Below are 104058 nucleotides of genomic sequence, written 5' to 3'. Positions count from 1 at the left end.
CATTTTGATGATAAGAAGAAGAATCAGTGCAGTGTGCCAATCATGGTCACACACAGCATGTGGCTTTAAAAAGAACATATGCCTTTCCTGCCAGTATCAAGACACCATGCAAACACCCTGAATATGTATCTTGTTACTTGTTTGGGTTGTTTTTACTGTGTTGACGACCCACAACCCATCCATACAAACACACACACACACACACAATACATACATATGCTGCAAATTTATTGTAATGACTACACTTCACACGTAAAGAAAAATTGTGATCTTTTTGTTATTTTCATTCACCCCAATTTTTTTTTATTATTGTTGTTTGTTGGCACCATCAATGTGGTCTTTATACAGGACTTATGTGGGAACCAATAAAGTTATATTGTACTGAATTGAGTCTACATGTTTATATATATATATATATATATATATATATATATATATATATATATATACACACACACACACACACACACACAAACCACACACACACACACCTGTTTCATCATTGGGTTTAGTAGGACTGGGTTTTAGCAAGGACCTCACCATAATATTCATAACAGTGGGTCAGAGTATGATTTCATGTTATGATTAGATGCTTCACATAAATTTACATTTTTCACAGTTTTGCTGTCACTAGGAGATTGCCTTGGCAAAAAATTATATGAAAAGATGGTTAGTTGGTACTTGTAGAAACTTTGGTATACAGCTGAACACAACAATTTATTTATTTTTTCTATGGCATTGCTTACTTCCACTCTGAAGTATTTTCTTCACAATAACTGTTACGCTTTTATTTTAATGATAGACATTTAAGAGAAATGTGAAGGGTATCATTTTATCTGTTTTAAGGATATCAATTGTTTCACCTGTGGATTCAGATAAATAAAGTTTATTGTCAGTTTATGTGAGGGAGGACTGGTGTGTTCCACTTTTTGTTTGCAGTTGTCTGCCGTGGGTAGACTACATTTCAATTCAAAGTGCTGCCGTCACAATTATATTTATTATATATAATTAATTATACATTTAAAATCTGATTAGATAGATGTGTTTACAATACCCCTAAACTCCTCACTGTACTCTGTCAACTCACTATTTACAACCTCCAATTCTAAGAAAAACACTAATGTTAAAAACTACAATTCCCTATAGGTAAGCAATGCAGCTTGATACAAATCAGCACTACAGTTGTATTTTATCTGGTTTGCAAATTAGGGTTGTAAAATTATATATTTACTGAACATATAAAATATCTAGTATAGCCAAACTATTAATTTCATTGCATCTAGATGAATGCAAAGAAATTAATTGACATGCTTTCAAACATGCTTTTTAAATGACACATGAGTTTTGGTAACATGGACTGAGAAAACATTTAACCATCTTCTGCTTAGAAACCTTGTAAAAATCTTTTACCAGCAATCTTCAAATTATCTTATGTTCAACATAAGAAAGCAACTCATACAGGTTTGGAATGACATGAGGGTGAGTAAATGATGACAGAATTTTCATTTTTGGGTGAACCATCCCATAAATAGATATATAATAAGCCTAAATATATAAGCCATGTGTGTACCAAACAGAAATGCAAAATGAGTCTTTGTGTGTGTGTGTGTGTGTGTGTGTGTGCGCGTGTGTGTGCGGACAAGGTATTTGTCATGTGGGTTCATGAATCTGTTTACAAAGTCAGAAACAAACAAACAAGCAAATAGCTTCTTTTTATATAGGCTATGGCTATTTAGCCTTCAAATAGCTCTCTGAAACTACACCCGAGATGGCTTGTGGATGTGAAATGAGAAAATTAAAACTTTGTCGTAGAGCTAAACCACATACATTGTTAGAAAGGTCTTGACCTGGAGAGTAACATATGTAAATATGAAGATTCTACATGGCTCCTGTTTTGAAATACTGACCTTTGAAACATCACCTTGGTGTATATTTGAAGGCTTATAATTAAGCAATAAAAAGGGCTACACACATGGGACCAACTGTTATAGAGAGCTCTTTGTCCTCATTTATGATGTGAATATAGTCAACAGCTTGGGATATTGTCAAATCTGGTTAAAAGTAATTTGAACCCATTTAGACCTTTAAAATCTGATTACCTAGATATGTTTACAATACCCCGCCTAAACTCCACATTTTACTCTCAGCTCACTATTTGCAATATCCAATTCTAAGAAAAACACGAATGTTTTAAAAAAACTACAATTCCCTATAGCTACACAATGCAACTTGATACAAATCAAGCACTGCGGTTGTAGTTTATCTGGTTTGCAAATTAGGGTTGGAAATTAGGGTTGTAAAAAGATATATCTACTGAATATATCAAATATCTACTACAACCAATCTATTAATTACACTGCATCTAAATGATTTACGTTAAGAAAATCTAAATATATTTGTTTAAGATATTTTAGCCGAAATGTAGAACCCGCAAACCCCGCTCAAAATACAATGCACTTCCGTAACCTTCTGCTACCAAAAATGTATTTCTCTGAATCGAAGGAGAAATGTGCAAAAGTTATATTAACATATCGTATTGTTGAGTTATCTGTTTGTTGTTGTTTTTTGTGGACAACTGTTGAATTTATCATTTTAAAAAAAGTGTCTTGTGAATAAAATACTTTCGGGCGGAACTACGTCATGCAAGCTACGTGGTTTCAGTGATAGCAGTAACCACCATGGCAAGGAACAACGAACAAACTAAATGTAATAAACATTCACTGAACGAAGAATGTGAAAATGAAGAGAAAAAATGTGTTCATTTACATAGGCTTGGATCTGGAGAATTTCAAGCCAATAACAGGGAAATCATTCCAATAGGAGACGGGGATGAAGTTATTTCTAGTCCATATACATTCAGAAGCGAGGGAAACACTCAAGTCCAATTATAGCATCATTCATCTCCTTAAGTTAGCTTGACAGTCGGGCAAAAACGCCAAACCAAAAATCCCGTGAGGTAATGGTGACTCTAATAGTTAACCCCTCCCTCCTAACTCAACTCACTCACACACACCGGAGTCTGCTGTCTATCTAACTGTCTATCTTCATCTCCGGAGGACCTATTGTCCCCAAGAGACAGCCAAACATAACCCCACAAGTCACCCACCTCACAGGCTGCTACATCTCATGCATCTCCTTTTAACGAGTCCTTTGATGTGGCAACAGGTGAATACAATCAGAGCAAATCACATAATCACCGTATAACAACATTCTACACATGCAATGTAAATAATAAATAAATAAACGGCCATAACTGAGCTAGGTAATAACTGTCGACATCCGACTCACAACAGGCTATTCAACTTAAAGAAGAAACTATACACATGATTTTAAGGTTTATATGCCACGAGTTTCAAGTCTTGATTTTGTTCCTCTTGGTTTCTCAAAATTATTAGCTTGTATGCTTTTCCCAGGGGAGTCGGATTTATGCAGGGGTGCAACAAACAAAGATTTTCCCTTAAAGGAGTCCTTATGTTATTTTACAAAGTCTTGATATTGTTTTTTCGGGCTGTACTAGAACAGGCTTTGATACTAGGTTGTTGGAAAATTATTTTTTCACATATTTTCTATTATAATAACACCTCTACCCAGTATGGCATGAACTGCTCATATAGTTCCTGTATCAAATGAAGGCCCGCATTCTGAAATGTGTGGATGTGATTGGTAACCTGGGCCAGTGTGTGTTAATATTGCATAAAAATCAAATTAATTTGAGTGCGATTTAAACCCCGGTGATTGTAACCAAGTTCGTCTGCCTTAGGCAAGGCATACACTGTGCGATTTTCATCCGATTTTGAGCCGAATTCTGACTGGTGCCACTTTTTTTCCGGGTCGGGCCGAATTTCAGCATTTTCGTGCGCCGTTTGTTGTGCAGTGTTCGTGCAGTGTACAAGGGGAAACGAGAGGCGATAAGCCTCTCCCGACCGGTAATCGGTTGGTCAGATGGATTTCTGACATGTCAGAAATTTTGGTCGCCTCTCGTGAGGTATCGCACTATTGAAGCAGGGCTACGAACCGATTTTCCGCGTTTCCCTTACTGCGCATGCGTTAAACCATAAATGAAACCATGGTGACACCTGACACGGCGTGTAGTGTGGACTGAAGTGATGGAGGGATAACTTGTGGAATTATGGCAAAGAAAGATAAAAATAAAAGAGGGGAAAAAACGCCTGCTTACCTCCAGTTCCCGCTTCCCGCTTCCAGCCGCTTCTCAGCGATCTCCTGCCGCCATCCGGGGATCACAAAAGAGCTTTTTCCAGTGGTTTTCACCGCTCTAAAAGAGCGTTTCTAACGCTGTTTTAACGGCGGCGGCCATGCCGCGCCACAGCTGTGGCACATGCAGAGCCTCTCTGCATGATGACGTCGGCCATGGTGAGTGTGTTTTCTGCTTGGGGAAAACCCCACGCTGAGGCTGCACACACTTTAATGACTTTCTTTAATGAAAGCAATCCCACCCCTCGTGCCCCCCCCCCCGTCTTTTTCCTCCCGCGAGCCGGCCAGGAAAAGACGGCGGGGAAGAGGGGCTCAGCGCCCGGATTTGGGTGAGCTCACGCCGGCTCAGTGCCCGCGTGCCTCACCCTCTCCAATGAGAGAGCCATCCCCTGTCCTCTTCTCACGCCCAGAGCACGCCCAGAGCAGCGTTCTGAAATGGAGGACTGGGCCGGTGATTCTGACCCCGCCCACTTTCCGTCACTGGAGCCCATCGACGCCAGAGCTGGGATGGATGCCGAGTTTCTCTGCATCCTCTCCAAGGCCGTTGAGGAACTCCATCTGGAGTGGGCCCCCCCTGAAGAGCTGACACGCAGCAGGCTGGACGAGTGGTACCTGCCAGGACACCGCCAGGCCCCCCGCCAGTGCTCTGCCCCGTTCTTCCCTGAGGTTCATGATGAGCTGACAAAGTCGTGGCGCGCCCCTACTCGGCCCGCCTACGCACTTCCTCTGCAGCTCTCAGCTCAGTAGATGGCTCTCAGGAGAAGGGCTATGAGCAATTGCCGCCCCTGGACAAGGCCGTGGCTGCTCACCTCTGTCCCCCCGTGGCTGTGGGGTGGAAAAACAAGAGAGCCCTTCCTTCCAAGCCCTGCAGGACGACCTCTGCCATGGCTGGCAGAGCCTACACTTCTGCGGGCAAGCCGCTTCAGCACTACAAACCATGGCCATATTGCAAGTATTCCAGGCAAAGCTTCTAAAGAGTCTAGCACTAGTGAACCTGCTTTTCGCGGGGTGATTCCCACCTTGGTAAAGCCGGACGAGGCTCAGGTCCTCCGCACCGAAGTGATGACGCTGTTAAGGAAGGGAGCCATAGAGGTAGTTCCTCCCTCAGGAAGCGGATCGGGGTTCTACAGCCATTATTTCCTTGTCCCCAAGAAAGATGGCGGTCTCAGACCCATCTTAGACCTCAGGCACCTGAACCTCTCCCTCATGAAAAGGAAGTTCAGGATGTTGACATTGATGCAGATCCTCACGCAGATTTGCCCCGAGGACTGGTTCTTCTCGCTGGACCTGAAAGATGCTTACTTTCACATCCAGATAGCCCCCCATCACAGACGATTCTTGAGATTCGCGTTCGAGGGTGTGGCTTACCAATATACAGTCCTTCCCTTTGGGCTGTCTCTAGCTCCCCGTACTTTCACGAAGTGCATGAACGAGGCGCTTTCCCCTATGAGACAGATGGGAATCCGCATTCTGAACTATCTCGACGACTGGCTTATTCTAGCCCAGTCACGAACCGAGCTAGACCACAACAGATCCGTGCTCCTGAGCTACCTAGGACTTCAATTTCTCCAAGAGCTCACTGCTCCCCAGCCAACGTATTACATTCCTGGGAGCAGTTTTCGGCTCAGTCAATATGAGGGCGGTCATATCACCAGAGCGCGCTCTGGTACTTCAGCAGCTCACGGCCTCTGTCAGGAACAATGCCTGTTTCCCTCTGAAGTTCTTTCAGAGGATGGTAGGTCTGATGGCTTCCGCCTCCCCAGTTTTACAGCTCGGCCTCCTACGAATGCGGCCCCTGCAATACTGGTCCTAATACTGGCACGGCCGCTTTCGCATCAGGGTCAACCAGGCCTGTCTAGCAGCCACATCATGACAGTGGTGTCCTACATAAATCACCAAGGCGGCCTTTCGTCCAGCCGCCTCTGCGCACTGGCAAAGCGCCTCTTGGAATGGGCATTACCCAGGTTGCGATCACTCAAGGCGACACACATACCTGGCAAGACGAATCTGCTAGCAGACATGCTTTCACGGAGCAATGTCCCCTCGGACGAGTGGATGCTCCATCCCCAGACGGTTCTCAAAATCTGGGAGATTTTCAGGAAGGCAGAGGTCAACCTCTTCGCCTCAGAAAGCAACTCTCATTGCCCAACTTATTTTTCAAAGAAAACAGATGCGCTGGCCCGCAACTGGCCCAGCCTCCTGATTACTCTGATCCCTCAGGTCATCAGACGAGTCAGGGAAGACGGTCACAGAGTCCTGCTAGTGGCCCCACTCTGGAGGAGCCAAGTTTGGTCCTCGGAGCTTTTCAGGCTTTCCATGAAAGCCCCATGGCCTCTCTCAGGCGAACAGGAAAATCTGGCATCCACAGCCAGAACTCTGGGCTCTGCATGTGTGGTCCCTCGATGGGAGCCTCTGAGCCTCCCCGGGGACGTGCTACACACCATTGCTTAGGCAAGAGCCCCGTCTACAAGATGCCTCTACGCCCAGAAATGGTCATTCTTTGTTTACTGGTGCTTAGCACAAAACAAAGACCCTGTTGAGTGTGACGTATCTCCGATACTGTCATTTCTCCAAGAGCGTCTAGAAAAGGGTCTCACCCCTTCCACGCTCAAGGTTTACGTAGCAGCCATCGGTCAAGCGTGTTGGCGATTTGCAGGCCCTCTCGGTTAGCCCTGCATGCCTTGAGTTTGGGCCCAATGACTCTAAGGTCATTTTAAAACCCAAGCATGGCTACGTACCTAAAGTGCTCTCGACGCCATTCATAGCACAGGTAATTTCCCTCTCAGCTCTGCCTCCGTTGTCAGGTGAGCAGGAGCTGGATTTACTCTGCCCAGTGAGGGCTTTGAGGATATACATTGAGCAGTCAAAGCCGTTCAGGCAATCTGACCAGCTTTTTGTCTGCTTTGATGGCCGCACCAAGGGTTCTTCGGTCTCAAAGCAACGCCTCTCGCGTTGGATAGTTGAAGCTATCGCTCTATGTTACCCCTCTATGGCCTTGAGTGCCCCATAGGAGTAAGAGCCCACTCTACTAGAGGAATGGCCTCTTCATGGGCCTGGTCTAGTGGTGTCTCTATCAAGGACATCTGTGAGGCGGCCGGCTGGTCCTCGCCGTCCACTTTTGTCAGATTCTATAACTTGGATATCCCGACCTTGCATGCTTGGGTTCTTTCAGTTTGATATGACGGCCTCTAGCAGACTCCGTAATCATACCACCTCCAGGGAGCTAGCTCCCTCTTAGCAGTGTAGTGTCAAGGGTTCGATGGCTCCGGCCCTCTCACTTATCCTCTGGACCCCAGGGTGTTCAAGATAAGTCTTGTCGTTCCCTACCGTGGCACGGCGCGGTTGAATTCATTCCCCATACGCAGTATGAGTGAAGTATCGAAAGGGAACGTACTCGGTTACGAACGTAACCTCGGTTCCGTGAGATACGGAACGAGTACTGCGTTATATGCCATGTCACGAGGCTGCGGGTTCAGTGTCGTCGCTTCAGTCGTATGACCTGATTTCCTCTGGCGATTGCCTGCTTAAATAGCCATTCGCCCCCCCCATTCTGGCGGACTTTGGCGTGCTGCATCGCCGCATCGCTGTCATTGGTTTAAAAAAGTTTAAAGATTAAACCAATGGCAGTGCAGTTGCACTGCGTTATTGAAAAAAGGCTTCAGTATCGAGGAAAAAAGGATCTTTTCCCCATACGCAGTACTCGTTCCGTATCTCAGGGAACCAAGGTTACGTTCGTAACCGAGTATGTTCGCTGTTAGTTTGCTGTGTCAACGTCATTGATTGTGCCTTACCTGGGCTGTGTTCTATTAAGAGTTATCGACCCTATGTCCTATTACTTAAAGGCGCAATATGTAATTTTTCTGCTTTAAAAATAGCAGAAATCACTATATCTATGTTATATATATTTTTTAGTTGTGTACTTACATCATCCCGACAGTTTCCACGAACTTTCAAATCCGGAGAAAATTATAGTTTAATTAGAAGACACGGCACGTTTCTTTATTTCCGTTTTGTCGCCCGTCTATGGCGTCATATAAACTTTGACCCCTCTAGTTTATCTAACTTCCTGCGGAACCGCCAAATACAAAGGTTAACAGAAACAAAGACGAGACGAAGAAGAAAAAGTAGTAGCCTTGATTGAGACTATTATATTTTATATTTATATTTGTATTTAAACCTCAATCAATAACTTAGTTATGGATCATGATTATGCTTTGCCTGCACGTTCTGTGACAAGAGAAGCTACAAGACACGGGTAAATATTGGAGTTGCATTTCTAAGATAGAGAGAGCTTCGTGACAAGCTGAAACTACAGAGAGATGCCGAACTCGCTTGCATTCTGATAAACAGGTATGCATCCATTCAGCTAACTGTATCTATCCGTATATTTTGTGAAACGATATGATGTCTTGTGTAAAACGCAGACGGACTAGCTCTCATGTAAATCTACATTTGTTCTATATCTAGCTGAATAAAGTAGCTTTAAATGCAGTTCTCTAACTTGTGCGATATCATAGTATAACGTAATTATAATTATTAACGAAAGGCGGCCGTGTTTTTTAACATATATTACTACTAGCTAGATGGAATATTGATTTGATGGGGTCTCATAATTCATATAGACGGTTTCATTGGGCGCACGCGCCTGGACCTAAGTTAACCTCCAGTCTGTGTTGTGTATATCGGTCTGGCTGCGATGCCTTCTACAAACGCAGTTAAAGGCAAGGTGATGAGTAGACTGAAGTTGGGCTCAGGTGGTTGTGCTGTGGGATGTGTTTCCCACACATTTATTTATTTTTGGAGACTCACCACAATTTTAAAACAGATTTTTTTTAAAAAAGGCTTCATTGAGTAACGTTAAGTACTGCACGTTTAATAATAATAATTCCTTACATTTATATGTTTAAATATCAAAGTGAGGCACAGGTGTTTTTATATCGCTGTATTTCTGAAGGAAGACTTGCATGTTATATGCCTGATAAAGCAGCGTGTGCGTACCAGCTCTGCTTTGTTTACAGCTGTTACTGGGGAAACCTCTATTTCTCGCGCTTTATGTCTATGCTTTAAAACATCTACTGTTGGCAAATAATGAATTGCATTTTCATTAAGTCCGCCTGATCCACGCAGCAAACATTTTGTTTGTTATCAAAAAATATCTACTCTAGAGGGACTTGGCTGTTGTTATTGATTCTATTTGGAAGTCTACCGGAAGTTAAGTTAGGTCCACAAAAGCGCTCATGCGCAGTAACGTTTGTTTATGTTGTTGCCGTTGAAACCGTCTATATCTCTCCTTTCGAAAAGACATGATTGTCAAAATACTAAGTTAGAATGAGTGAGGAATGATGGGGAGAGACAGAGCGCGTGTTCCAATGAACAACAACTCCCATGAGCCTTACGCTCTTTCCCGACGTCATCAAAGTACGTCTTATGTTATTATTTTGATTGAGTGACCCCTGGTGGCCAAAAATTCCATACTGCGCGTTTAAGAAGATTTCACCATCCACTTTGAGTGAATTAAAAGACTTAAAGTTGTGGTTTAAGTTTTTTTACATTATTCGCCTTCTTTATTATTCTTACAGTTTGAAACTATATGGCAGGCAGCATGGTCCTCACAATTATTCTCCCTCCAAAGTGCCCTCTGAAAGCATCAATCATGCCGATTGGACATCGTATCGTTTGTGTGAAGAAACGGCGAGTTTGTCAAGTGATTATCTTTGTAAAAATATTCCAAACGACATATTTCTCATATAACAATATTGGTAAAACTGTGTGTTAGAGGTTTTCACTTAGATTAAATGTTAACACTCAAATCAAAGTATTTTTATAGTAAATGAATTTACCCACATAAAAATGTATAAATGAGTATTTTGTTGTTTTTATAGAATTATAAAATAGAATACTCTCTACAAATTTGTTTGTGTGTGATTGAAAGTATAGAGAGAGAGAGAGAGACAGTACACACTTTTTGTAAAAGTATGTGTATATGTATAAATATATATATATATATATGTGTGTGTGTGTGTGTGTGTGTGTGTGTGTGTGTGTGTGTGTGTGTGTGTGTGTGTGTGTGTGTGTGTGTGTGCGTGTATGTGTGTGTGTGTTTAAGTGTTTATTTAATGCAAATCAGCAAATAAACCAAATATTTAACAGCTGTTATGTAAGATTAAACAAATGGTTTAACTGCAATGGTGGCTGGATGCTGCATAGGTTTCAGGAGGTATGGGCGAAGAGGATATCAGTTCCATCACCCAACCATCGGGCCATCACCCACCACATCCTTCAGTTTGTCAGGTGGCTGAAGAGGGTGCATGGCTTTGGTGATAGCTGGCTCCTGGGAGACAGGGGATATATTCTTTGCCTTTGTCCATACCTCCTGACACCTGCGCAGCATCTGCGCAGCCACCCATTGCAGTTTAAACCATTTGTTTATCTGTTAAACATTTGGTTTATTTGCTGATATGCATTAAATGAACACTTAAAAACATAAAAAAATAAATACTTTTGCAAACAGTGTATCACTGATTCTTGAGAGTCGGGACAAAACATGTCCCACAGAGAAAAGTCTAATTTATAGCAAAAAGTTAAGAAATTCATGATGATTGACATACATACAAGGTTAAATCTAAAGGAATTGTATATACCTATCTGATTTTTAGAATACACTTTTTTTTATCCTTTTGGGGAAAATGTGTTTAAATGTATGGTGTGTGGTTAGAAGGTCCATGTTATTGCACTTGTCCTCAGCAAGAGGTCACAATATTAACCATCCCAAAAAACTTTAAAAAAGCTCTACAATCGTGAAAACATAAATCAAATAAAAAATAAGGGGTATAAATATAAAAAACAATGCATTAAGTGAACATCAAACAATATTTTCCATAAAAATCTGCCTATTAAAGTTCTGTCCTCAGTTTCTGGCAACTCCGTCAGATTTTTTCATAAAGCTCTTTAAATCAGGAAATAGCATGGTCAGCTATATCCCTGAGGACCCCTTTTCATCTACCTGCCTGTGGTGAATGCAGAACTACCACACATGCTCTGGTACATTTGACATTTTTTTATATTTTAGACAATGTCAATATTCCTATGGTCACAGCTGCACCATGTCAATACCAGCTTTCTGTTAAGATACTTTTTTTTTTAAACCATAGTGGACTGAATTTAAGCATTTTAGTGAGGTTATTGGCACAACTAGCAACTGAGGAAAAACTACCTAGCTGCAGTGTACAATACGTGTTTTGGCAGGAAAATACATGCCCTTACTTCAACTCCGTCAGACATCAACTCCGTCAGACGTCAACTCCGTCAGGTTCTATGTCTGACGGAGTTGACCTGTAAGCTGACAGAGTTGACAAATCCACCAATAACCTCTTAATGTGCGAATATAATATTATTCGTGAATATAATGAAGGGTTAAACTGTTATTTCAGGGTTTTATTTACACATAAATGCTCATACAGTATTGTTCAAAATAATAGCAGTACAATGTAACTAACCAGAATAATCAAGGTTTTTCGTATATTTTTTTATTGCTACGTGGCAAACAAGTTACCAGTAGGTTCAGTAGATTCTCAGAAAACAAATGAGACCCAGCATTCATGATATGCATGCTCTTAAGGCTGTGCAATTGGGCAATTAGTTGAATTAGTTGAAAGGGGTGTGTTAAAAAAAATAGCAGTGTGGCATTCAATCACTGAGGTCATCAATTTTGTGAAGAAACAGGTGTGAATCAGGTGGCCCCTATTTAAGGATGAAGCCAACACTTGTTGAACATGCATTTGAAAGCTGAGGAAAATGGGTCATTCAATACATTGTTCAGAAGAACAGCGTACTTTGATTAAAAAGTTGATTAGAGAGGGGAAAACCTATAAAGAGGTGCAAAAAATGATAGGCTGTTCAGCTAAAATGATCTCCAATGCCTTAAAATGGAGAGCAAAACCAGAGATACGTGGAAGAAAACGGAAGACAACCATCAAAATGGATAGAAGAATAACCAGAATGGCAAAGGCTCAGCCAATGATCACCTCCAGGATGATCAAAGACAGTCTGGAGTTACCTGTAAGTACTGTGACAGTTAGAAGACGTCTCTGTGAAGCTAATCTATTTTCAAGAATCCCCCGGAAAGTCCCTCTGTTAAAAAAAGGCATGTGCAGAAGACGTTACAATTTGCCAAAGAACACATCAACTGGCCTAAAGAGAAATGGAGGAACATTTTGTGGACTGATGAGAGTAAAATTGTTCTTTTTGGGTCCAAGGGCCACAGGCAGTTTGTGAGACGACCCCCAAACTCTGAATTCAAGCCACAGTACACAGTGAAGACAGTGAAGCATGGAGGTGCAAGCATCATGATATGGGCATGTTTCTCCTACTATGGTGTTGGGCCTATTTATCGCATACCAGGGATCATGGATCAGTTTGCATATGTTAAAATACTTGAAGAGGTCATGTTGCCCTATGCTGAAGAGGACATGCCCTTGAAATGGTTGTTTCAACAAGACAATGACCCAAAACACACTAGTAAACGGGCAAAGTCTTGGTTCCAAACCAACAAAATTAATGTTATGGAGTGGCCAGCCCAATCTCCAGACCTTAATCCAATTGAGAACTTGTGGGGTGATATCAAAAATGCTGTTTCTGAAGCAAAACCAAGAAATGTGAATGAATTGTGGAATGTTGTTAAAGAATCATGGAGTGGAATAACAGCTGAGAGGTGCCACAAGTTGGTTGACTCCATGCCACACAGATGTCAAGCAGTTTTAAAAAACTGTGGTCATACAACTAAATATTAGTTTAGTGATTCACAGGATTGCTAAATCCCAGAAAAAAAAAATGTTTGTACAAAATAGTTTTGAGTTTGTACAGTCAAAGGTAGACACTGCTATTTTTTTTAACACACCCCTTTCAACTAATTGCCCAATTAAGCCCTTAAGAGCGTGCATATCATGAATGCTGGGTCTTGTTTGTTTTCTGACAATCTACTGAACCTACTGGTAACTTGTTTGCCACGTAGCAATAAAAAATATACTAAAAACCTTGATTATTCTGGTTAGTCACATTGTACTGCTATTATTTTGAACAATACTGTATATAGCGTGTATTACATTATTTAACCATACGCATCTGACTTGTAGATAATGGGCAGGCAGTGGTCTGCTTATTATTGTGTAACGTGTAACTTTCCAGCACTTTAATATATATATTTGTATATGTAGAGACAGAGATATGAGAAGCCAGTGTAGGGCTGAGCGATATGGCCAAAAAAAATTATCATGATACATTTTTTATATCAGTCGATATCGATAATTATCACGAATGTCAAATCTTTATTTCAAGTTTAAAGGCAGAATTTTGCTCCTAAGTGAAAGTTGTAGAAAACAGAGCGTTAATTGTGGTTTTAAACTACTACTGGTTTTAACTACTTTAAACTACTCTTAATTGTCATTGTCAACATATCATGACAAAAAGAGGTGAACATTTCACAAATCTAAGGTAAAACATTAAAAAAAATTGTCAACACGGTCAGTTTTTCAGTCAGCAGCGTCAGTTTTTCCGTCAACACTGTCAGTTTTTTTTCAACACCGTCAGATCTTCGTGAACAGCGTTGGATGTATGAATGTTTTTGTTAATTTTTTTGGGGGAAAAAATATTCTTCCTTCAGTTTATGTAGTTTTTGTAATAAAGGACCATCTGATCTACATCCCTTTTATGTTTTATCTATTTAAGGAATTTGTTTTTACAATATTGAAATTAAAATCAAAGTTTGAAAATGCAAACATTAATCAAAGTTTGAAAATGCAAACATTTTGAAATCGGAGTTTTCAGAATATTTTGAAATCGGAGTTTTCAGAATATTGTGAAATCACAACTTAAGTTTATATATTGTATTTTTTTTTTTACATATCAGAGTAACTAAACGCTATTACAATATACTTTAGAACTTTAGATTCTTGTTGGATTTGAATAATTAAAATTGTATACTTTTTAGTGTGTCTGACGGAGTTGACACAAATCCAGTTCTGAAGGGAAACATGTTTATTTGTTAAAAATGTGTTTTTATTTAGAACTTGTTCCTTTACATGGTTAAATAGCTAAGACCTTTCTCTGCAGAAACATATAACTCTAATTGATATAGTGTGTATTTTTTCAAAAAGTTTTTTAAACGGGTTTTGTCCCGACTCTCAGGAATCAGTGTGTATATACTGTGTGTGTGTTTCTCTACCGCCCCCCCTCGCTCTCTCTCTCTCTCTCTCTCTCTCTCTCTCTCTCTCTCTCTCTCTCTCTCTCTCTCTCTCTATATATATATATATATATATATATATATATATATATATATATATATATATATATATATATATATATATATATATATATATATATATATATATATATATATATATATATATACACACACACACACACACACACACACACACACATGTACATTCACACACAAACTTTCTCTTCCTCTGTAGGGACACGAGGAACTGAACTGATGCCCGATCACTGCTCCATTGTGTCACACTTGTGAAGTCCCTCCACTTATTCCTGACTTCTTCTGGGCTTTGTTCGTATCCATAGCCAGCATAATTAATTTTTTTATTGATTTCAGCCCAAATTTTATTTTTGTCAGTATTTGTAATTTTCACATTTATCCATGTTTGAATATTCAATAGCAAAACTGATGACACAGCAGTCAGAATCTCATGATATGAACAGGAGAACAAGCGATTATGTGTTCAAGAAAATGAATCCTGGAAGTGGCAGACAAAGAGGAATTGGAGGAGAAAAGAAAATTGAAGGGAATGAGGTCAAAGGTCATTTGTTGCTGATGAAATAAAGCATGTTTGACCATGTTCTTGTGCTTGGAAGGATCATAAGGAGAGCTGGCCTGCAGGATCATCTAAGGGTTTTACACTACTGACACATTACAATTATAGTACATAGTAGCAGTATAAGAAAGACTAAGAAACTGCTATAACAAATAAGGATATTAACAAAACAGTAATGTAACTTGGCAGAGGATGCAGAATTATTTATTGCTGTACAGTAACTGACAGGATATTCCAATGTGTGTTTACTGTATGTTCTGTTGTTTGGTTTTTGTACTTTTCTCTTCTAGTGCGTTACATCTATTGTAAGATCTCTTTACAGTGGTGTAATCAAAAGTAAACTTTTCTTAGTTTACTGCTGATTTTTAGTGTATCTGCACTGCTTTATTCTGCATGATGTAACAGACATTGGCTTGCCAGATGTTTCCTGTATCTCAAAAGTAGGTTTTTGTCTAGTTTTTGAAAGGATCTAGTGTTCTCTAAGCAGAAAAATAGTAAGTTTATTTGGCAGCTTTGTGTGTGATCGGAGACCAAAGATTATATTTAGACAAAAGAGAATGTTTTTAACTAAAATGATTCAGTTTGACCTGTAAGTTTGAATATTGCACAATTTAGTGTGTAGTTTTGAGATTGTGTTCATAGTTGCGAGAAAATGGTGAATTGTTTATTGAATTTTGTTAGCAATCGAGAAAAACTGTAGGCTACTTGTTTTACAGCACTGCGTGTGTATATATCTAATCACACACGATTCTGCTGATTTTATGAATGCAACAGCCAAGCAGAGGCGTTCAGGTGAGTCATCACTGAAACAATGACTGAATTCTGCAGAAATTAAAAATAATAATATACATACAAGACTGTAGAATGGATTAAAAAAGTATCTCTTATAGGCCTATTTACATAATGCACGTTATGTAACATATAATCCACTTGCTTTGAATGCTGACGATCGCAGCTAGCCTGGTAGGAAGACCTATTGTTATAATAATGTAATAATGAAATAATTTCTATAATAAATAATATAATTTCTTAATTCAAAATAAAATATTAATCAATCCATCTCTGATAATCCAGGGTTTCTATGGTCTCGCAGGTTTTTTTCTTTTCTTTTTTTTACGCATTAAACTCGTGGCCACGAGTTATGTCATTCCCTAAGAAGTCATGGCCAGGAGAAATGGTTGTTCCCTCAACATACCATCTGGAGGCCACGACTTAAGGGTGTTGTAACTTCGACAAAAGGATCTTGTGGCTGAGCATATCACGTTGTCACGATTTAAATATGACGTTACAAAATTAATATCTCGTGGTTACGACATCACGTTCCCACTAGTCGTGGCCACAACAAAACTACGTGAACAGAAGATATGACCTTCCGGCACCGTAGTAGTGAGTTTCAGCTTCCCTCTAGACAGATGTTTTTAATCCCACGTTGTAAAACAAAGTGATATAAAAACAGCTTGTTCTTGCTGTTTTAACTGTGTTAAATAAGCTGTAGGATGGGGGAGTCTTGGAGAATTTATATAATGTATCTTGTATCATATTTTTGTTATTCGTTGTGTCATTTTTAAATGTGTTTTTGAATTTGTATTATGGGTGGTTGTTACTATCATTTTACTGCAAGACAAATTTACCTGCGGGTATGAATAAAGTAACCTAACTAACCTAACATAATTTTTATTTTTATTTTTTTTAGAAGAAAAAAAAAAAACAGGTTCATTTTTATTAGATTTATTTTTTCTAGTGATGTTTCATGCCATTGTTGGGGTTTGAAATCTTTGAGTATTATTAATGAGTATTAAATAAAAGTATTTATTAAAAGGCTACTGGTGTTTCAAATCTTAGGGCCAGTTTCCCATACGGAGATTAAGCCTAGTCCCTAGACTAAATGTCATTTTAAACCTGGATTTATTGAAGTAGCTTTCTCACACACGGATTACAATAGTCTCAGACTTGCACTAGTCTAAACTTAAAAATTGGATTTCTAGAAGTAGGATTAGGCCTAATTCAGATCTAAATGAAGTCTTAAATTAAACCTGGTCAGAAGCAGGTTTAACATCAGATTAAAAACTTCTTGCCTCAAGGCTCATGTCCACAGTAGCAGAAAATGAATTACCTTGACTATTTCAACGACAATCAGAGACCACCACCAAGACCTGAAAGAAGGTTGCTGAAAAACAGGAGCAACCCACTAAATGATTTTGATGATGTACATTTTCTTGACCGTTTCCGCATGTCAAAGGAAAATGCAACATAAATAATTAGTTTGCTGCAGCCCAAGCTTTCAGGTGACTTAGTCAGGGGCACCCCTATTTCTCCTTCCTTACAAATATTAATTACCTTAAGGTTTTTGGCATGTGGAACCTTCCATCGTGAAACTGGGGATTTGTGTGGTGTAGGTGAATCAACAGTGTGCAAAATAGTACACAAAGTTTGCAGTGCTATATGTGAACTGAAAAAGGATTTCATCAAATTCCCAAATGGTGCTGAACAGGCCACCTAACAAGGTCGATTTCTATGTATATGGGAACTTCCCTGGAGTCATTGGTTGTATTGATGGCTGCCACATTCCCATCAAGTGTCCCTCTACAGCAGATGCTGAGGATTTCAGAAATCGTAAAAACTGGTTTTCTATAAATGCACAAGGAGTGTGCACTCCCACTATGCAGTTCTCCAATATTGTTGCACGTTGGAAAGGTTCAACTCATGACTCAAGGATTTTCCACAACTCCTCTTTGTACGGGCCGTTTGAAACAAGACAACACTCTGGAGTTCTAATTGGTGACAGTGGTATGCACAGACAAACTTCTTGTTCACCCCTTATCTCCATCCAGTCAGACCAGAGCAACAGCGCTATAACCAAGTTCACATGCTCACCTAATAGAGCGCATGTTTGGTGTATGGAAGAATTGTTGAACCTAGGAGGTGCTGCATTGTTATTATTGCAACAGCAGTGCTTCATAATTTTAAATAAACTGTGTGGCTGCCCAGACCCTGATATTGAAGATGATGACCAACATGTCCCTATCGCTGAGCTAGCCAATGACAGAAATGGACTTGCTTACAGAGATGCTTTTGCTTTGCAGCACTTCTCATAAATGAGCCTTGATTGATACATAAATGATTGGCATAGACAGGTAAAAAAAAATTCATATTTATTTAACTGAGATTTTGTTCCAAAGACCACTGACACTGCTGCTGCTTCATGTCTCTCTCTTTCATTGACAACTCAAGATGAAGAATTTTCATTTTGACTTAATGTTCTTCTTTTAAATATTGTAATTTACGTTCATGGAACTCTATGGAAAGTTTCTCATGAATGGTCATCCTTTTCCCTCTTGACCTGCTGCCTGGATTAGAGACTGCTGGATGCTGACTAATGCTACCGAAGGAGACTGGATGCTGCCGCATGTTGGTGCTGGCTGCTGCTGGATTCATTTGAGCATCTTGACTGTTCCCTGCGCCCCCCAAGTCCTGTGTCAAGATCAGGTCATCTTTGTATGGAAAAAAAATGTAGCATTACATTCGACTTCAACAATAAAGGTCATTACATAATTTTTGTTACAAGAAATGACTTGCTATTAATTATGTTGGATAGGATAGCATGTTACTGTAAATGAGACATGTCCTATCAAATGAGTCTTTGAAAGATTCCTCACCTGAACTGTCCAAATGGTCACCATCTGGAATACCTTCCAAGGATTGAGGACTTTCAATAATCCCAGCCAACATGTCCCCCAACTCCTCTGTGTCTGGTGGAACTGGAAGTCCCCCACAGGACCTTTACAAGATAATATATACTCTGAAGTAGGAGTTCTATATAATATTGTTTTCTTTTTACATTTAATTAATGAAAACATTTATAGTTGACTGATTTTTAAGAATGGGGCAACAATAAATCTTACCTGAACTTGTTGGAGTGTCCGTTTGGCCTTCTTGTTTTCTGTACCTGAATCATGCTTTTTGTATTCAATTACAGGATAGTTTGATACAATTTGTTTAAAAAGGGTCTTCTCAAATTCACTGAAGTTTTTTTTTTTTTGTGTTTTCTTCGGCCTTTATCCATTTTTTGGTTAACTATAGTGACTCCTGTTCCACACACTCCTTAAGACTAATGAATTACAAATATTCCATACCAGGTTTTTATAGCAACCTCTCCTTAGCCACATGTGCATGCCATTAATCTAATCGGGTTTCCAAAAGAGATCTCACTGGTCCTTGATTACCTTAATCTGAGACTCTATAGTCTAGAACTAGTTAATCCAAATTTAAGCAACATCTCAGAAAGTCTGTTGTTTACTGTGGATTAATTTAATAGAATTAACCTAGTCCTGGTTTATTTTTAGCCCTTAACTGGAAACTGAGCCTTAGAGTATAATGTAGCCTATATATAATGTAAAACTATTTTAACATTTTATAACACACCTCTGCATGATCCCCCGTAATGCTGGTTATATTTACTTAGAAAATTAGGTTGATTATTATATTATTTAATAAAAATATAAATATTAAGACTAATAGCTCCGTTATTGGAAACCGCAGCTTTGCTTAATGGATTCTTACAATTATTCAAATAAGTTTCTACAAAATATTACAGCACACACACAAAAAGGCAGCAGCATTGGCATTTACAAAAAAAAAAAAATTGTCTGGGTAATGCAATCTGATGTAAATTTATCATGAGATTTATATTTTAATATATTGTCATTTATATAGTTGTTGTTTATTTGTAGGACAGGCTGTTGCTGGTAGTTTTTACAAAAAAAAAAAAAAAAAAAAATATACAATATTACAACATTCATAGACATTAGAGCTGGTATCATAAAATATGCCCATTTATAAACAGCATATCTGAAAAAGAAAAATATAATAATAATAATAATAAACATTATTCTCAGCCATGAGCAGAACAAAAATTTTCATGACGTGTTTTTTTAAAAGGATTTTTATATTTCTTACATGAGAGTTAACCAATTGCAAGCATAAAAGATATTTAGAAATGTTAATTCTTGTTTAGAATGGTGTACAGATGAGAATGCTGGATTAAATACATTCTCCTCTATAGGAGCATGGAGCCTTTTACCAGCCTGTTTGGTATTCTCTCTTTGGTATACTGTTGACACATTCATTGTGTAGGGTGTGACCATTAATGGAGAGCTTTTGAGAAGTGGTGAGATCATGCTCTGCAACAGTGTCATCACAGAATAGCAGGAACGATCTGGGCTTTGTCCCCTTCCAGCTGATTCTCAGAGGAACAGCTTCCTGTTCTCTGAGCAAGCACACTCACTCAGCTCAACTCACACGTAACCCAGTTGGAATGTTACTCAGGGACATAGTGGTGACAGAAGTTTTGGGAAATTTGCACTCAAATCCAGCACACCTGTTATCGTTAGAAGCTAAATATTCACATTACAGCTCAGCATTTGGATGACAATTAGGCTTCCATTTAAGCTCTTTGGATTTCTTCGTTTGATCCTCTTCATCCGGTGTTGTCTTTAAAGCAACATCTTTCCCAGCTTCCTGCTCTAGTGTTCTTAGTTTCTTCAGAATTGGTATTTTCTTCAGTATTTCTGTATGTAACTGAAAGCATTAATAAGTTATTATAATTAAGTTCATCTGAAGAGGTCATCTGAATAGCACTTGATTTTTCTTAAGTTAGTTAAGGTATTTCTCATTGTAAATTGTAAGACCCAACAAAATGTCTCTTATAATGTAATCATGTTTTCCTGAATAGGAAATGAGATGCTGTGTCAGTAACTGTGCCTCATAATGAAGAATCTCATTCCCTATTCAGGGATATAGTTTTACTTGATGCTGAAATGGTAGGTGATGTGATGGGAACCCTATCAAACTTGTGCTTAACATAAAATGATGTCACAAACACTTTAAGAGTGCAGAGGGCTGTGCCTCCAGAGGAAAAAAAATACACTCATAAAAACCTCATCACTCAACAGACTGGTAGTTTACTGGCAGTAAACTAGGTCCAAATACTGTTACCTGTACCAGACTGCAAATATTCTACACTTCAAAGGTAATCGTCACATTAAAAATGGACTCTTCCATCACAGGTACACAAGATCTGAGAACCAAACTCAGGATGGTCATCATGGTGCCACTAACAGATGACAAATGTAGTCTTCCCATACACTAGCCAGGACTGATGGAATCAGATTGACTTGTGGAAAAGTAAAACTAGCATGTCCTCAGCCAAGTATATGAACTAGAGCATCCAGACCAAAAACTGCTGTAGGCAACAGGGAGAACAACAGATTATATTAAGCTGTCTCTCTATTGGCTGTCCATGGGCTAAAATGAATCACTTGCTGATGAGAAAAGCACCTGCTTGAGCACTTGTCCCTTTTTCCCTTGATGCCCAAAGTGCACTTTTGTCAAGGCAATTTCTTTATACATTTTTTATGAAGCACCCTTTTATGAAGTCCTGCCCAATCTAACTATTAGTATAAGTTTAAATAATAATTTCACCATATGATAAAATTATCCACAATGACCTTTCACCTGACGATGTCATTTGGAAAAATCCTTCAGTTTAGACACTTTTGCTGGGGTTGCCAAGATGGCGTCCGATGCAGATGGAGCATTTTGTATTCGTTTTTTTTAATACCCTCTTAAAGGCCGTTTTGCAGGGTTAATTTTTTTAACGATTTTGTGCAATTTGCTTGGCAGTAATAAACATTTAAACTGTTTTCCATTGTATTTTATGTTGTTGGGTATCACAAAGCGGAATATAATACGAAAAAGTAGGTACTATCTTACAGCGGTCTCCCATCCCCCACAATGCATTGCATCACGTCACGTTGGGGAGAGAATTTACCAAAGCCCGCCTTGAGAGCATTGAGAGTGACTAGACAGACGAGTAGTAGACGAGTGTATTCAAATACACTATACACTATAGCGCAGATTATAGATATATATATATATATATATATATATATATATATATATATATATATATATATATATATATAGATAGATAGATAGATAGATAGATAGATAGATAGATAGACAGACAGACAGACAGACATCAACCAACAGCGACCAAAACACACATACTTCCCTCACATACTTCACATACAGACACGCAGCTACGTTTGCAACAACAAACCGAAAGAAGAGATAAATGCTTAGAAACGTCCATTTCACGAGTTTACCCTTACATCTAATCTGAAGGCGAATAGTAGGCATATTTTGGCGTGCTGTCCTGGGGGAGTGGTCCGGGCCCGGAGCATAGCCCGAACCCAAATAACTCCCCCTATCCCTAATTTGGGATAAATAGATTAGAAGTGAGGAGTTGCGGTGGAGGAGGGATGCCGAAAAACTGTCGTGGGACAGGAGGTAGGAAGACTGGATATATGCTTATGTGCTAGTTAAGATGATTAGCTAAACGAGATGCACCTGTGCCAAATTGCACATAGCCTGAAAATCATAGCCTGTAAGTCGCTTTGGATAAAAGCGTCTGCTAAATGCATACATTTTAATTTTAATTTTAATATCCATGCAAGTATTCTGGCAGGACCAATTTGTGACCAATAATGGAAATTAGGGACACAAGTCGGTTCTGGGGCATTTGGAGTTATTCACAGATTCTGAAAGTGTAGTCTCCAAGCTTTCCAACGATGTGTAACACATGGAAATGATAATATTTGGAGAAGTTGTGGCCATTTGAGGGTAGGCACTCAAAAAAAGCTCAAAAGGGTGAAAAATTGCCTCTAAACATTGTGCAGTTCTCACCTGTTCTCACCTGCTGGGAGTGACAATAGGGCTCATTTACATCTCATTTAGATAAGCCATACCCCCTTGTAAAGCTGCATGGTTGCATAGCAACGACAGACACAATGGGAAAAATCGGACCGCATACTATTAATAATAAAGGAGAATGATTTAGAGGCTGAAATATGTGAGTTTTATCTTTTTATAAAACCTTTTTTTTTTGTCAAAACTCTATTTGAACTTGTGCAGTGTAGATAATGTTGCAAGACACTCCTTTAAAATCTGGCCATCATTTGTAATGTTATTATTTTAATGTTTATGTAAACAAAAAGTACATATTGATGCTAATTTTATTTGTTATTTGCTGGTTTTCTACATAAAACTTGGTGAATTGATTTCATTGTGTAGCATTAGGACTTTTTGAACAGGATTCTGTGATAACCGATGAGCTATGAGCTAGCTAATAACAATAGGTAGATATGGGAAGGTCTAAACATGGACTAAACATGAGATAACGTGTACGTGTTCTTAGAATGAACACAAAACGACAAACGTTGATGTTTATGGAAACTCACCCCATAAGAAACAAAAAAGTATTCTTGCAGATCTCGATGCCTCCAATGAAATAAGTCGTTCGGGCACACTTTCTCTTTGTGGGGGTCTTCTTTGTGCATGTAACCATCTCCGAAGTTTGCACTGTGCGTCTGTTTGCCTCTAAATGTCCAATAATTTGCATGTCCTGCCACTCTTTTTCTGCAGCTAAAGAGTCCAGCCGTATGTTGTACATAATGTCTGGAGAAAGCTTCTGGCTACAGGACTGTCTCCCATGCAGAGAGTTCTCTTTTCTCCTCATGTAGCATTTACAGTCAAAGTTACGGATTTTCGGATTTCTCTGTCTTTATCCCCATAATTTATCCCCATCAACACACAGACAATGACACGCCCCTACTGCGTGCTAGAATCTCCAAAAAACAAGCCTACGCTTTTAAAACATGTACGCTTTTAAATATACCAATCAATACTGCTATCTCAAACACGGAGAGGCTTCTTCGTGATCTCAACTAACAGATTCAGAAAAAAAACGAAAATCACCAATTTTGAAAAAAAACCCCGCTTCTTTCTCATTTAGCTCGAAAGTTGTGCTGCCGACTTGTGTCACTGGTTTCCGTGACCTGTCACATTTATTAAGGGACCTATTTCACCATTCACTGGCTTGATCACTCAAAATTAATCTAAAATGCAATTAATAAAAAAAACAAGATTTTTCTGGCTTATAATCGGAAGCAGCTCATTGGATTTGCTAAAAAAATATTCAAGTGAGCCTCACAGCCTCTACCCTCGTAGACAACCAAATCATCCTTAGTATTGAACTCCTTGTCAGGCGCTGCAAGAGTGCTCCCGGTTGAGCCAACCTTTGCCTTCTCCGTTCAACTATCAGCAAAGCTTACTCGTATGACATTGCGTGTATTAAACTCCTGTCAGATGCTGCAAGAGCTTTCCTGCTTAAGCAATCTTAAATTTAAAAAAAAGAAATAAATAAAAATAAATAAATAAAAACCGGATGCCGGCCATAGCCTCCCGGCCAGATAACCTTACCTTTTCGAGGCTTCTTTCGTTGATGCTAGGAGCTCGAGCTCCCATCGGATGCTGACGAGAGCCTCCCATCCAGACAACCTCACCTTTTCCATTCTGCGGCTAGCAAAGTTTACCTGTTCGTTGCCAGGAGCTCACACTCCTTTCGGACATAGGTGAAAGCCCTACCTTTCGGCTACCTTTCTTGCCATTCTGTCTTACGTACGGAGAGGTTTACCTATCCAATGCATGGAGTCAGGGCTCCCATTGGATGTAGGTGAGAGCCTCCCGGCTAGACAACCTTACCTTTTCCATCTTTTGGCCAGCGAGGCTTAACCGTTCGATGCCGGGAGCTAAGCTACTGTCAGACGAAGGTAAGAGCCTCCCGGCTAGACAACCTTTTCCGTCCTTCAGCCAGAGAGGTTTACCCGTTCAATTCCTGGAGCTAAGCTCCTATCGGACGTCGGACAGAGCCTCCCGGCTAGACAACCTGACCTTTTCCATCCTTTGGCCAGCGAGGCTTACCCGTTTGATGCGAGTGCTCCCATCAGACGCCAGCGAGAGCCTCCTGGCCAGACAACCACTACCATTCCATGTGGTCTAGGTCACAAAACCGATCTAACCCAATAAGCAAGCCGTCTGATGCCGCAAGTACCAAACACACAAACAAATCCTCCTTCCTTCCTTCCTACGGTCGTCGAGGCTTACCCGTCTCATGCTGCGAGTAGCGAACTCCCATAAGATGTCGACGAGAGCCTCATGGCCACACAAACTTACTTTTTCCATCCTATGGTCTGCGAGGCTTGCCCAGTTGTTTCCGGAAACAGGAAGTCCCCGTCGGATGCTGGTGAGAGCCTCCTGGCCACTTAATGTTACCTTTTCTGTCCCCCATCCGGAGAGGCTTACCCGTTTGATGCGTGTGCTCCCTTCGGATGCCAGCAAGAGCCTCCCGGTTAGACAACCTTACCTTTTCCTTTTCTATGGTCAGCGAGGCTTACCCGTTCGATGCGTGTGCTCCCTTCGGACTCTGGCGAGAGCCTCCTGGACAGACAACCTTTACCTTTCCACTCTATGGTCGGCAAGACTTAACCCATTCGATGCGTGTGCTCCCTTCTCTCGGCCACACAACTTACCTTTCCATTTGACGGTAGGCGAGGCTTAACCGTCCGACACTACGAGTCTCGACCTCTCACCAAATTCTACAAAAAAATATAACGCTCTCAGCTATCCTCACATCTTTTAACCCCACCTGGCGAGGCTTACTCGTTCGATGTTCTGAGTTTAATGCCCCATCGGATGCCGCGAGAGTCCTCCCAGTCGGGTTTTCCTTTCCACTCTCCCCGTCCGGCGAGGCTTACCTGTCTGATGCGTGTTATCCCTTCAGACGTCTGGCGTGAGTTCTCCCGGTTGGGTCTATACTTGCTGGCCGCAAGCTAGTCTCATCCATCCGATGCCGTGAGTCGGGATCTCCCTTCGGATGTTGCCAGAGTCCTCCTTGTCGGCCAGCCCAAAGCTTTTTATTTGCCAAACTTAGAGGACCCAGACGTCTGTCATCCTGAGACTCAATCTTCTGTCGAAGGCTTCATGGGCCCTCTCGGTCAGCATTAGGCCCTTCGCCCACTGAATAGCAGGGGCTATCAGCCAGTAGGGCCCGTACGCCGACACCATGACCTATTCCGGTCGGGCACCACAACCACGCTGCTCCTCCTCATCAGCCGGTAGGGCTCACTGTTCCAACGCCACAAGCTACCGTTGAGCATCGGCTCGAGCCCTACCGGGCCTACTCTTCCAACGCCTAAGTCGCTCCCACCGGAGTATGTAGGCCCTTCCGGCCTGCCAACGAGACAACTTCTCAGAAAATCAATATCAGCCCCCGCCAGTACTCTATGCTATTTTTGGGGGGCTAGGTTCAGGCCATTCCCGAGCTCGGAGCCCATCCCCGGACAGCACGCCAAATACGCATACCATACCTCAGCTAATTATATGTAAGCGTGAACTAGTGAAATGATGTTTTTATTAACAAGATTCAGGAGGAGCGCGGCAGATACTTAGCCTAATCGACACAGGTGGACCATAATCAAGTAATAAATCCCATAGTATAAATATCGCTGACGTACCTCTATCCACTGACGGTTTATCAGCATCCCTCCTCCACCCCATCTCCTCACTTTGAGTTCACTTTATAAATAGAGGGGGAGGGGGGGTACTCTAGGTTCGGCCATTCCCGAGCTCAGAGCCCTTCCCCAGACAGCACGCCAAATACACATACCATACCTCAGCTAATTATATGTAAGCGTGAACTAGTGAAATGACGGTAAAAAATATACGTGTCATTATTGTACACTGCTGCTCGTAGACTAGCTCCAGTGCTCATTGCTGCGATGATGATAAATGATAGCAACTCACCAGGACACTTCACCAACTCTCCAATCATTCTCCTCGGACCAAAAATATGAAGTGCTGGCACAACTTAATTATAACTACACATGCTTTTTAATGCTTTTGTAAATGTTTTAGTAGTATTTTAAAATAATTTCCTTTTCTGTTTTTCTTTCTTTACTGTTTTTTTTTTTTAGGTATGAAGCTGAGAAGTCTGCACAGGCCCAGGCATAATACCATTTCATCCTGTTCTGTTCAAGTATGTTTGTATTAACACTTTCTATGAAACCCATATTATACATTATAAGGGTATTCTTAAAGCAATATAAGGAATGCATTATAATACAACTTATATGTTGGATCATCTCATGAATATTCATAAGAACAGGTTTAATATATTTACTTATTTGTGGTTATAGCTTTTAAGAGTATGATTATTAATAACAATAAACAAGTTGCATCCACTTTTACGATGGATTATATTTATCTTAGTTATAATGCATTATTATTAGTAGTAATAATAATAATTAAAAAAAAAAATGTATCACTCAAACAACCATAAGATCAGATATCATATCAGATGAATGTGTAATATAACACATTTGCTTTGAACTATTTTTATTGTAATATGTTTGATTATTTTGATGATACCCCTTAGACAGCTGTTGGGTAACTCTGCAACTATATCAACTAGTGATCATTGGAGTATTACAACACTTAATTTTGATGGTCAACCAACAGATAAACTGACATAGGTGTCTTTGAAAGTACGTCAACTTATTCTACCACACTAGATTCTCCATTCTTGAGCATACTAATACTCTAATGAGAGTTAGTTGGGATGTAGTGGCAAAGCTGCTTATAATCGATTGATTAAGGTGACCATCAAAATAAAATGTAACCATATAAAAGATTATTAAGCTCACATAAATTAACATTAGCTCCAAAGGAAACAGTCAAGTAACACTCAACATCTAACCACTCACAAGCTGTAATAAGATACTTTGCATATCTTAAACAATGTCAAGATATGATACAATCCATTATACTGTAAATTAAGTAGATTTAATATGGTGTTCATTGTTTTATAAATAATCATACTCTTATAACCATGATAAATTATATTATGTATTGTATTATGATGTATTATAATTGTTATGATTATTCATGAGTTGATATATTATATGTTTTTTTTATAATGCATTATGCATTCATTATAATGCCTTAAGAGTACCCTTATAATGTATTATAAATATGGGCTTCAAAGAAAGTGTTACCATATTTTTATCCAGTTTTTATCCTGTTTTGTTTTATTTTGTTTTACCCAATAAAAAATGTGATTTAGGGATTCTGAGTTGAAGTCATTTTCTTCACATTTGAAATATTTTAACATGTAATTTAAAATGTATTAAGCACCAATTTTTTAGGTTAATAAAACATTTTAATTTAGAGTTTTATTGCATATTAGCACATTAACTTTATCCAGAGGAATTAATAAAGAAATATAAATGGGGCCCAGTTCTGACCCACTGTGGTCCCACTAAAACCCCATATAAGGGCCATTTGTGGGTCCAGTGTAATCACACATCTGGGCCCCATAAGGGTTTTGTATGTGGCCCACCTTGGCCCCAGTTATAAGAACCCATTTGGGAACCCCTCTAATGAACACCCACATGGGCCCCACTTGGAGCCCACTATGGAACCATCATGGGCCCCTATGAGTTAACACACACGGGGCCCAAGTGGAGCCGATGGACAAAAATGTACGGGTCCCATTTGGGTTGCCCATGCAGGGCCCAACTGATAGCCCACCAAAAACCCATATGGGGCCCACATGGAAATGTTGGCTGGGATGTGATGCTCCATTTCTGCATCTGCGTGCGCGCGCTCGCTCGCTTTCACCTCATGTTTGCGACTGACAACAAATGATCAGAACTGATGGACAACTTTGTTCAAGAAAAGACAACAGTATTCCGGCACCGAGATAAAGAAAAGAAAAAAGCCCAACATGAGGCCCGTGCATCACTTTTAGGTAGACTACTTTTATAATCCTGTTAAAACTTTTTTGGGATTTTGATAACATTAAATTAATAATGTGTTTTAATGTCATCTGCCTTAATATCATCTTACAGTTTAAATGTTCCGTTTAATTAAATTCAAATATCCACTTAATCTTTCATTTTCACAACCCTTACAAAAATTAATCCTTGTTTTAAGTAACATTTTCTTGTGTGCAATTTCGAGTGCTTGAGACTATAAAATGAATCAGACAGCTGTATTAGTAAAATCATAGCCATAGGCAACTGTCTAGGTACAATTGTAATTTGTAAATAATAACATTGAATTACAATTTAGTTATTTACTTTATTTTATTAAAGTTCTATTTTGACCACTACAGTAGGTGTTTTTTTGTTTTGTTTGTGTGTGTGTGTGTGTTTGTTTTTTTAACTTCCATAATAATTTGGGGAGGGGGTTAAAAAAAATCTGCATAGGGCGCCCATTGGCCAGCAGAGGCCCTGCATACATTAACATCCCCACATCCTGCACTTATTCACAAAAGTAATTATTATTATTATTATTATTATTTGCATTAAAGCCCTACTGGTTATTTAAATGTTTTATTTGTGTGCTGTTCTGACGTGCGTTTTTTTTTTTTTTTTTTTTTTTTTTTTTGAGCATACTCAAAACAGCGCCTGATTACTGAACTGAAAGTTATGTTTTGTGTTAATACATAAAACACAAGGTTTATGTATAGCCTCAGTTGGTTTGGTCTAAAATGAAAGTAAACAACTGAAATTAACAGATGCATGTCTGTATATTAGATATCTGCAGGTCTTAGGGACATTACTGAACATGCTGCCACTGTAATTAAAGGGATAGTTCACTCTAAAATGTAATTTCTGTCATTGTATATTCACTGACATGCTGTCCCAAACCTACAGTATAATTATTTCTTGTGCTGCACACAAAAGAAGATATTTTTAAGAAGCTGATAACCAAACAGTTGCTGGTCCACAATAACTTTGATAGTGGGGTGGGGGGAGGGGGTTCTCTGGAACTCACTGTGAACCAGCAACTGTTTGGTTTTCCACCTTCAACATAATGTTTATTTTTAGGAAAAGAAGAACATTTATTCAGGTTTAAAACTATTTTTGAGTCAGTACATGAAGGTATAAAAAACAAAACACTAACCTACTTTAATTTTTGGGTGAATTATTCCTTTAATGTTAATAAAACGCCCAAAACAAAGAGAAAAAAAAAAAAAATCACTCAGTACTCTTGACTGAAATACTTTAAAACTGTTGCTTTAATAGTCTTTACTGTATAGTTTTATTTTACTTGTTCATTACATTTTTTGAACGCTTCTGCTAAATACCATTGTACCTAAAAATAAAACCGTTTATTTTTATATGTGTTATGTGTACAGTATTTGTTATGTGTATCTGTGTTCTATTTTTATTTTTTTTATAACGAAGATAAAATAATGACAAAGATTTTAATCTTTTCCCACTTTGGCCTAAATATCCACCATACTTTTTAATATTTTGTTATCTTAATTTAACAAGGTTTGTCTTTTTTATAGGGATATTAGTTTGGCTGTAATGCTCAAACAGCTTGCAAAATAGCAAAACCAACATGACAAACAATCATGATAAAATCATGATTTAAAAAATAAATAAATAAATAATAATAATTTGCCATATCGCCCACCCGAACAAACCAATACACCATACCCCCCCCCCCCTCCCTCAGCAAATAAATAAACAGAACGAAAATACAAATTTAACAGGGCCCACTGATACAACCTGCACCTGGCAGAAAACCACAGCTATGGCCCAAATTAATGTTTCAAATTAATTTTAATAGTTTTTTTTTTTCCGTTTCATTTTCTGCCTCTTGTTTTTTAAAATGCAAAAACGCATTCTCTGTGAATAGCCGTCCAGCTCACGTGTGCATTATACAGGTATTTCCCTAAACAACTAAAGGTCAGATTTCCTGGCACAGAATGAGAGCTTATTTGTGAAGGTCAAAGCATACTTCTGCTGTCTGTATTACGTAATTTTCATTATCGGGAGGATCGGGGACAGCCTCGCACAGATGTATGCAGATATGCCTACTTGACTTGCGTCTCAACGTTCTGCTGTACCCGCACAATCACAGCAGTCTCAAAAAAATAATTTCCTGCGACAGTCCGCAGCCCTCCTGATGAGGAAAATAGGTACGCGGACAGGGACAGTCGAAGTTTTTCAGTTACTGTTTTTATTTTCATTTAATTTTATTAATTTTGATTCTTTTTGTTAACCAACAATTGTAGTTTTAGTTTCAGTTTTAATTTACGAAAAATTACCTTGATTAAACCTATCAAAAATATATATTCAGTACTGTAGCTATATAAAAACGATAAAGGCTTAGTCAGAAAATGTTGAGGTTTTAACTGTTGGTTTTAAACCTTTAGATCAAATGCTGTTGTCATTTAATGGATTTATATTTTTGCATACGGAGCCTGTTTAGGAATTAATCATTCATTTTTGGTAAACAAAAATACAAATTTATCGTCACACAGGGGCGTAAATACAATCATAAAGTCAAAACTTTATTGGCTGTATTTTATAATATTTGCTAAATGTTTGGTTACATATTAATTAAAGAGAACATTAATTAGGTAAAGCCATACACAAATTCAAGGGAGATATATTTAACAAAATTAAATAAAAAATATCCCTAAACCAGTTATAATACTATTTTATTATAGTTTAATAATAATAATAATAATAATAATAATAACAACAATAATAATAATGTACAAATATTAAATAAAAAGACACAATCTGTTACTGAATTTACAAGCCTGTGGGATGGTTAAAATTTTGTATCCATCCCTGAAAATCACAGGCTTCTATGGTCACGAAGGCTTGTTTAGGCATGGCCACAAGAAATGGATGTTGTTTTCTCAACGTAGGATCTCGAGGCTATGACTCCACATTGAGTGGCCACAACACAAGGATGTCTTTATCTCGACATAATAATCTTGTGGCCATGACATATCACATTCCAGGTGGTTGTCCTGCATCTTCAATAAACAAGCTAGAGGTAGTCCGAAATGCAGCAGGTAGAGTCCTTACCAGGTCAAGAAAATATGATCATATTACCCCAATTTTACAGTCTCTGCACTGGCTACCTATTAAGTTCCGTATCATTTACAATTTATTATTACTTGCCTGTAAGGCCCTAAATGGCCCATCAAGCTCTCTTAGGTCACATATGTGGACTTGTTTAGTTCCTAGGATAGCAAACTCCACTAAAGGAGGTAGAGCTTTTTCGCATTTATCTCCCAAACTCTTGAATAGCCTTCCTGATGATATTTGGGGTTCAATACACTCTCTCAGTTTAAATCTAGATTGAAAACACAACTATTTCATTCAGCATTCGAATAATGCATCTCATAATTTGTGACTGCAGTTGTATCTGATTAAAATCACATTATTATTCTTTAGCTTAGGTTAAACTAATTAATTTTACTTGGTTGGAAGTCACCTTTATCTATATAGCGAACAAAAAAAAAAAAAAAAACGGGATCAGCAGTGATGCTAATTATGTCTCTATTTGTTTCTCTGTTTTGCCATGGGTTAACTAGGATTTACACAAGCTACAGTCTGGATCAAGAACCCCTGAGAGGACCTCAGATGACACTAACCCTAAAACAACATGCAAAACTAACAATATTGCAAAAGTGTGATTGCATCATATTATAATTGCTGTTAATAGTGTTGTTCGTCATCTGTTTGACTACGTATTGTATTAATTTTTCAGAAAATTTCTGTCATACACACATAAACTGACATTCAACACTGATAAGCTACTACTAAATATTGTAGAAACTTCATTTTCTGTAAAGTTACTTTGCAGTGATTTGTATCGTAAAAAGCACTATACAAATAAACTTGAATTGAATTCCAGCGAGTTAATTTGATGTCAACACAACATTTTATCACGTTCTCATTAATTCACAGTGTTGAAAATATTTATTCTACCCCCAGCTGATTTTGTAAGTTTGCCCACTTAGAAAGAAATGAAGGGTCTGTAATTTTTATGGTAGGTTTATTTTAACATAGAGACATGGTTAGAAATCTATTTGCATTTCAGTGAGTAAAAAAAAAAAAGTATTTGATCCGCAAGAAAAACATGACTTAGTACTTCGTGTAGAAACCCCTGTTGGCAAGCACAGAGGTAAGATGTATTTTGTAGTTGGTCACCATGTTTGCACACATCTCAGGAGGATTTTGATCCACCCCTCTTTACACTTCTTTGCTGTTGTTTGGCAACTTGAAGTTTCAGCTCTTTCCACATTTTCTATAGGACTGATGTTTGGAGACTGGCTAGGCTACTCCATGACCTTAAAGGGTTAGTTCACTCAAAAATGAAAATGATGTCTTTAATGACTCACCCTCATGTCGTTCCAAACCCGTTAGACCTCTGTTCATCTTCAAGACACAGTTAAAGATTTTAGATGTAGTCTGAGAGCTTTCGGTCCCTCCATTGAAAATATATGTACAGTATACTGTCCATGTCCAGAAATGCAACCGGTTCTTGATTCGAGAATGAGTCAATCTTTCGCTCGTTAGCTTGCTTGGCTCGATGTTCATCTTCAGTATTGGTTTTATTTTGACTCAAAGGGAATGTCAGCCACGTTAAAAAAGTTAACAGCTTAAGTAATTTGTGGATTAATGCTTATTGGAGATGGTAACCGTTTCAAACAAATTAATTCACACCATATTTCATATATTATCGATCAATCTTAACAGATTAATTCTGATCGTTCACTTTTATTTTATATCCGTGAGTGATGTACAAAGATGTACAGAGATGTACAGAGTGCAAAGCGTTTACACTCGTTAGCTTGTCATTAGTGTTTTCATTCGAACCTATCGCTGTTTTCTTTTCTCCTCTCCTCTCTCTCGCTCCAGTTTTTCCAAGTTCATCAAACAACGGCAGTAAGAATATTTCATCAAGCACGGTGAGTAATGGCTTCTCCTGCTATTGTCATTTGCACCTCTTGCCACATGTACAGTATTGTTCAAAATAATAGCAGTACAATGTGACTAACCAGAATAATCAAGGTTTTTAGTATATTTTTTATTGCTACGTGGCAAACAAGTTACCAGTAGGTTCAGTAGATTGTCAGAAAACAAACAAGACCCAGCATTCATGATATGCACGCTCTTCATGATATGATAAATGATCACATATGATAAATGCAGGGAAATAGTTAGGCTGACAGAGAAGATTTCAGAATTAGAGTCACGCATCCAAACTTTAATTGAGGACAGTAAGAATGTTAGGACTCTAGATATGGCTTTGGATGAGTCTACCTCAGGGATTCCTGTACATTGTCTGGTTCCGGCAACAGAGCCCCTGCAGCAGGGCAACTGGGTGACAGGGAGGCAGCATAGTTGTGGGTCAAAACACTGCTCTTCTGTTCCAATCAAAACATTAAACAGGTTCTCCCCACTCAGTGATGCACCCACTGAGAATCCTGATGAAAGTGCTCTAGTTATTGGTGATTCTATTGTACGGAACGTGAATATAGAGACACCAGCCACCATAGTCAAATGTTTATCGGGAGCCAGAGCGCCTGACATCTTGGCAAATTTAAAAGTACTGGCTCATGCTAAACGTAAATACAGTAAGATTGTTATTCATGCCGGCGCTAATGAAGTTCGACTTCGCCAGTTGGAGATCACTAAAAATAACATTAAAGAGGTGTGTGAACTTGCAAGCAAGATGTCAGACACTGTAATATGCTCTGGTCCCCTCCCTGCTTACAGTGTTGACGAGATGCATAGCAGATTGTCATCACTCAATGGCTGGATGTCTAAGTGGTGCCCACAGATTAACATAGGTTTCATAGACAATTTAAAAGTGCTCGCTAATGCTAAACGTAAATACAGTAAGATTGTTATTCATGCCGGCGCTAATGATGTTCGACTTCGCCAGTTGGAGATCACTAAAAATAACATTAAAGAGGTGTGTGAACTTGCAAGCACGATGTCAGACACTGTAATATGCTCTGGTCCCCTCCCTGCTTACAGTGTTGACAAGATGCATAGCAGATTGTCATCACTAAATGACTGGATGTCTAAGTGGTGCCCACAGAATAACATAGGTTTCATAGACAATTGGACAAGCTTTTTGGGGCAGACCTGACCTGTTGAAAGAGATGGTCTTCATCCCTCCTGGGGTGGCGCCACTCTTCTCTCTAGAAATATGGCAAATAGTCTTAGTGTTTATACTTGACTAACTGGGGCCCAGGTCAGGAAGCAAACAGACTGGCTAAACCAACCGTCTGCTAGCTGCCTCACGTCACAGGTGTCAGCTAATTCTCAGCACATAGAGACTCTTTCACCTAGATATCACACTATAGAGACTGTGTCTGTTCTCCGAACTAGAAAATACAAAAAAACATCCAAACCAAGTTAAGATTAACAATTTAATTGAGGTTCAACAAATAAAAAACAGATGCAATATGGATAAACAAATGATAAAGCTTGTCTTATTGAATATCAGATCTCTTTCTACGAAAACACTTTTTGTAAATAATATGATCACTGATCATAATATAGATGTGCTCTGTTTGACAGGAACCTGGCTAAAACCTGATGATTACATTATTTTAAATGAGTCCACCCCCCAAGATTACTGTTATAAACATGAGCCGCGTCTAAAAGGCAAATGGGGAGGTGTTGCTTCAATTTATAACAACGTTTTCAGGATTTTTCAGAGGGAAGGCTTCAAGTATAACTCGTCTGAAGTAATGGTGATTCATATAACATTATCCAGAGAAACAAATGTTAATGATAAATCCCCTGTTATGTTTGTACTGGCTACTGTATACAGGCCACCAGGGCACCATACAGACTTTATTAAAGTTAAAAAGTTTGGTGATTTTACATCCGAGTAAGTTCTGGCTGCAGATAAAGTTTTAATAGTTGGTGATTTTAATATCCATGTTGATAATGAAAAAGATGTATTGGGATCAGCATTTATAGACATTCTGAACTCTATAGGGGTTAGACAACACGTTTCAGGACCTACTCATTGTCGAAATCATACTCTAGATTTAATATTGTCACATGGAATTGATGTTGATAGTGTTGAAATTATGCAGCCAAGTGATGATATCTCAGATCATTATTTAGTTTTGTGCAAACTTCAAATAGCCAAAATTTTAAATTCTACTTTATGTTACAAGTATGGTAGAGCCATCACTTCTACCACAAAAGACTGCTTTTTAAGTTATCTTCCTGATCCAAATTTCTTAGCATATCCAAAACCTCAGAACAACTTGATAATGTAACAAAAACTATGGACTCTCTCTTTTCTAGCACTTTAAGTACAGTTGCTCCTTTACGCTTAAGGAAGGTTAAGGAAAACAGTTTGACACCATGGTATAATGAGCATACTCGCACCCTAAAGAGAGCAGCCTGAAAAATTGAGCGCAGCTGGAGGAAAACAAAACTAGAGGTATTTCGTATTGCTTGGCGAGAAAGTAACCTATCCTACAGAAAAGCATTAAAAACTGCTAGATCTGATTACTTTTCTTCTCTTTTAGAAGAAAACAAACATAACCCCAGGTATTCATTCAATACTAAATTAATTGCTAAATTAACAAAAAATAAAGCCTCAACAAGTGTTGACATTTCCCAACACCACAGCAGTAATGTGTAACAACGAGTTTTACATAGTAATTAACTCAAATGATAAATAGGGAATTTGAATAATTAATCAGGAATATGATTAATATATATCTCAGATGACAGTTACATTTAATTTTATTGATTATGAAAAATAGCTCAATTGTCTATACCAATAACTAATTACAGGGCACTGTAACTTACTCATTAATATGTCAATATTCCATTCTTCATATCAATTATTGTGATATCTCTTACTGAAATTACTGTAAATCAAACAGTGGTTTGTCCAGCAAACCAGATTGACCTATCAATTTTCAATAAAGTTATCACTCCTTATAATTCAAGGAAAAATATTCTCTGGCCATGAAAACATTATCCTATCCTTATGATAAATTTAGTTTCTAAATTTAAAGCTTGTAGCTAAAGATCAGACCTTTCAGTGACTCGTAATGTGAGTGGGGTGGAGTCCAAGCCAATCATGAATATAGGGTTTTTAATAATTCAACTAGTGATACATCGAAACTACAAATCACACAGAGTAAATATGCGTACGGCAATACAGACAGTAACCTTTATACAAGACATAACGGAATCCAAATAAAAGAGAGAGAGAGAGAGAGAGAGAGAGAGAAAGAGAGCGAGCGAGCGAGCGAGCGAGAGAGATAGAGAGAGAGAGAGAAAATGGAGAAAGCGAGAGAGATCACAGAATGAGCTTAGGTATGAAAATCAAACGAAAGCTTCCAAAGGAGCCATGAAAATGGCTTTCCTTTCCTCTGTCCCTGTGCTGAGGGGGACGGCGAAATGAGCGCGGCCCAAGGCCGCGCCGAGGGTCTTTCAAAAGCATGACGATTAAAAAAACACCAAACAGTATATATATATATATATATGATCAAAACATGAAGTTACATTTAAATGCAGAATTACATACGTTTAAAGATTTGATTAACACATGATAACACTGCAGATAGTCCCAATTTATATGGGAAACATCTAATGTACCAAAAAGAAATGCGTAATACATTTAGAAAACATAAAAACAAAAAGGTAATGGTTTAGAATGCATTGGGAAAAGAAACCAGTGATTTGGCTTCTCTCCTGTCCTGTTGTCCAGGGTGGTCGTAAAGTTTTACGACCTGCAGGGGTGGGGGTTGCAGAAACATGGCTCTCTTTGAGAAAGTTAAAGTGAGGAGAGACATTTCCTAAAGTATAAGCTAGCAACTTATACTCTTCACTGGCTGGCGCCAGGCTGAATTTAACCCATGAATCGATGACCTGCATTTGTGTTACATCTCCCCCTTTACGTCAGATGAAGTCCCTGTGTGGACATCATCGGACGACAATCATCAGGATGGGCAGATGCAGGTGAATCGTGATGGTCATGTAGCAGGTGGGTCCTGAAGCTGAAGATTCAGCTTGATGAGGTTCGGTGTTGTCTTTGACTTGGCACCCCCTTTCCGGGGATTCCATCGGAGACCTCCAGCCACAGTTGTCGTGAGTTTGACTGTAGAGGTTTGCATCTCGTTGAGTATCCTGTATAGGATGAAGGTCACTGTTACGGCCTAAGCCTTCTGAGTGTTGAATCTGTATTTGTTTGTTCGTTTGTGATCTAATTAGTCTTTTCTCTTCTGAGTGTTAGGCTCCGCCCCTTCACACCTGTGTCCTGTTTCTCTGATGGCTCAACTAGAGTATATAAGAGAAGGGTGAACCAGAATGAAGCAGGCAGCAGTGAATTCCATTCACCGGTGAATGTTGTGTGCATCATGATGTCCAGCCTCCGAAGAAAGCTGTGTTCTATTTGATGTTTATTTGGTTTGATCTATTTGTCAGTGTCTGTAGAGTATATTCTTTGACTTGGGTATAGTTTAATTGTTATTGTTACATGTGGAGAGTTGAGGTGAATGAGAGATGTGAGATTGAGTGATCATTTATTAGTCCAAAAATAAATGGTTAAATTGCTGTTGGCCTCATGTCTCCTCTTATGTTGTGGACCCCTTTCTCAACGAGCATTTTATAACAGGGGTTCGTAACATAAATGGGGGCTCGTCCAGGATCTTGTCCTGATTTTTCTTTTAAGGTTGATTGATCCTGAATTGGATTCTGTGGAGCAGATTGGGGGTGATCCTACGTATTCTCCGGTTAGAAAGAGTGAGCCAGCAGGGCTGTGTCTAGCGCCAGTCCTGACGACGGTTTGCTGTTTATTGTTTTCTTTATTATTTTAGTTTGTTGTTTTTGGAGGTATTCCGGGGGAGAGAGTAATCTCTTAATCGGTACCCTCTGAAGACTAGTTAGGTTATAGTTAGCTTGATGGTTAGGTAAGTAGGACCGGAGTGCGTTGGTGTATTCCTTATTGCTTATACATTGGGTTTTCTTTTGTCTTCTTGTAAAGATGGCAACCTTTGAGTTGAGTCAATTTATAGATCAACCTAGTGTTGAAGTATTAGTGTTGAATATTTTTGACGGAAAAATGATTTGTTTCTCATTGCTTAACATTATGAGATTTCTATCTCTAGAACACTGCGTAAAGAAGCGTTAAAAGCTTGTTTGGTGGCTAGTTTGACTAATAAGGGGGTATTTCCTTCTATGGAAACTGTTCCTGTTGCAGCAGCGGAGTTGGCGGCACCGGCTGCAGGAAGTCCTCCCTTACGTGTGTTGACTGGTGATCCAGTCACTCCATTGATTGAGGTTGGTGCGGAGGTAGGTCCGTCGTCTTCAATGCCTAAATTTGAACCTCTTTCACTTTCTACACAGTCGTCACCGGTAGTTAGTTCAGATTCACGTTTAAAGTTACGTTTAGCACTGTTACAATGGGAGACTCAGGATAGAGCTCAGGCGAGACAAGATGATTTGAAGCGTCAGATCGAGATGTATCGAATTGATGCAGATACAAAAGTGCGACTGCGGGAGTTGGAGTTGCAGGCTGTAGCAGAGGTACCTAAAAAATCTACTTTTAAAACATCTAGTTTGAAGGGTAATTCTGAGACCCCAGCAGGTCCATCAAATTCGAGTATTAGTTCTGTCTCGACTGATACCGCATCGGAACTCAACTCATTTTGATGTTGTTAAAAATATCTCTATTGTTCCACCCTTCTGTGAGAAGGAAGTTGAAGCATATTTTCAAGCTTTTGAACGAGTTGCAGTTGCTTTAAGATGGCCAAACGAAGTTTGGGCACTAATGTTACAATGTAAACTATCGGGTAAGGCGCAAGAGGTGTGTGCATCTCTCTCGTTAAAGGAAAGCGTACAGTACGATGCCGTGAAAACCGCAATTCTACGGGCATATGAATTGGTGCCTGAGCATTATCGACAGCGATTTCGTACCACAAAGAAGGCAGTGTCTCAAACGTATGTCGAGTTTGTTCGTGAAAAGGGAATTTTATTTGATCGGTGGATAAAAGCGTGCAAGGTAACTGACTATAATTCTTTGCGAGAACTTTTGCTGATTGAAGAATTTAAAAACTGCGTTCCAGAACGTACTGCATTGTACTAAAATGAACAAAAAGTCAGCACCGTACAACAGGCTGCTGTGTTAGCTGACGAGTTAGCATAACAGTCACGCCAAGAGTCAGGGCGGGACCAATGATGGTGGAGATGCACCGTGCAGTGTCGGCAGCAGTCCAGGCTCGGACCGCAGATGACGGGTTCAGAGCGGGCTGTCGAGGCCGTGCTTGGAGGGCTGTGTCGACAGGAGTAATGTCAATGTGTTGGGCGGTACCTTTCAGTACTTGGTCAAGCAGGTTGGCACGGGTGGCGGTGTCATGCTGGTCGTAGGTCAGCGTAGCTGAGCGCACAGGAGTGTTGACGAGCCATCTGTTACCCACAATCTCTGCTTGCGTTTCTGTGACTTGTGTACGAGGCTTGGCTTCGGCAGGGCAGCGCGTATCGCTGACCCAGGGTTGCAGCTCGCAGATTCCTTCAGAGTTGTGTCTGAGGAAGGGTTTGCTAAGGCAGAGATAATGAATGTCTTTGGACAAAGCACACATGTGCATGTTTGGGGCCAGGTACAGCTCTGTGTCGCTGTCATGGTAGGCCACCACATTTGGAATGTGTGTTTTGGTGTGGCTGTTGCTTTTCCACATCCTGACACTGACAATGTCTTTAGGTCTGTAGACTTGGCTTGGGTTGGTTCAGGAGCACGTTCACTTCTCTCTGTTTGGGGTTGACGTGCCGTAGGAAGGCGCTATCCAGAGAGTTGGCCAGGTGTATTTGTAGCAGGTCAGCTGGCATGGTGATGGCGTAAGACAGCACAGTTAACAAAAGGCTTAAGGGTGTCATGTATGGTGGGGTTTTACTCGTGGTTAGGCTGTCATTGGAGGAGCTAACCTCCCACAGCATGTCTGTTGTTAACGCTGTAAACAGCTGAGTCTGGGTAAAGTCCTTCTGGAAGACAGTAAACAGTGGTTTCAAGGAGTTTACGGTCTGGTTCGCTGCATTGACACTGGACATAATGTTAAACATTCTGGCGGCAGCAGCGGCTCTAAGCAAAGCTCCCGGGAACTGTTTGGAGCGGTGGTGGTGTCCACTTAACTCCATTTGTGTAACAGTCACTTTCTCATGTTGGCTGAACATGTGTTTGACATCGGCCTCAGTGTGAGTGAGGGAGTCCTCTCTCCATCGGAACCTTGTACATCTGTATTCAGTTACAGTCCTGGGGTAGTGTGCCCTGTCATCGGTGGTCAGGAGTCTCAGCGGTTTTCGCGGTGGCAGCTGTCCTCTCTTTGGCTGACAGCACGGGCACGGCAAACCACAGCAGCATCCTGGTACAGATAATAGGGAGAGAGAGAGAGAAAGGGGAGAAAGAAACAAACCAGGGCTGTCTTTGGTTGGACAGGGCAGCCTCTTTGCTTAGTGGGCGGCGACTGGGTTTAGCTCGTCCTCGCCCATGTTTTGCCACATCTTGCTGCTGGCATGACGCTTGCCTCAGTGTTTTGTCAGTGGCTCTGGTGCTGCGTGGTTGTCAGTGAGTGTAGACTGGTTGCCAGGGTGGATGGAGGGGTCTGAGAGGTGGTAAAGCAAAGTCATTATCGAGGTTTCAGAAGCCCGCATGTCCGCTATGTTGGTCTGTGTAGACAACGGAGCCAGCGTAAGCGATTCTGATGTAGGCAGTTTAGCAAGTAAAGTTCTTATGCTGTGTGTAATCATTTCAACCTTGAATGTGGGTGGGTGGGTTGGGAGTGACCACAGAATGTTGTTTGGTGTGCCAGTTTTGGCAAGTGTGTCAGTGTGATCTTTAAAGTCCTTGTCTAGACATGGTAGCTTCGAGTGTCCTTTTACCTTCTTCCAGTACACGATCACATTGTGTGTTTTTGTGATGTTATCACATTGCTGGAACAGGTGTTGGTGTTTGACATGCTTGTTGTTTGCAAGTGTGAGTCCGAGTTCCACACATTCAGGTGAGGATTGGAAGAAACCCAGCATGTGTTGTAAAGTTTGACCACATTGCAGGTTGAGCCGAACAGCGACCCCTTTGGTGTAAGCTGGTACCACCGTACCCTGTTTGTTGACTAAGGTACAGAGGCATGAACATGAGCTTGTCGTTAGGGCGTTGTACTCATGGCTAGCTGCTGGGGTTCCCGTGACCTCTGTGACCTGACCGGCTGGTTCTGTGGGAGTTTCCGTGACCTCTGTGACCTGACAGTCTGGCTCTAGCAACCTGTGTGGCTGGAGAGAAAGAGGTTCTCGCACTTGAGCAAAGTCTTTTAGCTGTTTGAAGTTCAGAAAAGGGTCAAAGTGTTCTAGCAGGTCTTTGTCAATGAGAGATGTAAGAGTGTTCATTGGTGGGGCATACATGGGATGTATTAGACTCATCGGAACGATTGTCAGGTGAATGGAAACAACCTGTTCAAACTGGATGTCATTCTGTCTGTACACCTGTACATTCAGTTCATAAGTTTGAGGTGTAAGAGTTCGATCTTGTCTCTTAGCTTCAAATTGGAGTCTTTTGAAAAGGTGAGATGAGATCACCATCAGGTTTGATCCTGTGTCGATCAGGTCTTCCCTGTTGACTCCTTTTCGGGCCCACCCCCTTTTTGACAAGGCTGCCCAGGAATGTTGGCATCAGGGCAGGTGTGACGATCGGTGGGTGGTGAGGACCTTGTGTAGCTCGCTGCGAAGGCAGGTAGTCAAAACAGCATTTTCTGGTACCTTGTGTTTGTGGTACCTGGTGTGAGGACCTGTGCTGTCTCGTTCAGGGTGTGCAGCTGTTGGCTGTGGAGCTTGGGTGTTGTTGTCACTTTGTGCTGTGACAGTTAGCTCTGTGGTCTGTAGATGACGGGCAGTGTTCTGGGTGCTTGGCTCATCTTCCTTGTGAGTTTTCATGTGAAGAAGATCTTTCAGCACCCTCAGGATCTCTGCTGTCTCAGACGTGGCTGCATTGTGTTTTTCTCATGTGGGCTCAGGGTTAACTCCAAGCAGTGCTCAGAGACAGAGACTTTGGGGTTTTTCACAGTCTTTTCACAAATAGTCTTTTGCTTGGTGCAAGCTTTGTGGGCTAAGTTCCGTAACTCTTGTGTAGTCCTGTTACGTGGACACGCTGGGACTCTGAGATGAAAACTCCAACTGGCATGTAGGTTTAGGAGGAACAGAGTTTTTAAGTTGACATCCTGTTCCATACCTGGTTCGTTGCATGCTCGGAAGTAGGCTTTTCATAGCTGACTACAGAAATTCTGTGGGTTTTCAAATCGGCCCTGTTTGAGGTCCATAGCAATAAGGAGCCCATGGTCTGAGTTTGGATCAGAGAATTCAAGAATCAAAGTCTGTAGCAGTTGCTGGTAGTACACTTTGACAGTCTCTGGTTGACGATCCAGAAAACAATGCACATCACGGCTGGACGTGATTTTTAACAGGTACAATGTGTTCACCTCTGTCACGTTGGCGACAGTTTGCAAATGAAAGTCAATGGCTTGTAAAGAAGCATGAACGTCATGTCCTCCTGCAGGATCTGGATTGAATGTAGAAATGCTTCTGGCTAGCTTGTGAAGTTCTCTGTGAGCAGTGCAGGGTTTGGTGACATGCGTTCTCTGGAAGGGTTCTCTCCCCTCCGTTGTTGACAGATGTTCTTCTAAGCTGGCTGGTGATTTCTTGAGCTGTGAGCTTACACCCCCTTTTTCAGCTCTGGGTTCTTGGCTGAAAGGGTTGGAGTGGCGGGCCGGGAGAAGCTTTGTGGTGTGCGTTTCTCCGATCCAGCCACTCTGTAATCTGTGAGATTGTCTCAGTTCTGTGTGAACAGTGTCACGTTCATCTTGGAGCTTGTCTCTCTGCAGAATAAGCTTGTTGAATTTAGCTCGGGCCGCTTGCAAGTGTGTTTTGCAGGCCCAGGTTTTATAGTCTCTTTCTTTCAGTTCAGTCTCTGCTCTTTTTAGGAGAGCGTCACCTTGCTGGAGTTTTTTGTTGAGTTCTTTTCTGGCTTCTCTCTCCAGCTGTTCTCTTTGATCTGTGTCAAGGCGAAGATCTTGCGAAGATCTATGTCGTCCTCTTTCTCGCGCTGGTTCTGGGTCTCGAGGAGGAGCTGATCAAGATGACTCTGGGTTGGGGCCTGGTCCTGCCAGGCCTCCTCCGCGATGTTGCTCCGTTCACTGAGCCGTGCCTGGGCGACGAGAATGTGAACTAGGCTTCCGAAGATCCTGGCGAGTTCTTTGTAGTAGTCGCTTTGGTTTGGATCGCGTGCCATCAGTTCATCTAGCTCGGTGTCTAGTTGCTCTGGGTGCTGCAGGTTACTGGCGTCTTTGGGCAGGAAGGGGGTCGTCACTGCTTTAACCATGTCGAGAGGTGGCCCCTGTGGACTGCTGGACTGGATGCCTGGAACATCCTGACTCTCTGTCGGTGAGAGAAGCACAGCACACACACACAAAAAGACCAATTCAAGTTCGTTCTACGTTTAACGAGCTATATTCATACGGGCTGTGCCGTTTATGAGAATATTGGGGCTAACTGATGCAAACAGTCAGACAGTTAAGTAGCCAATTAACTTGGGTCAATGAAGGACCTGAAATGGAGATTTGACAGGCAGTAGCCTAGCGGGTCGTGTGATGACACCGGCTGCTGGTTGGCTCTACAATTTAACTTTGTGTTGGTGGCTCACAAGTTACTGTCTCTATGTGAAATGAAAGAAACAAATCACAACAGAACAGGGGATAGAAAAAGATCAAAGTGAAACACAACACTTGAAATGAGACAACAACAATAGAAACACAATGTGTTAGTGAGAATAAGGAGGCCTAAGCCTACTGCTAGGTTTTAAGATAGGGCCAACAGGTGAGTGGGCTATCTGGAGTACTGCTTCTCTGTCTTTAACCTGCTGAGCAGAAAACTTAATTCAAATTAAAAATTAAAAACTGGTTTAAATCAACATTTAAAATAAGCATGTAAGAATTAAAAGGAAAATCGGAATAATATCCTAAAATAACCCATGATAGCTTGTTAGTTATCATTAATAATGTAAGGGAAACAGGTCAATTTAGCTCAAAGGGAATCATTTAAGATTTTAAAGGGAATTTGAACAGAATCACTGTTTCACGGCTGTTCACGGAGACACGCCTGCGGTTCAGTGAACGAGCCGTTTAACATCAAATCTGCGCTAGATACTAATATCCAAACTATAGTGAAAACACTATCAATTAGCATAGTAACAAGATCGGCAGTTTAAGACATTAACTTGTAAGCACAAAACACAAGATACGTCTCTTTTCAATATGAATAAGGCTTTATTAGATAAATCTAAGACATATAAACTAATCTAACACATAAACGCACGCACTCACACATTCGCACAAGTTGCAGGAAGATCGAAAGTTAGGAAAATATGAGTTTAAGAGAATGGAAATATGGAATTCCGAGTTTACAGCAATACGTTTAATTGCATAGACATGAACAACCATCAATCACGTAATTAGCCCTTGCATTGAGTTCCTCAATGTGACTAAAATTATATTAGATACACCAGCACAAAAAATATCTGGGGATACGTTGCCTTCGTTTCCTGTGAAAGGGACTCCCGTTGAAAGGGGTATCCCGGTGTCGCTGATTGGCTGGAAGTTCAGTAGTGAAGTGACGTCTTGGGAAGCCCGTGGTTGTTGGGCGTTGGCTGAAAGTGCAGAGTCGTGTGCGCTGGTCGAAGTTGAACCGGCATCCGAGGTCAGGCGTCGGAGACTCGACGTTACAAAACTTAACTCAGAACATGAAACTCTCAAACGGAAAAGAAAAGAAATAAAGTTTGACGAGACTAGGTTGTGTTCCTTCTCATCGTGACATAGTAGCAGCAGGCAGGCACGCTGGAAACGCGCTCAAAGAACCATGATGACTAACCGCATGGCTAGATGCTACAAGCTAAAGCTAGGTAGCAAAGCTACAAGCTAAAAGCTAAGAGCAGGCATGACTGATAGCACGAGCAAGGCTGGAACTAAAAGCCGACATGGCTAATAGCAGCAGCTAGGGACTAAAAGCAGACTAAAAGCAAGGCATGACTGATAGCACAAGCAATGCTAGAACTAAAAGCAAAATTTCATGGGGTCCAAAGTATTTAAACTTCCTTGTTGGCCACCCCTCAAATGTTGCCTTGACCAATCAGATATGGTCTTGGGTCTGGGTATCATAAATCATTTTTTTATCTTACCAAGCATGTGGTTCTTGCCTCACAGGGTCTAATTTTGGACATGATTCCTATAACATGATTATGATATATTTTACAAATAAATGATTGTCAGGACAACATCAAGCAAGAAAATTCGATTATATCAATACTAGACATGACTATGTATCCTATAGTTATCAAAAGACATACACAATAAGTGATTATACATGATAGTCAAATGTGCGGGTTACACATAAATGAATATGGAGTTAAGCAATGGAACGATTCATTTATAAGTCTTTTTGAGTTCTTTCTGGTCCATATATAATTTATAAAAAGCAGTTTCTTTGCCATTCTCTGGCAAAGGGACTTTTCTGTGGAGACAAAGGTTTAAAGCCCTTCCCCCTTAGGAATTTCAGTCTGGTTCTGCTGGCTGGGGGGAAGTCAAGGCAAGTATTTAACTTGATCTCCTGGGTTTACATGTGATGTCCAGCGTTGCATTTCAATCACGAACAATAAATTTGACAATCTCTTCTTCGAATTAAAATTGTCAATAATTGTTCTATTGGTGTTAATGTTGAAAGCTGTTGTGTGAACAAGTTGGTTGGTTGGTCATCTTGCTTGGTTCTTGTGGCACTAGAACTGATTTATGACTTCCTGAGGAGTTCGGCTCTCGTTTCAATGCACACAGCTCTGATAGACTCTTTGATTTGTCTAGTTCGACTCATTTCTGCTACAATAATTATGAAATTAATTAAACAGGGTGAGATTAATCAAAAAGGGTAAAAGTGGACATGCAATTCAAAACAGAATGGAAAAGACAGAGGTCTGTTAGTCGATTTAACAGGAGACTGCCACTAGATGGCTTACCTTCTAAGTGGGTCAATCAGTAGTTGACCTGAAACATCTAGATTTCCACTATTAAACAATTACATTTTAATTCAAATCATGTTTGAACCAAACTCAAAGTAAATGTAAACAGTCAAAGGCAGGGAAAATTATTTTGTTTCCCTGTAATAATATTCGCAGGAGCAAAGCTGTAAATGCAAATAATTATCGAGAATTTAAACATCTAATTCAAATACATCACAGGAGATTAGAAATTAGCAATCAGAACGCATTATCTGAAACGGCCACAGGATGGCGACTTTGCACCCATGCAAGCTGGAATCAGAAAGCAGGGCGTAACCTGAAATTTCTGAACCACAAATTCCCTCTGGTGTTTAGATAGCGGAATTACAATTTCAATATGACTTAGAAATTATCTGATCGTTTGTCAGGCTGATTTTCTGCATCAAAAATCACAAGTAACAAACAGAAAGTTTATACATTATACATATTAAACATAGGGTGAAGGAAGGATCCGTTCACTTCCAAAACAAATGTAACAAAACAGGAATTTTCCATCTGTTGACTCCAATAGACATTTATCAAAATAGCACTTATGATTTAAATGTTTTAGGTTTAAAAATCGGGTAGCTAAGCCAATTTTAGACCAGGAGTTTTTATCGTTTATTTATTTTATTTTTTTGAATATCATGTGGTTCACCACAAATTCAATAACGATATTTTATAAGCAAGGCCTTTTTAACTGAATCAGAGGAACATCGCTCATGTTCAGATTTACATGTTGCAACTAATAAAAGATTTCTTTATCTTTTAATTATTCATATTAAAATGTTCTCACTGTAAAAAGATTTTGGTCTTTCTTAACAGGATACTTTTAACATTATACTGCAGTTTACTTTCATTAAAAATAACAGTGACTATACTGTTAAGTTTCTATAAATACCTAACTTTTTGCCTCAGTCAGTTAGGAGTAAGTTCGCGTCTTGCGACTTATCTCACAAGTAACGTTACATAATTTCATAGCGCACATGCAGAAATTATTAAAAACCATATACACAGATTGATTGCTCACAAATCGACGTTTGAAATGCCCGCGTTATCTCCACCAAAACGTAACAACAATGAGTTTTACATAGTAATTCAAATCAAATGATATATAGGGAATTTGAATAATTAATCAGGAATATGATTAATATATATCTCAGATGACAGTTACATTTAATTTTATTGATTATGAAAAATAGCTCAATTGTCTATACCAATAACTAATTACAGGGCATCATTAATGTCAATATTCCATTCTTCATATCAATTATTGTGATATCTCTTACTGTAAATTACTGTAAATCAAACAGTGGTTTGTCCAGCAAACCAGATTGACCTATCAATTTTCAACAAAGTTATCACTCCTTATAATTCAAGGAAAAATATTCTCTGGCCATGAAAACATTATCCTATCCTTATGATAAATTTAGTTTCTAAATTTAAAGCTTGTAGCTAAAGATCAACCATCTCAGTGACTCGTAATGTAAGAGGGGTGGAGTCCAAGCCAATCATGAATATAGGGTTTTTAATAATTCAACTAGTGATACATCGAAAATACACATCACACAGAGTAAATATGCGTACGACAATACAGACAGTAACCTTTATACAAGACATAACGGAATCCAAATAAAAGAGAGAGAGAGAGAGAGAGAGAGAGAAAGAGCGAGCGAGCGAGAGAGAGAGAGAGAGAGAGAGAGAGAGAGAGAGAGAAAATGGAGAAAGCGAGAGAGATCACAGAATGAGCTCAGGTATGAAAATCAGTCAGTAACCTTTTTGGAAGCCAACAACAATCAGATCATAGCAACACTTTAATGCAGCATTTAAATCTCCATAGAAAAGTGATACTTGCATGGCCCATCGTGCGTGAGCGTGGTCTTTTTGTGACGCTTTGTGCGCTGGTCCTTTTAAAAACAGCGTGCGTGTGCCAGAGGCGGAAAGGTTCAACAAACAATGTTCCAGAATTCGTCTTCCTTGTGTGGAGAGGTGAATAGTTGAATAAACTTAGTAAAGAAAAGAAAACAAACAACAAAAACGAAATCTTCCAAAGGAGCCATGAAAATGGCTTTCCTTTCCTCAGTCCCTGTGCTGAGGGGGACGGCGAAATGAGCGCGGTCCAAGGCGGCGCCGAGGGTTGCACATGAGAGCAGCGTATCCGAGAACCAAGAACGAGAAGAAGAGAAGAGAAGCGGATCTTGTCCGGTCGGTTCTTATGGCTTGGGATGGTTCACGCCTCTTTTTGCGTAAGCAGCCAATGAACGTCCGCGATCAGAAGCGGGGGAAAAGTTTCTTTGTCTCTGTGGAAACAACTCCCTAGTGATTTAGGGCTTGTCCGATTTCATCAGGGATATTCTAGCAAGTTCGTAATTCCAGATTAAATACATTTTTCATTACTTTGCTCTAGATAAATTGGTCTGTCAAAGCATGACGATTACAAAAACACCAAACAGTATATATATATATATATATATATATATATATATATATATATATATATATATATATATATATATATATATATAAATGATCAAAACATGAAGTTACATTTAAATGCAGAATTACACACATTTAAAGATTTGATTAACACATGATAACACTGCAGATAGTCCCAATTTATATGGGAAACATCTAATGTACCAAAAAGAAATACGTAATACATTTAGAAAACATAAAAACAAAAAGGTAATGGTTTAGAATGCATTGGGAAAAGAAACCAGTGATTTGGCTTCTCTCCTGTCCTGTTGTCCAGGGTGGTCGTAAAAGTGAGGAGAGACATTTCCTAAAGTATAAGCTAGCAACTTATACTCTTCATATAACAAGGATTAACCATTTTATGCAATCCATAAACATATTTAAAATACATATTAATAAAATGATGAAAGTAAGGAACTTCTAAGAAAGGTTTCTTTTTGTGTTCAGGAATTTGGTTGGGGGTTTTCATTTCTCCTTTGAGGCTCGCACGGGTATCGTAAAATAATTTAAGTCCAGCCAGACTGGCGCCAGGCTGAATTTAACCCATGAATCGATGACCTGCATATGTGTTAAAAATGACTTTATGAACTACTTCTAAAATCGATACTATTAGAGATAAAATTGCAACCATTCAGCCGTCAGCTACAGTATCGCATCAGACAGTGCACTATAGACCCCCTGAGGAACAGTTCCACTCATTCTCTACTATAGGAGAGGAAGAATTGTATAAACTTGTTAAATCATCTAAACCAACAACATGTATGTTAGACCCTATACCATCTAAGCTCCTAAAAGATGTGCTTCCAGAAGTCATAGATCCTCTTCTGACTATTATAAAATCCTCATTGTCATTAGGATGTGTCCCCAAAACCTTCAAACTGGCTTTTATTAAGCCTCTTATCAAAAAAACACAACTTGACCCCAAAGAACTAGTTAATTATAGACCAATTTCGAATCTCCCTTTTCTGTCCAAGATACTAGAAAAGGTGGTATCCTCACAATTATATTCCTTCTTAGACAAAAATGGTATATGTCAGGATTTCCAGTCAGGATTTAGACCATATCATAGTACTGAGACTGCTCTCCTTAGAGTTACAAATGATCTGCTATTATCATCTGATCGTGGGTGTATCTCTCTATTAGTTTTATTGGATCTTAGTGCTGCGTTTGACACAATTGACCACAACATTCTTTTGCATAGAGTATCAAAATCAACTGCGGGCAGCAGATCCTTTTCCTATTTGGTGCCTAAACTCTGGAATAACCTACCTAACATTGTTCGGGAGGCAGACACACTCTTGCAGTTTAAATCTAGATTAAAGACCCATCTCTTTAACCTGGTTTACACATAACATACTAATATGCTTTTAATATCCCAAACAGTTAAAGGATTTTTAGGCTGCATTAATTAGGTAAACCGGAACCGGGAACACTTCCCATAACACCCTACGTGCTTGCTACATCATTAGAAGAATGGCATCTACGGCATTTGTCTGTTTCTCTCTTATTCCGAGGTCACCGTAGCCACCAGATCCAGTCTGTATCCAGATCAGAGGGTCACTGCAGTCACCCGGATCCAGTATGTATCCAGACCAGATGGTGGATCAGCAACTACAAAGGACCTCTATTGCCCTGAAAGACAGCGGAGACCAGGAGAACTAGAGCCCCAGATACAGATCCCCTGTAAAGACCTTGTCTCAGAGAAGCACCAGGACAAGACCACAGGAAACAGATTATTCTTCTGCACAATCTGACTTTTGTGCAGCCTGGAACTGAACTGCTGGTTTCGTCTGGTCAGAGGAGAACTGGCCCCCCCAACTGAGCCTGGTTTCTCCCAAGGTTTTTTTCTCCATTCTGTCACCGATGGAGTTTCGGTTCCTTGCCGCCCTCGCCTCTGGCTTGCTTAGTTGGGGTCACTTCATCTACAGCGATATCATTGACTTGATTGCATATAAATGCACAGACACAATTTAAACTGAACAGAGATGACATCACTGAATTCAATGATGAACTGCCTTTAATCTATCATTTTGTATTATTGACACACAGTTTTCATAATGTTGTTTAGTTGCTTTGAAGCAATTTATTTTGTTTAAAGCACTATATAAATAAAAGTGACTTGACTGTGGTCCCAACTGTCTTTTAATCGTTAACAAGCTATTCCTGTGTAGTTTGGGGCTGATTACTCACCTTTCATTATCATCCTTACCCCATGAGGCAAGACCTTGCTTCACACCCAGGCTGACTGATGGTTGTTTTGTATTTCTTCCATTTCCAAATAATCCAGCCCACAGTTATCTCCTCCTCACCAAGTTCATTGCTGATTGTTTTTTAGTCCATTTGGGGAAGTCGTGGCCTAGTGGTTAGAGAATCGGACTCCCAATCGAAAGGTTGTGAGTTCGAGTCTCGGGCCAGCAGGAACTGTGGGTGGGGGCAGTGCATGTACAGTGCTCTCTCCACCCTCAATACCACGACTTAGGTGCCCTTGAGCAAGGCATCGAACCCCCACCTGCTCCCCGGGCGCCGCAGCATGTGTGTGTGTGTTCACTGCTCTGTGTGTGTGCACTTCGGATGGGTTAAATGCAGAGCACAAATTCTGAGTATGGGTCACCATACTTGGCAGAATGTCACGTCACTTTTTTTTTTTTTTTTTTTTAAAGCCTTGTGCAGCTCTACAATGTTGTCTCTGACATCCTTTAACAGCTATTTGGTCTTGCCCATGGTGGCAGAAGAGGTTGGAATGGAAGATACAGATTGTGAGGACAGGTGTTTTATACACCTAATAATCTGGCATTAGGATAACTTCTTAAAGTGGCAGGAATAATCTGTGTTCCACAAATGCACATAACCAGTCTGTGGGAGCCAAAATTCTTGCTGGTTGGTAGAGGATCAAATACTTATTTCAATGACTGAAATGCAAATCAATTTCAGACCTTTTTTTTATTTTATTTTTTGGTTGATATTCTGTCTCTATTGTCTCTATGTAAAATTAAGCTACCGTAAACAATTACAGACCTTTAATTTCTTTGTAAGTGGGGAAACTTACAAAATCAGTAGGGGATCACATAAATGTTTTCCCCACTGTATATTTCACATAATTTTAAGACAATGTAGATATAGATACCTTTGACCAAATGATGCCTTGTGGTTTGGGGTGTGTGCAATCAGTATTGATGATTCTTGTTGGAGTTAGAATAAAGTCAACTGTGAGGTCATGACTTTCAATGAGCTCCTCAGGAATGTCCACAACCTAAACAGAGAAATCAGGTTGATGTGAAAAAAAAAAAAATAATAATAATAATAATATTATATATATATATATATATATATATGTGAGAGCTTTAGCTTATAGACTGAAGACCAGACATTCTCATATAGAATTTTCTGGTAGAGAGCAGAATTCATGTCTCCCACAGCTATTGCAGCGTAACCAGGCCCTTGCTGAAATGTGATTCAGAATCCTATACTTGGTGTTATGTTTGGTTGTAACTATCAGTGTGGTTTGTGTAAAATTTGTGATGTGCTAAAATTTACTAGGAATGTACTGCTGGTGACTTGCTAAGGCATGCTGTAAAAATGCTAAAACCTGATAGCAACATGTTAAAACATGCTAGTGATGATAAAACATCCTTCCAACTTAAAACATGGTATAAACATATTAGTGATGTGCCAGCAATGTATTAAACACTTTCATTGATATTATTATTTGAAACCAAGTTTATTATATATTAAGGGGCCAAGCATGTACAAGCACTGTACAAACAAGTGTACATATACATGGCTGTCATTAAGCCTCTCATTTAAAAAAAAAAAAAAAAACACTTGACCCCAAATTACAGACCGATCTCAAATCTCCCTTTTCTATCCAAGATACTGGAAAAGGTGGTATCCTCACAATCATTCTTTCTTAGAGATAAATGGTATCTGTGAGGATTTCCAGTTGTGCAAGATTTTTATTAGTAAGGTTTTAATTAATCAATTAAAGTATATAATCAATGTGAATCTAGCCATTTTTGCTGCTAGTTATTATTCTATTAAAATCTTATAGGTCTAAAATCTAATAGAAAGTTGCCTACGGCTTGGAATGTACAAAACTGATGAGAAACACATGGTCAGACATACATCCAGGGCCTGTGTTTAGAATAAATCAAGCAGAGGGCCTCTCCTCTCTAGGGATGTATGAAAAGTGTAGTCGAAAGGAAAAGTTTGACTATAAGGAACCGCCCCATATAGTGTATATAAGGAGATATCAGATAACATTTCAGAGATCTCCTTGCAAGGAGCTCTCGGCTTTGTTTTGCTGAAAATAAAGTCTTTTCTTCTGAGAGAAAAATCCCTGACTGAGTTTGATTCTTCGGAGAACCGGCAAAAGACACCACAGATTTGGCACCCCAGATGGGACTGGATAAGAGTAGCAGAGTGGACAACCGCTTTTGAGCTGACCGATGATCAACACAACCGGGTGGCCACCATAAAATAAGGTAAGCATTTTTGCTTATAAAATTAGTTTGTGTTGGTTGAGGTCAGTTCTGAGTGGTAAGGACACTTAAAATCTACTCATCCTATTATTTTTCTAAATTTGGAAATCTAAATTGAAAAAGGGGTTTTACTCCAGAAGAAATAACATGCACATATTTAGTTTATTAATAGGAAAGCCTTGGAAGGTAACCTTGATTTAAAACAAAGATGGTGTAGGCAGAAAGACATTGTATGCAATGGTCTGTGTTTATTGGAGAGCTGGACCTAGGAAGGACAGTGATAAACGGATAAGCAGATTAGTTAAGGAATCGCGAGGAAAAGCCCCACGGATACCGCTTTGAGAAAGTATAAAGTGAAAATTCTTGAATGTCAGAATAGGTGGGCCCTTAAGGACGCTCTAGGAAGAGCGAGCTCTAGGAAGAGCGAGCTCTAGGAAGAGCTGTGTTTTGTTGTGTGGATGTAACTGTGTCCGGACGAATGAATGTGTGAACGATGATGAATGTATGAACAAATAAATTCCGTATTGGGTGGGTAAGGGTTGAGCACCGTTCCTGGACCGTCACTTCGGTGTGACCTGGTCTAGAATTGGACTCGACTCAGATCCACTTGAGAGGGATGAATGTATGATGACCCTTGATAATAAAAGGACAATTAATTACTGATTATCCCTTAGATAAAGGGAAAAAGTATGCAAGAATAAGCACTCTGGCTCAATAAAGAACCCAGTGCAGTGGGAGTGAGAGCAAGGGAGGAAGTTTCCACATTAAAGTTGTATTACATGGGTGGACAAAAAAGGAAAAAGAAGTAAAAAATAAAAATAAAGAATTATTGTTAGAAATAGATATCTAAAAAGTGATAATAAAATAAAGACAGTCAAATAATAATATAAATAAAAAAAGTGTAAAGCATGAGATAAAATAAAAAACTAAATTCAAAAAGGTATGACACATAGTAAAGAATAAAAAGTTGGGTGAAATGGGTAAAAAATAGTTAAATTAAGTGAAAGGAAAAGAAGAGATTGTAACCAAGTGACTATAAAACTAAAAAGTTGATTTTTGGTGGTAATAATATAAATAAAGATATGGCAGCCACACCAGTGGAAATAATTGGATTAAAATATCCACTGTGTAAAGAGCAAATGAACAAAATCTCAAAAAAAATGGCAGAAGAGAACAAAAAATATGATGACAAAATGGCCAAAGGAAGGGACATTTGATGTAGCATTGTGTGAGGAAATGGAAACTCTGATAAAAAACTATAAAACTAAAAGCATCAGTATGAAAAGAGAAAAAAGAGAAACAAAGAGGGAAAAAGAGAAAGTAATTGCTCTGTTTAAAAAAGAAGGTGAGGATATGTTGAAGAGTATAAAAAAGGCCAGGAAAGTCCTGAAGGGGGAAGAGAAAGATAACATGAGAAAAGAAAAGTTATTTTCAGAGCCTCCCCCCTATCTGCCAGTACAAGGAGAGTTCCCAATACTCAAGGGAACAGTGGAGGTAACAGGAGAACTAGAGTTAGAAGGGCAGTTAGAGATGGATGATAAAGAGAAGCCAGCTGTAAAAACACAGAGGCAACCCAGAAAGGAAAGTGCAGAAAGTTTGCAACTGGATTGTTACAGGCAAGCATGTACAGCATTAGAAAAAATGAAAGCTAATCAGGAAGATAAAACCTGGTTTGAGGAAAGATTAGAAAGAAAGATGAGGAAAGATAGAGATATTGTAGCACAAGTACAAGCTTTGAAAGAAGAAATGGAAGAGAAAATTAGAGAATCAGGGAAAATATTAGAGAGGTAAATAAGTTGGAAAGAGGAAAGAGTAAGTTGTTCTATGGTAGTGAGGAGGAGAATCAGGCAGAGGAGTTATTTGATAACGGTAAATGGGAACAGGGCAGAGATAAAGGGACACTTAGACCACTGGCCGCACAGCTCCCAATTTTAATCAAGGGTGAGCAGGGACAGTATGTCCCCTGGGCTTCACAGGACCTCGAGGGGCTTCCTGGTATTCATGAGGGGCGGGGAAATGGATTAGAATGTTTGAAGAGGAAACAATGGGAAAGCTATTGTCAGTGGGAGATGTTAAAGCACTGCTGGCTAAAATTATTGGAGGAACAAAAATGGATGAAATTCTTCTTACAACGACTCTAAACAGAGCAGTGAACTCTCACAATATGGATGGGATTGTTTTTGATGCATTCCGCCCAGCAGTATGGCAGGCATTGCGTGCGGAGTATCCTATCAGACTGAATCCTAAATCACTGAAAGGAGAAGAGATAGGAGACTCAGAGAATCCAACCACTTATGTGCAGAAACAACTGAAAAGGTGTAAACAAGAAACTGAGGGGGATCCCGAGGGAGACCCATTAATGTCAACATTGTTTAGACAAGCTGTGATTGATGCTATGCCGCCAGCAGTAAAAAGCAAGCTGGAGGATGTGGTCGGTTTAACTTCTAAAACACACAAAGAGTTTTGTGACCATGTGTCTCATGCAGTGGAACAACAAAGAAAAAATTAACTAAAACTTGAAAGTCAAGAGAAAGAGTTACAACGTAAACTAACTCAATTACAGCTTGAAGAACTCACAAAGAAAAATAAGAAAAATATTCAAGCTTCAGTAACAAATGCAACAGCAGAACAAATGACTATAATGCCTCCAGTAATTGCTCTACAACCTACTATTCAGTCAAGCCCACTTACAGCAGTCCCTCCAAATGAACACTTAAACTCTGTGGCCATAATAAATGTTTATACTCAACAGCCAGGACAAATGGGATGGAGAAAAAACCCCTTACAGCAAAGAGGCAGAGGCAGAGACAGGCATCCACCATTGTGCTGGGGCTGTGAACAGCCTGGGCACATCAAAGCTGACTGTCCAACTCAGCAATGGCCACAGCAACCTCATGGTGGAAGGGAGATGAGCTGGCAACAGCCTACTCAGGGTCCAGTGCAGGGCCCAGTAAACCCTTGGGGAGGTCCCAATCCAGGCTATTAGGGGTGCCCAGAGAATCCTAACGGGGAGAGTCAGCTTCCAATTTTAACAACAAAAGCTGATCAAGAGCCTATTATGCAGATTAAAATAGAGGGAGAACCATTTCCATTTTTGGTAGATACGGGGGCAAATTTAACGTGCATTAATTTGAAATATGCTTCACATCTCCCCTTGTCTGGAAAATTGGCAAAGACAATAGGATGCTTGTTATCATAGACAGGTTTAGCAGATGGGTGGAGGCGGTACCATCCGCAGATCTAGGAGCAGGAACAGTAATTAAATTTCTAACAAGAGAGGTAATTCCTAGATTTGGAATTCCATCAGAAATAAGTTCAGATAATGGGTCAGCATTCATACAAAAAACTGTGAAACAAGTGTTGCAACAATTAAGAATAAAACAGAGACTAGGATGCGTTTATAGACCTATAGTCACAAGGGTTAGTGGAGAGGGTTAATGGAGTTATCAAGGCCAAAATAAACAAAATATGTGAAAGTACTAAACTTAATTGGATTGATGCAATACCGCCAGGGCCGTTTGAAGGAATTTGGGGGCCCCAAGCAAAATGGACATAGAGGCCCCCCAACCCCCAGCACGCATGCAAAGCCTACAGGAACCACAGCATAGCCATATAGTTTAAGTTCACCCACACATTATATAAATAAAAAGAAAGGTTTACAGTGCAAATACTGCTTGAAAAAAATTGTTTGGTGGGAATCCAATAGTGATTTGCACTGTTTTTTTTTCTTCTAATAATAATGAGGATATCAGCTATAATTGTAGAGCTTATGGTACCTTGTGCTAAATAGAGGAAACATCAGCACTGAGAAGTGATGCATCCGTTGATGCTGAGGATGAAGCTGATGGTGTAGCTGGGAAAATAATTGAAACAAAAATCTGAAATTACCTGTGAAGTACGTTTTACCATTTCACTGTTAGCATATTGAAAGAGGTCACTATTAACAGCTCAGGGGTGTGTTTCCCAAAACCATAGTTGCTAACTAAGTTAGATGGAAGACCCTTTATAATAACAATCGTTAATAGATGGTAAATTGATAAGTTCATTAATCTTTAGTTAATTGTCATTTAACTGTTAGCAAACAGTATTTTTACTTATTATAAAGTTTACCGAAAACTTAAAGATACGTTAGCATTTCCATATTTTGATATTATAAGGGAAGGGATGCAGGCAGCTGCTTTCACTACCTATGCTTAAAAACATCCCAAGCTAATGTTTGATGCACAGAATTTATTGTGTGGTTTTCCTAACCCCCATTTGGTAAATAGATTATCACGGTGGAATAGTATAGCATGCTATTTGCTATGCCACTTTTATCTAGGGCTGTAGCTATCGAATATTTTAGTAATCGAGTATTCTACCAAAAATTCCATCGATTAATTGAGTAATCGGATAAAATGGGTTTTTGCTTAATTAAAGTGCAATATTAATTATGCAAGAGAAAATAAGACTTCTGGGTGTCTTAAAATGAACAACTAAGTTTCCTTTTTTAGAAAAAAAAATATTTTTATTTTTTAAATGCATAGAATGCAATGCATACATCACAAATAAACATTTAATTATTACCCATTGTTTCTCTGTCTGTACTTGTACTTTGAACAATGACAATAATGTTGACAGATGAATTAAGTGCATTTAAGTGCCATTCAGTTGGGGTTTTAAATAAAGCATTTTCTGAGATGCCCATTAAACATTAAACACCAAACATTAATTTATCTTTTAATTATTGAAAATTAAGCGCTTCCATGTGTTTAAAGAATGAAGTCGCACTTCTGTTCCATTCATTAACAGAGACACGCAGAACATACAGGATTCGGGTTAATATTTACAGATATTCGTCCATATCGTGATTTGATGTAAGTGCAAATACCTATTTTTAATTAATTCATTCAAAATTTGGCAAATTACGTGTCATTCTGCGTTAAACTGTAAATTCCGTTTTTATGACTGGATTCCGCGATTCCCTCCGTGTTTTCTGCATCGCGGAAATCATAGGGTCCTAGTTGTGGTATACAAGCTTTATCTTGCAATGGACAAATGCCATGACGTTCTCTTTAAGTTTGCCCCCGACCTCAAATCAAAACACCGCTGACTCCTTGCAGTATGCGATTTCTGATCTGCGTATTCCTTATCCCGTTAAAAACCATATTACAGTAACCATATTCCTTCCGTTCGAAAAAAAAAAGCAGAGATCACATGGTTGGCTGGCTGCTGTCAGTGACTACTGAGAGGGGCCCCCTTGAGGGGGATCCCGATAACAGTGTCATTACAAGTTACTGCATTGACGATCAAAGGGGCGCTCTCACAGTGTCGTTCATTTTATTCTTAACCAGTCGTTGTCTTGGGGCCCCAGGCCAGCTCGGGGCCCCAAGCAATTGCTTGGTTTGCCTGCCTTGTCATGACGGGCCTGACTACCGTTCGCACTAATGAGCTATCGCATGCAATCTAACAGGAACACGCACTTAACACCGCATGAAATGCTTACGGGTCGACCCATGCCTGTGCCATATTGTAGAGGTTCCTATAAAGGACCGCCTCTAGAACAATTACAAATGGAACTTTGCTCTTATATGAAGAAACTAACTGCCATACATAAAGCTATCTATTTACAGGAAAAAAGAAAAGAGCCCAGTGAGGAATCGGAGATTGCCCGTCCAGTTGTTCCAGGGGACCAAGTTTATCTGAGGGTATTCCAGAGAAAATGGAATGAGCCCAGGAGAGAAGGACCCTACACTTTGGTGAGAGCTACTCCAACAGCAGTCCAAGTGGAGGGAAGCACAACCTGGTATCATCTAAACCACTGTACTAGAGTTCCCACAGGAAAGGCAGAAAGAAAGGAAAACAGACAACCAGACAATGCAGGAGAGAGCAATGAGGAAGAATCAGAGACACATGATGAAGTGCAAACTGTCAAGAGCTCTTTCCTCCTGTCAGACAAACTGGAGAGGACAGAGAATAAGTCTGACAACATGTCTGAAGACCATCCTATGCCTAATGCATCTCATAATGCAGACTCAGACTCAACCGATAGAAAGCAACCTGACTTCCCTTCAATTGACTTTACAACCTTTGAACAAAAGTGACAATGTGATCAACTCAACAGAACAAATGATAATCAAAAATCATCAACATTGATTATGATGTTCAAGGTGATGAAGACGTTAGTCAAATTGATGCATTATGGGATACAGCCCAAAATAATGAATGGTATAAATGGGCAGCCTTTACAGCTAAAGAAACAGGAAAAGAAAATTGCTTGCTGTGCTCCAAATCTCCGTTAAACAAAGTAATAGCCATACCAAATCCATATGACTACCAAAAATGTGCCCAATTTGGGAGAAACTTTTGTCATTTAACAGATTTTACCAGGCCATATTGTATTGCTGAATGCCTTGGATTTTTAGGAAATCCTAAATTAACAGATTATTTCTTTAGACCACTCTGGGGATCCTGGTGTCAGTATTCAGATATAGGTCAAAATATAAAAATTTAAAAACAAAAAGTAGAGATTCCAAAATGGTATAGCATAGATTATAAACAAGAATATGAGTGTTTCCATAAACCAAAAGGAACCCAAGATGTGGGTAAATTCAAAGGAAGATGTGCTATTAATTGGTACTGTATATAGATAAGAAAAATTCTTGGAAATCAGGAGTTCCTTCTAGAGCTCCAGAACTTTTAGCATTCAGAACAACTAAAGGAAGTAAGATAGCACCTGAAAAATGTGAAAGTCCAACTATAGCCTTACCTCCAACAGAAATTTATGAAGATCAATCATTATTAATAGCAGATTTCTTTTGGATCTGTGGAGGTGAAATATTATTGCCTTCTTTACCAGTTGGATGAAAAGGTATATGTGTAAGAGTACGGTTACTTCAAGAAGTTAGCATGGCACAATGGGGAACAGAACAGAGCACAAACAAGACAATAGAACTAAAAGAGGATACGAGCCAGACCCCAATGTATATTTAGACTCAATTGGACAGCCAAGAGGAATTCCTAATAAATTCAAGGCAAGAAATGAAATAAAATAAGGTTTTGAGTCAATCCTGGTTTGGATCACACCAAACAAAAATACAGAGTGGATTAATTATATCTATTATAATCAACAAAGATTCATTAATTATACTGATGAGGCCTTAACCTTATTAGGCGACCAAGTGCATGCAACAAGTAGAATGACATGGCAAAACAGACAAGCTCTTAATTGGCTCTTGGCAGACAAGGGAGGAGTTTGTGTTATGTTTGGAGATCAATGTTGTACATTTATCCCAAATAACACCGCCCCTGGAGGAGCTTTCAGTGAAGTTATGACAAAAATTAAAAAATTAAGAAATGAAATTACAGCAAATGCCGGAAGAGACCAACACATTTGGGATTGGATTGATGTGAAATTTGGAGCATGGGGAGCATGGTTTGTTAAACTAGGAATGTTTTTAGGAGTTGCCATATTAATAGGAGGATTATTATTTTGCTGTGTATTACCTTTATTAAGATCATTAATCGTCAATGCTACTGTTAAGCAAATGGAAGTGATAAAAGTCCCGAATAATCAACAAAGGATCATTGAAAGGAGTCTGGAGGAATATTATGAAGGATGGCTAAACAAACTGAACTTAAATGAGCAAATTTTGACGATAGTTCTATTGTGGATCTATTGAGGATGATGAAGATGTCTAAGGGTGAACCATTCCCTGGATATAAGTGCCAGTTGAACTTTGGCCCAGGGAGGCTCTCTACGATACATAAGGTATCTGAGCTGAAGATCAACTTTTATAATCATGTGATATTCAATTATTAATGTAATGTATGCATTTTATGTCTTTTATACATAACTGTGATAACCACAGGCAAGTGCTGAACCAATTGCACGCTCACGCTTTTAACATTGTGTACTATTAAAGAAGGAATTAGGGAGACTGGATCTTTTACTTGCTCCTAGTCAAAAAAGGAGAGAGATGTTTGGTCCAGTAATCCCTCAGAGTGGAATTTCATAATCTAGTCACTGGTGATAATACAATGTGACTTATTTAGTCACTAGGTAGTGTAACTAATATGACTGGATTATGGAGTAGCACTCTGGATAAGAATAATCAAATGTGAGACTAATTAAGTCTCAAAGGGGAGAATATGTGGAAGATTTTTATTAGTAAGGTTTTAATTAATCAAGTATATAATCAATGTGAATCTAGCCATTTTTGCTGCTAGTTATTATTCTATTAAAATCTTACAGGTCTTAAATCTAATAGAAAGTTGCCTATGCCTTGGAATGTACAAAACTGATGAGAAACACATGGTCAGACATACATCCAGGGCCTGTGTTTAGAATAAATCAAGCAGAGGGCCTCTCCTCTCTAGGGATGTATGAAAAGTGTAGTCGATAGGAAAAGTTTGACTATGTGGAACCGCCCCATATAGTGTATATAAGGAGATACCAGATAACATTGGAGAGATCTCCTTGCAAGGAACTCTCGGCTTTGTTTTGCTGAAAATAAAGTCTTTTCTTCTGAGAGAAAAATCCCTGACTGAGTTTGATTCTTCAGAGAACCGGCAAAAGACACCACACAGTCAGGATTTGACCAGGGGTCCTACGGCATGCGTGCCAACGGTGGCATGCAGAGGGATAATTGCTGACACGCGAGTAATAGGGAAAACTGCATACTGATGTACAACTTCTCATAGTCACACACCTGTTAGGAGCTATAAATACTATTAAAGTGTGAGAATTAACTTGTACGAGTCTACGGATGTGCATGTGAACGCTGCACATACTAGGTGCTTCCTATCAAAGCCTCAGCAGTATAACATCACTCGTCAATGTCAACTGAGTACTGAGACTGCTCTCCTTAGAGTTAAAAATTACCTGCTTTTATCATCTGATTGTAGTTGTATCTCTTGATTAGTTGAAGGAGAGGATGCCCTGCCCTGATCATATCATTATATATATATGTGTGTGTGTGTATTTTTAATGGTTTTGTATATTGGTTTATATATACATATATATATATACACACACACACACACACACACACACACACACACACATACATATATATATATATATATATATATATATATATATATATATATATACACACACACACACACACACACACATATATATATATATATATATATATATATATATATATATATATATATACACACACACACACACACACACACACACACACACATATATATATATATATATATACACACACACACACACACACACATATATATATATATATATATATATATATATATACACTTTTAGAAGTGGTAAGAGTTAAAGGGTTAGTTCATGCAAAAATGAAAATGTCATTAAAACCGATGCAACTGGTTCTTGACTCGAGAATGAGTCAATCTTTCATTCATTATCTGGCTCGGCTCAGTGTTCATCTTCAGTTCTCTCTTCACAGTAGTTCAGTCAGTGTACTGTTTGAGTAAATAAACCAGGATATTGGTTTATTTTAAAGGGGGGGTGAAATGCTATTTCATGCATACTGAGTTTTTTAACACTGTTAAAGAGTTGGATTCCCATGCTAAACATGGACAAAGTTTCAAAAATTAAGTTGTACGTTTGAAGGAGTATTTCTGTTCCAAAAAATACTCCTTCCGGTTTGTCACAAGTTTCGGAAAGTTTTTTTTGAGTATGGCTCTGTGTGACGTTAGATGGAGCGGAATTTCCTTATATGGGTCCTGAGGGCACGTTTGCCGGAAGAGCGCGCACTCCCATATAGCAGAGCAGAGAGAGGCTGTGCACAGACAATCACTGACCAGAGCGAGAGCGTCGCGAAATGTCACAAAAGGAGTGTGTTTTTGGTTGCCAGGGCAAGACAACCCTCCACAGATTACCAAAGAAAAAACAGCATTAAGGGACCAGTGGATGGAGTTTATTTTTACAGAGCACCAAAGGAGTTGTGCAAGTGTTTGTGTTTGTTCCCTGCATTTCTAAAATGCTTGTTTTACAAACAAAGCCTAGTTTGACGACGGATTTGCGTATCGTTTATTTCTTAAGGATGTTGCAATCCCAACGAAAAAGGGTCACGATTGTGTGTTGGAACCACAGGCGGTGAGTAAAACTGCTTAAAATATCTCTGCCTCCTTGTTAGTGCGTCCGCCTCCCATCGGTGACCCGGGTTTGAGCCCCGCTCGGAGCGAGTCCTTGCTGCTGGCTGCTGCTCTCATTCAGTTTCAGCTTTCACAGCTGTCACAGCTTCCAAACGCTCTCAAAGCAACTGGCGCTCGTGATTCTTTAGCTCCGCCCACACGTCACGCCTCCAGGCACTCGTGTTTTTCCGGGAAAAATCGGTACAGACTATCTTTCTCTTATGAATATAATAAAACTAAATAATTTTAGGAGTTATGAAGGATGCAGTACTACTCTATAGGTACTAAAGATTAACATGATATTGAGTGAAAACGAGCATTTCACCCCCCTTTAACTCAGAGGGAGTGTCAGCCACGTTAAAAAAGTTAACAGCTTAAGTAATTTGTGGATTAATGCTTATTGGAGATGCAAACCATTTCAAATGATTCAGTTTGATTTGATGAACTGGTTCAAGAAGAACTGGTTAAATCGAATGATTCGTTCATGAACCGGACATCACTACACTGCAGTGTTATGAACACGCTCACAACATACCCGGAAGAGAAGACAATGCTGAATAAAGTCGTAGTTTTTGTTATTTTTGGACCAAAATGTATTTTCGATTAATATCCAAATCCGTTAAAGGATTTTTAGGCTGCATTAATTAGGTAAACCGGAACAGGGAACACTTCCCATAACACCCTATGTGCTTGCTACATCATTAGAAGAATGGCATCTACGGGATTTCGACCATCACAGATCAGATGGTCACTGCAGTCACCCGAATTCAGTACGTATCCAGACAGTGGATCAGCACCTAGAGAGGACCTCTAAGCCCTGAAAGACAGCAGAGATAAGGACAACTTAAAACAGATCCCCTGCAAAGACCTGGTCCCAGATGACCACCGGGACAAGACCACAGGAAACAGATGATTCTTCTGCACAATCTGACTTTGCTGCAGCCTGGAATTGAACTGCTGGTTTCATCTGGCCAGAGGAGAACTGGCCCGCCGACTGAGCCTGGTTTCTCCCAAGGTTTTTTTCTCCATTTTGTCGCAGATGGAGTCTTGGTTCCTTGCTGCTGTCGCCTCTGCCTTGCTTAGTTTGGGACACTTCATTTACAGCGATATCGTTGACTTGCTTGTACAGATACTATTTAAACTGAACTGAGCTGGATGATGACGACATCACTGAATTCAATGATAAACTGCCTTTAAAAAATGAGTGTTTACTATTGTCAATGTCACACTATTTTCCTATTTAATACTGTAAAGTTGCTTTGACACAATCTGTATTATTGAAAGCACTATATAAATAAAGGAGACTTGACTATGTTGGAAGACGAAAACAAGAAGAGATGCACACCAATCCAGAGATTTGCAGTAATTGGTGCAAGATGCTGGAGGAGTAACTCCTGAGAGTAGATCCTAACCGATCTGAGAGCCTTGTAAATACCTCAGGATTGTTGTTAGTGATTCTGATTGAAATTTTCATCTGCTTGCTTATTGGATGTATTGTATAATGCTTACATTGTATAGCACTGACTTTGAAATCATACCAAGCCTGTTGCAAATTGAGCAGCTACTTGTAACAGGCTTGGTATTGTGACGATTGGGTATTAGGAAAACACAAGGAGAGGGTAGATCCAATTGCAGGTATGAGGTTTAATAACAAAAAGGGTAATACAAAATAAACAGTCTTGGGAGACAAACAAAACAAAACAAAAGAGGAAACCGGATGAAACGGAATGTTAAACTCGGAGGAACGAGAAGGCAGGGGTAAGTCTCGGGAGACGAGAACATATCACACATAGGGTAAGGACTCCATACAAACAACAGAGAAGGACAACTATTTATAAGGAGACTAACAACAAAGGATTGTCTGCACCTGTGCGATTAATTGGAGTGCAATTACTGTGAAGACAGGACCAGACTAGAGGAATTAAAGTGCCTATGGTGAAGTGCCTAAGGAGAAGTGAGCTCACTAAAGAACACCCAGGAAAACAGAGACTGACAGCGTGACATTACCCCCTCCCCTACGGAGCAGCTACCAGATGCTCCACCTGAAACCAACAGAGAAAGAGGTAGGAGGGAGGTGGAGCGGCGGCGGACTAGGGGGACGGACAGAGGGTCAGAAAACAGAGACAGGAGAACCAGATAGAATGGGAAGACAAAGACAGGACAACCAGGTAAAATGGAAAGACAAAGACAGGACAACCAGGTAAAATGGAAAGACAAAGACAGGACAACCAGATAAAATGGAAAGACAAAGACAGGAGAAGTGTAACACAAAACAAGGAGTCCAGGAGGGTGGTGGACCGGCGGAGGATCAGGGGGAGGGACGGAGGGCCAGGTCCAAAGGAGATAGACAGAAAGCAAAAGAACACAAAAACACGGGTCCATAAAGGACATCACGTGATGCCCCCCCGTGCGGAGCAGTGGCCCATCACCACCATGTGGTCACGGCAGAAACCCCCCCCAGGGCGGAGCGGAAGACCACCACGTCCTTGTGGTCGAGGCCGGAGTCCCCCAGGGCGGAGCGGAAGACCACCACCTCCTCGTGGTCGAGTCCGGAGTCCCCCAGGCCGGAGCGGAAGACCACAACGTCCTTGTGGTCGGCCCAACGGGAGGACGAAGATCACCGGTGACTTGACTCAGTCCTCGAAGATCACCGGTGACTAGCCTTGTCTCTGGAAAGTCCATGGTACCTAGTCCTGACTCTGGAAGGTCATCAGTGACTAGCCCTGACTCTGGAAAGTTCGCTGGAACCTGACTCGATTCTGGAGAGTTCACTGGAAGTTGACTCGACCCTGGAGAGTTCGCTGGAACCTGACCCGACTCTGGAGAGTTCACTGGAACCTGACTCGACTCAGGAGGGTCAACGGTAACTAACTCTGACTCTGGAAGGTTGACGGTGACTAACCCTGAATCTGGAGGGTCCATAAACACCTGACTCAACTCAGGAGGGTCAACCGAGACCTGACTCAACTCTGGAAAGTCAATGGGCACCTAACTTGACTTGGGAAGGTCAACAGGAATCTGACTTGATTCAGGAGGATCAACTGGAACATGACTCGACTCTGGATGGTCAGCAGGAACTAGCCCTGACTCTGGAGGGTCAACGGTAACTAACTCTGACTCTGGAAGGTTGACGGTGACTAACCCTGACTCTGGAGGGTCCATGAACACCTGACTCAACTCGGGAGGGTCAACCGAGAACTGACTCAACTCTGCAAAGTCAATGGGCATCTAACTTGACTTGGGAAGGTCAACAGGAATCTGACTTGATTCAGGAGGATCAACTGGAACATGACTCGACTCTGGATGGTCAACAGGAACTAGCCCTGATTCTGGTGGGTCAACGGTAACTAACCCTGACTCTGGAAGGTTGACGGTGACTAACCCAAACTCTGGAGGGTCCATGAACACCTGACTCAACTCAGGAGGATCAACCGGGAACTGACTCAACTCTGGAAAGTCAACGGGCACCTGACTCGACTCGGGAAGGTCAACTGGAACTTGACTCAACTCTGGACTGCCTGTGGAGACGTGAGGCACCTCGGCTTCGGGCACCGCCTCTGGAACGGCCTCGGGCACCGCCTCGGTCACAGCATTGTTAGCGGCCTCGGGCACCGCCTTGGTTACGGCATCGGGAGCGGCATCGGGCACCGCCTCGGCCTCCGGAACAGCATCGGGCACCGCCTCGGCCTCCGGAACAGCATCGGGCACCACCTAGGCTTCCGGAACAGCAACGGGCCCTGCCTCGGCATCAGGCACCGCTTTGGGGACGGCAGCGGCCTGCTCGGGCACCACCTCGGGGACGGCTGCGGCCTGTTCGGGAACGTCCTCCTGGATGGCAGCGGCCCGCTCGGGAACGTCCTCCTGGACGGCAGCGGCCCGCTCGGCAACGTTCTCCGGGCTTTGAGGAACGGTAGACGCCTGTCTCCTCCTCCTCCGCCCTCTATGATGGCGAGTCGGTGGCACCTTGTCTGGAGACTCAGGCGTTGAGTCGGCCATCTTGTGCTGTGGCGTTGGACCGGCAGCCATCTTGGGCAGTGGCGTTGGACCGGCAGCCATCTTGGGCATAGACGATGGACCGGCGGCCATCTTGTGCGGTGGCGATGAGCTGGCTGCCATCCTGTGCGGTGGCGCTGGACTGGCGGCCATCTTGCTCTGTGGCACTGGGCTGGCGGCCATCTTGGGCAGTGGCGATGAGCTAAGCGGCCATCTTGGGCAGTGGCGATGAGCTGGCGGCCATCTTGGGCAGTGGCGATGAGCTGGCGGCCATCTTGGGCAATGGCGATGAGCTGGCGGCCATCTTGTGCGCTGGCGCTGGACAGGCAGCCATCTTGCTTTGTGATGCGGGGCTGACGGCCATCTTGTGCTGTGGCCCTGGGCTGGCGGCCATCTTGGGCAGTGGTGCTGGACTGACGACCACCTTGTGCTTTGACGCTGGGCTGGTGGCCATCTTGGGCAGTGGCTCTGGACTGACGGCCATCCTATCGGAAGAGACAGGAGTGGCTGGGGCATCCCACGGAAGCCGATGCTGCAAGTAGCACACAAACTCCCAGAACCCGAATGTGTCCAATTGATCCAGTTCCTTCTGAGGAACCAGGTCATCCAGTCCAGTGTTGAAATAGTCGTTGTAGCCCATGCCCTCGGCCAGGGACCAAAACACCAGTGCCATGGCACCCACGTCATTGCCCTCTTGGTGGAACGAGGTCAACTTTAAATATTTATCCCTCCGCTCCACCATGCTGGTTGGGGAGGAGACATGAAAAGACATACCGCTGGATCTTGGTTGATGGAGTCAATCAATCAATCAATCACCTTTATTTATATAGTGCTTTAAACAAAATACATTGCGCCAAAGCACTGAACAACATTCATTTGGAAAACAGTGTCTCAATAATGCAAAATGATAGTTAAAGGCAGTTCATCATTGAATTCATTGATGTCATCTTTGTTCAGTTGAAATAGTGTCTGTTTTAATTTGCAATCAAGTCAACGATATCGCTGTAGATGAAGTGACCCCAACTAAGCAAGCCAGAGGCGACAGCGGCAAGGAACCGAAACTCCATCGGTGACAGAATGGAGAAAAAAACCTTGGGAGAAACCAGGCTCAGTTGGGGGGGCAGTTCTCCTCTGACCAGACGAAACCAGTAGTTCAATTCCAGGCTGCAGCAAAGTCAGATTGTGCAGAAGAATCATCTGTTTCCTGTGGTCTTGTCCTGGTGCTCCTCTGAGACAAGGTCTTTACAGGGGATCTGTATCTGGGGCTCTAGTTGTCCTGGTCTCCGCTGTCTTTCAGGGCAGTAGAGGTCCTTTCTAGGTGCTGATCCACCATCTGGTCTGGATACGTACTGGATCCGGGTGACTGCAGTGACCCTCTAATCTGGACACAGACTGGATCTGGTGGCCACGGTGACCTCGGAACAAGAGAGAAACAGACAAATATTAGCGTAGATGCCATTCTTCTAATGATGTAGAAAGTACGGTGTTATGTGAAGTGTTCCGGTTCCAGTTTACCTAATTAATGCAGCCTAAAAATCCTTTAACGGATTTGGATATTAAAAGCATATTAGTATGTTATGTGTATGCCAGGTTAAAGAGATGGGTCTTTAATCTAGATTTAAACTGCAAGAGTGTGTCTGCCTCCCGAACAATGTTAGGTAGGTTATTCCAGAGTTTAGGCGCCAAATAGGAAAAGGATCTGCCGCCCGCAGTTGATTTTGATATTCTAGGTATTATCAAATTGCCTGAGTTTTGAGAACGTAGCGGACGTAGAGGAGTATAATGTAAAAGGAGCTCATTCAAATACTGAGGTGCTAAACCATTCAGGGCTTTATAAGTAATAAGCAATATTTTAAAATCTATACGATGTTTGATAGGGAGCCAGTGCAGTGTGGACAGGACCGGGCTAATATGGTCATACTTCCTGGTTCTAGTAAGAACTCTTGCTGCTGCATTTTGGACTAGCTGTAGTTTGTTTACCAAGCGTGCAGAACAACCACCCAATAAAGCATTACAGTAGTCTAACCTTGAAGTCATAAATGCATGGATTAACATTTCTGCATTTGACATTGAGAGCATAGGCCGTAATTTAGATATATTTTTGAGATGGAAAAATGCAGTTTTACAAATGCTAGAAACGTGGCTTTCTAAGGAAAGATTGCGATCAAGTAGCACACCTAGGTTCCTAACTGATGACGAAGAATTGACAGAGCAACCATCAAGTCTTAGACAGTGTTCTAGGTTATTACAAGTAGAGTTTTTAGGCCCTATGATTAACACCTCTGTTTTTTCTGAATTTAGCAGTAAGAAATTACTCGTCATCCAATTTTTTATATCGACTATGCATTCCATTAGTTTTTCAAATTGGTGTGTTTCACCGGGCTGCGAGGAAATATAGAGCTGCGTATCATCAGCATAACAGTGAAAGCTAACACCATGTTTCCTGATGATATCTCCCAAGGGTAACATATAAAGCGTGAAGAGTAGCGGCCCTAGAACTGAGCCTTGAGGTACTCCATACTGCACTTGTGATCGATATGATACATCTTCATTCACTGCTACGAACTGATGGCGGTCATATAAGTACGATTTAAACCATGCTAATGCACTTCCACTGATGCCAACAAAGTGTTCAAGTCTATGCAAAAGAATGTTGTGGTCAATTGTGTCAAACGCAGCACTAAGATCCAATAAAACTAATAGAGAGATACACCCACGATCAGATGATAAGAGCAGATCATTTGTAACTCTAAGGAGAGCAGTTTCAGTACTATGATACGGTCTAAATCCTGACTGGAAATCCTCACATATACCATTTTTCTCTAAGAAGGAATATAATTGTGAGGATACCACCTTTTCTAGTATCTTGGACAGAAAAGGGAGATTCGAGATTTGTCTATAATTAACTAGTTCTCTGGGTCCTTCTGTCCTTCTGTGACGATTGGGTATTAGGAAATCACAAGGAGAGGGTAGATCCAATTGCTGGTATGATGTTTAATAACAAAAAGGGTAATACAAAATAAACAGTCTTGGGAGAAAAACAAAACAAAAGAGGAAACCGGATGAAACGGAAGGTTAAAATCGGAGGAACGAGAAGGCAGGGGTAAGTCTCGGGAGACGAGAACATATCACACATAGGGTAAGGACTCCATACAAACAACAGAGAAGGACAGCTATTTATAAGGAGACTAACGACAAAGGATTGTCTGTACCTGTGCGATTAATTGGAGTGCAATTACTGTGGAGACAGGACCAGACTAGAGGAATTAAAGTGCCTATGGTGAAGTGCCTAAGGAGAAGTGAGCTCACTAGGGAACACCCAGGAAAACAGAGACTGACAGCGTGATAGGTACAGTATTGTTCAAAATAATAGCAGTACAATGTGACTAACCAGAATAATCAAGGTTTTTAGTATATTTTTTATTGCTACGTGGCAAACAAGTTACCAGTAGGTTCAGTAGATTGTCAGAAAACAAACAAGACCCAGCATTCATGATATGCACGCTCTTAAGGCTGTGCAATTGGGCAATTAGTTGAAAGGGGTGTGTTCAAAAAAATAGCAGTGTCTACCTTTGACTGTACAAACTCAAAATTATTTTGTACAAACATTTTTTTTTCTGGGATTTAGCAATCCTGTGAATCACTAAACTAATATTTAGTTGTATGACCACAGTTTTTTAAAACTGCTTGACATCTGTGTGGCATGGAGTCAACCAACTTGTGGCACCTCTCAGCTGTTATTCCACTCCATGATTCTTTAACAACATTCCACAATTCATTCACATTTCTTGGTTTTGCTTCAGAAACAGCATTTTTGATATCACCCCACAAGTTCTCAATTGGATTAAGGTCTGGAGATTGGGCTGGCCACTCCATAACATTAATTTTGTTGGTTTGGAACCAAGACTTTGCCCGTTTACTAGTGTGTTTTGGGTCATTGTCTTGTTGAAACAACCATTTCAAGGGCATGTCCTCTTCAGCATAGGGCAACATGACCTCTTCAAGTATTTTAACATATGCAAACTGATCCATGATCCCTGGTATGCGATAAATAGGCCCAACACCATAGTAGGAAAAAAACATGCCCATATCATGATGCTTGCACCTCCATGCTTCACTGTCTTCACTGTGTACTGTGGCTTGAATTCAGAGTTTGGGGGTCGTCTCACAAACTGCCTGTGGCCCTTGGACCCAAAAAGAACAATTTTACTCTCATCAGTCCACAAAATGTTCCTCCATTTCTCTTTAGGCCAGTTGATGTGTTCTTTGGCAAATTGTAACCTCTTCTGCACATGCCTTTTTTTTTAACAGAGGGACTTTGCGGGGGATTCTTGAAAATAGATTAGCTTCACACAGACGTCTTCTAACTGTCACAGTACTTACAGGTAACTCCAGACTGTCTTTGATCATCCTGGAGGTGATCATTGGCTGAGCCTTTGCCATTCTGGTTATTCTTCTATCCATTTTGATGGTTGTCTTCCGTTTTCTTCCACGTCTCTCTGGTTTTGCTCTCCATTTTAAGGCATTGGAGATCATTTTAGCTGAACAGCCTATCATTTTTTGCACCTCTTTATAGGTTTTCCCCTCTCTAATCAACTTTTTAATCAAAGTACGCTGTTCTTCTGAACAATGTCTTGAACGACCCATTTTCCTCAGCTTTCAAATGCATGTTCAACAAGTGTTGGCTTCATCCTTAAATAGGGGCCACCTGATTCACACCTGTTTCTTCACAAAATTGATGACCTCAGTGATTGAATGCCACACTGCTATTTTTTTGAACACACCCCTTTCAACTAATTCAACTAATTGCCCAATTGCACAGCCTTAAGAGCGTGCATATCATGAATGCTGGGTCTCATTTGTTTTCTGAGAATCTACTGAACCTACTGGTAACTTGTTTGCCACGTAGCAATAAAAAACATACGAAAAACCTTGATTATTCTGGTTAGTCACATTGTACTGCTATTATTTTGAACAATACTGTATGTTATCAATATACAGTGTTATACAATGTAAACAGTATAAAATACATCCAGTATTTTATATCATACAAGTTGTTTCTTGAAATACTACAAATGTAAAAAATGTAGGATGTAAAATGTAACAAAATATGATTTCAAATAAAGGTCATTGATGAGACCTCTCTTTTTTTGGTCATTTAGGCAGGTGAGTATATATAGCCTATATAATAAATAGTCAAGTCATGTCACCTTTTTTATATAGTGCTTTAAAAAGTAAAAAGATTGTGTCAAAGCAAGTGAACAACATTAAATAGGAAAACAGTGTGTCAATAATGCAAAAAAAAAAAAAAAAAAAATCGCTGAATTCAGTGATGCCATCATCTCAGTTCAGTTTAAATAGTATTTGTGCAATCAACTCAACGATATCGCTGTAAATGAAGTGAAACATATAACATATAACTTTTTTTAGCAGTGGTTTCCTAGCAGATATTCTACCATGAAGGCCTGATTCACACAGTCTCCTCTTAACAGTTGTTCTAGAGATGTGTATGCTGCTAGAACTCCGTGTTCCATTGACCTGGTCTCTAATCTGAGCTGCTGTTAACCTGCGATTTCTGAGGCTGGTGACTCGGATGAACTTATCCTCCGCAGCAGAGGAGACTCTTGGTCTTCCTTTCCTGGGGCGGTCCACATGTGAATCAGTTTCTTTGTAGCGCTTGATGGTTTTTGTGACTGCACTTGGGGACACTTTCAAAGTTTTCCCAATTTTTCAGACGACTGACCTTCATTTCTTAAAGTAATGATGGCAACATTCGTTTTTCTTGTTTTCTTGCCATAATACAAATTTTAACATTCTATTCAGTAGGACTATCAGCTGTGTATCCACCTGACTACTGCACAACACAACTGATGGTCCCAACCCCATTTATAAGGCAAGAAATCACACTTATTAAACCTGACAGGGCACACCTGTGAAGTGAAAATGATTTCAGGTGACTACCTCTTGAAGCTCATCAAGAGAATGCCAAGAGTGTGCAAAGCAGTGTAGCAGAAATGACTCGAACTCATGGGCGTAGGTTTGGTCTCAGCTTTGGTGGGGACACCCCCATAACCCCCCCCCCCCCCCATTTAATTGTGATTTAGTATAACTGTATAATCTTAAAAATGCACTTTGAAAAAATAAAAATCTGAGACTGTGTAATGCTGAACAACCAAACGTTTTCAGATAAATTATGTTCATTAGCATTTACACTAACAAAAAATACTCTGCCACAAGGAAACAAATCTAATTTAAAGCTGCAAGCAGCAATGAACGGGCCCCCGCACACGGGCTCACCACCACCCGGTGCCCAAAGGAAGAACAGTGAATGTTGGGCCATATGCTTATAAAATAGTAAATATTTGCGCCACATTACCTGCTGCAAACAGGTGGCGCTATGATTAATATTGAATATTGGCATGTTAATCTCTTCAGGCCAGGACTCTTACCAAAAATGCAAAGTTTCGGGCAGATCAGACATCTCAAGTTTAAGTTAATATAAAATAAGTAATTTCCTGTTACCAGCAGGTGGCTCTATACTTATAGTTGAATATTGGCCTTTAGTTGTGTTCAAGCCAGGACTCTTATAAAACATGAAGTTTGGGTCAGACTGGGAATGCTGGTATGCATGAGTTACAACAGCTTCTCGTTTCATAGTATTAATAGCATCCTTTAGCACATAGTAAGTGTTGCTAGCATGTTTTAGAATATTTCTAGCATGATTAGCACACAATGGAATATTTTAATGTGTTACAAATAGTGCATAAGTGTTAAACATGACATTTTTTTTGCATGGAGTCCATAACCGTCTTAAATATGCCACTTCCTGTTGCCATTAGGTGGCGCTGTGACTATAATCGAATACGGCATGCTGATGTGTTCAGGAAAGGACTCATCAAACTTGTTAAATTTGGGGAAGATTGGACTCTGTATGCCTGAATTACAGTAACTTCCTGATTCACTGCAGTATTATGCTGCTTTAGCATTTAGCTAAGTGTTGCTAACATGTTTTAGTATGTTTCTAACATGCTGCCAGTTTCTTTATCACTTGCTGGCACGTTTTAATATGTTGCTAGTAGTCCATAACAGTGTTACACATGACACTTCCTGTTGCCAGTAGATGGCGCTATGACTATAACGGAGTACGGGCATGTTGATGTGTTCAGTACAGGACTCTTGTCAAATGTCTGAAGTTTGGGGCAGATCGGACGTTGCTAGCCTGAGTTACAGCAACTTCCTTATTCAATGCATTAGTTGCATTCTTTGACACTTAGCTAAATGTTGATAGCATGTGTTATTATGTTTCTAGAATTTTGCCAGCCTATTTAACTCTTTTTGACACATTTTAATTTGTCCCTAGGAGACCATAACAGTGTTAACCTTGTCACTTCCTGTTACCAGCAGGTGGCACTATGACTATAACTGAATTTGGTCATGGGTGTTTGTTCAGAACAGAACACCTATCACACGTGTGAAGTTTGGAAGTTTGAAGATCGGATATTGCTTGCCTGAGTTACAGACACTTCCTTTTTCACTGCCTTAGTAGAATGCTTTAACACTTAGCTAAGTGTTGCTAGCATGTATTAGTATGTATCTAGTATGTTGCCAGCCTATTTAACACTTGTTGATGCTTTTTAATATGTTCCTAGGAGTCCATAACAGTGTTAACCTTGTCACTTTCTGTTACCAGCAGGTGGCGCTATGACTATAACTGAATACGGGCATGCTGATGTGTTCAGTACAGGGACTCTTGTCAAACATGTGAAGTTTGGGGCAGATCGGACGTTGCTAGCTTGAGTTACAACAAATTCCTTATTCAATGCCATAATTGTATGCTTTAACACTTAGCTAAGTGTTGCTAGCATGTTTTATTATGTTTCTAGCATGTTGCCAGCCTATTTAACACTTTTTGACACTTTTTAATTTATTCTTAGGAGTTCATAACAGTGTTAACCTTGTCACTTCCTGTTACCAGCAGGTGACGCTATGACTGTAACTGAATTTGGTCATGGGTGTTTGTCCGGAACCGAACACCTATCACACATGTGAAGTTTGGGGAAGATTGAACATTGCTTGCCTTAGTTACAGCAACTTCCTTATTCAATGCATTAGTTGCATTCTTTGACACTTAGCTAAATGTTGATAGCATGTGTTATTATGTTTCTAGAATTTTGCCAGCCTATTTAACTCTTTTTGACACGTTTTAATTTGTCCCTAGGAGACCATAACAGTGTTAACCTTGTCACTTCCTGTTACCAGCAGGTGGCACTATGACTATAACTGAATTTGGTCATGGGTGTTTGTTCAGAACAGAACACCTATCACACGTGTGAAGTTTGGAAGTTTGAAGATCGGATATTGCTTGCCTGAGTTACAGACACTTCCTTTTTCACTGCCTTAGTAGAAAGCTTTAACACTTAGCTAAGTGTTGCTAGCATGTATTAGTATGTATCTAGTATGTTGCCAGCCTATTTAACACTTGTTGATGCTTTTTAATATGTTCCTTGGAGTCCATAACAGTGTTAACCTTGTCACTTCCTGTTACCAGCAGATGGCGCTATGACTATAACTGAATTTGGTCATGGGTGTTTGTTCAGGACAAAACACCTATCACTTGTGTGAAGTTTGGGGAAGATCGGACATTGCATGCCTGAGTTACAGCAACTTTCTGTTTCACGGCGAAACATCAAATTTGTCATGCCGCCAGGGACACACCCCTTGACGAAAACTCAAAACCTTCGCAATTTAACATCACAATGATCTTATGATGACCCTCACCAAATTTTAAGATAATCTGATTAAAACTGTAGGAGGAGTTTGTCAAAGTACGAGACATGAAAATGGAAAAAACTGCACAAAAATCATACAGGAAATTCAAAATAACTTACTTCCTGTTGGGTTTTGGATTTTGTACCAAGATACTTTTTTGTAGGTAATGGTGTGTTACATGTGTGTACCGATTTTCATGAATGTACGTGAAACACAGCTCGAGATGCACTCCATTGAAATTTAACAGTTGGTGCTATCGAACCATTTTGCCACACCCACTTCTGAAACCTATATCAGATGTAAATTTTCGCCAGTCCTGATGCGTGTGCAAAGTTTCGTGAGTTTTGGAGCATGTTTAGGCCCTCAAAAATGTGCTTCATTACGGAAAAGAAAAAGAAGAAATATAGCTGCAAGCAGCAATTACGGGGCCAAGCACTCCAACGGCAAATGTATGAGCTAAGCATGGCCTGGAGCATCACACCAAACGCATTAATGAGCAATAACAGCAATTTTAGGATTATTGTAATTGAAATGGATAAAAAAATATATAAATACCACCTCTAGCTGCATGATTACTTGGCTTATCAAGTTTGACCAATAGGTGGCGCTGTTATAAAATTAATTTGGTGCACTCGGTTTGACTTTTCAATGACACACACAAAGTTTGGTGTTAATATGCCTAAGCATTCCAGAGATACAGCCTCAAGTTTCATTTTGTCATTGTGCCTCAAATTCGTCGCTTTGGTATGCAAAAACGGTTTTGTCTATCGACACAAAATCTATAACTTTGTGTCAGCATAGTCTGAAGATCATCTGATTCAAATTTGGTGAAAATCGGACCTACGGTTCATGAGGAGTTTGAAAAAGTAGGTTTTCAACATTAATCAAAATGGCGGACAGGAAGTTCAGCCAAATAAGGAAAACTTGGTATCTATGTTCTCGGCTTGACCCAAGGAATCTATTAAGATCAGCGTCATGTCAATAGCCAGATCTATGGCCAATTTTCGCATAATTGGTATCAATGCTCTCGGCATGACCCACAGAATATAGGGAGACCATTTTAATTTTAATAGTCTAATTTATTCAAAAGTTATTAGCATTTATGTGATATTTCATTATAACTCTTGGCCACAAGGTGGCGCTGCCACCAAACTTTTTGAGTGCCTTCAGGGCATGGAGCCGAATATTTTTGTAATTATTTTCGTAACGATACGATGCTGCGTTCAAAAAATACAGCATTTTAAAACATAATTCAAAATGGCCGACGCCTAAAATGGCCGACACGGGAAAATGTTATATCATTTGACTCAACATGATGCACTGAATCTAAAGAGACCAGTTTTGTGATTTTTGACCAAGCCATTCAGAAGTTATAAGCCAAAATATGCATTTTTCATATCTCCTGACCACTAGTTGGCGCTGGGTCGAAACACTGCAGGTAGTCTCAGGTCATGGTTATAATAACACACACCAAGTTTGGTCTCATTATGCCAAACCGTTGCTGAGATATAGCCTTACATGCATTTTTGAGTGCTTTTCGTCAAATTTGTACATGTGTCATTCGACAACGGTTGGACGAATCAACTTGAATTCCATAACTTTTTGCCAGCATGGTCTGAAGATGATATGAGTTTATTTTCGTGAAAATCGGACTAACCGTCTAGGACGAGTTCGAAAAAGTAGGTTTTTCGAAAAATTTAAAATAGCGAAAAAACTAAACCTTGCGATTTTTGAATTTTGGGATTCATTCGAATTGGCTTGAGCCAAGGATTCAGAGGAAAATGAATTCCATTTTCTGGCTTACAGTTCAAAAGTTATTAGCATATAAACATTAAAAATGTTTGGACAAGTAGTGGCGCTAGAGAGTTGGAGTTAGAGACTTCAAATTTGCTATAGTTAATGTTGGGACTGTCCTCTATCAGTGTGCCAAATTATACAACTTTCCCGCAATCGGTTCTATGGGCTGCCATAGACTTGCGGCGGAAGAAGAAGAAGAAGAAGCAGAATAATAATAACGCCAACGGAAACAATAGGTGTCTCGCACCTTCAGTGCTTGGCCCCTAATAACGCCAACGGAAACAAAAGGTGCCTCGCACCTTCGGTGCTTGGCCCCTAATAAATATAGCTGCAAGCAGCAATTACGGGGCCAAGCACTCCAACGGCAAATGTAGGAGTTAAGCATGGCATGGAGCATCACACCAAATGCATTAATGAGCAATAACAGCAATTTTAGGATTATTGTAATTGAAATGGCTAAAAAAAAAAAATCATAAATACCACCTCTAGTAGCATGATTACTTGGCTTATCAAGTTTGACCAATAGGTGGCGCTGTTATAAAAGCAATTTGGTGTACTTTGTGTGACTTTGCAATGACACACACACAAAGTTTGGTGTTAATATGCCAAAGCATTCCAGAGATACAGCCTCAAGTGTCATTTTTTCATTGTGCCTCAAATTTGTCGCTGTGGTATGCAAAAACGGTTTTCTCTATCAACACAAAATCCATAACTATGTGTCAGCATAGTCTGAAGATCATCTGATTCAAATTTGGTGAAAAACGGACCTACGGTTGATGAGGAGTTCTAAAAAGTAAGTTTTCAACATAAATCAAAATGGCGGACCAGAAGTTCAGCTTACTTTGGCATATTTGGTATCTATGTTATCGGCATAAGCCAGGGAATAATTTGAGCACAGTTTCATTCAAATAGGCTAATGCCATAAAAAGTTATTGACATTTTTTATAGTGTAATTATTCATGGTTAATGAATGGTTTATTACTCTTGACCAATAGGTGGCGCTGTTACCAAATTTATGTGGCATGGTCTGTGTGAGGTGGCGATGACACATACAAAGTTTGGTGCAAATATGTCTAAGTGTTGCAGAGATACAGCCTCAATTGCATTTTGGCACCCTTCCAGCAAATTCGTTGATGCGCTAAATGAGAACCGCTTCGTATATCGACGCAAAATCCATAACATTTTGCCAGCATGGTCTGAAGATGATCCATGTCAAATTTGGTGAAAATCTGACTAACGGTCTAGGAGGAGTTCGAAAAAGTAGGTTTTCAACAATCAAAATGGCGGGAAAGGAAGTTCAGCCAAATAAGGAAAACTTGGTATGTCAATAGCCAGATCTTTTCAAAAGTTTTTAGCCTTTATGTAAATTTAGTTGTAACTTTTTTACATAATGTTTCAAAATATTTTGAGTATCTTCAGGGAATCGTGTTGTTGGCACAACATAAGTGCATTGAAGTCAATGGGAATTTCATGTTTTGTTCTATTATAGCGCCACCAAGAGACTCAGTCCCACCATTTTTTTTGTGTGTCATCAGAGTGAGCCCATACATATGCGTGTCAATTTTGGTGAAAATATCTCAATTCACGTCAGAGTTATAGACATTTATATGAAAAAACACGTAAAAATTTACTGACTCTTGACTTTGATTGAATATTACTAACCCTTACTATCAATATTTTTTCATTTGGGCATTGGTGTTTAGCTATCGACCTATGTTTCCGAACTTCTGACGGTGGTTTCTTCTCGATCAGACAAGCGGTTTCGAAGATATAGCCAAATGTTTTTTAAGCGCTAAATCACAACGCTACACAAACCTTAAGGCGAAACCTAGCATGCTTGGTATCGTAGGACTCGGTAAGGTTTCAGGAGTCTAATTCGATGAGTCTCGTGAAAATAAGTCGACCACACCCAAAGTTATAAGCATTTTAAAAAAGATGATCACCACTAGTTGGCGCTGTTTAGAAACTTCTCACACACCTTCAGGACATTGTGCTGATGACCCATACCATGTTTCGTAAAAATCCGTTGATGCGTTCTAAAAATACAGCATTTTAGCACAAAATTCAAAATGGCCGACAGTCAAAATGGCCGAAATGGTAAAATTGGATATCAGTCGACTCGGCATGTTGCCCTGAATCTAACAAGACCAATGATTTTTGGACAAACTGTTTAGAAGTTATAAGCAAAAATAGCAATTTTTCATATCTCCAGACCAGTAGGAGGCGCTGCACCAAAACGCAGCATGTAGCCTCAGGTCATGCTTGTTATCACTGCATCATGCACAAATGGCAGCTCCAGTCTCGCATTACAGATCTCAATCAAGATCATTTAGAAAGGTTTTTAAATGACAAAACACACTTATTTACACATTTATGAATCAGAATATCAGATTGTTCATGACACTGTATGCAAGTTTGTGAATATAAAAAAAAAGCAAAAACGAAATAAGTGATCCATCCGTCATACAGTGTTATTGTAGAAGCAGTGTGTCATGTGACAAGCCTGACGCGTCGCCATGGAAACAGTAACTGTGCATTCACACCGCCGTCGTCGAAAGCATCAAAAATCACTCTACATGAACGTAATTTAATGCCAAATAGATTTGCATTCGCAGGGAAGGTGTTGTGGAAGTTTATATAAAACTGTAAGCGTAAATTAAATTTGCATTTGGAAGATAAGCTTTGTAAAGGTGTAAATTGCATTTCAAGCATAAAGAAAAAAAATTCTTCGCACAGCTCCACATCTATAATCATATTTGCTGATGATACTGTGGTTCTGGGCCTCATTCACAACACTAATAAGACATCATACTTGGATGAGGTTGAGAAATTAACATCATGGTGCCAGGACAACTGTCTCTCTCTGAATGTGTTAGCAAAACTAAAGAAACTGATTGTGGACTTCAGGAAGAGACAAAAGCAGCCCTATACACCTCTTATGATCAGTGGGACACCTGAGGAGAGGGGTGAGCAGCTTCAAGTACCTTGGTGTAAACATCTAAGAGGACTTGACTTGGACTACACACATTCAAACACAAGTTAATAAAGCCAGGCAAAGACTGTACCATCTGCGACAGCTGAGGAAATTCATGGTCTCACCAGCAATCCTGATAGCGTTCTATTCAGGGGCTATAGAAAGTGTATTGACTCTGTGTGCATCTCAGTGTGGTATGGGAACAGCTCCAGTCAAGACCGCAAAGGCCTGCAGAAAGTTGTGCGCTTAGCTTAGCGCATCTCCAGGTCTGCTTTCCCCTCTCTGCAGGACATATACCTCAAACGCTGTAAAATCATCAAGGACTCTATCCACCCCAGTAACCATCTTTTACCTTTGCTGCCATCTGGTAAGCGCTTTTGTAACCTGATGGCAAAAACAGAGAGACTCAGGAGTTTATTCCCCCAGACCATCAGGCTCCTAAACTCAAAACCAGCCTCTTAACATCTACATGTCTCCACTTAATATTCACATTATCATCAGTAAGATATTCATCATTCACTACCTCACATAGACACATATGACACACTGCACATTTGCCTCTTGTACATTCCTGTGTATCTTAATATTTAAGATTACGGTTTACTTTCATGAACATTATTTTGCGTTCAAATTTAATTCTACAATATACATTTTTTATATTTTATTCTTATATTTTTATTGTTTACTTTTGTTTAATTCTTTAATAGCTATATTTATGTATATTTTAATCTGTGTTGTTTTCTTTAATAATTGCACTGTCAAAGGAGCAGACCTGACTCACATTTCACTACTGGTTATAAATGCTGTATATAATTGTGCATGTGATGAAAAAAAAAAAAAATCACTGTCCATGTTTGCAAATCACTGTTCACAGGCTTGCAGTAATTTTGACCGTATTTGAGCGAAAACAACGTGCCAAAAGTGTAAGTGCAGAAAAATGGAAGTCAGAAGAATATTATCTATATATATCTATATATATATATATATATCTATATATATATATATAGATATATATATATATATAGATATATATATATATATATATATATATATATATATATATATATATATATATATATAGAGAGAGAGAGAGAGAGAGAGAGAGAGAGAGAGAGAGAGAGATTATAAGCAACAGGAGAACACGTCATCCTCTCCTTCGTCTTCATTGACTGTTTTGTTTGAAGCGTACAGTGTTTAGGAATGAATGTTTCTCACCAGAGGCTTTGCTCTGACACCTGCAGTTCACACGGCTCGCATACGGTTTTCTGTATGTAGTGAAGAGCAATCGCAAGCGTTCAGCTCTCGAGGGAGTTGGATGTGCTCTGCTGCGCTCATTGTGATGCATTTGCAAGACTCAGAGGGGATGTATTTCACTATTTACCAGAGTTTGTAGCAACATTTGCATGAGTTCGCCTCTCGTGGGAATAGCAATACATATGCGGCAGCAGTTTTTGCTCACACTTGATTTCGGTGATAATCTTGCAAGTGGTTGGAGCGAGTCTAGCTCCCGCGGGAGCCGAATACATGCTTCGCGTTGTGTCGCGGTGAGAACATGTAAAGGATCTGACAGGAAATTTCTGACCTGTCTAACTAAAACTTGATCGCCAACTTCCAAAGTAGAATCAACAACAAGTCTGTCAAACATTATCTTGTTTCTTTCAGCATTCTTGAGTGCATTGATGGTGGAAATTTGATAGCTCTCCTCAAGGTGCTTTTTAAGTTTTGATACATATTGGGAATGGGTAAGACACTTTCTGATGGTAGGGAGACTAAAAGCTAGGTCGATGGGGAGGTGAGGCTGGCTTATGAACATTAATTCTTAAGAGCTTTACCCTGTTACTTAATTTTTTTATGCAATTAAACACATGAGCGATAGGCTTATCGAAGTCATGCCAGTGAACTTTTTGTTCATCATTCATGCTACCTAACATGTTCAAAAGTGCATTGTTAAATCTTTCCACGGGATTAACATGTGGATGATAGGGTGTGGTTTCTCTTTTTGATTCCAGAGAGGGCACACAGCTCTTTTATAGTATGTGACTCAAAATCACAACCTTGTGGTTTCTTGGATTTTCAAGATGTAAGGTCAAGAACTTATCTATCCTCTCTTGTTTCTTTCTTGATACAGCATCTTTGTTCACTTCATGAGAATGTCTAGATAAGACATCATCATCAAGTTTAAGTTTTCCTGCCCGATACTGTGAACTGACTTCCATAAAAGGTAATTGTGGAACTTTTCAGTCACAGCCCACTTTAAAGCAAGAAATTTGAGTTCTCATTGAATGACAAACCCCTAATCTTTTCTTCCTCTTCCTGGTATACTGCCACTCCTAAACCCGTTGTGTTTGCATCCGTGTGCAAAATGAACAGGAGTTTAGGATTTGCAAAGCCTAAGATAGGAGCATATGTAAGTTTGTCAATGATTTCATCAAAAGCATGCTGACAAGTAGCTTTCCATCGCTGTTTGAATGTCTCTCTTGGGTTAAAGTATTGACCATTCATCTCTCAAGTCTTCGTCAATTTGCAAAGCAGAGAGCATCCATAGGTGAGATTGTTAAGGGGTTTTACTATTTTAGAAAAGTCTATTATAAATCTCCTGTAATACACCGCAAAACCAATGAAGAACCTGAGTTCCTTTAAGTTTGTTGAACTTTTTTGTTTTTAGGGCCTTGATCTTATCAGGATCCGTCTCAACACAGTTTTCAGACAAAATGTGCCCTAGAATCCTCACCGATATCATCGTTATATTTGTCCCGTGACAACTTGAGACCGTAGTCTTTCAGACATTGGAGAACTCGCAAGAGACTATCCTCGTGATCTACTGTAATGGTTTCTCACCAGCATTTTGAAATATGCTCAGAAACTTTGCAAAGGGCTCATCTCCGTTCTCCACCAAACCGAAAGCTGAGTCCAGGAGCTCAAGATAATCACTTCGAGGGGAATAAGGACTTTACAATATCAGCTGCAGGTGGGAGGAGACTGTCTAAAGTCAGTCAAGAGGAATTAAACATTGAGTTTCTTCACTTCTCATAATATGCTCAACTACTAAGCATTGCACTTCAGCTGGAGTCACATCACTCACTGTTACTTTCAGTGGTGTGCTCACATCAGCATTGGACCTTGAAGATGATGTTCTAAACTGTGGCAAAGAATTATTAGATTTTGGATGAAAGACGCCTGACTCATTACGGCAGATGGTCCGCTCTACTACTCATTTCTGGGAGCCTTTGTAGCCAGGCTCCGTTGCCAGAAACTCAGATTCAGTATGAAAAAAATATATTATTTTTATATTTATTTATTTTATTGTTTTTTGTAAGTGCATTTATGGATGTTATTTGGACCAGTTAGGTTTGACTATGGAGCATGAAAATAAAGGCTTGAGCCAATAAAGTATTGTGTTTTCTTTCTCCCCCTCTCTCTCTCTACATTTTATATATATATATATATATATATATATATATATATATATATATATATATATATATATATATATATAAAGATAGATAAATAGACACACACACAGAGTTGTATAAAAGAAAAAGAGAAAACAATAATATACCGGTATCACAGTGTACAAATGTCAGATTGTACAACAAATACAAACCCTGCAGGTGCACCTCTTAAACACACTAAATATATCTATAATGTATCTAAGTATGTAAGATCAGTTCAGTTACTCTTCCCCTTTAATGACATTTGTAACTTACAAAAATCACAATGTAAATCAATTAAGTTTCACAAAGTCAATAAAGACCCAATCCAATGATGTCTCAGTTTCTTTCACACTTAAACTGTCAAGTCAAATAGTCCCTATCTTTAGTCTCTTTAACTTAAAACAGTCAGAGAAACAACAACAACAAAAAAACAGTTCAACATTAAATCCACGCCACGTGATTGGGCAAAATTTTTTAAATATATACAGGTACTGGTCATATAATTTGAATATTATAAAAAAGTTGATTTAATTAATTTCATTCAAAAAGTGAAACTTGTATATTATATTCATTCATTATACACAGACTGATATATTTCAAATGTTTACTTATTTTAATTTTGATGATTATAACTGACAACTAAGGAAATCCCAAATTCAGCATCTCAGAAAACTAGAATATAAATTAAGACCAATACAAAGAAATGATTTTTAGAAATCTTGGCCAGCTAAAAAGTATAAAAATGAAAAGTTTGAGCATGTACAGCACTCAATACTTTGTTGGGGCTCCTTTTGACTGAATTACTGTAGCAATGCGGCGTGGCATGGAGTGGATCAGTCTGTGGCACTGCTCAGGTGTTATGAGAGCCCAGGTTGCTCCTATAGTGGCCTTCAGCTCTTCTGCATTGTTAGCTCTGGCATATCGCATCTTCCTCTTCACAATAACCCATATTTTTTCTATGGGGTTAAGGTCAGGCGAGTTTGCTGGCCAATTAAAAACTTTAAAAAAAAATTAAAAGCTTTAGCACTGTGTGCAGGGCCAAGTACTGTTGGAAAATGAAATCTGCATTTCATTCCTTGCAGTTGGTCAGCAGCAGGAAGCATGTAGTGCTCTAAAACTTCCTGGTATACGGCTGTGTTGACCTTGGACCTCAGAAAACACAGTGGACCAACACCAGCAGATGACATGGCACCGCAAACCATCACTGACTGTGGAAATTTTGCACTGGACCTCAAGAAATGTGGATTGTGTGCCTCTACTCTCTTCCTCCAGACTCTGGGACCCTGATATCCAAAGGAAATGCGAAATGTACTTTCTTCAGAGCACATAACCTTGGACTACTCCGCAGCAGTCCAGTCCTTTTTGAAGTGAGGCACTTCTGACATTGTCTGTTGTTCAAGAGTGGCTTGACACAAAGAATGCGACAGCTGAAACATGTCTTGCATATGTCTTTGTGTAGTGGTTCTTGAAGCACTGACTCCAGATGCAGTCCACTCTTTGTGAATCTCCCCCACATTTTTGAATGGGTTTTGTTTAACAATCCTCTGCAGACTGCGTTTATCCATGTAGCTTGTACACTTTTTTTCTACCACATCTTTTCCTTCCCTTTGCCTCTCTATTAATGTGCTTGGACACAGACCTCTGTGAACAGCCGGCCTCTTTTGCAATGACCTTTTAAGTCTTGCCCTCCTTGTGCAAGGGGTCAATGGTCGTCTTTTGGACAACTGTCAATTCAGCAGTCTTCCCCATGATGGTGTAGCTTACAGAACTAGACTGAGAGACCATTTAAAGGCTTTGCAGGTGTTTTGAGTTAATTAACTGATTAGAGTGGGGCACCAGGAGTCTTCAATATTGAACCTTTTCACAATATTCTCATTTTCTGAGATATTGAATTTGTGATTTTCCTTAGTTGTCAGTTAAAAACATCAAAATTAAAATAAATAACCATTTGAAGTATCAGTCTGTGTGTAATGAATAAATATAATATACAAGTTTCACTTCTTGAATGGAATTAGTGAAACAAATCAACTTGTTGATGATATTGTAATTATATGACCAGCACTTGTATGTCCCTTAGTCCAGAAGAGAATTTTCCCATACCTTCAACGGTGAAGATGAAAAAAAAAATTAAAAAAATATTTTTTACCCATTTGAAGTCTCAAATTTATGACCCCCCCCCCCCAAAAAAAAAAACTTATGAATTTAAAGAAAATAATAATAATAATACAATTTTATGTATTGTGTGTTTTATCATTTTCATTATTTTTTCAACTTTTTTTGTGACCTGCGGGTATCGCTATTGGACAGTGTTCCTGCTTCCAGTTTGCCTTGTTGCTGTTTTGTGACTGTAGCTTTGTTTTGCTGTAGAATCTTTATATCTTTATATCTTTCTATCACTCTGTTGTTTAAAGTGATAAAATCTGCATCGCATTAGCACATGTTAGTTTGTGATTAGCATTTCCATTCATGCCTATAACGGTTTTCTCTCTCCTCTTTCTCGATACTATCTCTCTCCGGTTTTTAACAAGTTCAAACAACTGTGGTAAGAATCTTTCATCAAGCACGGTGAGTAATTGCTTCTCCTGCTATTGTTATTTGCACTGCTTGCCAGATGTATAGTTTATCTATTTATGTCGGTGATGAGGGATTCACGTGACAAATGCAGGGAAATAGTTAGGCAGAAAGAGAAGATTTCAGAATTAGAGACATGCATCCAAATTTTAATTGAGGACAGTAAGAATGTGAGGGCTCTAGATATGGCATTGGATGCGTCTAGCTCAGGGAGTCCTATACATTGTTTGGTTCCGGTAACAGAGCCACCACAGCATGGCAACTGGGTGACAGTGAGGCGGCACAGTCGCGGATCAAAACAGCACTTCTGTTCTGATCAAAACATTACACAGGTTTTCCCCACTTAAGCCCCTTTCACACTGCAATTCTGTAAAATACACGGGTAATGTGTTCCGGCATTTGTTCCCAGGTCACTGGATTTTGCACTTTCACACTGCCAGTGATTACCCAGAATATGTGCTCACATTCACACAAAACCCATAAAGGTCCTGTAAAGACACGTGACATCAGGGTGTGACGTGTAATTTATGAGTCGAAAACGCTAGGCACGTTAACTTTCACATAAGCTGATGAACCATCTCAGCTTCAGCATGGATAATGGGGAACTAACTGACATCACTCTAAACTCATCGCTGCAGCGGAAATGGCATAAAGAAACTCTACCTCAGTGTGTATCAGTCTCTCCTCTCTTCTTTCTCTGCAAATGTCTTCACCGCTAAAACATCATACTGCCACACCAAAATTAAGAACTGTTGTGATGCTTGGACACTCTTCAAAACTTTCTATTCTCTTCTTAATCCGCCTCCACCTCCTCCTCCATTGCCTCTTACAGCTGATGACTTTGCAGTTTTCTTCACAAATAAGACAAGAACCATCAATGACCAATTATCCACACCTCTTACTGAGGATGACTTCACAATGACTAATGCACATTCTCTCTACTCCTTCTCTCCACTCTCAGAGATGGACGTTTCCAAACTTATCCTGTCCAATCATCCTACTACTTCTCCAATTGATCCATTCCCCACTTGCCTCCAAGCGATTTCTTCTTCAGTCATACCTTCACTTACTCACATTATCAACTCCTCTCTTCACTCTGGAACATTTCCCTAAGCATTTAAGCAGGCTCGGGTAAGCCCACTGCTTAAGAAACCATCTCTAAATCCAGCACTTCTAGAGAACTACAGACTAGTATCCCTTCTTCAATTCATTGCAAGACACTTGAGCGAGCAGTGTTCAACCAGCTCTCTATATTCCTTGTACAGAACAACCTCCTGGACAGCAACCAATCTGGCTTCAAAAGCAACGACTCAACTGAGACTGCTATGCTCTCGGTTACTGAAGCCCTGCAACTGGCAAGAGCAGCTTCAAAATCCTCAGTACTCATCTTGCTGGACCTGTCTGCTGCTTTTGACACCGTTAATCACCAGATTCTCCTGTCCAACCTCAGAAAGATGGACATCTCTGGAAGCACACTCCTGTGGTTTAACTCCTACCACTCTGATAGATCCTTCAGGGTGTCTTGGAGGGGTGAAGTTTCTAAGTCACAACAACTTGCTACTGGGGTCGTCAAGGTTCAGTACTTCACCACTTCTATTCTCCATCTACATGACATTATTAGGATCTGTCATTCAGAAGCATGGCTTTTCTTATCACCGCTATGCTGATGACACTCAAATCTCCTTCTCATTCCAACCCGATGACCCGACGGTAGTTGCTAGCATTTCAGCCTGTCTGAGTGACATTTCTAGCTGGATGGATGACCATCACCTTCAGCTCAACATTACTTAGACAGAACTTCTGGTGGTTCCAGCTAACCCATCATTTCATCACAACTTCTCTATACAGTTGGGTTCGTCAACCATAACTCCTTCCAGGACAGCCAGAAACCTAGGAGTTGTGATGGATCATCAGTTAGGCTTCACAGACCATATTGCTACAATGACACGGTCCTGCAGATTTGCCTTATGCAACATTAGGAAGATTAGACCCTCCCTGTCAGAGCAAGCCACCCAACTTCTTGTCCAAGCTCTTGTTCTCTCCAGATTGGACTATTTTAATGCTCTCCTGGCAGGCATTTCTGCATGTACTATCGAATCTCTGCAACTAATCCAGAATGCAAGTGAAAGAGGTTTAAAATCACTCTCAAGGATCTTTTCCTGGACTGTGCCCAGCTGGTGGAATGACATCCCAATCTCAATTCGAATGAGTCTTTACTCATTTTCAAAAATCATCTAAGGACATTTTTCGTCAGCACTTATGTCTACCATATTCTTTAGAAAAAACAACAACAACAACCTGGCTACGTGTTCTGTACTAGACTAACTGAGACTTGTCATGGCACTTGTATACTGTTGTTGTTCTCTTGTTGGTCTGATTGTTTCTATTGTTCTCATTTGTAAGTCATTTTGGATAAAAGAATCTGCTAAATGATTCAATGTAAATGTAACAGTGTAGAGATATGGTGGTCGGCTCTATTTTCATTCAGGCAGGCACAATTCGGTAAATTAGCCAAACAACTGCTATGCCCACCCAAGTAACCATCCAGAGCAAATATATGGAAGCACGAATTAGCCTCAGCACGACAACACTTTATAAAAAAAATCTATCTATCTATCATTAATACCTTCTTATTTCAACAATGTATTTCAAACATAAATCCATTTTAATCATAAAAACTTAAGAAATAGTTTAGTCTGCTTTGGTTTAACAGTAAAATTGGGAATTATTACAATGTTTATCTCAAACTATAAATCTGAAACCGTTGTAGTGGGACAAAGGTTTAATCAAATCCACAAAAAGACTTCAATCTTTATCTTACAACACTTTAAAGTAAATCCTAAGCTTTTCTGGTAAACTTCGAGATCTTTTAGGAGTTATACATATTCTTTAATATTAATTATTTATTAATTATCATTTAAAGGTTTAATACTTGACATTTTTCATTGGATTCACCACTATGAGTAAAACCGGAGAGTTATTACATAACATATTACTAACCTGGCAATCATGAACAATGGTGACTACCACCGTGGATTCGCAAACAGCTCCCATGCATGCCATCATAGCATATTCCAGGTCCGCAAAACCTTCACCTTTTCCAATTCTGTAGCCTATAGACATTAAATAGCATCAATTCATTAAGAGAAGATGCAATTCTCAAGTTATCTTAAGATGTAGAACTTACCTTTATTAGATACAGCCACTGATCCAACTACGACCAGATCCACCTGAACCTTGTCATCTAAACCGACTGGGACACTCATCTCTTTAACACCCTTAAGCACAAAGAATTTAAACTCAAACAGATGTAAAGGACTGCAGACGCACAACCCATCATCTGAATACAGATAACTTCACCTGAGACGTAGAACAAACACAAAGTTCTTTTTTGGTTGCACCTTTTGGTGTAACTATCCTGTTAAATAATCCAGTTTTTAGCCGAGGGGTTGGAACAAGTAATGTTTTTCTGGCCTGTATTCAAAACATAAAATGTGATTATGTTATAAAATTAAATTAATTTTGTTAAATTATACATACAATGCAGAATACCAAACAGGCTGACGATGTACATTTGAAAATGCGGTCTGTATTTGACAGCAAGCAATCTGAACAAAATACCTGCAAAGAAGCTAGTCTAACCCCCTCTAGTGGTTTATCAGGAGCTACTTTGACCACAGCAGCGTTGGTGAAGGTGTCTAGCAGTGGCACCTTTCCACATGCCTTCAGTGCACCCTAAAATTGGGGACAGCAGGATAAATATCACTTCAGTGGATCTTACTTCTAAAGTACTTCTAAAGGCTGTTCCTGAGATCTGTCTGGATTCACTTTAATCACTGTTGGATCTAAACTTGTGCAGCTCTAGGGGCCTATAACAGGCATAAGCTGCTTCCTAAAACAAGAGTCCACAGAATCCTTATATAACAGATGTGTGTTAAAATATTTGAGTTGCTTTATTAAGTACAAAACTTTATTGTTGGCATTTTTCTTTTTTGTTTCATATTATTTCCCTGAAATGCCATTAAGTAGGCAACTCCATTTCAAACACAAACACACATTTCTACATTTTTTTTTTCTACATTTAAGCATTTATTTACATATTCATTAAAATTTCTACATTTATTTCTACATTTCCTAGTACATACATTAGGGTAATGAGGAGGACCATAACTGAGCCAGAGCAGGAGAGGGGTAGGCTTTGAGGTCACAGTGACACCTTGAAGTGTATCCAAACAAAATACAAGTGTAGCTGCAAAGTGAAACTGCTGGTTTCGTCTGGTCAGAGGAGACATTAATTCATGATTTGGCATTCATCAAAATCAAACCTGCAATAATTAAATGTTAAATAACAAAAATTTATCTAATCCCATTTTAGTTACCAGTGTCTTTGCTGCTGACCTTTGATGATCCAGTTCAACCATACTAATAAGCAAAAATGACTTTAGATAAAATAACTTTTCTTAATGCTGAAGACTGTTGAACTTTCGTCTCTTGCGTTCTACTGTTTTCATTCAGACTGAGGTTTATTCATCACACTTTTTGGTGTGAAAGGGCTTTCACATTTGCTATAAATATAACTTCTAATATTAAAACAATCAAGCCCTGCTCAAAAGTAACCTGAAAGTAACACCAAAGTAATGTAACGGATTACTTTCCATAAAAAGTAACTATGTAACATAATTAGTAACATTTTTAGGGAGTAATGCATTACTTTTAAAAGTAATTTTCACCAACACTGGTCAAACCTGATTCACTGTAGTTTTTCAACAAGCAGCACTTGAGATGATCCCATCATGCTCACAGTGTCAATAATATCTACAAAGATATAAGCATAATTTCATTATGTAGTCTACTTTTAGTTCACCTGGCGAAATCGAGGCAATCTCTAATTTAGCAGTTTGGCTATAGACTTATATCCTATATCAGTCCAGCGATGAAAATATTATGAACAAAGTAGCCTTTTCAGCTTCTTATCAACTGCAAGTTTAAATTAGGTATATTTCAGATTTTAATTATTTAACTACTTGTAACCCAAGACATGAGAGTTAGCAGAAATCTTTGTTGTGTTTTGAATTTAGTTTTAACATGAGAGAGCACCGAGTTTACCTGTCGGAGAGCAGCGGGCAAACAAAAAAAACAATAAAGGAGATGACTACTTGGTCTTGTAAATATCATCTGTGTTTAATTGCAATATATAATATGAGTAAGTTTTATCATTTGTAGGTATTTATAAATGCAGGCAATTTTTAAACTGAGCAAGAAGAGGCAAAAGAGCAAACGATGGAACAAACAGATTTGACAAAAGGTTATTCCATATTAATTTATGAAGTGAACACACATGAAGAATTTGAGAAACTGAAAAGAAGTTTCAACATCTGGAAATGCGGTTGGAAATTGAAAAGATCCGGGCAGCAATGGTAAAACAAACAAACAAAATCTCAACATTTCCTAACTAAAACTCATATCTTTGACAGTCATTTTATTTTAATTATTATATTGAATTTATGACTGAACAATGGCTTGTTAGATACAGAGAGCATGAGCTAATTGAAAAGAATATCTTTGTCACTGTACAAGTACAGGTGCTTCAATTAATTAGAATGTCGTGAAAAAGTTCATTTCAGTAATTCAATTCAAATTGTGAAACTTGTGTATTAAATAAATTCAATGCGCACAGACTGAAGTAGTTTAAGTTTTGGGTCTTTTCATTGTGATGATTAAGGCTCACATTTAATAAAAACTCACCAAAATCACAATCTCAACAAATTAGAATACTTCATAAGAGCAAAAAAATAAATAAATAAATCATAATAAATATAGCTGCAAGCAGCAATTACGGGGCCAAGCACTCCAACGGCAAATGTAGGAGCTAAGCATAGCATGAAGCATCACACCAAATATATTAATGAGCAATAACAGCAATTTAAAGATTATTATGATTGAAATGGCTAAAAAATCTAAAAATACCACCTCTAGGAGCATGATTATTGGCTTATCAAGTTTGACCAATAGGTGGCACTGTTATAAAATCAATTTGGTGTACTTTGTGTTACTTTTCAATGACACACAAAAAGATTTGTGTTAATATTCCAAAGCATTCCAGAGATGCAGCCTCTAGTGTCATTTTTTCATTGTGCCTCAAATTCGTCACTTTGGTATGCAAAAACGGTTTTGTCTATCGACACAAAATCCATAACTTTGTGTCAGCACAGACTGAAGATCATTTGATTCGAATGTGGTGAAAATCGAACCTACGGTTGATGAGGAGTTCGAAAAAGTAGGTTTTCAACATAAATCAAAATGGCGGACCGGAAGTTCAGCTTATTCTGGCATATTTGGTATCTATGTTATCGGCATGAGCCAGGGAATATTTTGAGCCCAGTTTCATTCAAATAGGCTAATGCAATAAAAAGTTATTAGCATTTTTAAAAGTGTAATTATTCATGGTTAATTAATGGTTTATTACTCTTGACCAATAGGTGGCGCTGTCACCAAATTTATGTGGCGTGGTCAGTGTGAGGTGGCGATGACACATACAAAGTTTGGTGCAAATATGTCAAAGCGTTGCAGAGATACAGGCTCAAATGCATTTTGGCACCCTTCCAGCAAATTCGTTGATTCGCAAAATAAGAACCGTTTTGTATATCGATACGAAATCCATAACTTTTTGCCAGCATGGTCTGAAGATGATCCACGTCAAATTTCGAAAATCGGACTAACGGTCTAGGGGGAGTTCGAAAAAGTAGGTTTTCAACATAAATCAAAATGGCGGTCCAGTTTTTGGACAAACTGTTTAGAAGTTATAAGCAAAAATAGCAATTTTTCATATCTCCGGACCAGTAGGTGGCGCTGCACCGAAACGCAGCAAAGTAGCCTCAGGTTATGCTTGTTATGACATGTACCAGGTTTGGTCTGAATACGATAAATCGTTGCAGAGATACAGCCTTACGACTGTTTTTGGAAGCGTTACGTAAAATTTGTTTGAGCGTTTATCGAAAACGGTTTAACGAATCAATTTGATTTGCATAACTTTTGGTCAGCACTGGCTGAAGATGATCTGGTTCAATTTTCGTGTGAATTGGACAAACCGTCTAGGACGAGATCCAAAAAGTAGGTTTTTCAAAAAATTCAAAATGGCGGCCATATTTATATGATGGAAAATGACGTCATAGGGTGCAATCGAATTGGCAAAATTAAGACTATTGAAAATGGAAAAGTGAAAGTTGGACTAACGGCTGATGAGGAGTTTGAAAAAGTAGGTTTTCAACATAAATCAAAATGGCGGACCGGAAGTTCAGCTTAATCTGGCATATTTGGTATCTATGTTTTCGGCATAAGCCAGGGAATATTTTGAGACCAGTTTCGTTGCAAAAGGCTAATGCATTAAAAAGTTATTAGCATTTCATTATTAGCAAATTCGTAGATGCGCTAAATGAGAACCGTTTGGTATATCGATACGAAATCCATAACTTTTTGTCAGTATGGTCTGAAGCTGATCCACGTCAAATTTGGTGAAAATCGGACAAACGGTCTAGGAGTTCGAAAAAGTAAGTTTTCAACATTAATCAAAATGGCGGACAGGAAGTATGGCCAATTTTCACATAATTGGTATCTATGCTCTCGGCATGACCCACAGAATATAGTGAGACCATTCTAATTTTAATAATCTAATTTATTCAAAAGTTATTAGCATTTATGTGATATTTCGTTATAACTATTGGCCACAAGGTGGCGCTGCCACCAAACTTTTGAGTACCTTCAGGGCATGGAGCCGAATATTTTTGTGATTATTTGTGAAACGATACGATGCTGCTGTTCAAAAAATAAAGCATTTTAAAACATAATTCAAAATGGCCGACGCCTAAAATGGCCGACACAGGAAAATTGGATATCATTCGACTCGACATGACTCACTGTATCTAAAGAGTTTTGTGATTTTTGGCCAAACCATTCAGAAGTTATAAGCCAAAATATGCATTTTTCATATCTCCTGGCCACTAGGTGGCGCTGTGTCGAAACACTGCAGGTAGTCTCAGTTCATGCTTGTTATAACACAAACCAAGTTTGGTCTCAATATGACAAAACGTTGCCGAGATATAGCCTCACGTGCATTTTTGCATGCTTTTCGTCAAATTTGTTTACGTGTCATTCGACAACGGTTGGACGAATCAACTTGAATTCCATAACTTTTTGCCGGCCTGGTCTGAAGATCATCTGAGACAATTTTCGTGGCAATCGGACTAACCGTCTAGGACAAGTTCGAAAAAGTAGGTTTTTCGAATAATTGAAAATAGCGAAAAAACTAAACCTTGCGATTTTTGAATTTTGGGGTTCATTCGACTTGGCATGAGCCAAGGATTTAGAGGAAAAAAGAATTTCCATTTTCTGGCTTACGATTCAAAAGTTATTAGCATATAAACATTGAAAGTTTGGACAAGTGGTGGCGCTAGAGAGTAGGAGATAGAGACTTCAAATTTGCTATAGTTAATGTTAGGACTGTCCTCTATCAGTGTGCCAAATTATACAACTTTCCCGCAATCGGTTCTATGGGCTGCCATAGACTTGCGGCGGAAGAAGAAGAAGAAGAAGAAGAAGCAGAAATATAGCTGCAAGCAGCAATCACGGGGCCAAGCATTCCAGCGGCAACATCAGGAGCTAAGCATATGTAGCATCAGACCAAATGCAACAATGAATAATGAAATTAATAATTGCATGATTGTAATTGAAATGGCTGAAAATCGTTAATAAAAGTTCCACAGCGAGGAGCTAAGCATGGCATGGAGCATCAGACCAAATGCAACGAGTAAGAAAAGCAATTATTGGAAGAGTGTAATTGAAACAGCCAGTAAAACTCCAGTAAAATGATGCATTATCATTTTTGGAAAATAGTTGGCGCTGTAATCAAATCGCTTTGTTGTGTTCTGTGGGAGGTGACAATGTTGTGGGCAATTTCTTTCAAAATACTTACAGACCTTTAGGGCAATGAGTCGAACATGCCCACCGAGTTTCGTTCCGATCGACTTCCATTAACCTTGTCAAATAGGTGCTTAAATTTGTTTGGCCGATGGCGGCCATGTTTTTTAAGATAAGTGAAATTCCTCATAGAGCACTTGTGCCACATTGGGCCATATCAATTTTCAAGTTGATTGGATCAACGGTTGCTTAGTTATAGCCATTTGATTTTTTTTCACCCTGTAGCGCCACCAAGTGGCAGATATGGAAAAATAATAATAATTTGACTAAAGTTTTTGTTCATGCATATGAGTTCTGAGTTTGGTGAAGATATCTCATTTTGTTCCCGAGTTATAGCCTTTTTCGTAAAATTGGTCCACGAATTTGAATGTTTTGGGTCACCTGGATTTTTGTTCAGTCTTGATCAAACCACTGCAATAATATTCTCTGGACTCTCTAGATCAATAATTTTCAAAAATATGTTGCATTTTGTCCTTTGGTTAGCTATAAGAGGTCATTTAGGAAAGGGCCGTGGCCACATGTAACCTAAAGCCTATAAAACTGAAACAAAAACTCAAAACTTTATGAAACTTGGTTATAACATGTGAAAGATGACCCACCAAGCATGCAAAGTTTCATTAAGATCAGAAAATAGCTGGTGCTATAACAGTTAAAATGGCCTAAAAAACTAAAGATTTCTGTTGTGAATGGCATTAAACTGCAAAAAAAAAAGGGGTAATATAATCACACATGCATTAGATCTGTATTTTTTCTAAACAATCATGCAAAATTTAACAGAGATTAGGTAAAAAAGAACACTGTAATATTTATAAAGCTTCAAAACCCAGTGTTGAATAAAAAATTGCAATTATAACCACTAGATGTCACCGGAAGACCACTAATGAGCTCAGTAAAGACTAAAACATTACAGTTTATGGGCTTGTTGAGGGATTCATCTAGAAAAAATGTATATTACTATTATTTAATATTACTGTTCAAGCATTTCAGATCACATTGAGTCAAAGTTTACCAATTTATTCATACAGATATATCTAATGTTTATAATTATGCCAGATTATGATTGCAATGAAACCTGAAAAATGACATAGAAGCCCATAAAAACAGAAGACTTGCAATAGGTTTTATCACCCATCATTTATTTTAATTATCTATATATATAACAAAATGTGTGCATCTGTGTGTGGGTTTAAGCATGCTTATTGAGTATTAATATAGTAGTTTAAACATTTCATGTTTGTGTGTGTCTGTAATTCTGTTTTATTCTTTTACTGTCAGCCATATCTAGGTTATTTAAAATCAGTGCAGTACTATTATCTAGACTGTGAAATTATACATAAATTGCGTATGCTTCTTTGGAATGAAATTAAGACAACATATAACAGTTATAAAGGTTAAAGAGACAGTGTTGTATGATAAATTGCATTTACGACCACTAGATGTCACTGGAAGACCACTAATGGGCTCACTAAAGACTAAAACATTACAGTTCATTGTCTCGATGATTGATTCATCTAGAAAAATATATATTACTATTATTTAATATTACTGTTCAAGCATTTAAGATCACATTGAGTGAAAGTTCAATCATTTATTCATACATGTATATCAAATGTTTACTATTATGTCAGAATATGAATGCAATGAAACCTGACATAGAAATGTAAGAAAAGAAGTCTTTCTGTGAGTTGTGTGTCACCTATAATTTATTTCAAATATCTACATATAACAAAATGTGTGGGCATGTACTTCTCTGTGTGTGTGTGTGTGTGTGTGTGTGTGTGTGTGTAATCATGCTTATTGATTATTCATATAATAGTTGAACCATTTCATTTCTGTGTGTGAGTGTCTGTGAGCCTATTCTCCATGTTAGACAATGGCACACACAAGTTTGGCTTAATTACAACAAAGCTTTGCAGAGATATAGCCTCAGACTCATTTTGTGAAGATGCCTGACATCTGAAGCAGCGCTGTACAAAAACGGTTTCGTCTATTGACACGAAATCCATAACTTTTTGTCAGCACGGTCTGAAGATGATCTGATTCAATTTTGGTGAAAATCAGACAAACGGTTGAGGATGAGTTTAAAAAAAAAGGTTTTCAACATGAATCAAAATGGCGGACAGGAAGTTTTGCTTAATATGACATAATTGGTATGTATGTTGTCGGCATGTCCCAAGGAACATTTTGAGACATGTTTCATGATAATAGGCTAATGCAATCAAAAGTTATTAGCATTATTGGAAATGTAATAATTAGCGGTTATTGATTGGTTTATTACTCTTGACTAATAGGTGGCGCTGTGACCAAAATGATGTGGCGTGGTCAATGTGATGTGACAATGTCACATATTAAGTTTTGTGTAAATATCTCCAACCTTTGCAGAGATACAGCCTCAGATGCAGTTTGGCATCTTTCCAGCAAATTCGTTGGTACGCTAATTGAAAACGGTTACGTGTATCGACACAAATTCCATAACTTTTTGCCAGCATGGTCTGAAGATGATCCAAATCAAATTTGGTGAAAATCTGAGCAACGGTCTAGGAGGAGTTCGAAAAAGTAGGTTTTCAACATGAATCAAAATGGCGGACAGGAAATTTTGCCAAAATTGACAAATGGGGTATCGGTGTTCTCGGCATGACCCAAGGAATCTATCAACATCGGTTTTGTTACAATAGGCTAATGTATGCAAAAGTTATTAGCATTTTTTAAAAAATCGTTATAACTATTGACCACAAGATGGCGCTGCCCCCAATTTTTTTGTGTACATTCAGGGCATGGAGCCGGACATTTTTGTAATTATTTGCGAAACGATACGGAACTTCATTCTTAAGATACAGCAATTTACAACTAAATCCAAAATGGCCGACGCCCAAAATGGCCGAATTGGGAAAATTCGGTATCATTCGACTCGGAATGATACACTGAATCTAAAGACACCACTTTTGTGATTTTTGGCAAAACCGTTCAGAAGTTATGAGCAAAAACATGCATTTTTCATATCTCCTGACCACTAGGGGGCACAGCGCCGAAACACTGCAGGTAGTCCCAGGGAATGGTTGTTATAAGACCCACCAAGATTGGTCTCAATAGGCCAAACCGTTGCGGAGATATAGCCTCACGTTCACGTTTGCGTGCTTTTCGAAGAATTCGTTCATGAGCTATTCGGAAACGGTTTGAGAAATCAACTTGAATTCCATAACTTTTTGCCAGCATGGTCTGAAGATTATCTGATTCAATTTTCGTGACAATCGGTGCAACGGCCTAGGACGAGTTCGAAAAAGTAGGTTTTACGAACAATTGACGATAGCGAAAAAACTAAACCTAAACTCGGCATGAGCCAAGGAATCACAGGAAAAAAGAATTTTCATTTTGTGGCTTACGGTTCAAGAGTTATTAGCATCAAGTTTTTGAAAGTTTAGACAATTGGTGGCGCTAGAGAGTTTGAGTTAGAGACTTCAAATTTGCTACGGTTAATGTTCAGACAGTCCTCTATCAGTGTGCCAAATTATACAACTTTCCCGCAATCGGTTCTATGGGCTACCATAGACTTGGGGTGGAAGAAGAAGAATAATAAATATAGCTGCAAGCAGCAATCACGGGGCCAAGCATTCCAGCGGCAACATCAGGAGCTAAGCATATGTAGCATCAGACCAAATGCAACAATGAATAATGAAATTAATAATTGCATGATTGTAATTGAAATGGCTGAAAATCGTTAATAAAAGTTCCACAGCGAGGAGCTAAGCATGGCATGGAGCATCAGACCAAATGCAACGAGTAAGAAAAGCAATTATTGGAAGAGTGTAATTGAAACAGCCAGTAAAACTCCAGTAAAATGATGCATTATCATTTTTGGAAAATAGGTGGCGCTGTAATCAAATCGCTTTGTTGTGTTCTGTGGGAGGTGACAATGTTGTGGGCAATTTCTTTCAAAATACTTACAGACCTTTAGGGCAATGAGTCGAACATGCCCACCGAGTTTCGTTCCGATCGACTTCCATTAACCTTGTCAAATAGGTGCTTAAAGTTGTTTGGCCAATGGCGGCCATGTTTTTTAAGATAAGTGAAATTCCTCATAGAGCACTTGTGCCACATTGGGCCATATCAATTTTCAAGTTGATTGGATCAACGGTTGCTTAGTTATAGCCATTTGATTTTTTTTCATCCTGTAGCGCCACCAAGTGGCAGATATGGAGAAAATAATAATAATTTGACTAAAGTTTTTGTTCATGCATATGAGTTCTGAGTTTGGTGAAGATATCTCATTTTGTTCCCGAGTTATAGCCTTTTCGTAAAATTGGTCCACGAATTTGAATGTTTTGGGTCACCTGGTTTTTTGTTCAGTCTTGATCAAACCACTGCAATAATATTCTCTGGACTCTCTAGATCAATAATTTTCAAAAATATGTTGCATTTTGTCCTTTGGTTAGCTATAAGAGGTCATTTAGGAAAGGGCCGTGGCCACATGTAACCTAAAGCCTATAAAACTGAAACAAAAACTCAAAACTTTATGAAACTTGGTTATAACATGTGAAAGATGACCCACCAAGCATGCAAAGTTTCATTAAGATCAGAAAATAGCTGGTGCTATAACAGTTAAAATGGCCTAAAAAACAAAAGATTTCTGTTGTGAATGGCATTAAACTGCAAAAAAAAAAGGGGTAATATAATCACACATGCATTAGATCTGTATTTTTTCTAAACAATCATGCAAAACTGAACAGAGATTAGGTCAAAAAGAACACTGTAATATTTATAAAGCTTCAAAACCCAGTGTTGAATAAAAAATTGCAATTATAACCACTAGATGTCACCGGAAGACCACTAATGAGCTCACTAAAGACTAAAACATTACAGTTTATGGGCTTGTTGAGGGATTCATCTAGAAAAAATGTATATTACTATTATTTAATATTACTGTTCAAGCATGTCAGATCACATTGAGTCAAAGTTTACCAATTTATTCATACAGATATATCTAATGTTTATAATTATGCCAGATTATGATTGCAATGAAACCTGAAAAATGACATAGAAGCCCATAAAAACAGAAGACTTGCAATAGGTTTTATCACCCATCATTTATTTTAATTATCTATATATATAACAAAATATGTGCATCTGTGTGTGGGTTTAAGCATGCTTATTGAGTATTAATATAGTAGTTTAAACATTTCATGTTTGTGTGTGTCTGTAATTCTGTTCTATTCTTTTACTGTCAGCCATATCTAGGTTATTTAAAATCAGTGCAGTACTATTATCTAGACTGTGAAATTATACATAAATTGCGTATGCTTCTTTGGAATGAAATTAAGACAACATATAACAGTTATAAAGGTTAAAGAGACAGTGTTGTATGATAAATTGCATTTACGACCACTAGATGTCACTGGAAGACCACTAATGGGCTCACTAAAGACTAAAACATTACAGTTCATTGTCTCGATGATTGATTCATCTAGAAAAATATATATTACTATTATTTAATATTACTGTTCAAGCATTTAAGATCACATTGAGTGAAAGTTCAACAATTTATTCATACATGTATATCAAATGTTTACTATTATGTCAGAATATGAATGTAATGAAACCTGACATAGAAATGTAAGAAAAGAAGTCTTTCTGTGAGTTGTGTGTCACCTATAATTTATTTCAAATATCTACATACAACAAAATGTGTGGGCATGTACTTCTCTGTGTGTGTGTGTGTGTGTGTGTGTGTGTGTGTGTGTGTGTGTAATCATGCTTATTGATTATTCATATAATAGTTGAACCATTTCATTTCTGTGTGTGAGTGTCTGTGAGCCTATTCTCCATGTTAGACAATGGCACACACAAGTTTGGCTTAATTACAACAAAGGTTTGCAGAGATATAGCCTCAGACTCATTTTGTGAAGATGCCTGACATCTGAAGCAGCGCTGTACAAAAACGGTTTCGTCTATTGACACGAAATCCATAACTTTTTGTCAGCACGGTCTGAAGATGATCTGATTCAATTTTGGTGAAAATCAGACAAACAGTTGAGGATGAGTTTAAAAAAAAAAGGTTTTCAACATGAATCAAAATGGCGGACAGGAAGTTTTGCTTAATATGACATAATTGGTATGTATGTTGTCGGCATGTCCCAAGGAACATTTTGAGACATGTTTCATGATAATAGGCTAATGCAATCAAAAGTTATTAGCATTATTGGAAATGTAATAATTAGCGGTTATTGATTGGTTTATTACTCTTGACCAATAGGTGGCGCTGTGACCAAAATGATGTTGGCGTGGTCAATGTGATGTGACAATGTCACATATTAAGTTTTGTGTAAATATCTCCAACCTTTGCAGAGATACAGCCTCAGATGCAGTTTGGCATCTTTCCAGCAAATTCGTTGGTACGCTAATTGAAAACGGTTACGTGTATCGACACAAATTCCATAACTTTTTGCCAGCATGGTCTGAAGATGATCCAAATCAAATTTGGTGAAAATCTGAGCAACGGTCTAGGAGGAGTTCGAAAAAGTAGGTTTTCAACATGAATCAAAATGGCGGACAGGAAATTTTTGCCAAAATTGACAAATTGGGTATTGGTGTTCTCGGCATGACCCAAGGAATCTATCAACATCAGCTTTGTTACAATAGGCTAATGTATGCAAAAGTTATTAGCATTTTTCGAAAAAATCGTTATAACTATTGACCACAAGGTGGCGCTGCCCCCAATTTTTTTGTGTACATTCAGGGCATGGAGCCGGACATTTTTGTAATTATTTGCAAAACGATACGGAACTTCATTCTTAAGATACAGCAATTTACAACTAAATCCAAAATGGCCGACGCCAAAATGGCCGAATTGGGAAACTTCGGTATCATTCGACTCGGAATGATGCACTGAATCTAAAGACACCACTTTTGTGATTTTTGGCAAAACCGTTCAGAAGTTTATGAGCAAAAACATGCATTTTCATATCTCCTGACCACTAGGGGGCACAGCGCCGAAACACTGCAGGTAGTCCCGGGAATGGTTTTATAAGACCCACCAAGATTGGTCTCAATAGGCCAAACCGTTGCGGAGATATAGCCTCACGTTCACGTTTGCGTGCTTTTCGAAGAATTCGTTCATGAGCTATTCGGAAACGGTTTGAGAAATCAACTTGAATTCCATAACTTTTTGCCAGCATGGTCTGAAAAGATTATCTGATTCAATTTTCGTGACAATCGGTGCAACGGCCTAGGACGAGTTCGAAAAGTAGGTTTTACGAACAATTGACGATAGCGAAAAAACTAAGCCTTGCGATTTTTGAATTTCGGTGTCCATTCGACTCGGCATGAGCCAAGGAATCACAGGAAAAAGAATTTTTCATTTTGTGGCTTACGGTTCAAGAGTTATTAGCATCAAGTTTTTTGAAAGTTTAGACAATTGGTGGCGCTAGAGAGTTTGAGTTAGAGACTTCAAATTTTGCTACGGTTAATGTTCAGACAGTCCTCTATTAGTGTGCCAAATTATACAACTTTCCCGCAATCGGTTCTATGGGCTACATAGACTTGGGGGGAAGAAGAAGAATAATAAATATAGCTGCCAGCAGCACATTCACGGGCCAGCATTCCAGCGGCAAACATCA

The 104058-nt window shown here is 39.4% G+C and overlaps 1 protein-coding gene across 1 annotated transcript; it reads right to left on the bottom strand.

Annotated features, from left to right (window-relative positions):
* Positions 1 to 19868: 19868 nt before the first annotated feature.
* mthfsd (methenyltetrahydrofolate synthetase domain containing) lies at positions 19869 to 91210 on the bottom strand (the record flags this gene model as incomplete). The annotated part of the gene is given in 6 exon segments (XM_026257460.1): positions 19869 to 20618; positions 52468 to 52593; positions 90476 to 90588; positions 90663 to 90753; positions 90836 to 90949; positions 91097 to 91210. Coding segments are annotated over 6 exon segments (1059 nt in total), but the record flags the coding sequence as incomplete, so codon positions are not given.
* Between the last annotated feature and the right edge of the window lie 12848 nt (positions 91211 to 104058).

The sequence above is a fragment of the Carassius auratus genome, unplaced genomic scaffold (assembly GCF_003368295.1).
Source record: "Carassius auratus strain Wakin unplaced genomic scaffold, ASM336829v1 scaf_tig00214324, whole genome shotgun sequence".
In the NCBI taxonomy this organism is placed as follows: domain Eukaryota; kingdom Metazoa; phylum Chordata; class Actinopteri; order Cypriniformes; family Cyprinidae; genus Carassius; species Carassius auratus.
The sequence above is the reverse complement of the archived record's forward strand: the minus strand, read 5'-3'. Positions and strand labels throughout refer to the sequence as shown.